Source organism: Podarcis tiliguerta (assembly GCF_965153285.1).
Source record: "Podarcis tiliguerta genome assembly, chromosome: 5".
Lineage (NCBI taxonomy): Eukaryota > Metazoa > Chordata > Lepidosauria > Squamata > Lacertidae > Podarcis > Podarcis tiliguerta.
The window spans coordinates 3295888-3436576 of NC_139538.1; the positions used below are offsets into that span (position 1 = coordinate 3295888).

At 47.8% G+C, this 140689-nt stretch overlaps 6 protein-coding genes across 9 annotated transcripts; 2 read left to right on the plus strand and 4 right to left on the minus strand.

Moving 5' to 3' along the window:
• Positions 1 to 676: 676 nt before the first annotated feature.
• LOC310677826 (receptor-transporting protein 2-like) lies at positions 677 to 5490 on the minus strand. Its single transcript, XM_083441019.1, has 2 exons — positions 5085 to 5490; positions 677 to 2033 (listed from the first exon to the last, which is right to left on the minus strand). The coding sequence occupies exons 1-2, from the start codon at positions 5234 to 5236 to the stop codon at positions 1322 to 1324; spliced, it is 864 nt and encodes a 287-aa protein (XP_083297145.1). The 5' UTR covers positions 5237 to 5490; the 3' UTR covers positions 677 to 1321.
• Positions 5491 to 9185: 3695 nt separating this feature from the next.
• LOC310678437 (receptor-transporting protein 2-like) lies at positions 9186 to 12413 on the minus strand. Its single transcript, XM_083442405.1, has 2 exons — positions 11587 to 12413; positions 9186 to 11338 (listed from the first exon to the last, which is right to left on the minus strand). Exons 1-2 carry the CDS (start codon positions 11745 to 11747, stop codon positions 10594 to 10596), a joined length of 906 nt encoding a protein of 301 aa, XP_083298531.1. The 5' UTR covers positions 11748 to 12413; the 3' UTR covers positions 9186 to 10593.
• A 5714-nt stretch (positions 12414 to 18127) lies between these two features.
• On the minus strand, positions 18128 to 38398 carry PDCD1 (programmed cell death 1). 2 transcript variants are annotated; one of them, XR_014511762.1, is made up of 7 exons: positions 31431 to 32034; positions 29480 to 29776; positions 27349 to 27516; positions 26189 to 26223; positions 20362 to 21569; positions 19449 to 19789; positions 18128 to 18790 (listed from the first exon to the last, which is right to left on the minus strand). XR_014511762.1 is itself a non-coding variant. In XM_083442431.1 (5 exons), the coding sequence occupies exons 1-5, from the start codon at positions 38333 to 38335 to the stop codon at positions 21351 to 21353; spliced, it is 726 nt and encodes a 241-aa protein (XP_083298557.1). In that variant the 5' UTR covers positions 38336 to 38398; the 3' UTR covers positions 21197 to 21350. The 2 variants fall into 2 exon arrangements, 1 of the variants encoding a protein (XP_083298557.1); XM_083442431.1 differs by lacking the exons at positions 18128 to 18790; positions 19449 to 19789; positions 31431 to 32034 and adding an exon at positions 38329 to 38398 and having other exon boundaries at positions 21197 to 21569.
• Positions 38399 to 45851: 7453 nt separating this feature from the next.
• Positions 45852 to 89607, plus strand: PCYT1A (phosphate cytidylyltransferase 1A, choline). Of its 3 annotated transcripts, XM_083442310.1 has the most exons (12): positions 45852 to 46036; positions 47436 to 47569; positions 48077 to 48146; positions 48919 to 48982; positions 67640 to 67792; positions 72838 to 72937; positions 77268 to 77384; positions 79943 to 80094; positions 80657 to 80735; positions 82070 to 82212; positions 83011 to 83199; positions 85027 to 89607. In XM_083442310.1, exons 1-12 carry the CDS (start codon positions 45912 to 45914, stop codon positions 85231 to 85233), a joined length of 1533 nt encoding a protein of 510 aa, XP_083298436.1. In that variant the 5' UTR covers positions 45852 to 45911; the 3' UTR covers positions 85234 to 89607. The 3 variants fall into 3 exon arrangements, with proteins under 3 accessions (XP_083298436.1, XP_083298434.1, XP_083298435.1); XM_083442308.1 differs by lacking the exons at positions 45852 to 46036; positions 47436 to 47569; positions 48077 to 48146; positions 48919 to 48982 and adding an exon at positions 52937 to 53309; XM_083442309.1 differs by lacking the exons at positions 45852 to 46036; positions 47436 to 47569; positions 48077 to 48146; positions 48919 to 48982 and adding an exon at positions 57004 to 57122.
• A 1610-nt stretch (positions 89608 to 91217) lies between these two features.
• On the minus strand, positions 91218 to 105404 carry SLC51A (solute carrier family 51 member A). Its single transcript, XM_083442339.1, is given in 10 exon segments — positions 91218 to 91605; positions 93388 to 93493; positions 94727 to 94873; positions 96401 to 96512; positions 96885 to 97043; positions 99008 to 99081; positions 99982 to 100136; positions 102847 to 102941; positions 105112 to 105172; positions 105175 to 105404. Coding segments are annotated over 10 exon segments (1272 nt in total). The 5' UTR covers positions 105389 to 105404; the 3' UTR covers positions 91218 to 91456.
• Positions 105405 to 109462: 4058 nt separating this feature from the next.
• On the plus strand, positions 109463 to 121249 carry ZDHHC19 (zDHHC palmitoyltransferase 19). The gene is made up of 9 exons (XM_083442373.1): positions 109463 to 109649; positions 111253 to 111374; positions 112772 to 112899; positions 115091 to 115263; positions 116398 to 116503; positions 116771 to 116841; positions 117689 to 117938; positions 120306 to 120366; positions 121032 to 121249. Exons 1-9 carry the CDS (start codon positions 109546 to 109548, stop codon positions 121160 to 121162), a joined length of 1146 nt encoding a protein of 381 aa, XP_083298499.1. The 5' UTR covers positions 109463 to 109545; the 3' UTR covers positions 121163 to 121249.
• The last annotated feature ends 19440 nt before the right edge of the window (positions 121250 to 140689 follow it).

Below are 140689 nucleotides of genomic sequence, written 5' to 3' on the forward strand. Positions count from 1 at the left end.
ACCAAGCTAGACTCCATGCCATCATCATGTTCTGGAACTTTTCTGCGCTACTGCTGAACCAGCACATATCCAGCCAGGTTTGAAATGCAAAATGATCCTCGGAGTCCCTTGCAGCTCTACAATACTTGGATTAGATTATATATATATTTTCCCAAAAAAATTACTGATTTCCCCCCCAAAAAAATTGAGCAAACAAACAAACATACATCTTAACCGTACTTAATCCAATCTTAGTAACCTTGTTGAGCGACTTTCTAGAATCCCCCTGGCTGAGTTCCAGAGTATATCATTGTAACAGTTTTCCAAAACCAATTTTCTCATAAAATTAACTTAATCACTTAACATCTTTCTTTCTTTTCATTTTAACTTTAAACATGTTATTCTCTAACGTTACATATTTAAATCCTAAGCCTATCAGGTATTTGCAAGTTTTTCCAATTAAGTTATCTTAGCATATTTAACTAAATAGTCTTTGAATGTCATCCCTTCCTTCTGGTACTCCTCCTCCTTCTGGTCGCGGACTCTTCCAGTCACATCGGCTAGCTCCGAAAAGTCCATCATCTTCATCTGCCATTCCTCCACTGTTGGAACTTCTTGTGTTTTCCAATGCTTAGCTAACAAAATTCTAGCTGTAGTTGTGGCATACAAAAACTGTCTAACATCTTTCTTGGGCAACTCCAAACCTGTTATTCCAAGAAGAAAGGCCTCTGGTTTCTTAATAAATATATATTTCAACATTTTTTTCAATTCATTATAAATCTTCTCCCAAAAGTCTTTCACACTGGGGAAGGTCCACCACATATGATAAAAGGTACCTTCTTTTTCTTTACATTTCCAGCATAAATTATCACTATTTTTATATATCTTTGCCAATTTTACAGGGGTTAAGTACCATCTATACATCATTTTCATAATATTTTCCTTTAACACCGTACAAGCAGTGAACTTGACCCCTTTCCTCCATAACCTCTCCCAATCTTCAAACATTATGTTATGTCCCACACCTCTTGCCCAATCTATCATCACAGATTTAACTTGCTCATCCTTTGTATGCCATTCCAACAACAGATTAGATTATCATTTGGCCCAGGTACACCCAGACCCATTTAAGGAAGGGAGACCAGACCAAACAGAGCATTTGCCCTCCCCTTCCTGTGATCTTCCCACTGCCACCAGGTGGAAGTCTTTGTTTTCCCTGGCAAAGGTCTCCTGAGTCCTCTTGAGAACACCTTCTGGTAATGTGCCGTTGGGTTTTTCATAGAATTGTAGAGTTGGAAGGAATTCCTAAAGTCATCTAGTCCAACCCCCTGCGGTGCAGAAATCACAGGTATTTATTCTTATTCCAGTAGACAAGGAATACAACAATCACAATCACAAAAGCAATGAAACAAGAGCAACATTCCCGGCAAAAACTGGGGTCAGCGTGGTTTGGAAATGCTTCATATTTTAGTGTTGCCAAGGAGCTGTAAGTGGTTGAGCTTGCCTTACTCTCCTGCAGACTGGCCGGGAGATTTGCTGGTCTTTGGGGCTCCCTATGATGACCAGCACCTCTAGGCCCCCTATAATGTGCATTGTGTATTCCCAGGTGACAAGCTTCACAATGCTCATGCTTATGAGGGCCCCTGTTCTCATGTACCACCTCAAAGAGTCTGCTGTCATCTAAGCGTTCCCCGTAGCAATTCTTCCTGATGCTGAAGATCAAGCACTCAACGCTATGGGCAACATCCTCTTCGCTGAACTGTGGTTCTTCGTACTTGTCTGCAGAGCACTGGTAGCATCGCTGCCTGAAGGTCTTCATCCTGACCGACCCTTGATTCCTGTATCGCTCCAGGTGCATATGGAACAAGATGACAACTTGATGTGAGGACCAGCTGTGGTAGCATCGTGAACATGTAAAGCTAAAAGAGACAAAGGTGGGAGGAATGGAGAAGAACGGCAACAGGTTTAGGGACTTCTCTTTGGGATTATCCTGGAGAAAGTGCCTCCTTTTGATACTTTGAACCTGCAGTTGATTTCCCCAGATGGACGATCCCAGTTAGCAGAAGTGAAATATACTCGGAGTCGAGTGTGAATTTCATGCTCCTTATTCAGCTCATAGTAGCAATGAATGAAACTTCCCCAAAACATCTAACTATATATACATTATTTACACAATGGGCCCTGCGTGATTGGCTAATTCCGGGCTGCTCCTGTAGGCCAATCAGATTGCAGATTCATGTCATCCAGGAGCCTGATTGGCTGCTACTGCAGGCCAATCAGGTCACTGATTCACTTCTGTTATGTACTGAGTTGAATAGGATCCAAAATGCAGCTGTCTGATTGGTTCTAGAACAATAGGATTCAGAATGCAGCAGTCTGATTGGTCCTAGAACAATAGGATCCAGAATGCAGTAGTCTGATTGGTCCTAAAACAATAGGATCCAGAATGCAGTAGTCTGATTGGTCCTAGAACAATAGGATCCAGAATGAAGCAGTCTGATTGGTCCACAGGAGCCACCCAATCCAGCTCCAGGTGGAAGTAAATACGCAACCTGATTGGCCTACAGGAGAATCCCAGAATTAGCCAATCACATGGGGCCCATTGGGTAATAATGTATATAAAGCATACATTCTGGGGGAACTTCCATTCCTCCTCACCACTATGAGCTGAAGAAAGAGCATGAAATCCACTCTCGACTCCGAGTATATTTCAACCCCCACCTGGAGCTGGCTTGGGTGGCTCCTGCGGACCAATCAGACTGCTGCATTCTGGACCCTATTGTTCTAGGATTCAGCTCAGTACATAACAAAGGGCTCATCCACACTTGGGCCAGAGAGCTTTCCTTGCTGTTCTGCAGCTGTGCCTTGCAAAAATCCAATCTTACCACTGAATCAGATCTTAGAAGACAGGTGGAAAACCCAAAGAGGTTTTGTTTAACTGAGCTGCAGTTCAGTGGGTAGGATTGTGTTTTCGCAAGGTACCGCTGTGGAACCATAAGAAATTGTCTCGGATTTGGGGAGACTAATCAGTACACAATATGCCCAGAAACTGGGATGCGGGTGGCACTGTGGGTTAAACCACAGAGCCTAGGACTTGCTGATCAGAAGGTCGGCAGTTCGAATCACCGCGATGGGGTGAGCTCCCATTGTTCGGTCCCTGCTCCTGCCAACCTAGCAGTTCGAAAGCACCTCAAAGTGCAAGTAGATAAATAGGTACCGCTCCGGTGGGAAGGTAAACGGCATTTCTGTGCGCTGCTCTGGTTTGCCAGAAGTGGCTTAGTCATCCTGGCCATATGACCCGGAAGCTGTACACCGGCTCCTCGGCCAATAAAGTGAGATGAGCGCCGCAAGCCCAGAGTCGGGCACGACTGGACCTAATGGTCAGGGGCCCCTTTACCTTTGCCTTTATGCTCAGAAAACGAGTCAAAAGAAACTGTATGAGCCTGGAGTCACATGAAATCCCAGAGCTTCCTTCTGCCCTGCTTTCAAGAGAAGGAGCTGGTTCTCGAAGGTGTTTTTCCCCCGGGCCACACTTTCAGAATACAGATTTGCTTGTGCCGCACTGAATTTTTCATTGATAAAAAAACACAAAGAAACAACTTCTAGAAGTGCTTGATTTATAGAACAAAATACAACTACTTGACTATGGGACACCCAGAAAGTTTAAAACAATGTGGCTACAGAAGAACATGAATCATTTCGCAGATAGAATTATAAATAAACAAGCCTCTTATACGTGTACCTTAAATATGTATACAAACTCAATTAGAGGTGTGAGCTTGCCAGGTAATCTCAGGTCTCATTTGAGACAAATAAACACCCATCTCTTCATCAACACAAAGAAACCTTTCTCTTTTCTGATGTTTCATATTTGTCAGAGTTGAAAATCCCTGCGCAACACAATATGTCATGGAGAACTGTAGAAGAATAGCCAATGCTCTTGAAGAGAGGCATAGATACTGTTTCTGGATGTATAAACCCCCAAAAATTATTTTGGTACTATACTATACTATACTATACTATACTATACTATACTATACTATACTATACTATACTATACCGGAAACTGCAAATAATCCAGAATGCGGCAGCTAGACTGGTGACTGGGAGTGGCCGCCGGGACCACATAACACCGGTTCTGAGAGATTTGCATTGGCTCCCCGTACGTTTCCGAGCACAATTCAAAGTGCTGGTGCTGATCTTTAAAGCCCTAACTGGCCTCAGTCCTGTATACCTGAAGGAGCATCTCCACCCCCATCATCCAGCCCGGACACTGAGATCCAGCACCGAGGGCCTTCTGGCAGTTCCCTCATTGCAAGAAGTGAGGTTACAGGGAACCAGGCAGAGGGCCTTCTTGGTAGTGGCGCCCGCCCTGTGGAACACCCTCCCTTCAGATGTGAAGGAAATAAGCAGCTATCTTATTTTTAAAAGACATCTGAAGGCAGCCCTGTTCAGGGAAGTTTTTAATATTTAACACTGTACTGTTTTTAACACTTGATTGGGAGCCGCCCAGAGTGGCTGGAGAAACTCAGCCAGATGGGCGGGGTATAAATAAACTATTATTATTATTATTATTATTATTATTATTATTATTATTATTATACTACTGAAAACAAACTGGCAAGGTTTGGCTCAGGTGCAGTAAAGGTGTAGCGGCAAAAAGTTTTGTGTGCACAGCTGCTATCGATCTCACAATAACCCCCTGTCTGAGGGGACCTCGACAGATCTTTGAAGCCACTGGTGTGCCGGAGCACATTATGGGAAGAGCTGTAGCTCAGGATTAGAGATCAGGATCAATTCCCAATGACAACTCTGGGTAGGGCTAGGAGAGGGCCCTGAGTGAAACCCTGGACGCAGGCATGGCCAAACTTGGCCCTCCAGCTGTTTTGGGACTACAACTCCCATCATCCCTAACTAACCAATGGTCAGGGATGATGGGAACTGTAGTCCCCAAACAGCTGAAGGGCCACATTTGGCCCTGCCTGCTGGAGAATCGCTGTCAGTCAGGGTAGGCAGTACTGAGCATCTGACACAGCAAAAGGCAGCTTTTTATGGCTCTGTGCATTGCAAAATTATTGGGTATGCAGCAGCAGCTGATGTTTTACCTTCCGTGAGCGTGTTCCTGCAGCGATTTCCTCCATGGAGATGCCACATTATGGACGTCAAGGTTCCGATCCATTGTTAGTCTCCAGAAATCTCTCGGTTTCACTGCTTCAATTTGCTCCTTGAAAACCGCTCTCCAAAAGTCCATGTTCATCTTCTTCGTGTATATTTTGGGATCGGTCCTGCTTAATATAAAGCCTATTTTGTTTTTTCAGAGGCCCGTATCGGAGTCCAGTGAAACAGTGGGTGGTTCACCTTCTTGCCAGCTTTCTAGTTCCTCTCTCACACAAGCTGCCCAGCCCAAACCTTTGAGAAACGAAACTGAAGTGAGACTTACCAGGAAGAGTTTCTTAACAAACAACATCAGAAGTTGAAAGCCTACTCTGATGGCTTTGGGGCAACACCTTTTGTAGCAATACTTCAGGCTACCCTGCTAGGGTAGTGCTGAACATGTTGTTTCTACTGATTTCCTACCCCTTTGGCTCCTGAGTTATACAGTGGTACCTCGCAAGACGAAAAACTCGCAAGACGAAAAACTCGCAAGACAAAAGAGTTTTTTGTTCTTTGAGTTGCTTCGCAAGACGAATTTCCCTATGGGCTTGCTTCGCAAGACGAAAATGTCTTGCGCCTTTTTCTTAAAACCGTCAATGCATTCCTATGGGAAACCGTCAATGCATTTCCTATGGGAAACCGTGCTTCGCAAGACGAAAAATTCACAAGACAAAAAAACTCGCGGAACGAATTAATTTCGTCTTGCGAGGCACCACTGTAAGAACTTTCAGGATTCAGCTCCTAGCACACAATGACCTCACTGTGCCCTTTTTCGTCTGTTTTAATGAAATAATCAAATAACTACCGTATGTTTCGCTCTATAGGACGCACCCAACCAGAGGAGGCACCTTGTTTTAGAGGGGGAGAACAAGAAAAAAAAAATCTCCCCCTCTCTGCTCAGCGCCCCTTCAGAGAAGCGGCAGGAGAAACGGAGCCCCTTCCATTTCTCCTCCCGCTTGGCTGAAGGGGCGCTGCGCAGCTCTCCCTCTCTGCTGAAGCCAGGAGAGTCTTGCTCTCCCGGCTTCAGCAAAAGGAACCCGAAGCCTGCGGAGCGCAGTGTGAGTTCCCGCTGCGCTCCAAAGGCTTCAGGCGGCTATCCCTGAAGCCTGGGGAGCAAGAGGGGTCGGTGCGCACCGAGGCCTCTCGCTCTCCAGGCTTCAGCGAAAGCAACGCGTAGCCTCTGGAGCGCGGAGGGAGCTTTCCCTCTGCGCTTCAGAGGCTTTATGTTGCTATCGCTGAAGCCAAGGAGCCTGCATTCACTGCAGGCACACACATTTCCCCTTAATTTTTGAAGGGGGGAAAGTGCGTCCTATAGAGCGAAAAATATGGTAAGTGTTTTCCACGCAGTTTGCTCTCCTTACCTTGATGCTTCCATCAGCTGGGGCTTCCTGTAACTTGTGGAGCAGAGATATTGCAAGCAAACATTGGTTCCTGAGATCGAGGAGCAGGCTTTGTCTATGGTCGGTTACAACTGGACTCCATTTTTAATCAAGATGGCGGTTGGAGCCTTTCAAAATGGTGCTGAATTTAACCACTGATTTCAAAACTGCACTGATTTCTCAGAATTCCTGAGCAATGCCAGGATACGAGGCTGAAAGTCCACTATATATTGTTATGGGAGTGGGGGTTGGTCTGGATTATATTGGTGGGACCCTTCCAGGGCTGTGAGTCTATATTGTGAGAAATGTAAATGTTGTCTTTTCAGTTTGCTCCTGCAGAAGAGAAAAATGCTTTTATCAATCAGAAAATTGCAGCTGAGGTGTGTAAGGCTATAGGAATGTTGCAGCCAGGGTGTGGGTGGCTGTTGCTAGCATATTTCAAACTAGCTGTGGTCATGTTTCTTTAGAAATCATGAGGCTTTTTGAGAGAACCAAGCTGTTGCAAAATTCTGAAGAATTAGAGTATCTTTAGATTTGAAAATAAGGGATCAGCAGCCTCACCTGTCTCAGGGACAGTCTACGGGATATCTAACAATCCGGGATAGCAGCGGGAAGCAGCGGGAAACGGCGCTGGAATAAGGGAATTTCCCGCAAAAAAAGGGAAAGTTGACAGCTATGAACCTGAAGCGTCTGTAACCTGAAGCGTCTGTAACCTGAGGTACCACTGTAGTTGAAACCAGTGTTACACACTTTGGTGAAATAAAGGAACATACCGGTAGCTTTATTGCTAAAAACAGTATGTAAGGGGGGAAAGGCTTGGCCAAATAAGGGGCTTTGGGGAACAGGAAAAACTAACCAAATAAGGGGTTTTGGGGATGAAAGAGGGAGTAGGGGGTTGGACTTTACATTGCAATAGACAGATGCGATAGGTGTGAACTTCAAACGCCCCTTCCTTGTGGGCAACGAAGGAGGGAATTGCGCTTGGGGAAAGGGTTTATATATTCATGTTTTTGATAAGGGGTGGCCTGCCTGCCTTTTCAGGACACCCACTTGCAAGTGTTTATTTTCGATAAAATATTGCTGCTTCATCAACTTTGCCCAGGCTTTATTATTTCAAAGGGCTCCAGGACCCCAGTCCTGGGCACCAGCATTTATATCTCACAATATCATTAACCTTCCAGAGTCCCTTACTCTTCCTTTGATATATCCTAGAGCAGGGGTCTGCAACCCGCGGCTCCGGAGCCGCATGTGGCTCTTTTACACCTTTGTCGCGGCTCCGGGGCGGATACTAGCGAGGGGAGGAGGCACATTGTGCGCCCCGACACTCCCCACTGTGGCGGGCGCTGTGCTGGCTGTGACGTCGCATGGGGGCGGTGCGTGCGTTAGTCACGCACGGTCCCGACGTCACCTTCCCGCCCGCCCACCCGCCTGATACATTGTAAGGGGCATGTACGCTGGTCACTGCATTGAAAGGGGGCATGTATGCTGGTCACTGTTTTGAAGGGGAGTGAAGAACACAAACACACACACAAAGGTAACTTGTTAATTTAACGTTTATTTCTATGAGGAGGAGTAATTCTGAGGGGTCAAACAAAGAAATAATTTAAAAAAAGTGACAAAAGGTTATTTTTATAATGACGAGTTTTGCGGCTCCCAGTTTTTTTTCTCTTTGGAAACGGGTCCAAGTGGCTCTTTTTGTCTTAAAGGTTGCAGACCCCTGCCCTAGAGACCTAATGTTGAAGCTTTGAATTGCCAGAGAGAGCAAGTCAGGCCTCTGTGTGTTTGCGAATGCCAATGATGGCTCTGGGTTGCCCCTTCACAAAGGCAGCAGCTGAGTTCAAAACCATCGGCTAACACAAGACATGCTTGGGCAAGTTCTTACTAAACCAGTTTCCATGCTTTCGCTAATCCTCCCTCTGTATAGCACGTGGAAACTTAAGAAGGGCAGCCAAAATGTGCTGTTGTCCCTGCCCCCTGATGCTTTCTTCCCATTCACAAAGTTGGCAGCTGAGTTCATGGCCATCGGCTAACACAGGGCACGCCTGGGCTAGAAAAGAGTATGCAAGCTTTTGAGTTCTTCACAACTCTTCATCAGGCTAGATGGAGAATTCTGAAGAACTCTAAAGCTTGCACATTTTTTAAAAAACAGCAACAACAACTTTGGGGTGGGGCATTAGCCTGATAAAGGTATTGCCCTAATATGGACTTTGGAATTTTTCTTACGTGCTAACATGCCTTCCTTTATTTTCTCCTCTCTTTTCTTCCCAGTCACAGTTATGGGGTTCGAGGGACCCCAACAACCAATTTAATTCAATCGCAATCTCATTATGCTGTTATTATTATTCCTCGGGTCAACTCTATTTCTGGCCAGCTAAGAATTTCTATATATATTGATTATTTCCATAAGTAGTTAAATGCCCTGTGTTCCAAATCTGCATATAAGCAGCTAATTTTGTTTAGGTGAGCCTAGCCAGATGTTTAGAACGTTTATGCAAGTTTTAATCTGTTTTTAGTCTATTGCTATTTTAATTTTTCAAAAGTCTTAAATTATTGTTGTTAATTTCTCTTATTGATAATTTCATTGCTTTTTGTAAACCCCTATGAAGCTTTTTTTTCCAATCAAGCATATTATAAATTTTATGAAATAAATAAATCCTGTTGCACAAACCCTTTTTGCTGGGGAGAGAATGGAGTTACCGATTTGATTTCCATTGCTAGCACTACTATCATCATCATTAGGTATTTTGGAAATATCCAGAACAAATACACAGGATCCGAGAGGGTTTTTTCTTTTGCAATTTATTTTATTCATTTGAAACAGTTTTCTCTTACCCAATCCTTCAATGTCTTAAAATTTCCAGGAACAAGTAATACCTCAGAAATAAACAACAACAGACCTCTCTTTTTAAGATCAAACAGAACAGGTAATGTATAATAAAACCAGATGGCAGCAGAAATATGCAGCTGCATTAAAACAAAATATGTTCTTATTTTAAAATCTTAAAACAAAAACAAGTTTGCCATTGCCGCCCCCCAACCCAATGGCAAATGCAACATGGGAAAACTTTGCAAAGAGGCTTAGAAGGTAGAAACCAGGGACTCCTTAATAATTCACTGTATAGTTAACTTGCAGTACAATGGTATACAGTTTTGGGGCACCCATAGTTAGAGTTAGTAAATGTTAGGAATTACTAAATGCTTAAAGTCTTCACCTGGGGGAGAGAGAGTGTTGCAGTGTAAAATAGAAAAATGCAGTTTAAGCTTGTCTGCCAGACCAGGGCATCGTCGGACGGGCGGGCGGGATGGGCAGAGAGCTGTTAAGACGTAGAAAGATGTTGTGGTCAACACATGAAGGAAGACCTTTGAATTTGCTGAAAGGTTAAGCTTTTTCTACTATGGAAATGCAATTCTGGGGAAAGTTCACCTGTTCACATTCTATCTGTCGGACACTGTATTACGTGGGTGGCCACTAAAAAAAAATATTGGGGGGCGGCCATCCACACCACCTGCAAAAGAATCCACTTCTATATCAATTTGTTCATTCCCCAGGTGAGAGACCACCTGCTAAATAAACCAATGGAAGCGAATTCAAGTCCCGTATCCAAGAGCGACCCAGCATTTATTAAACTCATTGCACTAGCACAGCCTTGCCAACCAGCCGCTCAGTTACTTCTCATGACCTGTAACCTTTCCTGATCTATGTAGAAGGGTGTTTATGTCTGAAGAACGTTCAGATGTTTTATGACTCATTGTTTGAACTACTATAAAAGCTGTGTTCGGATTTGCTGATCACACAACTAGCAGCTGATCACACAACGGTATACTTGATTGATTGATTGAACGATATTCTATTCAAGTAGCAAAGAAATAAAAGGGAAGAAAAGGCAAATCTTACACCATCACAATTTGCCACTGGCGTAATAGTTTCAGAAAACAGAAAGGCATATTCAGACATTCGACAGCTTTTGTACCGGAGGCAGCCGGGCTTCTAAAGTCACGGCAGGCCAAGCCAGCAGGGGAGGGTGCCTGAATTTGCATTGCAGTTTAAATTCCCTGCCTGCTCTGCTATCACCGGAACCAGTTAGGTAATGAAAGAAAGCATATAGGCCATGAAAATTATAATTGAAATTATAAACACTGCTATAATTAGAATTACAGACCAAAGACAGTAATTGCAACCCTGTGTTGGGGCTGAGGACCCTGTGGAGGATGGGGCCAAGGACCCTGTGGATGATGGGGGTAAAGACCCTGTGATTGATGGGGCTGAGGGCCTTGGGAAAGATGGGGCTGAGGACCAGGGGAATGATGGGGCAGAAGACCCTGTGAATGATGGGGCTGAGGGCCTTGGGAATGATGGGGCTGAACGCCAGGGGAATGATGGAGCTGAGGACCCTGGGAATGATGGACTTGGTGTTTCTATCTGTATAATGGTCGCTGGATACCCTGTGCTTTGGGGTTTTCCACAGTGCTCTGCTTGCTTCGACCGCCCTTGTTGCCCTTTGTGGATTCCCAGCTGGCACCCTTCACAAAACTCGCGCTTATGCGGACCACCCTCGTGACAGACCACCTTAGAGAGCTGACTGCGGTCAACCTGCTCCCCATAGCAATTCTCCCTGATGTCGAGGATCAAGTCTTTCAAGATGTCGGCAACGTCGTCCTCGGAGAACCGTGGCTCTTCGTACGTGTCCAGAGAGCATTCGTGGCACCGTTGACCCAAGGGCTTCATCTTGACGTGTCCTCGCCTCTCAGAACTGTCCCATTGCATGTGGAACAGGATAAGAACTTGGTATGAGGACCAGCTGTGCCAGCATCCGGAACAGGTAAATCTAGCAGGGAGAGAGGGGGAGATGATGGGAGGAGAAGCAAGCAGAATTAGGTACTTCTGTTGAGGCTCTCCTGAAGAGTGGACCTCAGGAGAACCCTACATGGAACCCTGGAGAACCACAGCCAGTCAGGGGAGACAGCCCAGGGCTAGATGGACCAATGCTTTGATTCAGGAAAAGGCAGCTCTCTATGTTCCTGCGCATTACAAAAATATTAGCTATCTGGCAGAAGCTTTGTTCTTTTGTTTTACCTTCCATGAGCATGCTCCTGAAGTGTTTCTGTCCATCCGGGTTCCACGCTGTGGAATTCAATCCTGCGATCCTTTGTCAACTTCCAGAGATCATTTGGCTTCACCTCATTCATCTGCTTCTTAAAAACCCGTCTCCAAAAATCCATCGTGAGCCTATTCATGTTTCTTTTCCGATCGGTGTTGCTTAATGACAAAGGTGATTGTGGTCTTTTTTGCAGATGCCAGAATGGGATGCAGTGGGAAGGTGGGTGCCGTTTGTGATTTCCTCCTTTCCTTTCCTCACTCTCACAAGCTGACCGTTTGCAAAACGAAACTCAGCCAAGAATTAACAACACCAGAGGTTCAAAGTCAACTGTGAGGACTTTGGGACAACTCTTTCTGTAGTTTCCAGGTGGCATGGATAGCCAACAATAGCTTTTATTACCTGTTTAGTTTACTTGCAATACAATAGTATATAGCGTACCTCTGTAGTGGGCAAGGTAACATTTCTAAGCTTCTTTGTATACTATTTTGTGTTTTAGCTAATAGCTCCAATGAACTTTACACTTACTGTTTGTTAACTGTCTTGATCCTTCCTCCAAAATTATCAAGCAGTATGTCACTGGTGGTTTCAATTCTTCCTTGTTATTGTGTTTTAAAAGCTGTGATGGTTGAAGAAAGTAATGCTTTCAGATACCAGTACAGTGGTATCTTGGGTTACAGAGGCTTCAGGTTACATACGCTTCAGGTTACAGACTCTGCTAACCCAGAAATAGTACCTCAGGTTAAGAACTTTGCTTCAGGATGAGAACAGAAATTGTGCTCCAGCGGCGCGTCAGCAGCAGGAGGCCCCATTAGCTAAAGTGGTGCTTCAGGTTAAGAACAGCTTCAGGTTAAGAACGGACCTCCAGAACGAATTAAGTTCTTAACCCGAAGTACCACTGTATACCTTTGTATACTATTTTGTGTTTTAGCTAATAGCTCCAATGAACATTACACTTATTGTTTGTTAACTGTCTTGATCCTTCCTCCAAAAATTATCAAGCAGTATGTCACTGGTGGTTTCAATTCTTCCTTGTTATTGTGTTTTAAAAGCTGTGACGGCTGAAGAAAGTAACGCTTTCAGATACCAGTACCTGGAAACTGCAGGAGAGGAGAGTTCCCTGGTTTCCCACTGGGGCACCTGGAGGACCACTGTGAGAACAGGATCCTGGACTAGACGGTCACCCATTTCCCCAATCCAGCAGACTCTTTTTTATGTTTTTATACTCCTTTCTTTTAAAAAGTGCTTTTGCCAGGGCCTTCTCAGTGGTGGCTCCGACCTGGTGGAATGCTCTGTCCCATGAGACCAGGGCCCTGCAGGATTTAACTTCCTTCCACAGGGCCTGTAAGACAGAGCTATTCCACTTGGCTTTCAGTTTGATCTTTTATTCCCCTTCCTTCCCTCCCACTCCCATTTTTATGAAGATTACTAGCTCTGGGATCCCACAGCTAATCCTCCCCTGGTCTCCTCGCTGGCCCAAATAGGACTAATTTAGCCACCTAGCCCTGGTGATCATCTAATGTTTATTGGATGGATTTTCCCCTAAATTGATTTTTTGAATTCTGAATTTATTGTTATTCACGTTTTATACTGTATTCTATGCTGTTTTTCATTGCATCAATTAAGTGTTTTAAATTTGTTGTTAGCTGCCCTGAGCCCGGCTATCTGAACTGGGAAGGGCAGGGTATTAATTTAAAATTATTTATTTATTTGTTGTTGCACTAGGGAGACAGAGAACTTTACTCCACTTTAATTGTGCAAACCCAAATGTCCTGGTTATGCGCTTGAATCCCTGCTCCCCAAGCCCTTACAAGTCCGGAAAATGTGTCCAGAGAATTATATTCAGGTGGTGCACTCTCCTTCCTTGAAGCTTTTTAAGCAGCGGTTAGATGGCCACCTGTCAATTTTTTGCAATCAATAGCCTTGCAGCTACTGTTGCGTATAAATATAATTTAAAATTGGAAAAGTGGTATTAAACCGACAAAAATAGAGTGGCTTGCCAAATTATTGGAGTACTACAATATATCCAAAACAATGGGAGAAATTGGAAGGATCTCAAAAGAGAAGGCAGACAGGGACTGGAAGGTGTTTAAAGGATACTTGCAAAACCATATTTAAAAATCAGAACTCCTATTAGAATAAACAAGTTCCGTTTTAAATACTGGAATACTAAATAAGATGGATAACAATGTATAATAGAAAAAGAAGCATGAAATTAGGTAAAAGGTGTGTGAAAGAACGTAATAGAAGTGGAAAGAAATTGCAATTGAGTAGATTGGAAGTCTAACCCAAAGGTGGGGTGAAGGGTGGTGGATGGTGATGGGAAAAGGAATTACCGTATTTTTCGCTCTATAAGACGCACCAGACCACAAGACGCACCTAGTTTTTGGAGGAGGAAAACAAGAAAAAAAATATTCTGAATCTCAGAAGCCAGAACAGCAAGAGGGATCGCTGCGCAGTGAAAGCAGCAATCCCTCTTGCTGTTCTGGCTTCTGGGATAGCTGCGCAGCCTGCATTCACTCCATAAGACGCACACACATTTCCCCTTACTTTTTAGGAGGGGAAAAGTGAGTCTTATAGAGCAAAAAATACGGTATCTGTGGGATTGAGTCTAGGTATGTTTGAACATTTTTAAGGATTGTATGAAATGTATGTTTGTATTAAAAAAATAATAGATGGCCACCTGTCCTGGTTGCTTTAATTGAGATTTCTGCATTGCAGCGGGCTGGACTAGATGACACTCAAGGCCCCTTCCGAGTCTACAATTCTATGATTCACCTTGAATTGGAGCCAGAAATGAAGTACAATTCACCTTCCCATGCCTTCTTGCTTTCTAAAAGCAAAGCACGCCGTCTGACCCACAGGGAGTCTCATTTCCACACCCACTCAAAACGCACCCACACACGGCCACATTTGCATGCTCAGACTCTCCTTGCTCAACGATACACCAGCAGCCACACTTCACCCCTTTGCAGGAAATGCACGCAATTTCCTGCGGTGTAACAGAACAACCCCACTTCCGACCACCAATACCTCGGATGCTGATTGGGCGTCACAGCAACACCTAGTCATGCCCATGCCAGGAGAGCCAGGTGGTTTGTCTGCTCTCGGCGATTGAGGTTTGCGCACATGGGGTGCTTCACAGTTCTGAGAAGCAGACAGAGGCCTTTTTTCAAGTCAGCATTTTTCTGCTACCACAGTTGCGCCTGCCTCTAGAATTGTTCGGTTGCACAGACTCAGGAGGCTGCGAAAGGACACCTTTCAGGGGGGTGGGAAAGACTGAAAGGCTGCAGGACAGATGCCAAATTTTCAACCTGTTTGTGAAAATCATCAGAGATCGCAAAGAAAGGAATATATGATAACAACAAGAAGAGAAAGAAAGTAATAAAGGACTATCCGAATCGAACTGGATGGGACTGTCTAATTAAAGCAGCAAAATAAGTGATGCCTGGAGTTATCCGGAATTTTGGACTCAAGCGGAGCTTGATGTATGGGTACCCTCAAAAAAAAATTGAAATTTGGCTGTATAATTTGGAACTAATGTGATTTGAATAATGTGATGTGATTGGCCTGTTAATAAAAATTATTAAAATAATAATAATGAAAGGCTGCAGGACAGGTGGGCAGCTAAGTAAGCAAGTATAGGACCTGAATCTGGCGACATGTAAAGGCAGGGTGTTATGTACTGAGTTGAATAGGATCCAAAATGCAGCAGTCTGATTGGTCCTAGAACAATAGGATTCAGAATGCAGCAGTATGATTGGTCCTAGAACAATAGGATCCAAAATGCAGCAGTCTGATTGGTCCTAGAACAATAGGATTCAGAATGCAGCAGTATGATTGGTCTGCAGGAGCCACCCAATCCAGCTCCAGATGGAAGTGAATCCACAACCTGATTGGCCTACAGGAGAATCCCGGAATTAGCCAATCACGTGAGGCCCATTGTGTCAATAATGTATATAAAGCAGATACTTTGGGGAAACTTCAATTCCTCCTCACCACTATGAGCTGAATAAAGAGCATGAAATCCACTCTCGACTCCGAGTATATTTCACAGGGGCTTTTTGCTTCTTCTTTTTTTACATTAGTACTGATTGGGTAAAAGGGGTAATTCATATTGCAGCGCCCTGTCCAAACAATAGTACAGTTTTTAGAAGTTATCTAAAAGCAGGCCTGGGTGGTTACTGCTGAAGGATCGATAGCTCAGACTATCAATCTCAGGGTACTGGGTTCAAGCCCCATGCTGGTCAAAAAGATCCCTACATTGTAGGTGTTGGACCAACTCTACAATTCTACAGTTCTATGATTCTGCTGGTAGCAAATCCTATAGGGCAGGGCCTCAGCCCCAGTGAAGTTCAGCTGAACCTCATGGGTGCAGAAGTTCTTGGAGATCGAGGTAGAGCATAAGGAGTCAGGTCCTTAAACTACTTTGTCCCCAATTATTATGTTCACAATGAAGGATTTGTTTTTATCTACCTACCTATCTTTCTCCTTTGTATTGTTTCAATGGATTCTGAGGTATGGGCTGGAGATTCTAGTCAGTGATAGACTATGGGGGGTACCGTATTTTTCGCTCTATAAGACGCACCCGACCATAAGACGCACCTAGTTTTAGAGGAGGAAAACAAGAAAAAATATTCTCACCCTCTCTGCGCAGCGCCCCTTCAGCGAAGTGGCAGGAGAAATGGAGTCCCTTCCAGGTTGTTGGGAAGCAGCTGTCATACATAGAATTGTAGAGTTGGAAGGGACAGCTCTTAAACCTCATAAAGTTCTTCTTGATGCTAGTCAAATTATCCTTTCTTGTCATTTAAATCCACCAGATTGGGGTCTGCCATCTGGAGCATTGGAAAACAAGTTTGCTCCATCTGGAAACCCAGCCAGAAGGGCAGAGTAATAATAAATAATAATATATTACTTATACCCTGCCCATCTGGCTGGGTTTCCCCAGCCACTCTGGGCAGCTCCCAACAGAATATTAAGAACACGATAAAACATCAAACATTAAGAACTACCCTAAACAGGGCTGCCTTCAGATGTCTTCTAAAAGTCAAAGTTCTAAAAGTCTTCTAAAAGTCAGTTTATTTCCTTGACATCTGATGGCAGAGCATTCCACAGGGCGGGTGCCACCACCAAGAAGGCCCTCTGCCTGATTCCCTGTAACCGCCAGAAGGTCCTCAGAGCTGGACCTCAGTGTCCGGGCTGAGCGATGGGGGTGGAGACGCTCCTTCAGGTAGACAGGGCCAAGGCCATTTAGGGCTTTAAAGGTCAGCACCAACCCTTTGAATTGTGCTCGGAAACGTACTGGGAGCCAGTGTAGGTCTTTCAGGACTGGTGTTATATGGTCTCGGCCATTATTATTATTATTATTCCAATATATTTCACAGAATCATAGAATGTAGAGATGGGAGGGACCATGATAATCATCTAGTCCAGGAGTCAACAAACTTTTTCAGCAGGGGGCCAGTCCACTGTCCCTCAGACCTTGTGGGGGGCCGGACTATATTTTCAAGGGGGGAAATGAACGCATTCCTATGTCCCACAAATAGCCCAGAGATGCATTTTAAATAAAAAGGACACATGCTACTCATGCAAAAACAAGCTGATTCCCAGACCGTCTGTGGGCCGGATTGAGACGGCGATTGGGCCGGATCCAGCCCACGGGCCTTAGGTTGCCTACCCCTTATCTAGACCAGCCCCCTGCAACGTATTAGGAATCTCAGCTAAAGCATCCATGACAGATGGCCATTCAACCTCTACTTTAAAAACCCCAGGGATTCTACCACCTTCCTGCTCTTAATACATTTATGAGAACAGCTGTCCCACAGCATAGTTTCCTAGCCCGGAAACTTTTCATGCTCTTCCCCACTTGCTGCTGGCCTGACATTTGTATGCACATGATGTAACAGGTCGGCATTGCCACGTGCAGAGTTCGCCTTGCGCTTGGTGGTGCAGCGTGGACCGCAGACCGCACAAGCAGCAGCTCTTTGGTTCCCAGAGCTTGCAATGGCAGCAGAGTGGGAAATCTGAACAACACAAGTCACATTTTCTGCGTAAGTGTGAATAACATCACAACAGCCTGCCGGGCACAGTGTGATACAACCTCGCCCTGAGCTGTTGCAAGAGCAATCTCACAGACACCTCCCGCTCAACGAACCCAGCGAGAAATTACCCAAAATAAATATAAATTTCCCACATGCAAAACATGGAACACTTCTAAAGGACGGAAAATGCAAGGTGGGAAAAACTTTGGCAAGTTATCAGGTGCTGACACAGCTATAGGGATCTGACCGATTGATAGAAATTTACATCCTGCCGCCAAGGCAGCTGATAAAATATATACATATCTTTTATACATGTGCAGATAGATTCCTATAACAATTCCATTTAAAAGGCCTATAGATGATGATGTTGATTTAAGTATCTGAAGAAGTGTGCATGCACACAAAAGTTCATACCAATAACGAACTTAGTTGGTCTCTAAGGTGCTACTGGAAGGAATTTTTTTATTAAGAATCGCCGTTTGCATGCGAATCAAGGGGATTTACAAGCATAGAATTAAAAACAGCTGAAAATAGCATTAAAACAGGAGGAGGAGGTTTGAAAACAGTACAAAATGATCACCTAAGACCATGAAAACATCCCATGATGCAGTATTCAGCAGCAATCAGGATACCCCACCACCACACACAAAAAACCCAACCCTTGTATTCTACACTTGTTTTCTACACTTTTAGAAAGAATGGTCCGGCTCTTTCAGGAGTGAGAGAGGTTCCCAGTCTCAAACCAAGTGTCACAGCCAGAGAATGATTGATTGATTGATTGACTGCTTGCATTTATAACCTTTTCTTTTTCCCCTCCAAGGAGCTCAAAGCGGCATACATGGTTCCCCCGCTCCTAATTTAATCGCCACAAAAACCCTGTGAGGTAGGTTAAGGCCAAGAGGCGGTGACTGTCCCAAGATCACCCAGTGAGCTTCATGGCCCAGGGGAGGATTCGAACCCTGGCCTGTCCCAGGTCCTAGTCTAGTGGCTCCCTCTCTCTACGCTCCAGCCTCTCCCCCCATCCCCTTACCTCTTTCCTTTAACCTCCTCCCCCCCCCCCCGCTCCAGGCAGTGCGTTGGGCAGAGGGACGGGGGTCTTCCCAGGACCCCCAGGTAAATGAAAGCACCAGGAATTGTGCGCCTGTGATAGGAATTTTATGCTCTTAAATACATGGTAATGTTCATAAGTGTACCAACCAAGCACATACATAGATCAGCACAGGAAGGCCAACCTGGAACCATTTTGATTCCTAAACTGAGCAAATGTTTTCTCTGCAAGGTCAAAGTGGGAAACCTCCCCATTGTCTCTTTCCTCACAAATCCTGTCTTAAGGGCACATTTAAGATATGAATAGGGTGTGAGCCTGTGACCTGGCCCAGGAACGAAGTATTTATCATCACAAAAGACTGGCCAGGCTACCCAGGCAATCCAATCAAGTAAACTGCCAGACAGGAGATAAACGACGACAGGAGAAAAACAACACTCAAATTTCTGTTGTAGACCGCCTTTTCTGTGATGTAGGTGTGATGTATCTGAGGGGTGGTCTTAGGTTACACCCCTTCTGTGATGTATGCATGATGTTTCTGGGGGTGGTCTTGATCAACAGGGTGGCAATTTCAAAAGTCTTTATAAGGCCTTGCACGCCATTGTTCTGGGTCCCTCCTCTCCTGCGGGTGAGGGAAGCACCCTGTTGCAACAGATCAATAAAGGCCAAGCCTACAAGCTGTTTTGCTCCAAGTTATCCTGGTTGGTGTCTTTGTTTTTGTCCAAGGGAGCCCTCGGATTTTCCATTAACACGCCCAAAGGCCATGCTTAGCACCAGATTTAACGGCAATTCCTGCATTGCAGGGGGTTGGACTAGATGACCCAAGGGTCCCTTCCAGCTCTGCAGTTATCGTGTTCTATGCACACAAGTCCCAGCTCTGTCGGAAAGTTGCCAGTCGCTTTTTCCACCTGGGCAGGCTGAGGGCAGACTTCCGAAACGAATCAGCGAAAGACCAGAAATGGGTTTGCTGCAGTCTTTGGAAATCTCCGTGTCATCAAAAGAGACGCACATTTCCCCAGGAAGTGGATGACTTAGTAAGATCGAGTCAGCAGAGCACCCACTCTGGCGAGTCACTACGAGTCAAGAGTCTAGCATCTAGATCAAGGGAAGTAATAGTGCCACTGTATTCTGCTGTGGTCAGACCTCACCTGGAGTACTGTGTCCAGTTCTGGGCACCACAGTTCAAGAAGGACACTGACAAACTGGAATGTGTCCAGAGGAGGGCAACCAAAATGGTCAAAGGCCTGGAAACGATGCCTTATGAGGAACGGCTAAGGGAGCTGGGCATGTTTAGCCTGGAGAAGAGGAGGTTAAGGGGTGATATGATAGCCATGTTCAAACATATAAAAGGATGTCACATAGCGGAGGGAGAAAGGTTGTTTTCTGCTGTTCCAGAGAAGCGGACACGGAGCAATGGATCCAAACTACAAGAAAGAAGATTCCACCTAAACATTAGGAAGAACTTCCTGACAGTAAGAGCTGTTTGACAGTGGAATTTGCTGCCAAGGAGTGTGGTGGAGTCTCCTTCTTTGGAGGTCTTTAAGCAGAGGCTTGACAACCATATGTCAGGAGTACTCTGATGGTGTTTCCTGCTTGGCAGGGGGTTGGACTCGATGGCCCTTGTGGTCTCTTCCAACTCTATGATTCTATGATTCTAAGACTGGTACCTGAGGATATAGGCCAGCTTCCCCCAGGAGCCTGGGTTTAGTCTGTTGCAGGAATTTATGTATAGGTTGGGGGGTTGCCCCTCCAGCAAATATCATGCACATGCAGCCCACTACCAAAATCAGCACAATCACTTTTGGGACTTTTGTAATTTGTCCCCACAAAACACTTCATCACAGTTTCTTCCTGTCTATTCAAAGGGGCTTTGCTGCATAATACCAAATGTAAGAATTCACTGATCAATGTATCTATGTACTGGCTCACTGGGAAAACTTCAGAAATTCATATAGACATGTGAGCTCAGCTACTCAGCAGCCCCTCTGCCTGAGTGATAATCCCCGGCATCCTGATACCTGAGGGCCAGACAGGTAGCCATTCCAGAAATAATAAACCCAGATGAAGGCAAAAGGGTGTGATTAACTTGGCTGGGAAACAGGGAAATGTAAATATCTTTTTTGTTACACTTGATGGGTGTTTGGTGGAGGGCAAGGAGAACCATGGGGCAGGGTCCAGGATGCTCAGATTACTGCCACCAGACCTCCCCTTTCATGATGTAACCATGATGTATTAGTGATGTAGTTTGGGGGGGGGGCGTAACATGGGGATTAGCAGCTAATAGAAATTTGGCTTCTCTTTTGTTTGGGGCTTCCATGTTGTTCCACATGGTGGCAGGTGGGAGCCGTGTCGCGACAGTCTTCAATAAAGACCAAGCCTACTGGCTGCTGTTTTGCTCTGGTATTCCTGGCTGCTGTCCTTGTTTTTTGCCCAAGGGAGCCCTCAGATTTCTCCGTTAACAGGTCCTATGACAACAGTGCCTCTGAGCATGTGCAGAAGGGTTGTCATGCAGAAGATGCGGCTTCCAGGTGGCTTTCAGCCCCAGCATGTTCTGACTTTGCAAATGAATCCCCAGTGCTTGCAATGTGGTCCCGGGACCTTTGAGGAATCGGGGAGAATGCAAAGTTCAAAAGGGGGAGGTTTCGCTTCCACCCCTTCAGTGCGGCTCCGCTCTGCTGGGGCAGCTCTTCGGTTTCTTAGTCTTTTTGCCTCCTTTGGCAGCAACCGGCTTTTCCGGGGGGAAGATGATGGTGGCATATTCAGTCTGGTCGGAAGCAAAGCGCTCTTGGGGGGCTCTCTGAGCGTTGTCCGCTGCCCGGAATTCCAGCACCCCATAATCCACGGTGAAAACGCTCACGGCGGGAGGGCCTTCTTCCTTCAGGTACAGCAAGAGAGGGAGGGTTAAAAAACAGGACAGTTTGGAGACGGAAAGAAGATTAAAGTCCCGACCAGAGGAAAATGGCGGATGAAGATGATGGACTTTGCCAGAATGGCGAAATGGACCGGGAAAATCAGAAACCAGGAAGAGAAGAACTTGAAGAAGCAATGGAGGAAATTTTACAACGCATCTTAGAGAACACTGTAAACAACTAAAAACGTTGGCAGGGTTTGAATAACGCTTGTAGTATACAGTGGACGCGTGGGTTGGGAACATGATCCGTGAGGGATGCACATTTGCAACCCGCAGCGTTCACAACCTGCAGCGGCGTGTCTGCGCACATGTGGGTTGCGATTTAGCGCTTCTGCGCATGTGCAAAGCGTGATTTAATGCTTCTGCGCATGCGCAACTGCCGAAACCCGGAAGTAATCCGGAAGTAATCCGTTCCAGTACTTCCAGGTTTCGGCGGGTGTGTAACTCGGAAAAACGCAACCTGAAGCAGCTGTAACCCGAGGTATGACTGTACTAGAAATTAGGGTAAAATGGACTATTTAAGCAGGTAACAGAGGAAGATGGAAAGGAATTGCTGAAACATTTGATAGAAGTGGAATACAAAAAGGGAGGTGTGAGGAGGTCGGTGAAACAAGTGAATGGAAGATATGATACTGAAATTGTTTGAGTGTTTTAAATTGTTTTGTTTGGTTTTGTTTAGTTTAATGTGTTTAGTGTTATGTAGTGTCTTTTTATGGTATTGTATTGGTTTTTATTTTTCTGTTTTTGTTTGGTTTTGTAATGTCTAAATTGTTCAAAAAGCAATAAATATTATATTTTAAAAAATGGACTATTTAAGAAAAATAGAGAAAATAAGCGAAGCAGTTGAAAAAAAATGGAAAATGGTAACCATGGAAGGGCAGAGAGGAGTCAAAACATTCAGGGAATCCTGAAAGATGAGGCTTAATGTTTGAATTTAAATTTGTAAAGTAAAACTTAATAAAAAAAAGATTTTACCCCAAAAAATGCCAGTTTTTTGTTGTTGTTTTTTAAGAAGCTACTCAGTACTAGGAACATAGTGAAACTATGGAACTCACTTCTGCAGTGACAGACACCAACTAGGGTGGCCTCAAAGAACTAACCATGTCCATTTATATACACCTAAGGAGGCCTGAGGGACACGGGTGGCGCTGTGGGTTAAACCACAGAGCCTAGGACCTGCCAATCAGAAGGTCGGTGGTTCGAATCCCCGTGATGGGGTGAGCTCCTGTTGCTTGGTCCCTGCTCCTGCCAACCTAGCAGTTCAAAAGCACGAAGTTCAAGTAGATAAATAGGTACACCAAACTTAAGAGAATTTGTCTTTTTTACTTTGACCCCTAGCTTTAAGATGGCCTGATCCAGCAGCCTCTTCCTGTGATCTTAATATGACAAATGCATGGATCATTAAATGCAATGTATTTCTGAATAACAGTCCTTCCATGCACTGCTTGTCAGCTCTCGGGGGCCTCTGGCCGTGTGCTGCCAGAAAGAGGGTGCTAGGCAGATGGGCAACTTGCATTTAAAAAGCTCCCCGCATGTAGAAAACCAGTACCGCAAGAAGCATGCTGGAATGTTTCTCCCTGATGCACTAGTTGTCTACTTGCGTGGAGTTTTAAAATGCCGGCTGGTGAGTAGACGAAAGAACACATTCCACTCCTGCGGTTTGAAGTGGGGCTGCCCATTTGGCCACCTCAGGATTCTTGCCACCTGGTTCTGCAGCATGTGGAAGAGAGTGATAGGCACAGTTCACAAATTGCCCCAGCTGCAAGTAAAGGTAAAGGGATCCCTGACCATTAGGTCCAGTCATGACCGACTCTGGGGTTGCAGCGCTCATCTCACTTTATTGGCTGAGGAAGCTGGCGTACAGCTTCCGGGTCATGTGGCCAGCATGACTAAGCCACTTCTGGCGAAACTAGACCAGCGCACGGAAACGCCGTTTACCTTCCTGCTGGAGTGGTACCTATTTATCTACTTGCACTTCGACATGCTTTCAAACTGCTAGGTTGGCAGGAGCAGGGACTGAGCAACGGGAGCTCACCCCGTCATGGGGATTCGAACCGCCAGCCTTCTGATCGGCAAGTCCTAGGCTCTGTGGTGTAACCCACAGCGCCACCCTCATCCCTGCGTCTGCAGGTACTTCCCCTTATAAACAGGAAAAACCCCGCAGGCAGAAAATTAACATATCGGGGAGGAAAAATTCTCGTTCTCCCAATGTGAAAGTTTACTAAACCTGCAAGGAGCTTTTTATGTGCGGAAGCATTCAGACAGATAAACCCTCTCCTGTGCAGAGTCTGAAGTGGAACAGTACAGAGACATTGGTACAATAAGGAGGGTCATACCATTCTCGCCTGCAGCTGGTTCTGGGGTCTTCTATCACCCTCGGCGGACCTCAGTGTTAGAAATGAGTTGGACTTGGGTGATCAGGGACGGAGGGAGCCTGATGAACTGCTTGGTTGAAATTCCTACCCACCCTCTGCACTAGTTCCCCAAAAATATTGTTATAGGATTCGAGGGTTAGTCTGGATGGCATCTAGGTGTCCCCTTAGGCAGCTGCCCTTCCTATACTGCTTCAAATGTCTGCTGAAAACATTTTTATTTCGGCAGGCCAACCCAGGCACACAACTTAATTGCTTATATTAGTTTGAAAAGCTTTTTTGTTTTGTTTTATCTGTGTTTCAACGACGATAATTCTACGTGGATCTGTTTGCCAGTTTTAGCTGCATTTTATATTTCAAGCTGCCGGTGGAAAGTTGTGTGGCTAAAAGCACAGAAAAACGAGCATCTCAGGAAGATACAGTCATACCTTGGAAGTTTAACAGAATCTGTTCCGGAAGTCCGTTCGACTTCCAAAACATTCGGAAACCAAAGCGCGGCTTCCGATTGGCTGCAGGCTGAAGCTCCTGCAGCCAATCGGAAGCCGCGGAAGCCCTGTCGGACGTTTGGCTTCCAAAAATCATTCATAAACCAGAACAGTCACTTCCGGGAGCCAAAACGTTTGAGAACTAAGCTGTTTGAAAACCAAGGTACGACTGTAAAGGGCTATTTTTCCAGACAAGCTTGTTTTCTATGTGTAGGTAAATGTAAGGTCCCTCTAGACATCCTTTTTATTGCACAGTCATGATGATTTGTGCTCAGGAGGCTATGGGGGCCACAGACAATCCCACTTTCAATACTTGTTTCCACCAGCAAACATTTCAGGGTTTCATTTCCAATCCGTGCATATCCTGAAACTTCCTGCTTTTTAAACAATAAATGTTTTGGTTTATTTCTTGCTCCTCTTCTGCTAGCTACAGCGCTTCTGCAAAGCAACAACAGGTCCATATATTTGAGATGTGGCACAATGTAAAATCCACTTCTATAATTTTTGTACTCATTCCTGTACAAACAGATTTATTTCTGGAAGCAGGTAACAGGGGAAATTGCGCTATATTCTGCTGTTTCCAAAACTGGCTTCTGTGTCATGTGAAAGCTCAAAAAAAAAAAATGATGTGGAAATTACCAGGGAGGGAAGCATCAGGAAAATGGAATAAACTTAGGGCTGTCATACGTACGGGGGGGTGGGGGGATTGGACTTGAAAATGGTGCCAAGGCAGATTTACACTGAATCGGCAAAATGTCCAGGAAAACCCCAGGCGTATGGCAAGTAGGTTGATTAAAACAAAAATAAAAACACTTTGAAAAGCCCCCCCAAAAAATTGGGGGGGGGGAAGAGATGTTCCCCAAAAATGCAAAACAACTTTGATCCCTCCCCCAAAAAAACCCGCTTTGTGAAGCAGTCACGAAATTAAAAGACGCCTGCTTCTCGGGAGAAAAGCAATGACAAATCTAGACAGCATCCTAAAAAGCAGAGACAACACCTTGCCAGCAAAGGTCCATATAGTTAAAGCTATGGTTTTCCCAGTAGTGATGTATGGAAGTGAGAGCTGGACCATAAAGAAGGCTGATTGCCAAAGAATTGATGCTTTTGAATTATGGTGCTGGAGGAGACTCTTGAGAGTCCCATGGACTGCAAGAAGATCAAACCTCTCCATTCTGAAGAAAATCAGCCCTGAGTGCTCACTGGAAGGACAGATCCTGAAGCTGAGGCTCCAATACTTTGGCCACCTCATGAGAAGAGAAGACTCCCTGGAAAAGACCCTGATGTTGGGAAAGATGGAGGGCACAAGGAGAAGGGGACGACAGAGGACGAGATGGTGGGACAGTGTTCTCGAAGCTACCAGCATGAGTTTGACCAAACTGCGGGAGGCAGTGGAAGACAGGAGTGCCCAGCGTGCTCTGGTCCAGGGGGTCACAACTAAACAACAACAACAAGCAGCTCTCAGCACCCTTAACAAAGTGCATTTCCCAGAATCCTTTTGGTGCGCAGCCAGGACTATGTAAAGTGGTATCATAGTGCTTTAATGTCTGTGTCGTAATAAAACATGTTGCAGAATACCCGTGCAACAGAACAGCTGCCTGGTTGGGCCCGTATCTGTACGAAAGAGCATTGGGGGCCAAACAGGATGTGGTGTGAATTGCATCAGCCAAGTGCCAGCGTCAGAAGGGGCAAACAGCAAGCGAAGCTCTCTGGGCAAAAGGAAACTTACCAAGGGAGCATTTTCATCCTGCAGTTTTTCTTCCTCTGCAAAAGGATACAAGCAGTTAGAATTCATGCGTTGAGCATGGGGCTACCTTTGAAGGTGACTCAGAAACTACAACTCATCCAGAATACGGTTGACTGGGAACAGCTGCCAGGACCATATAACACCAGTCCTAAAAGAACTACACTGGCTCCCAGTACATTTCCGAGCACAATTCAAAGTGTTGCTGCTGACCTTGAAAGCCTGAAACGGCCTTGGCCCAGTAGACCTGAAGGAGCATCTCCACCCCCATTGTTCAGCCCAGACACTGAGGTCCAGCTCCGAGGGACTTCTGGCGGTTCCCTCACTACAAGAAGTGAGGTTACAGGGAACCAGGCAGAGGGCCTTCTCAGTAGTGGCCCCCGCCCTGGGGAATGTCCTCCCATCAGATGTCAAGGAAATAAGCAACTATCTGACTTTTAGAAGACATCTGAATGTTTGATGTTTTATCGTGTTTTAATACAGTGGTAGCTCTAGTTACGGACTTAATTCATTCCAGAGTTCCGTTCTTAACCTGAAACTGTTCTTAACTAGAGGCATGCTTTTGCTAATGGGGCCTCTTGCTGCCGCTACGCCGCCGGCACACGATTTCCATTCTCATCCTGGAGCAAAGTTCTCAACTCGAGGTAACTCTTCCAGGTTAGCGGAGTTTTTAACCTGAAGCGTTTGTAACCTGAGGTGTTTGTTAACTCGAGGTACCGCTGTATTCTGTTGGGAGCTGGCCAGAGTGGCTGGGGAAACCCAGCCAGATGGGTGAGGTATAATTTATTATTATTATTATTATTATTATTATTATTATTATTATTAAACAGGCACGTCCAACGATCTACCGGTAGATCACAGGACGTCTGTGGTAGATCACCTTAGATCATTGGCTCTCCCCAAAGAAGCTCAATAAATTCGGCTCCCCTAAAAAAAGCTCAACATTCTTGTCCTGCGCCCCGCAAAAACCGGGGCTTTACTACCTAAAAAGAAGTTCAGCAACTTTGACCTGAACCCCCCAAAAGGGGGTAGATCACTGCCAGCCTTTAACTGCGAGTAGATCGCAGTCTCTTGGGAGTTGGCCACCCCTATTATATAAGATGCCCGGGAGAGAGGAAATTGAGCCAACCAGCTGAGACGCCCACCTTGCCTTCTCTGGATGAGGTTAAAGAGGTAGTAACACAAAACTGGGAGCAGCAGAAACAGCGCAACTCCGACGACAGCAAGCAGGATCTCTCCGTGATCCTCCCTCTCCTCTGACGGCAGTCCAGGCTTCGTCTCCTCCGACGGGAGTCCAGGCTCAAGTTGTTTCTCTGAGGTTTTGAAGCAGAAAAGCAAAGTCACTGACTGGCTCCAAAATTTTGGGTCCATCCCAAGGCCAACCCAGCATAAGAGGATCATGCTTAGCACTTTTCCAAGAGTCATTGCAGAGAGTGTGGGGCTGACTCTCACCCACATAACAGTCTGGGAGCAGCCTTGGTTCCAATAATGGTAATATGATTTACTTCTGAGTCTACGTGACTGCGATCAGGCATGAGGTCAAGGCCACTAAAATAATTGCTCCCGTTTGCCATCAACCTGTCTGTGCTTTAAAATGACCAAGGTTGACGCATTGATGATCCATCTTTTCATGTCCTATATTTGTATTACCGTATTCTTTGCTCTATAAGATGCACTTTTCCCCCTCCAAAAATGAAGGGGAAATGTGTGTGCATCTTATGGAGCGAATGCAGGCTCCTTGGCTTCAGCGATAGCAACGCGAAGCCTCCAAAGCGCAAAGGGAGAGCTCCCCCCGTGCTCCGGAGGCTTCGCGTTGCTTTTGCTGAAGCCGACTGAAGCCCCCGGAGTGCAGCGGGAACTCCCCCTGTGCTCCAGGGGCTTCAGGTGGCTATCCACAAGCCTTCTGAGCACAGCAGGAGTTCCCACTGCGCTCCAAAGGCTTGCGGATAGCCGCCTGAAGCCTGGCGAGTGAGAGGGGTCAGTGCACACCGATCCCTCTTGCTCTCCAGGCTTCGCTTTGCTGGAGAGGCGCTGCACAGTTTTCCCTCTCTGCGCAGCGCCCCTTCAGTGAAGCGGGAGGAGAAATGGAAGGGGCTCCGTTTCTCCTGCCGCTTTGCTGAAGGGGCGCTGAGCAGAGAGGGGGAGAATTTTTTTTTTTCCTTTTCTGCCCCTCCTATGGTCCGGTGGGTCCTATAGAGCGAAAAATATAAGTTTAAAGATTATTTACAGAAATACTGCAAAATTAATGAATGTTAAAAGATTGTTGGAATGAAGTTATATGGCTTTAGTAGAAATGTTATAAGGATTTAAGTATAAATAGATTAATAGAATATTAAAGGTAAAATAAGGTTAGAATGTGTTAAGATAATTATAGGACAGAAAACAGAGGAAGATGGAAAGGAATTGCTGAAACAATTGACAGAAGTGGAATACAAAAAGGGAGGTGCGAGGAGGTCGGTGAAATAAGTGAATGAAAGATAAGATATTGAAATTGTTTGAGTGTTTTAAATTGTTTTTGATTTTTTTTTTAGTTTAATGTGTTAGTGTTATATAGTGTCTTTGTATTGTATTGTATTGTATTGTATTGTTCTTTTTTTGTTTTTGTTTTGTAGTGTTTAAATTGTTCAAAAAGTAATAAATATTATTATAAAAATAGAGAGAGAGAGAGAGAGAGAGAGAGAGAGAGCGAAAAATACGGCATATAGGATGAGCCCATAAACTGAGCCAGTTAATCAATCTACTTGGAAGCTAGCAAGAATCTGCAGGTACATCTTCACTGAGTTATCCACGATGACCCCAAGGTCTCATTCCTGATCAGACACTGTCAGTTCAGATCCCCATGGGAAAGTAGGATGACTCAATCTTTTAGTGTGGCATTACCTACCCTTTTGGAAATCCCTGACTATTGATTTCCATGGTACAATTTTCGGTAAAAACATTTTTGTTTAGGTAAGCCAGTCGGACACGACTAAACAACAACAACAACCAAGCAGTTTAAAAAGTTGCTTTGAGGTTTAATCTGTGGTTCTTTCAACTCTCAGATTATTGTTGCAAATTTTTCTTACCGGTGATTTTATTGTTTCATCGTTTTTTCCGTAAACCGCTTTGAGGTTTTTGCGCCTTACAATGAAGCGGGGCACAAGTTTTGTTTGAAAAATAAATAAATGTTGTGCATTCCCCAACATACATCAGTTCTGCTCCTGCTGACAATGAATCGCATTTGCCACTCTCTCATCCATTCGCACCCATAAAGCACCAGAACGACTTGTCTCAAACCTGTTACTGTGAGGTTCGCCCTGTTGCTTTCTGTCAGCTTCAGCGAGGGACAGATGAGGCCACAGAAGTAGGTTCCGCTATCGTTCATCTCTAAATCCGAGATTTTAATTTCAAAGGTCGTCGCGTTCAGCATGGTACGGCTATACTTCCTTTTTCCAAGGTCCAGTAATTTCGGCTGCTTGTCGTCACCCAGTTTGTACCAGTTAAGGGAATAATTTTGAACGGTCTCCGACAAGCGACAGGTGAACCTGGCCGTCGCTCCCATCGGTTTATCTAACTGCGATGGACGAAAGGTTGCTGGCGAAAAGAGACCAAAAGCAAAGCGTATAATCAGCACAGCAAGCTGGGCTTGGTTTAACTGGTAAAGGTAAAGGGACCCCTGACCATTAGGTCCAGTCGTCGCCGACTCTGGGGTTGCGGCGCTCATCTCGCTTTATTGGCCGAGGGAGCCGGCATACAGCTTGCGGGTCGTGTGGCCAGCATGACTAAGCCGCTTCTGGCGAAACCAGAGCAGCCGTCCCGGTTGCTGATTTTGTCCCAGAATGTCCCTTTTTTTCTTGGGACGTCCCTATTTTCATTAGAGAAATGTTGGAGGGCATGGAGTTATGCGACACCCCCCCCCCCCCAAGTCAAGGAAATAAGGAACTATACAATCTTCAGAAGACATCTGAAGGCAGCCCTCTATAGGGAAGTTTTTTTAAAAATGTTTAATGTTTTATTAAGTTTTTATATGTCAGAAGCCGCCCAAAGCGGCTGGGGCAATCCAGTCAGATGGGTGGGGTATAAATAATAAAGTTATCAGATGATTAGATGATTGGAAAATGTTTATTGTATGTATGGAAAATAATTGTGTACAGCTGAAAATGCTGGCGGCATTAAGATAAACTCAATGGATGTAATAATGGAAAATTGATTGGTATAGTTTGGGTAAAATATGCAAGGATATAAGGTATGTATGATGAACCATGGAAAAGGAAGATGGGAAATCATTGATATCTTAAGTATGTAAAATGTTTATCTGAAATTGTAAAACAGAAAATTTAAGAAAAATCATATTAAAATATTATTATTATTATTATTATTATGCAATAGGATGTCCCTATTTTCATCAGAGGGTACCGTATTTTTCGCTCTATAGGACGCACTTTTCCCCCTCCAAAAATGAAGGGGAAATGTGTGTGCGTCCTATGGAGCCAATGGAGAGCGAGAGGTGTCGGTGAGCACCGACCCCTCTCGCTCTCCACGCTTCAGGGATAGCCGCCTGAAGCCTTTGGAGCGCAGTTACCCCATTCAGGACCAGGGAGTCCTCCACATCTGCCCCCTCCTGTCCCCCCAAAACAGTACTTCTGTCTTGTCAGGATTCAACCTCAATCTGTTAGCCACCATCCATCCTCCAACCGCCTCCAGACACTCACACAGGACCTTCACCGCCTTCATTGGTTCTGATTTAAAAGAAAGGTAGAGCTTGGTATCATCCACATACTGATGAACACCCAGCCCAAACCCCCTGATGATCTCTCCCAGCGGCTGCATGTAGATATTAAAAAGGATGGGGGAAAGGACAGAACCCTGAGGCACCCCACAAGTGAGAGCCCAGGGGTCTGAACACTCATCCCCCAACACCACTTTCTGGACACGGCCCAGGAGGAAGGAGCGGAACCACTGTACAGTTCTCGGGTTAAGAACTTAATTCGTTCCAGAGGTCCGTTCTTAACCTGAGGTACCACTTTAGCTAATGGGGCCTCCTGCTGCCACCACGCTGCTGCTGCGCGTCTGTAACCTGAAGCGTATGTAACCCGAGGTACCACTGTATAACCGTGCCCCCAGCTCCCAGCCCCTCGAGACGGTCCATAGACCTGCCTCAGTCTCCCCTGAGAATTGACTTCCTGCCCATTCCTTGGGAGTTAAAGCAACAAGAAGCCTCATTCGGATGAGCACACCGGTTACATACCAGACTGCTTGGCGAGGAGAGCGGGCCGGCAGAAAAGTAGCAATAAGAGCCATCCAGCCAACTCCACCTGATTCATTGTCCCCTCGGGAAGGCTGGTCGGAGCTGCTCAGAAATCAGACCCCGGTCCCAGGATTCAAGCCGCTCTGATGCAAGAGCATCAGCGGGCCGTTTTCCAGCCCGCCATCCCTGCAGAGCTGGCTCTCGTGGTGCCACCGTTGCTCTGGTAGCCACCTGACGGCACCAGGAGCAGAACTGAACTGTCCCCATCGCCGCCGCCTGCCGCAGAACCCCAAAGCTCCCCCTCCCACCCTTTTTCCCCTCTCTGCCTCCTACCACGGCGGGTTTCACATGCTGGGTAAGCTTTAAAGGAAACGTCAGAGCACCCGGCACAAAAGGATTTGATGCACGAGACCACAACAAAAAGGCGGCACAGCGGGCTAAGAGAACAGACATCCTCCCGCACATTTCGAACCCCACGCAATTTTTTGTTTGTTTGCAAACTGCTGCGTTGCCAGAAAGTGACGCCACGAGGGAGGAAGCCGCCTCACATAGGAAAGCAGTAGCAAGAAGAAGAGACACATTTTCCCTCTTGCCGTTCCGTCTTGACAAAAAGCTACCAAGACAGCAGGCCAAACTTCTCCAGGGTCTCTCTTCTGGAGTGAACTAATTCAGATTAACAAATTCACTGAGGTACAGTGGTGCCTCACAAGACGAAAAGAATCCGTTCCGCGAGTCTCTTCGTCTAGCGGTTTTTTCGTCTTGCGAAGCAACCCTATTAGCGGATTAACGGATTAGCGCTATTAGCGGTTTAGCGGCTATTAGCGGCTATTAAAGGCTTAAGGGATTAGTGGATTAGCTGCTAAAAGGCTATTAGCAGCTTAGTGCCTTAGAAAAAGGGGGTGGGGAGCGGGGAAAAATCGCAAGAATCGCAAGACATTTTTGTCTTGCGAAGCAAGCCCATAGAGAAATTCGTCCTGCGAAGCGCATTGAAAAACGGAAAACCCTTTCGTCTAGCGGGTTTTCCGTCTTGCGAGGCATTCGTCTTGCGGGGCACCACAGTAGTTCGCAAATCTCTGAATTACACCTAGAAGGGTTTGGATTTGTTATCCTGCTTTATCACTACCCTAAGGAGTCTCAAAGCGGCTAACATTCTCCTTTCCCTTCCTCCCCCACAACAAACACTCTGTGAGGTGAGTGGGGCTGAGAGACTTCAGAGAAGTGTGACTGGCCCAAGGTCACCCAGCAGCTGCATGTGGAGGAGCAGGGAAGCGAACCCCGTTCACCAGATTACAAGTCCACCACTCTTAACCACTACTCTGCCCCAGCTGCAACAAAACATGTCCCTCCCATTTCAGCCTCCACAGCCACATCAGAAGCTACAACCTTCCAAGAGTTTGACTTCAGCCCCAAAGGCAACCTCTTCCACTGTCTCCAACAAACCATGCCAAACATTTCCGGGAGATCTGAACATGCATTGAGCTCCTTCTGCGGTGAAAGTTTGGGTGATTTTTAAAATTCAATTCCCTTTCAATTTCAATCCAATGATTTTTCTATATAGGGCTTTCGTTGCACCTAACTTATGCAATTGATTGTGGCCATTGTGCAATTGTTTCTCTTGCGGGAAGGGGTGCTAATGTTCTGCTGTTATGTTTTACTTATTTTCATGTTTTTATCCTGTATTCTACTCTGTGAACCGCCTGACATCTCATGATGGAGGAGAGTACATAAATCTAAGAAATAAAATAAATAAAAGTACCTTTCGGGGAAGTGAATAGCTGTTTTTATAGGGCAGGGGCAGGGGCACTGTGGATAAGTTAATGCACCAAGAGATAGGTGGGCCAGAAAGGTTTGGGAACTGATCAACAGCTATGATCCATGATGACAGCTGAATGGAACCCCCCTAATACAGTTTATAATAATTATAATAATTTATTATGTATACCCCGCCCATCCGGCTGGGTTTCCCCAGCCACTCTGGGCGGCTTCCAACCGAATATTAATAACAACACAGCATCAAACATTAAAAATTTAAGTTTACCACATAACACACGCACACACCCCAAACATTCTGCTGATAAAAATCAGGGCACAGGTCTCACACCTCCTTCCCAAAGTCCGGGAAGCTGTGCCAGCCTTTGGGAAGGAGGCGCGATGCCCTGGCAGGGTGCAAGAGCCCTCCGTCCTCTACCCCAAAGCCCCGTAAGTGCTTGCCAGGTTTGGGAATGTTACAGGATTTTTTTATAATGATTGGGGGGGTTGCCCTTCCAGCATGCAGTGTGCAACCCCCCCCCTCCGCTTTTGTTCACACACACAGTGTCTCCTCAAAGCACCGCATAACACGCAACACCACACCATTTCCAACGTTGTTCTGTTCGGGGGGGGGGAGCTTGGGACATGGGTGAGGGCAGCCATAACCCCAAAAGCGTGAGCTCAGGTACTCAGCAGCCCCTCTGCCTGGCTGATAATCTACCTGAGTGCCAGACAGGTAGCCATTCCAGAAACAGGAGCAAACCCAGATCAAGATGAAAGGGTGTGATGAACTTGGCTGGGAAACAGGGACATGTAAATATCTCTTTTGCATCACTTGATGGGTGTGTGGTGGAGGTCGAGGGAAGGATTGGGGGAAAGCCCTGATGCTCAAGGTTTCTTCCAATTTGTGATGTATTTGTGATGTATGCATGATGTAATTTTAGGGGTGTTGCGGGTATCTTTGTAAAACTGATAAAGGAGGGAGCCATCTTTTCTTCTGGGCTCCTTCCTGCTTATCCCATGTGGTGGGTGGAACTTCTGTTGCAACAGTCTCTGGAATAAAGACCAGGCCTGCAGGCTGCTGTTTTGCTCCTAATTTATTGGCTGGTGTCTTTGTTTGGTAGTCCAAGGGAGCCCGGGAATTTTCCTACAACATTAAGAAGGCAGGAGGACTCCAGCTCTTGTGCCCAGAGCCAGATTGAGGTTTGATGAGGCCCTAAACTACTGAAGTTAATGGGGCCCTTTATATGTCCAGCTGTCCTTTGTCAACAACAAACTGTCACCGTTTTTTTGTGTTGAATATATGCTATATGGTAATTGATGGACCTCAAAGTTATCTCAAGCCATTTGCACATGTTGCCATGCGACCAGTCCATGCAGAATGTAGGTACCATATATATAGAAAGGAGCAAGCCAGGGATATTTGAGGGAGCAGGCGAGCAGGCGGGGCCCATTGCTTACACCATGGGAGCTAATAATAATAATAATAATAATAATAATTTATTTATATCCCACCCTCCCCAACCAAAGCCGGGCTCAGAGTGGCTAACAACAATAAAAGTAACACAATGCTCTAAAATCAATTCATTTAAAAAGCAATTCAGAATCAAATTAATGGCAACCATTGGGCTAGAGTTCTGTGACGATTGCCAAAGGAGGGGGTCAGACTGTGCCTTGGCCAAAGGCCTGGTGGAACAGCTCCATCTTGCAGACCCTATGGAAAGATGTCAAGTCCCGCAGGGCCCTAGTCTCTTGGGACAGAGCATTCCACCAGATCGGGGCCACGGCCGAAAAGGCCCTGGCTCTGGTTGAGGCCTGCCTAACCTCCCTGTGGCCCGGGATCTTCAAGATGTTTTTGTTTGAATACCGTAAGGTCCTCCGTGGGACATACCAGGAGAGGCAGTCTGCTGCAGTTTGTAGGTTTTATTTTATTTGTTTTTTATCTTATATTGTGGAAATGTACCTCCGATGCTTTATTTCCTTTAATTTTTTTATTGTTTAGCTTATATGTAAATCTGGCACTTCACATGCCGCCTTCTACTGCAGGACCTGTTTCTGCAGCCCCTGTCCACAGGCTGCACAAAATTGGGGCGCCCCGGGACAGAGGCAGAGAAAGCGTGGCTGTCCCTCTTAAAAGGGGGCGTCTGGGAGGAGGTATGTGACCGGATGCTCTGGCTTTCACAGTAAAAGGCCCCCGCTCCGGCACCCTGTCTCCCTTTCCCTTTTCAAAACGAAATCTGTTCGCTCAGCAAGAAAAAGCTAATGGTGCGTTTGACAGGAAATGATTCACAGCCTTCGCCCTGTGCATTTAATGATTTCCCAGAAATTAGGAGAATTTGCATAATGCTCCGGTACTAATGGCATCAAGAGGTGTTTACACTCTCGCATCAGAACGGTTTGACACTTTTGTTTGGCTTAAAACCACCCCGCCAAAATAAAAAAGAATGAAAAGGAAAAAACGGTGAGGTGGGGAGAACATTTTCAGAAACCATCTGCAAATTCATCCACATCTTCAAAATAAATAAAAAACTGCATGCACATGAAAGGTTATACCCAGAACAAACTTGGTTAGGGTGCTACTGGACTATTTTTGTTATTTTTTTATTTATTTTGAAGGAGTCAGACCTACCTGAATCCACATCTTCAGTTATCCCTGCAGCAATTAAGAACAGCAAGCACACTGTTTATTAAAGGTGTATAATGATAGGCTTGCCTGGTGCCATCAATATATATCTTTAGGCGCCAGGCGGAAAACCTTCCTCTATAATCATGTCTTTGGCCTTTAGCCTTTTAGAAGTGGGTGAGATGTTTTTTGGAGTATTTCTCGTTTCTCTTGGTTTTAACAGGAAGACTGGGAGATGTCTGTCTGTTTGGCTGTGAGGTCCTTTGGGTTGCCCTGGGCTAGATGAAGCGACGATCAAATTTAATAAATAAAAAAATAAGAAGAACCTGCTGGTTCAGTCCAGAGGCCCATTGAGTCCAGATGCCCTAGTATTCAGAAACATTGCTCCACAGTGGGAGGCAGAGCAGACATCATATCCATCGATAGCCCTATCCGAAGACATCTGAATGAGGGGTGCCAACTTGAATAAATTATTATTATTATTATTATTATTATTATTATTATTATTATTATTATACCGCCCTATACCTGAAGGTCTCAGGGCGGTTCACAGAATAAAATCAAAATATAAAACCACAAAATACATAATCAAAATAACAACAATAGCCGCCCCCCCCCCAAGAAAACCCACTACATTTTAAAAGGGCATAGGGTGTCCATCAGGCCATCCAATGGCCTGGTTAAAAAGGAACATTTTGCCTGGTGCCTCAAGGTGTATAATGAAGGCGCCAGGCGAACTTCCCTGGGGAGAGCATTCCACAGACGGGGAGCCACTGCAAAGAAGGCCCTGTTCTCGTGTTGCCATCCTCTGGACCTTTTAAGGAGGCAGCATACAAAGAAAGGCATCAGATGATGATCTCAGGGTCCGGGTAGGTTCATGTGGAAAGAGGTGGCCCTTGAGGTGTTGCCATCCTGAGCCGCTTAAGTCTTTATAGGTCAAATGGGGTAACTGTGCCCCTGAAGGACCAGGTGCACAGCCTGGGAGTCATTCTGGACTCACAGCTGTCCATGGAGGCGCAGGTCAATTCTGTGTCCAGGGCAGCCGTCTACCAGCTCCATCTGGTACACAGGCTGAGACCCTACCTGCCCGCAGACTGTCTTGCTAGAGTGGTGCATCTCTGGTTATCTCCCGCTTGGACTACTGCCATGCGCTCTACGTGGGGCTACCTTTGAAAGTGATCCGGAAACTACAACTAATCCAGAATGCGGCAGCTAGACTGGTGACTGGGAGCGGCTGCTGAGACCACATAACACTGGTCTTGAAAGACCTACATTGGCTCCCAGTATGTTTCCGAGTACAGTTCAAAGTGTTGGTGCTGACCTTTAAGCCCGAAATGGCCTCAGTCCAGTATACCCGAAGGAGCGTCACCACCCCCATCATTCAGCCCGGACACTGAGGTCCAGCACAGAGAGTTTTCTCGTGGTTCCCTCACTGCGAGAAGTGAAGTTACAGGGAACCAGGCAGAGGGCCTTCTCGGTAGTGGCACCCGCCCTGTGGAACGCCCTCCCACCAGATGTCAAAGAGAAAAACAACTACCAGACTTTTAGAAGACATCTGAAGGCAGCCCTGTTTAGGGAAGCTTTTAATGTTTAATAGATCATTGTATTTTAATATTCTGTTGGAAGCAGCCAGGAGTGGCTGGGGAAGCCCATCCAGATGGGCGGGGTATAAAGAATAAATTATTATATATTATTATTATAAAAACTGCACTTTGAATTGGGCCCGGAAATTAATTGGAAGACAGTGCATCCGGACCAGCATCAGTATGAGATGCTCAAACCATCTTTCTCCAGTGAGCAACCTGGCCACTGAATTCTGCACCAGCTGAAGTTTCCGAACCATCTTCAGAGGCAGCCCTACGTATAACGCATTGCAGTAATCTAACCGTGAGGTTACCAGAGCATAGACAACAGGAGTTAAACTATCCCTGTCCAGATGCAAAGCAAGGGGGGTGCAGTGGGGGCGGTCCGCCCCAGGTGTCATCCCAGGGGGGTGACAAAACCCCAGCCAGTCCCAAACACGCCCCCCCCCCGGCTGGGCCACAGCACCGGATTGCGTCCCCCAGCTGGGCGCGATCGCCCCACTCCATGGAGTTGTAGGCGGGTGGCGTGTCTGTGCTCCCAGCTGGAGAAGGCAGGCAGGGGAGAGGACGGGAAGGAGGCAGGTGAACAAACAATGGAGGGGGGAGAGAATGGGTGCCGCGCGTCTTGCCCCTCCCTATGGACCCCAGGTACCCAAGAGGGTTCCTTCACCACTGTCTCTGTCCAGATAGGGGCATAGCTGGGTGTGGGAATGCTCAGGGATGCAGGAGAGGATATATTGTTTGATTATATCCTTTTCCAACTTGTGTTAACAAGTTCACAATTTCAGCAGAGTAACATTCCCCTTTTTAAACTCGCAGCGGATGCGTTTGCTCAGGCTCGCTAAAGCCTCTATAATAACTGTTCTGGTATTTCCCCCTTATTCCCTCATAAAAGATAGGACACGACACAGTCTTCTATAAAAGTATAAAAAGGTTTACTCACACGTCATTCTGTTCACAATAGGATCCCAGAAGACAGACTCAGCTTAGAAAAGTAGCATACACCTGGAAACTATCTCATAAGGAGACAGTCCCTTTCTCCTCTCTTGGCTGCAGCCAAGAGAGCGTCTTTGGCTAAGCAGATGTTGCTTCTTCGATGCATGTAGTCAAAGAGAGAGAGAGAGATGGCTGCCCTGCCCTGTGCTTTTGTCGTTACCTGCACAGGTGAGGCCACACCCACCTCTAGTCACCTGCAGAGGAAGTCTGGCCCAGCCCAGAAGGAACAGGAAGTTTTCCTGCAGGCTGGACAAACATTCCTCCCCATGTGTAAACATGTTCACTCTAGGAATGTTGTACTTGACTGCTCTTGTGTTTCACATCCCACACTGGGCCACCAGCAGAAGCTGATGGAAGGTACTCTGGGCTCGGCCTCCTCAAATATTTTATGGTGGGGGGAAGCAAAGGAATATGGCCCCTAGTATTTGGTTCCTGTGTCTGAAGGCAGCCCTGTATCAGGAAGTTTTTGCTGTGTGGTGTTCTGCTGTGTTTTTGTATATTCTGTTGGGGCACAAAAATAAATCATCATTATCATCTCCATGAATTTGTGCAATCCTCTTTTAAAAACATCCAAGTTGGTAGCCATCACTGGCTCCTGCGGGAAGGAGTTCCACAGTTTATCTATGTGCTGCATGTAGAAGGACTTTAGCTCTCCTGAATCTTCCAGCATTCAGCTTCATTGGCCACACGCTTTAAATAATCTTAATCTTCTACAATATTGGTGGCATACAGTCCTCAAAAAGCCATTTGGTTCTTGCGTATTACTGAGTTTGGAGATATTCTCTATTTCCAGATTCTCAAGTAGATGAAGAAGTCGCTGTCTTGGATGCATTATTTATTATTGTTAGTTAATTAGTTTGTTGTTTATTAAATGAGGATAAAATCGAACCCCACACTGAAGGCTCTGTGGTGCTGAAGAACACTCCCCTGGAAACATCCATCCAAGTAGGACCAGAAGCCAACAAATCTGTAGTGCCCATCTTCTGTTACTTCAAAATTGCTCGTTTGCTTTGTTTATATATCAGCGAGACATTGATCTAACTTGCCCAGGCAAAAATGCAAGGAGCTGTTTCCATCTGAGGCTTTGTGAGAACTCAAAAAGATCATGAAAGGTCTTCTTACTTAGATGACAGCTGATAGCATCTATCTAGTCAGCATGGTCAAAGCTCATCTTCCCTCCTCCTGACATTTAAAGTAAAAGGAAAGTGATGGGCTGAGTGTCTACAGAACATCTGCAAACTCAGTTGAGATTTCTGCCCCTGATAAAGGATACTGTCTACCTGACTCTTTCCACAGAGCATTTCAGAGTGGGTGTCATCGCAAGAAGTCGTTTGCCACGCTGCCAGATCACTTATCTTCCTCGAATATTTTCCGCTAAGGGCACACATTAGCTCACTAAAGACTCAGCGGCCCAAATTCAGGCCACAGTCATTTCAGGACCATTTCAGGACTGAACTACAAGATCTCGCACGGTCAATGTTTCTTAGCTAAGCAAATCAGTCTCTTAAGCTTAAGCCAAGAAAGAGTATTCTCTGTAAGATTGAATATCAATACTGTATATGGGCAAGCCATGATGGGATAATTTTTCTAGACATTTGGTTCTTCTAGGGGTAAGCAGACTTTGGACTTATGGGATCTACTTGCAGGTAGGTAGCCGTGTTGGTCTGACACAGTCGAAATTAAAAAACTGTCCAGTAGCACCTTTTTTGTTGCTGTTGTTGTTTAGTCGTTTAGTCGTGTCCGACTTTTCGTGCCCCCATGGACCAGAGCACGCCAGGCACTCCTGTCTTCCACTTGTTTATACAGCCGGGTTTTTGTTTATACATTGACTCAGAGCTCAAGTTAATGGATTTTAGCTAAGGAAAAATGGGGATTTTGGTGCCCGTTTCAAACTGCCTGCACAGTCAGTTTTGGGTTTGGGAAACCTATTCCTTCATCATCAGAGGCATGAAATGGAATTTTAGACAGCAGGTGCGCAGAGAAGAATTTTACAAGATGAGAGATGAAGTGCCGAGAGATGGAAAACTTAAAGCATTGATAAGCAAAGCTTAAAATGCAGCAGATTGGAATTTACCCAGCATTGGTCAGATGACTGCTGAGATAGCAAAGATAGCATTGGTAAGCTAATGAACATGTGCCATGCGATAAACATCATTTATATCTGTTTAACTGATGGCACTGAAATTCTAGTTCCAAGTACATCAACAGCAGCTGCTCTCAGGAGACATCCAGCAGCTAAATTGCATACACACCATAAATTTAAAACTCACGTTCACCGCCCCGCCCCAAGTAAAGAATCCTGGGAACTTTAGTTTGTCCCCTCGTGGTGCTACCATTCCCAGCATGCTGAACAAGCTACAGTTCCCCAGAGGCCTTTCTCCTGGGCATGGTCGGCCAATTGATGCCAAAGAAGGATAGAACTTTTTTTATGTATGCAACAACAGCGGCAAGAATACTCATCGCAAAGTATTGGAAGACACAAGATTTACCCACCCGGGAAGAATGGCAGATGAAGTTGATGGACTACATGGAACTGGCGGAAATGACTGGCAGAATCCGAGACCAGGGAAAAGAGTCGGTGGAAGAAGACTGGAAAAAGTTTAAAGATTATTTACAGAAATACTGCAAAATTAATGAATGTTAAAAGAATGGTGGAATGAAGTTATATGGCTTTAGCAGAAATGTTATAAGGATTTAAGTATAAATAGATTAATAGAATATTATAGGTAAAATAAGGTTAGAATGTGTTAAGATAATTATAGGACAGAAAACAGAGAAAGATGGAAAGGAATTGCTGAAATAATTGAAAGAAGTGGAATACAAAAAGGGAGGTGCGAGGAGGTCGGTGAAATAAGTGAATGAAAGACAAGATATTGAAACTGTTTGAGTGTTTTAAACTGTTTTTGTTTGGTTTTGTTAGTTTAATGTGTTAGTGTTATGTAGTGTCTTTGTATTGTATTGTATTGTATTGTTCCTTTATTGTTGTTAGCCGCCCTGAGCCCGGCTTCGGCTGGGGAGGGCGGGATATAAATAAATTTATTATTATTATTATTATTATTATTATTATTATTATTATTATTATTATTATTATCTTTTTCTTTTTGTTTTGAGTGTTTAAATTGTTCAAAAAGTAATAAATATTATTTTTTAAAAAAAACAAGCTACAGTTCCCAGGATTCTTTGCAGAAAGCCAAGCGCTTTCGATGTATGCTGCAGATGTGTTGCAGAGTGATCCAGGAGATAAAATTCCTACATGTTTAAGTTTTTTCCTCCGGCGCTGGAGCAACAAGCTATGGGCGCAGACTGTTTTTTGCTGTGCCGATGGGTTCCAGAGGCTGAGCAGAGTGCTGGAGATCAGCTGTTTGCTATGAATGAGCGGAGGAGTAGCTGTGCCGAAATGCCGGAGGAGGACCTGGAGAGTCTCTGTGCCAGTGCAGCGGTATTGCAACAGCCAGCCATGGTGATTTATGAGCCGGGTGTCTGTGATGGAGCAGCCTTGCAGCGGCAAGAGAAGCTGGAAGAGAGTTTTAGGGATTCTGCTACATGTTTAAGCTTTTTCCTCCTGTAGCGCTGGCGTGACAAAAATATGCTTTTATCCAAGGAAAGGGTGACAGAGCATTTGATACAGTGTTATGTACTGAGTTGAATAGGATCCAAAAGGCAGCAGTCTGACTGGTCCTAGAACAATAGGATCCATAATGCAGCAGTCTGATTGGTCCTAGAACAATAGGATCCAAAATGCAGCAGTCTGATTGGTCCTAGAACAATAGGATTCAGAATGCAGCAGTCTGATTGGTTCACAGGAGTCACCCAATCCAGCTCCAGGTGGAAGTGAATCCGCAACCTGATTGGCCTACAGGAGAATCCCAGAATTAGCCAATCATGTGTGGGGCCAATTGTATAAATAATGTATACAAAGCAGACATTCTGGGGGAACTTCCATTCCTCCTCACCACTATGAGCTGAATAAAGAGCATGAAATCCACCCTCGACTCCGAGTATATTTCATACAGGTTTACAAATCAACCTTACCAGATGGTTGAAATGGGAATCAAAGACCATCGCAAGGGAGAAAAGTGTCCACTCTGAATCACACATGGGAGACGCCAGAGGGCCGCCCCTGCCATTTCCTCCCTAGGGGAGAGAAGAGGCCAGGAGCCCCTCCTATTCACCAAAGAGGTAGCAGATCCAGCTTCCAGATAGCAACAGGCGATATATTCATTGGAAGCCGGATTAAATGCCCCTGTGGATCTTGCTGCCTGAGGCAGTCGCCTCACCTTGCCTCATGGGTGGGCCAGTCCCAGCTGTATCCAACACAGGGCTGAACAGATTGATCCATCAATATTTCTCCTTGCACAACGGACAGATCGCCGCCACCCCACTTCCCCCACGCACCTCCTAAATCTGTTGTGGGGGGAAATTTTCCAAACCCTCCAGAGCAGATTTGGGGGTGGTGGGGGAAGCGTAGAGGGGTCAGAGGAGAGGGGGACATCCCCTTGTGCTAGTGCTAATCCTTCTGTGAGCTAGCACAAAACTGCAGCTGAATACTAAGTTTTTGTGACTGGCTGGGATGTGTCCTTGCGCTCTGATCATGCCTAACTGAAAGGAAGCAGGTTGGGCATCCCAAAACTTTCGCAGGTGCAAAATATAGTGAAAGCGAGACCACGTTACTGTGAGCCTAAATCATCAAGAAGGCAATATAAAAAGGGTGTCTGGAGGAGCCCCAAGTTTATATGTAAAAAATACAGTGATCATTTGTCAGGGCTGGCTCCTGGTCTCAGCTCACAGAAGACCGACGCTGGGTGGTATTTACGTATAAAAGTCTTTATTGAAGTACAGATTCCATTTCCACACCGCAGCGCTCCAGCTCTACGTCTAAGCTTTAGACCGGCGAAGCTCCATCTGAGTCTCCGCCCCCTGTGCACCAGTTTAAGACTCTAGCTTTACTCCACTTCTTCCTTCTCCTCTGGTTCCTGCTGCCCTCCGGGACCCCTGTCTCCCTGGATTCTTCTGAGGCTGATGATGACCCCCCTGACTCCTCCCGCTCTCTCCGGCGGGCTTTAGGACCTGGCTCCCTTCCCGGGCTGCCAACAGTGCCTCCCTCCTGTACATTTGAACTTGGCGCGCGCGCGAGCTTAACTTTCCTGACGACCGTTTCCTCACTTCCCGACGGAGGTGTGGTCAATCCTGCCTCATGTTTTCCCGCTGGCAGCGCACCACCTGATCCCGATGCCTGGGACTCCTCCCCCCTACTGCACTCTGGGGGGGACGTGGGCCCGGATTTCCAACTGCTACTCTCTGAGTCCCCTCTCCCTCCTTCTTCCCGAGGTGTCCCCCTGGGCACTCCCCTTGCCCTGACCATGGGGGCTCCTTTCTGTGAATCGTCCGATTCACTGGAAAGACTCAGAGACCTCGGATCGCTGTCATCGCTGACATTCCCTTCGGACTCCTCCCCTTCGCTCTCCATCTCCTCCTTATCCTGTGCCTCTGCTCCTGAACCCCTGACATCATTCTTTACAGAGGATTGCACAAGCTTTCAAGCTTTTAATATTTTGAGTAACACCTATTGTGGGAAGATGAGTCCATTGTCTCGATTCAGCTCGAAACAGTATAAGAGACGTCCTGAGAAGTTCCCATTCAGAAGCTTCACACATTTCCTTTGCTGAATGGCAGCTTTCAGATCAGCAACAGAATTTCCCAGGAGACGGAAACAGTTGAATGTTGCACTTTCGAATGTCAGATTTATGACATTGCACGTGTCCTCTCGAGGCAGCTGGCCATCTTCGTGGCTTGGACTTCGTTTTGCGCGAAAAGTGGTTGCTGCTTGTAGTTATTTAATTGCAGTGTTACGTCAGCTGGTGTCTTGAGCAGCAACCTCTGGAAACAAAGTGCTAAAAACCAGTGTTGCTCTCCAAAATTATTTGGTCCCTTTTAACTCCGTATTTCAGCTGGTGCACTAAAATCCCTTATTTTGGCTGCTGATCCCTTATTTTCAAGGCTGCTGGTCCCTTATTTTCAAATCTGTAACAAGCAGCAACCACTTTTCGGGCAAAACGAAGTCCAAGCTACGAAGATGCTGATGCAGTTCTGTATCTTTTCTCTCGTGCTCCATCTGCAGCTCTCAGTTCCATCAGGCGGGGCGGGAGGAAGGGGGGGGAAATAGCGCCCAAAGTAAACCCGCAGATCAGACCATCTATGCTAGTCTACCACTACAAATCTATGGGAGAAGCGCTTGCGGTCCTTCCTCCACTTTCCCCCTCTATGGTTAGCCCTTGGAACACCTGCCTGCGCCTCCGCCTCCTCCTCCTCTGTCTGGACTGCTTTCTCTATGGTTGCCCTCGCTCTCCTCTCAAGGCTCCTCAGTCCCGGTGGGGAGGGGCTCCCGGGGCCAAGGCTGGTGAGAGGAGGCCGGAGGGGGGCGGGCCGGGCAGCCAAGCAACACAGTTGGAGCCTCCCTCCTCCCTGGCCGGCAGGGAGGGAGGGAGAGGAGCTGCTTCCTTTGAAACCCGGGAAATTTAAGGGACATCATCAATAAGGGACAGCAGTGGGACACGGCGCTGGGATAAGGGACTGTCCCTCCAAATAAGGGACGCTTGACAGCTATGGGGGTGACCGGGGCCGAGACGCACGGCTTTGAGGTTTTTTATTTCTATGACGCAAAGGTCAGAGGAGTCTTCTCTCAGAGACATGCCGAAGTGTCTTGGCGCGGCACTTCTCTCTCTTTTTTAAAAAAAATGATATTTATTAAAAGTTTTATAATTACAGAAGAGAAAGAAAAAAAAGAAAAAACACAGTATATATGTAAAAAAGAGAAATAAAAAATAAAAAAATTAAGAAGTACATCAAAAAAGCAAAAAAGAAGACAATACCTCCACCCAACTAGAGAAAAAACAAAAACATCTTCTCTGCTCCCATATAAAACCAGAGCCCTGGTTTCTGCATAGAGGCGGCTAAAAGTCCTTCGCCCACACTTGCTCCATGGCTTTTTAAAGATGTTCCACTCCAGGGGCTGCTCTATACCTGTCTAGCTCTGTGGTGCCGGAAGCGGAAGTGGCGTGGCGTCAAGGTTTACCGTAGAGCTGACCTTATCTCTGCGGCGCCAGGAGCGGATATGGGTCGTCGTCGAGGCCCCTCTAGGAATTTCTTTGGATCTCTGCTGCTCAGGAAACGGAAATCCGCCAAGATCCCTCTAGGAATTTCTTTGGAGTTCTGCGGCTCCAGAAGCGGATATGGATCGTCGTCGAGACCCTTCTAGGAATTTATTTGGCTTTCTGCTGCTCCGAAAACGGAAATGCGCCAAGACCCCTCTAGGAATTTCTTTGCATCTCTGCGGCGCCAGAACTGGAAATAGGCCGTCGTTGATACCTCTCTAGCCGTTTATTTGGATCTCTGCTGCTCCGAAAACGGATATGGGCCGCCGCCGAGACCCCTCTAGAAATTTCCTTGGCTCTCTGCGGCGCCGGAAGCGGAAATGGGCCGTCGCCAAGGCGACGCGCGCCGGCTTCTCCCCAGCGGGCGGCGGGAGTTGCCATGGAGGAGTCTCCGGCGCGGACCCCGTCGTCTGTGCGAGAGGCGTCTCCGCGGCGCAGTCCCAGGCCCCACAGCGGCTCGATTCCGGCCCGCACCTACAGCCTGCGGCCCGCCTTCCAGCACAAGTCAGTGGCCGGGAGGGGGAGGGGCCGGCAACAACGAAGCACACAAGCCCCTCCCCCCCATAGAGAGAAATGGGCCCCTTCGCTCCCCCCCCCCGCCCTGCAGGGGGTCCAACATCTGGATCCCACCAGGTTCCCCATTCCCCTTTGGAGGCCGACACGCAGCACTCTTCCAGGGGCTGCAAATCCACCTCGATCCCTTTACAGTGGTACCTCAGGTTACAGACGCTTCAGGTTACAGACTCCGCCAACCCAGAAAGAGTACCTCAGATTAAGAACTTTGCTTCAGGATGAGAACAGAAATCGGGCTCCAGCGGCAGCATGAGGCCCCATTAGCTAAAGTGGTGCTTCAGGTTAAGAACAGTTTCAGCTTAAGAACAGACCTTCGAAACGAATTAAGTACTTAACCCGAGGTACAGTGGTCCCTTGTTTCTCAAACACCTTGGTACTCAAACACTGCAAACACGGAAGGAGGTGTTCCGGTCTGCAAACTTTTTTCGGAAGCCAGATGTGCTCCGATTTGAGTGTTAAGCTGAAGTCTTTCTGTTTTTGCTATGTATTTTGCATTTTTGTTTTTGTGACTTTGTGGAACCCAGTTCAGCTACTGATTGCTTGATTGTGTGACTGCAGTACAGTGGTACCTCAGGCTAAGAACTTCATTCTGGAGGTCCGTTCTTAACCTGAAGCACCACTTTAGCTAATGGGGTCTCCCGCTGCCGCCACGCCACCAGAGCACGATTTCTATTCTCATCCTGAAGCAAAGTTCTTAACCCGAGGTACTATTTCTGGGTTAGCGGAGTCTGTAACCTGAAGCATCTGTACCACTGTACATTGTTTATTGCTTTCATTTTATGGATCATTGGTCTCACTCATGTTAAATGGCTGTTTTAGGGGTTGTTTTTAAAGGTCTGGAACGGATTAATCCATTTTGCATTACTTTCTATGGGAAAGCGCACCTTGCTTTTGGAATGGACTTCCGGAACAGATTAAGTTTGAGAACCAAACTGTATTTTCAAGAACTTTCAGATCCTTTCTTATGTTGACTTGAAGCTGGCATACATTTAGTTCCCAGTCACTGGACTACTGAGCATCAGCACATATCCTGCATCCTAAGCCTTCCAGCCATGACCTGATACTTAATTGTTTTCCCATGTGCTGGGTTCATTTTTTGTATAGGAATGCCATCAGTCAAGGCCCTTCTTCACACCTGTATTCTCAAGTGGTACAGCCCCTGAAGTCTTAAACCATATGAAGATGTAAACTGAGTGTGAATCCTCTCAAAGATGTATGCCTGAAGTTTGGGAGTTGTCACGAATCAGACATCCCAGACTCCAGTTACTCATTATACTGGTGGAGAGGAGATATAACTGTAAGCACTTGTTACGCCATTCTTTCCTATTAGATTCCGCCCTTCTACGGTGAAAGATTGTATCCATGAGGTGTTAAAAGAGGAGCTGGCCAGTGTACAGTACAACCCTGAAGATATCCCACAGCTCACCAAATCCTTATCAGAGACAATCCTGGAAAAGCTAAAAGGTAAGAGCATATAAAAGGATGTCACATAGAGGAGGGAGAAAGGTTGTTTTCTGCTGCTCCAGAGAAGCGGACACGGAGCAATGGATCCAAACTCCAAGAAAGAAGATTCCACCTAAACCTTAGGAAGAACTTCCTGACAGTAAGAGCTGTTTGACAGTGGAATTTGCTGCCAAGGAGTGTGGTGGAGTCTCCTTCTTTGGAGGTCTTTAAGCAGAGGCTTGACAACCATATGTCAGGAGTGCTCTGATGGTGTTTCCTGCTTGGCAGGGGGTTGGACTCGATGGCCCTTGTGGTCTCTTCCAACTCTATGATTCTATGTGCCAAGAGTAATTGCCTTTTTCTTCCTATATCTTCCTGCCCAACTCACCCACCCTTTCTCTCTCTTGGGCACACACACACCCCCTTGCTGATGTTCTTCCATCTGGCCAAACATATGATGTGACAATATACAGGTGTGAAATCTTTCAATTTTCCCCAATCCTTTTTCTTCCCCATCTTTCTTTCTAGAGAAAGGTTTTCACCGGTATAAAATGGTGGTGCAAGTGGTGATCGGAGAACAGAGAGGCGAAGGAGTTAAGTAAGTGAGGCTTCCCTCCCTTCCCACCAAAGCATTCACATTTCTTAATATTTTTGCACTGTGGGTCGTTGTTGTTGTTTGTGTGTGTGTGTGTGTGTGTGTGTGTGCGCGCGTTTGTAAATTGTGATATCTGAGGGTTGAGCGCTGCTTCATATTTTATCCCAAGCATTCTACAATTGACAAATTTACACAATTCCTCTGGGGACTTAATGCCATGATGTATTCTGACTTGCACAGCACACCCCCAACACTCAGCAAATTAGACACCTTTGCAGTGATAGCATGTTTGGTGTGGGTAAATCTCCCTCCCTTCACTTCACCTGAAGGATTTCCATGCCTGTTCTCACTTTTTTTGTCTCCAGGTGGTTCTTCTGGGTTTCACCACCACAGAGCTGGAGGCATTGGGTTGCCTGCAGAACAGCTTCCACCCACACAACTGAACTTTCCCTCTCCTCCCCCTGCATGCCCCCCAAATCTATTCTGAGGGATCCCCACAGCCCTCCAGAATTTTGTAGGCATGCAAGGGGGAGGAAGAGGGAAGAGAAGTTCCATTGCAGAAGCAAATTTGTTCTGCAAGCCCAATTACTTCATTGCATTCAACCAAATTGTGCTCTTCTTGTTTGGGATCAACCTTTCTATCCCTGTTGGGGGGGGGGGATTTTGGGGAAGGATTTTCAACATACCAAGGGAATGAACAGTCTCGAAATGCGGCTGATTGTCACCAACCGATGTTTTTCCTTGTCAATGGACGGTTCCTCATTTGTTTCTTCAGCATGGCTGCACGCTGCTTCTGGGATTCAGACACAGACAACTACGCTCAGGATATTTTCATGAATGTAAGTGATTTGCTGCTTTTGCCATGCGTCGCCCATTGAAGGCTGCTTAAAAACCATGTGTCCTGATGTTCTCATGTGCAAAACCTACAAAAATTGCAGAAGAAAATTTCCATCATGCTTGTTACTGCACCAGATTCCCAAAGCAATGAATTTGTTTGCCTCTGAGGTCGTTTTCGCTCACGGAGGTGTTCTCCTTGTCATTTCTGCAGGACACCCTTTTCTGTGTGGTGGTTGCCTTTGGCTGTTTCTTCTACTGACGCTTGTGAAAAGTTCAAAGAAGATCACTGTTTCAAATATATTTTTGAGGATGGACACTCCCGTTTACAAAATACATTTTCTACTTGATGCTTTTATGATGGATTTCTGCTGCTGCTTTGTATATAGCTAGAGTTTTCTGCACAAGCCCCACTGAAAAAAATGAGATACTTCTCTTACACAGCTTCTGTTCCTTTCAATAAGATTTGTACTGGAGAATTTCCTGCCAACTTCGACCCTATATTTACTTTCAACATTTTTTCTGCGATTGCTGCCTAATGAGACCCATCTGGTTACAACCATTACAAAAAATTGAAATTTCTGGTTGCAGATCCGTTGAATCTGCTGCGGATGCTAAACTTGTGCTGCATCCCAGTCTATTTGAATGAATATGTTAAAATCTCACTGAGAATTGTATAAATGCACTCTATAATTTTACTGTAGATTTCTGCTCCTAAATTTGTCCTGAAAAGCCTTCTCTTTTTACAACTTCTGTTTACATTCTCATTCCACACCTTCGCTTCTTCCACAAGGAACAAATTTTAAGAAACACCACGTTCCCTAGGTCAGGCTTCCACAGATTTTGTTGGTAGTTTTCCTAACTGTTTGGCTCAGCACACTTGTAGGCTACGGCAGACCAACCCTCTACCTACCCGTAAGGAGAAGGCTATTTATGACATTTGTCATGCTATCTCTCTGCAAAGCACACGTAAATAATATTTAGAATTGGGGCTGTCACTTGAATTATGAAATCTTAATCTATTAATTTATTGAATCTGCAGATAGGTGTAATATGTATTAGTACATACACACACAGTTGTGAAGCAAGCTTGTGCTGCAGACACCATTTCTGGTGAGAGAAAAGGAAGGCGCCTCATTAGCTTTGGTTTTAGATTGAAAACAATGCTACTTCTCCTTAATCTGCTGCCTGGTTGAGGCCCGTTTTGTCGTTAAATCAGAAGGTTATATAATTAAGACTGAAATCCTATGAGAACCACAGAGGTTTCCTTGGAGTAAGCCATGTTGAACTCTGTGAGATTTGCATCTGAGTAGACTCTCATAGGAGTGCACTGTAAATTATGCAGCCCAACTTAGAAACTAAAGGGACCCCCAACCATTAGGTCCAGTCATGGACGACTCTGGGGTTGCGGTGCTCATCTTGCTTTATTGGGCGAGGTAGCCGGTGTACAGCTTCCGGGTCATGTGGCCAGCATGACTAAGCTGCTTCTGGCACACCAGAGCAGCGCACGGAAACGCTGTTTACCTTCCCATTGGAGCGGTACCTATTTATCTACTAGCACTTTGACGTGCTTTCGAACTGCTAGGTTGGCAGGAGCAGGGACTGAGTAACGGGAGCTCACCCCGTCACAGGGATTCGAACCGCCAACCTTCTGATCGGCAAGCCCTAGGCTCTGTGGTTTAACCCACAGCACCACCCGCGTCCCTTAGAAACTACATGATACTTTTTACGCACCCAAAGAGCTTTGTATGCATGCTTAGCAGCCCTTACAACACCACTGTAAGGTAGGCTTGTCTACTTTATTGTCACCTTTCTAACAGAAGCACAGTCTCCAGGCATCTGTTTGTAAGTGCTGATCTCTATGCAGGACAAAAAAGGCATAGCAGCAGGGCAGACCACTTAGCCCTGGTCAGGTGGCAACTCTTCTGTAACATAGTCCAGGATCCAGGGGACTGAGAGGCAACGCAGGTGATCTAGCATGCCTGGGTGTGTGTTAATGTCAGCTTTGAACCAGGGAACGCCCAGCGTCCATGCTTAGCCGTCGTACCACACCAGCTTCTGTACCGGCCAAATACGGCAGCCTTCCCCAGTCAGGCTTCCTCCAGGAGTTTTGGACTACAATTCCCAGCATGCAGAGCCATGTTGACTGAGGCTGATGGGAGTTGTAGTAGGAAACCACCTGCGGGGCACCAGGTTGGGGAAGGATGCCAGAGAGCCTGCTGCTGTATCATTCACACATAGAATCATAGAGTTGGAAGAGACCACAAGGGCCATCGAGTCCAACCCCCTGCCAAGCAGGAAACACCATCAGAGCACTCCTGACATATGGTTGTCAAGCCTCTGCTTAAAGACCTCCAAAGAAGGAGACTCCACCACACTCCTTGGCAGCAAATTCCACTGCCGAACAGCTCTTACTGTCAGGAAGTTCTTCCTAATGTTTAGGTGGAATCTTCTTTCTTGTAGTTTGGATCCATTGCTCCGTGTCCGCTTCTCTGGAGCAGCAGAAAACAACCTTTCTCCCTCCTCTATGTGACATCCTTTTCTATATTTGAACATGGCTATCATATCACCCCTTAACCTCCTCTTCTCCAGGCTAAACATGCCCAGAGGAGGGCAACCAAAATGGTCAAAGGCCTGGAAACGATGCCTTATGAGGAACGGCTAAGGGAGCTGGGCATGTTTAGCCTGGAGAAGAGGAGGTTAAGGGGTGATATGATAGTCATGTTCAAATATAGAAAAGGATGTCACATAGAGGAGGGAGAAAGGTTGTTTTCTGCTGCTCCAGAGAAGCGGACACGGAGCAATGGATCCAAACTACAAGAAAGAAGATTCCACCTAAACATTAGGAAGAACTTCCTGACAGTAAGAGCTGTTCGACAGTGGGATTTGCTGCCAAGGAGTGTGGTGGAGTCTCCTTCTTTGGAGGTCTTTAAGCAGAGGCTTGACAACCATATGTCAGGAGTGCTCTGATGGTGTTTCCTGCTTGGCAGGGGGTTGGACTCGATGGCCCTTGTGGTCTCTTCCAACTCTATGATTCTATGATTCTATAAGAGGCCATCCATTTGAGCTCCCTGAAGCATGATACATAGCACAAATGGAAGTGAGACGCACTTAAGAATCCCTAATATATCAAAAGATCTGCCCAGGGCGGTGCTGAAATTACTGGATTTGCAGGGTTCATTTGGTCCTCGGTAACTGACAAGGCAAGAGGTGTGTTAAGTCATCTTTGGATAAAGGCATTCTAGAGATACAACGATCTCACAGTATCAACAGTTCAGAATTTATCTTGGCTGCTGCTGTGTATGAAGTGGCGGTTCATGCACGTGCATTTAATACACACGAGATCACAAGATCTAGCTGCCCCTTCTGAGATTTAACTCCTAGAGACCGTGAAGAGGGAGATGCAGCCTGAAGAACGACCATTTTCTGCCAAAAGAATTTGCCTTTCGAAACCACAAAAAAAAAACCTTTTAAAAATCCCATGTTCAAACAGAAAGAACAATTTAACAGGCCAGGTATTAAACACGGGGCAATCCCCGTTAAATAGGAGCAGTTGGCGTGTATTCCAGGGCCATACGTTCGAGTTGAGCTTCCACCTGGTTCTTTAATGCCCGGATTGTACTTGAGAACATTAAAAGAGGTGCTTATTCGGTGTCAGACCTCCGGACCAAGGCTACAAGTCTGCAGAATCGTTCGCAGCCTTGCAAGCTTCCATTATTTTAATCGAAAGACGCCAAGGACCGAGCCTAAAAAAACAAAGAAAAGGCTATTTCTCAGGGTTCTTCATATAAGCAGAGCTGCTCCCTAGGACGTGTGCAATGGGCCTCCAAACCAGTAGGGGGAAGGTAGACAAGGGCCCTGAAGCAGCTACTTCTGCAGCTCACTTCAATGTAGCAGGAAATGTCTTGGTGAGCAATGTCACCCCCTTGTGGTCTGCAAAGGGAGTGCAGCGCCAGGAAGTGGGAGGCCGCAGCATGCTTGGCCCCTCCTCCCGCTTCCTCTGCCCTCTTCCCCTCCGCTTGCTCTTCCGCAGCGTGGCCCCCCCTCCACCCTCCGGCCATGGCAGACAAGCCCCTCAAGCACAGCAAGAAGTCCAAGCGCTGCCTGCTCTGCGAGGCGCCCTTCTCTGGGGCGGCAGAGGGGGACCTGTGCCCCAGGTGCTCCCTGACCCCCCTGGCCCCCGTGCACACGGCAGAGTCCGGCATGGACAGCCGGTGGCGAGAAACCCGGGCCCCTTCCCCTGCGGGGAGCTGTGGCTCCGGGGACGACACGCAAGGCCAGGAGCCAGAGGAGGACAAGGAGGAGTCAGGACAGCCGCTCCTGGCCGAGTGGGTAAGTCCCAAATCTCTCTTGTTTTACTTTGCTTCTGTTTTAATTTAATTTCTACTTTTGTTTTTTGAGACCTCCAATCTCAGCCGCGTTGGAGCGGCTTATTAATAAGGGGGTTGCCTCTGAACACGTACAGAGTGCCGTTACCTCTGCCCAGAAATATGGCGAGAAGTTGGGAGAGTCGTGGATTTCATTAAGAGCCCACCCCAATTGAATCAGACCCTCCAAGTGCCCCCATTTCCCAGGGACAGTTCCGGATTTACAGCAGCCATGCCGGTTTCTGACCTGATCCCGGAATGTCCCGCTTTTCCTTAGGACTGCCCTATTTTCTTCTGAGAAATGTTGAAGGGTATGGAGTTATGCAACCCCCCAAGCCAAGGAGATAAGTAATTACAGTGGTACCTCGGGTTACATACGCTTCAGGATACATACACTTCAGGTTACACACTCCGCTAACCCAGAAATAGTGCTTCACGTTAAGAACTTTGCTTCAGGATAAGAACAGAAATCGTGCTCTGGCGGCACGGCAGCAGCAGGAGGCCCCATTAGCTAAAGTAGAAGAAGAAGAAGAAGAAGAAGAGTTTGGATTTGATATCCCGCCTTTCACTCCCCTTCAGGAGTCTCAAAGCGGCTAACAATCTCCTTTCCCTTCCTCCCCCACAACAAACACTCTGTGAGGTGAGTGGGGCTGAGAGACTTCAGAGAAGTGTGACTGGCCCAAGGTCACCCAGCAGCTGCATGTGGAGGAGCGGAGACGCGAACCCGGTTCCCCAGATTAGGAGTCTACCGCTCTTAACCACTACACCACACTGGCTCTTCAGGTTAAGAACAGTTTCAGGCTAAGATCGGACCTCCGGAACGAATTAAGTACTTAACCCGAGGTACCACTGTACAGCTTTAGAAGGCACCAGAAGGCAGCGGGAATTTTTAAATGTTTTATTTTGTTTTTATGTATGTTGGAAGATGCCCAGAGTGACTGGGGCTAGATGGGCAGGCGAATAATGATGATGATGATGGAATTGGACGCCCCTATTTTCATCAGAGAAACGTTGTCGGGTATGATAAATCATTGGCGCTCCACCCATTGCAAGCATGTGCTAAGTGTTAGGCCTGGATTCTATTGAAAAAGCATTCAGGCTCTGCAGGATCCAAATCTCCCTTTTTCCAGGACGGTTGTGAACTGCCTGAGATCTATAAATAAAGGGCAGAATGCAGTAATAATTTTCATACATTAGCTGGAGCTGTTTGGTGGAGCTGTTTTGCTGAATCAATTTAGTCCCGTTTGCCAAAGGGCCACGGCTCTCCGGTGGAGCCCATGGTGCATGTGAAAGGTCCCCCACCGATTAAAAATGATCCCTGTAAGCAGGTAGTGGAGGACCTCTCTCTCTACCTGAAGCCCTGAAGATCAGCTAGCAGTCAGAGCAGACACCAGCAGAGGGCAAGATGTACAAAACAGACTGACCTGCTATGAAGCATAGCCATTTAAGTAGATCTGTATCTCTTTCACGCATTAACCAAGGGTATGCGATAGAGCTATTTAGCCAGATTTTTATTATTACCTTAACTTGGGTAGTATGTTCTGTTCCTCTGGGGTGCAGCTGTCGATCCACTTTAAGGCTAACTCTTTTTTATATTAATAAGTGTGTAAGAATTGCCTTAGGGACACGGGTGGCGCTGTGGGTTAAACCACAGAACCTAGGACTTGCCGATTGGAAGGTCGGCAGTTCGAATCCCCGCAGCGGGGTGAGCTCCCGTTGCTCGGTCCCTGCTGCTGCCAACCTAGCAGTTCGAAAGCACACCAGTGCAAGTAGATAAATAGGTACTGCTCCGGCTGGAAGGTAAACGGTGTTTCCGTGTGCTGGTTCGCCAGAAGCGGCTTAATCACGCTGGGCACATGGCCGGGAAGCTGTACGCCGGCTCCCTCAGCCAATAAAGCGAGATGAGCGCCGCAACCCCAGAGTCGGCCACGACTGGACCTAATGGTCAGGGGTGCCTTTACCTTTACCGTCTCCCAAAGTGACTCACATCAGGGGGACATAGGCTGCATATACACGATACCTTGAAAACACATTTTGCCCCTCAAAGAATTCTGGGCACTGTAGCTTCTGGAAGGCTACTGGGCATGGTAACTTTGGAAGGGGTAAACTACAGAGCCCAGATTTCTTTGAAGGGGAATGTGTGCTTCGAATGTGCTTTAAGCGTAGAGTGTGTACACAGCCAAAGAGACCTTGCCTTCAGGCTTGAAAACTTAAACAACAAGAGTGATATAAGGGAAGCAGAGGACAGGGAAAAGGCAGAGAAGGGAAATCAAGGCTAAAACCCATTCTGAGACCATGTGTATAGCATTGCACTGTACTGTAAGTTACATATTAAGAAGACACTTCCTCAATTTTTCCTTCTGTCAGAAATTAACCAGATGTCCCTAGGCAAATTTACTTAAAATGTATAGCCCATCACGCCTCTGATATTCAGAGGAGGTAGCATTAGATTTAAAAACTACGTCCACATGACTGCAAAGTGGAAACTGAACAATGCTATGCATTGTTAGCATTACACAATGAAAGATCACTACAGTACTGTATTGTAACAACAATGCACTGATATCTTAATATTATGCAGTTAGTCTCAAGCGCACGGCTTTTAACCACAGTGGCACAATGCAATATTTGTTTTAGGAGAATGTTTAATTATGCACTGCTGTGCTGCTACGGTTTTGAAAAGCTAGGCAAACAGCAGCATATTACTGTAGGACTCCGTAATGCAAAGTATGGCCAACAGCTCCGAGATCCTCCGATGAAGGGCGGTATAGAAATTTAATAAATAAATATGAGAGAATGGGATGGGGGCTGAATGCTAAGAGTAGGCTTTGGGCCTGGTGGCAAGGTTTGTTTGTGGCACCTACAACATCCCTTTATTATTAATAATATCATTACTATTTATTGACTTTGTTATTCACCTTTTATATTGCCTAAGGCAGCCCAAAGTGGCTTACAAGCACATGTGTATGCCTACAGATCATAGAGTCGGAAGGAACCCTGAGGGTCATCCAGCCCAACCCGCTAGGGGCACGGGAGGAATCTTTTTGCCCAATGCTGGGCTCGAACCCACGACCCTCGAATTAAGAGTCTTGTGCTCTGACGACTGGGCTATCAAGGCAAAACACGGCGGGGAGGGAGGGAGAACAGGCCGAAGCCCCCGCCAAGCACAAGGCTGCGAAAGGTCTGTCTCTTTCCTAGTGGGACTGGGCGTGGATTGCCGTCCGTAGGGCGTAGAAGACTCTTCATCTCAAGAGTCGTGGGTTCGAGACCCGCATTGGGCAAAAAATGGCAGGGTTGGGGTTGGACTAGATCGGGCACCCCCAAACATAGCTGTCAACTTTTCCCTTTTCTTGCGAGGAATCCTATTCGGAATAAGGGACTCTCCTTTTTAAAAGGGAAACGTTGACAGCTATGCCCCCAAACTCGGCCCTCCAGATGTTTCGGGACTCCCATCATCCCTAGCTAACAGGACCAGTGGTCAGGGATGTTGGAAATTCTAGTCCCAAAACATCTGGAGGGCCGAGTTTGGGGATGCCTGGACTAGATGACCCCCTGTGCCCCCCCCCCTCGACTCTATCATGCTACGTTATGGTTCTATTTCTCCCATCCCCGGAACCTTCCGCGTCTGGGTGGCGGTTTCCGGGGGGAGCAGAAGAGAGAGGCGGACCGTTTCGGCCGGTCCGTCGCCGGGAGGGTCCGGCCGGAAACACTTCCGGCTCGGCCCCGTTGGCGCTGCGCGAAGGGGAGCCGGAGAGCGGAGACCGAGGGAGGCAGGCGGGTAGGTCGGGGCCGCGCCGGTCGGGGCCGGGGGTCATGGTATTGAGGAGGGGGCTTGTGTGAGTGCTTGGCCCGGGCGAGGCCCCTCTGACTCCCTCCTGGAGGGGAAAAGGGGGGTCCTAAATCCCTTCTCCCCGCCCCCAATAGAGAGGGTGGTCTCCCCAGCCTGGTGATGCCTCTCGCCTGAAAGGGAAGGCGGTGGGGCTGGTTGTGGGCGGGGGAAATACAGGAGGGGAGGGCGGCATTGCTGGGTTTTCTTGGGGGGTGCGATCCCACCCCCCCCCCCAAAAAAAAATCTGGTGCTGGAGTGACTTCAGAGCAACCCATCGCAATCTCTCGCAGCCCTAAATAGGGTTGCCAAATTTAGGAGAGAGAGGACGCTATGACGGCCCTTCAAAGGAAATAAAGGCAGTTTATTTCACCCCTGAAGAAGAGGACGTGTCTTGGATAAAGAGGACACACGGCAGCCCCCAGCAGGAGGGTCCCTCTGGGGCTTGTGGCACATGCATGTGCGCACGTGCGGATTTATAAATCTGTCTGCGCTTAGCTGCCCAGAGCTTCAGTGCATGGTATTTTGCCATGTATTGTGTTTTTGATTGTATTGTGTTTTTAATATTCGGTTGGAAGCCATCCAGAGTGGCTGGGGAAACCCAGCCAGATGGGTGGGGTATAAATAATAAATTATTATTATTATTATTACTATTATTATTACTATTATTATTATTATTATTATTTGACACACCCTTTTAAGCACAAGCGTTTGGAGAGGACCTGAGAGACAGGTCAAAGCTGTATCGACGTGGCATTTTGCATTGAAACACGGGGCAGTCCTGTATGTACAGGATAGGCGGATGCAAGCGTCTGGTTGTAAGCATTGGCGTGGACAGGGCTTGGGACAGGGTTGCGATACACCTTGGGGGGGGGGATTGAGGAGGTGCTGCTCTGCACCTTGATGGGGACCACGACCATTATGGGAAAGTGACCCCAGGGGTCTGTGTGAGAAGGGGAGGAGGGCTAGGCAATTAGCCCTGCTTTAAGAGAATCTTGTACAAATATTGGGGGGGGGGTGTAGGCAGGAGTGTGTTTTTTAAAAAAAGAAATACAGACGGAATGGGAATTTTGTATGTATTTCTTTATTAAACCTGTTAGGCTTTTGTCACTAGGCCTCCCAGCGACTTACATTAAATAAAAATATATGCACATAGATAATACTATAGAAAAAGGTGGGGTGTTATATAATATTTCCGGATTCCCTCAGAAGGTGATGGACTCTCCTTCATTGGAGGTTTTTAAATTGGATGGACATCAAGTGAGGATTCTTCAGCTGTGATTCCTGCATTTCAGGGGGTTGGACTAGATGACCCTCAGAGTCCCTTCCAGCTCTACAATTCTATGATTCTGTGGTAACATGCAACATATGTAAAAACAAAAGCCCAATGAACAGTAATAAGCAATACTAGCCATTAGAAATGGGTATTTCTAGTTTGAAGCAATGCCTTGGGGTGTGGGGGAGAGACTTATTGGAAATGCAAAAAGCTGATGGTGTTGTTTGGTGGTTAGGGGGATTCCCCCTCTCCCCAAGGAACAGCGTATTCAGCTCTGCCATGTAAATACTTACAGGTTTGGTATGTATCAGTGTCACGGTATGACATTGAAGGTTTGACAGACATTTAGGATGAGCTGTGTGAAGTGCTTTTTGAAGGAAGGTAGTCACTGTTCAACAGGGACGCAGGTGGCGCTGTGGGTAAAACCTCAGCGCCTAGGACTTGCCGATCGTATGGTCGGCGGTTCGAATCCCCGCGGCGGGGTGAGCTCCCGTCGTTCAGTCCCAGCGCCTGCCAACCTAGCAGTTCGAAAGCATCCTTAAGTGCAAGTAGATAAATAGGGACCGCTTACTGGTGGGAAGGTAAACGGCGTTTCCGTGCGCTGCGCTGGTGCCGGCTCACCAGAGCAGCTTCGTCACGCTGGCCACGTGACCCGGAAGTGTCTTCGGACAGCGCTGGCTCCCGGCCTCTCAAGCAAGATGAGCACGCAACCCCAGAGTCGGACACGACTGGCCCGTACGGGCAGGGGTACCTTTACCTTTACCTTTAGCCACTGTTCAGACTGTGAACTGCATGAGATGTTTCTTAGGTGCAGTGACTGTAGGGAGGAGGCAGCAGGATTGCAGCAGTCCCAAATAAGTTCATATCTACATCTCTATCGTGCTGCCACAATAGTAGCCCTTGTCCAAGATCTATTTTGCTGTTCTAAGTGTGGGGTTTTTTCTGCCTTGGGCTTTCTTTGCAATGGTCTCAAATTAGTTTTGTGGGGAGACCGCGGTGTAATTTAGATCTTGCAGCACTTATATCGACATCTTTGTGCTTCTATATCCATTGCCTTTATGAGAGCCGAACCTCTGAGGTAGCAAGAAATGATGTCAAAAGGTTCTGTGGCAATAAATTTTAATGATATATTATGGCATTAGCTTTTGGGGATCAGAGTCGCCTTTATCAGATGTGTGAAGTGATAACTTCAATGGGCAGGTGAATATACTCTTGGGTTGAGAGGGAATGCATTACACGCCAAGGCCAGAAGGCAAAGAAAATGCAAGATGGAATGGTCTGTGTGTCACATGGATCGCAATCTGCTGGTCGATCACGTGGTGTTCCTGGTCCACCCTCTTCCTACTGCCCACACTGTCTCCTTCCAGTTTTTATTTCTTGCAACAGCTGCAGAATAGTTCAGTGAGTGCTCACCTGCTAAGTTGCTTTGCACGTTTTCCTTTCCTCACCACCTCCCACTATAATGCATAAAACATTAGCCTACACTTTTCCATTTCACCACCGCACAATCATAGAGGTAAATGTCTATGGGCACAATTTTCTCTTTAGTCCCTTGAACTGTTTCTGAAACAGCTTGTGGGAGGAAGGCACGCAGAGACGGAAGCAGTTCAGCAAGTGAAGGACAAAGGCTGCTGCTGTCTCTCTACTCCCCACCCATCTGAGTTGTTCTGGAAACTACAGAGAGAAGTGTCACCAGAGAAGCAGTGGCTCGATGACAACCACTTTGTGACTAAGAGGCTTGAACCCTTCTATCCTTAGTTGCAGAATCCATTCCTGAGCCCAGGCTCTCAGAAGTAAAGTGTCTCTCCCTCATGACTCACTGTGCTGGGTCAAAGCAGAGACCTTGCAAGGCAAAGCCAGTCAGAGCCTCAGAAAAAGAAAGCAACACATTCCTGTAAAGGAGTGAGTATTCACATTGGTCTGCAACAGCAAAAAGTAGACATCTTGAGAAGAGAGAGTAACCCAGATCCAAGTCTCCTTTGTTTTTATTTTTCTTTGTTGGACTATGCTGGCCATTGGACTGCCATTGGACTGCCATTCCAGCCCTATAATTATATTACCCTTGCAAATAATTTTATAGGGGGTGATGACACACACACACATCCCTGCTTCCACCCCAACAGTTATGTAGTTCACCTTTCTGATTTTCTTCCATCTTTAAAGGGCTGCACCATATGTGGTGCTGCTGAAATTTGCAGCTTGGGCAATTGCATCCTGGCAGTTGCAACCTGTTCCAGATGAGTAGCGCATTTAGTATCTTAAGTCGCATCAGCTTCTCCTCTGGATGAAAAAAACAACCCAGAAAGGCGGTGACATGAGTTTCAAATGCAAATATATCCCCAAACTTCAAAAGATGTGATCACAGCATAAGGTTTACATTATCAAGCACAAATCACAGCTGCAAGGAGATTATTTTTGGAGACGAGTGACCAGTGTGGTGTAGTGGTTAAGAGTGGTAGTCTCATAATCTGGGGAACCGGGTTCGCATCTCCGCTCCTCCACATGCAGCTGCTGGGTGACCTTGGGCCAGTCACGCTTCTTTGAAGTCTCTCAGCCCCACTCACCTCACAGGGTGTTTGTTGTGGGGGAGGAAGGGAAAGGAGAATGTTAGCCGCTTTGAGACTCCTTAAAGGGAGTGAAAGGCGGGATATCAAATCCAAACTCTTCTCTTCTTCTTCTTCTTCTTCTTCTTCTTCTTCTTCTTCTAAATGAATGAGCACCTTTAGACCTCAAAACCTGATTGTCCTATAATTGCATGCCTGCAGTTGCTGAACGCTCCAATTGTTTTAATTGTGACGTGGATATTGTGCTGCTTGCCACAGAATATAGCCACGCTTGGACAACTGCCAAGGAAGTATAAGGGCGTGGAGCTCATGGTGGTCAGAACGACCTGAATTAAAAGCCTGGTTGCTTCTTTGTGTTGACTGTCCTGAAATACTTCCTGGTGTTGCAGAGGGAAGGTTTAGTTTGCTTTTGCTGTGGTTTTTGTGTTAAGTAGAACACAAAGGATGGCAAAGACCTGCAGGATGGCAGAGACATGCAGAAACCAGTTTGGAGAATCTTGCCCATTAACCAGAAGATGAACATAAATGAATAGGTTCTTCGCCTACATCAGCAAACCTGTAGCCCTGCAGATGCTGTTGAACTCTTGTTATCACCCATCCCAGCCAGCATGACTACCAGTCAGGGAAAATGATCATAGCCATTGATAGCCTTATTCCCCATGAATTTGTCTAATCCTCTTTTAAAGCCAAGGCGGAGGTCATCGCTGCATCTTCATATCCATATCTATAAGACCGTTCTAGATGGGAGTCTCGTGTTTATTTATTTCAGTTTTTAATCGTTCCACATAAAATATCCCAGAGGGATTTGACAATAAAAACAAGTTCAAGTCCATCATAGATAGGCTGGGATGAAAATCTCCACTTAAAAGACTTAATGGAAAAGGAAGGTCTTCAGTATGTGCCCAAAATATAATAGAGACAGGGCTTCTCTGATATGTGAGACATGGAAAGGGCTGGAGACTTTAAGGGATTCTAAGCATTTGTTTATTGGGAGAGGTGCTAACATTGAGTAAGGACTTTCTTCGGTGTGATGATGTATAAAAATGTTGCTATATTATTTGTCTTTACTTGCCTTAACTATATCCAGTTCTAGGCATTTATTGGAAAAAGAAATAATCTTTCTTGCCTTGGGAATTCGTCCAGCGAACAGCTGGCGGAATGCAAGATTTGGGTGTGGATTTGCTCAGCAGGCGTGTGAGTCAGCGAAAGAGGCATTACAGTATTGGCAGCAAATCTTAGTGCCTGGCACTGCTCGGGTTGAGCTGATAACTTAGAAATGCAGAACTATCCTGTCTCAGTCTCAGCACTGGAACTGGAAGCTCTGCAGGGTATGCAGATTTTGGGGTTTGATTCTCCTACCTCTGCAATTAGGTCTTTGGCTAAAGCTCACTTCTGCCCCCATGAAACCTCCCTCCAGGCAGCTGTCTGTAGGCATTTTCCAGAGGGTCTACTTCATCTTTCACCTCCTAATGATAAGTAGCAAGATTTTTCCACCAGGCTCCCTCTGCTTCCCTTATCTGAACCAGATCCTTTCCAACCTACTTTGCGTGGAAAGGTGAGCCATTTCCTCATTCCATTGCTTTGTTGATACTTTGCCCAGAATGCTGGATTATCAGGCATTGTTAACAGCGTGCAATTTTTTTCTGGGTGTCAAAAGCCACTCTCAGTGCAAAGAAGAGCAAACTTTCACTCACTTTGAAAGTTTTGAAACCCGTGGCAAGCATTCTTTAGCAATACAATAAAACATGCCTTTGATTCAAGACCTGTGAAAGGTCTGCATGGGTTCTGCTTTTCAGCCTGGAACCAGTTTATTTATTTATTTTTTAAAATAATATTTATTAAAGGTTTCATAGTTACAAAGAAAAAGACAGTATATAATACATCAAAAATAAAAGAAAAAAACCAATACATCTACACAACAAGAAAAAACAAAAACATTTAAAAACACATCCATTTTTCATATCTTTATCTTTCAATGACTTATTTCCTCGACCTCCTCCCACCTCCCATTTTTGTATTCCAGTTAATAATTAAATCAGCAAATCCTTTCCACCTTTCACTGCTTTCTATCGTTTAATTATCTTAATTTATTTTAACCTTATCTTACCATCAAAATCTTAAAATTTATCTATACTTAAATCCTTATCATATTTCTACTAAAGTCATATAATTTCATTCCACCATTTCCCAACATTCCTTAATTATGCTATATTACTCTAAATAAAATTTTAAAAATTTCCAGTCTTCTTCCACCGTCTCTTCTCCCTGGTCTCGGATTTTGTCAGTCTTTTCTATCAGTTCCATATAGTCCATCACCCTGATGTTCTTCTATCCGAGGCTCTGACTCTTCTCCCTGTCCTGTCTCAGCCTGGAACCAGTTTCTGCCTCTGTCTTTCAAACCTTCCGTTTCCCTCTGTTCCAAGGTGTGCAAAGCTCTGCTCTTTTCCAGATATGTTGGGCTTCACTCCAGAAGCATGGACAAGGCCCATGGGTTCCATCTTGTCTATGTACTCTTGCATCCCACTTGGTATGAAATGTTGGGGCTCTGTGGTGTACATTGGCTGCCAGCAGCTCTCCAGGGTTTCAGGTAGGAGTCTCTCCCCCCAGGCAGTGTTAGAAACACATATACTGTATATAAGCTATGTAGGTGCCAAATGGCTCCTCAGACCAAGGTTACAGTCACCAAAATGGAATTTCTAGTTGGCATTTTTGGGCAAGACGTCTCTAAAGTTTTATTTTTCAAATGATGAACCTACTGTGAATCATTCTCAGTTAAACATCTGGCTAGCTCAGATGATAACCTTGAGGTAAGTTCAGAGCTCTGAGAACTTAAAGAAGAAAAGTCACTTTATCTCGGGACAGTCCATATCATGGGTAGGCAAACTAAGGCCTGGGGCCAGATCCGGCCCAATTGCCTTCTCAATCCAGCCCGCGGATGGTCCGGGAATCAGCATGTTTTAACCTGAGTAGAATGTGTCCTTTTATTTAAAATGCATCTCTGGGTTATTTGTGGGGCCTGCCTGGTGTTTTTACATGAATAGAATGTGTGCTTTTATTTAAAATGCATCTCTGGGTTATTTGTGGGGCATAGAAATTTGTTCATTTCTCCCCCAAAAATGTAGTCCGGCCCCCCACAAGGTCTGAGGGACAGTGGACTGGCCCCCTGCTGAAAAAGTTTGCTCACCCCTGGTCCATATATATATTGACCTATTCCGACCTCTTTTACTTAATGGCTCCTGCTCCTGCTCAGGCTGCACAGAAAAAGCATTTTGGTTCCAGAAATCCATTCTGATTGTGCAGATAAAATACAACTGATAGAATTCTACAGGGTGGGGCATTAGTGTGTGAAAACAGTCAAGATCCAATGATCCCCAGGCAAACACCTCCAAAACGTGGAGATGCTGGGCGCTATCCTGGTGTCCAGGCATCATCACTTGGTTGCAAGTAGCCAAGTAGCAGATGCTCTCCCACCGAGCTATGGTCCAGTGAGGAGTGTGGCCAGTTCTGGTGACCAGGCAGAGAGAGCCTGAGGTTCCCTGATCCCTGTCTCATAAAGTGAGGAATGCAGGGGGTGGTTGTGTCACAGTCCCATACACAGCACCGTAAACATGAGATCCAGCAAAAAGAAGTTGGCGTGGGTGTGAACCGGTTCCCAAGTGGTTAATGTACTGGCAAAACAAGTTAAGTGGTATACATTAAACACCTTAAGGAGAGCTGGGGTGGGCCAAGGCAGAGCGAGATGAGCCAGGCTTGTCGTTCCTGTGTTCCTGTATTTAGCCTCACAAAAAGCCCCGTGTGCTGGTTTTACGAGAGACCCAATTTGGGAATATTCTAAAGACGTTTCCTCTGTAAGTTAAAGAGAAAGCGGTCAAAATTTAGCAGTGCCTCAAAGGTCAGGGCGAAACCTTCTATACAAATATTCTGCTGTTGAATTGGTGTGGCTTAGTATTCAGATTTGCACCACTGTTTAGGAAATAAATATTTGAAGACATATAATTTGAATAATTTGAAGACATATTATTGCTTGTTAGCTGCCCTGAGCCCAGCCTTGGCTGGGGAGGACAGGGTATAAATAAAAATTGTTGTTGTTGTTGTTGTTGTTATTATTATTATTATGGAAAACTGGATTTAAATCAGTTAATTGGTCTTTTTTCCACTGCTGACTTAAATAGTCAGCATGACTGTTGATATTATATTGCTTGGAGTTAAATCAATATTGAGCTACTGTTGAAAACAGGATGCTGGACTTAGAGGGGCGATCTGGTTCTGCGTAAGATTCTTGGGCCCATTCTCCTTATGACTGAGGTTGGGAGGGTGGCACTGCCAACTTCTGCAGTCGGGGGGTTAACACCTCTTCTGGGTTTTTAACTGAAGCTGAACTCTGATTATCAGGATGCAGCGTGTCTTGACTGATACTGGTCTGGTTCAGACGTAACACTAAGCCACTGTTTTTTTAAGTTATGGTTTATTAAATCATGACATAGCATTACGTGTGAACTCTGCCCAGCAGCTCAACTATGGTTTGTTTATTGCCAACATACCATGTTCTGAAGCGATGATGTATTGTTGGCTTGTTTTGTTTTAACCTGCAGGTCCTTGACCTTGGTTTGTTCATCCACCCCACGCAAGCCATTGTTTGATCCTGCCGTAACCCATTGTTAATTCATGGTTTGTTGCATTATTTGATGTTAACCAGGCTATTGTAAGTTATGCATAGTAATGAATGCAGGATTCAAATGCCCTTAGGCAATAGGGTCACAGGGCTATTAGTCTTTCCTATCTAAAACAATGGTGTGCCTCCAGTTGTTTCTGGTTTTGCCTCTTCCCAACAGCTCACTGCAGAACTTTTGCACAAAACGAGACATTTAATGAGCTGCTCATGGTTATACAGGGCAGGGAAATTTCTGCCGACAGAATCCAGAAGGAGGAAATGGTTGCATCTCCTCATTTTGGAAGTACTGTTGGGAAACTGAACTAATAGCTTCCAATAGCCCTCTCCTCTGTGTGTTTGTCTAAGCCATCCAAGTTGGTGGCCGTCACAGCCCCCTCTGGAAGCGAGTTCCCTAGTCTGACTATGTGCTGCATAATGAAGTACAGTGGTACCTTGGTTCTCGAACTTAATCCGTTCCAAGAGTCGTTTCGACTCCTGAAACCTTTCAAAAACCAAGGCGCGGCTTCTGATTGGCTGCAGGATCTTCCTGCACTCAAACAGAAGCCATGGAAGCTGCGGTGGACATTTGGTTTCTGAAAAAGGTTCGCAAACTGGAACACTTATTTCCAAGTTTGCGGAGTTCGGGAGCCAATTTGTTCGGCAACTAAGCCATTCGGGAACTAAGGTATCACTGTACTTTCTTTTACCTCTCCTAAATCTTTCAACAACTAATCTTCCAACTACTATTCTTTATTTATTTAAAAAATAATTTTCATTGGTTTTTAAACAAATAAAATAACCATTAAACACTTATCCAGCAGTATAGCTAACGGTGTTTGTTTGATCCATTGTCTCTGGGCATACAGTCAACATTAAAGCAGGTTACTTAGCATAACCTCTCCACTGAGACTATTGAGCGGTTGGTGTAAGAAGGTCTTGATTTTAGCCACTCACACAGTTCAGGAAAGGGGTCCACGTTTCTTGGAAGCTGCCTCTATCTGTTATGCCTTTAATTGCCCTCTTGTGTCTGGTGAGACGCTCAGACATTGCTGCGTCCCAGATACTATTTCCCCATAACTTGAGGGGCATTTTAGCCTGGTTCTTCCATTGCTGGTAAAGGTAAAGGTACCCCTGCTCATACGGGCCAGTCGTGTCCGACTCTGGGGTCGCATGCTCATCTCGCTCTAGAGGCCGGGAGCCGGCGCCGTCCGAAGACACTTCCGGGTCACGTGGCCAGCGTGATGAAGCTGCTCTGGTGAGCCAGCACCAGCGCCGCACACGGAAACACCATTACCTTCCTGTTATAAAGCGGTACCTATTTATCTACTTGCACTTAAGAGTGCTTTCGAACTGCTAGGTGGGCAGGAGCTGGGACCGCTGAGCTACCGCTAATCGTGCTGCGGTCAGTGAGAAGCCTGCTAATTCACTGTGGTCCCAATGTTCCTATGTAGAATAGAGTCTGTGGATGCCCCCAGGGAATCCTGCAACTGCAGAGGAAGCTGAAAAGGTTGTGCCATGTCGCTGGGACCTTTGGAAGAGACAGGTCCTTGGCTCATTTTGGTTAAGGTCTCTGCTTTGTGTTCTCCCCCCCCCCCCCAACAGCTCAATCTTTTGCCCACTGCTTTTAACCGAGTGCTAAAATAAGCCCTGCCACTGAGTTCTCTCTCTCCACACCCCCTTCTCTCTCTGTTCTTGCATTCCTGCCGGGTCATGGGAGACAGACCTTCCTGGCTGCCAGCTGGTTTTTACTGCCCTCTTGTCACTATGGCAGATAAGAGGCGGCTCAGAGGAGGACTCAAAACATTCCCACCTTGAGCCTCTTCCGCTGAAAGCCCGCTGGCTGTTGGCAGCTCAGAGGATCTGTTCCTCTGATCAACCCACTACACACAGAGTCCTTTTCTGACTGCTGGTTCCCCCCACCCTTCTTCTTTTTATTATTTCATTTTTAAAAACAACCACGCCTCGTTCGCTCCCGCAGGTCTTTCCAGCGGAGCTGCCAGACGCAATTCGAGGGATGGAACCCCAGGGCTCTGCCAGGCTGAACTCCAGGAAAAGGAGAAAAGAAGGGGTGGGTCCCAACGGGGCGGCCGAAGCGGATGGCATCCCCTCCAAAATGCCACGGAACTGCTTGGTAAGTCAAAGAGAAATGGGAAATTCTGGCAGGACGTTTCTGCTTAATGTTTAACTTGATGACGCATGCTGAGCTCCGGCCCGTTCGGAGTCAAAAGCAACTCTCCTCAGCTAACTTAACACTTACCAAGGATAGAGTTTAAAGAAAGGTTTTTGAAAAATAATAATAATAAAGCAATATCAGAGTTGTGGGCATTGCTGTTTTGCTTCCTGCTTCTTTGAATAGCCAGAGCTCTGGATTGCACATTGTGCCAAAGTGATTCTAGGTAAAGGTAAAGCGACCAGTCGTGGCCGACTCTGGGGTTGCGGCGCTCGTCTCGCTTTATTGGCCGAGGGAGCCGGCGTACAGCTTCCGGGTCATGTGGCCAGCATGACTAAGCCGCTTCTGGCGAACCAGAGCAGCGCACAGAAATGCCGTTTACCTTCCCGCCGGAGCGGTACCTATTTATCTACTTGCACTTTGACGTGCTTTTGAACTGCTAGGTTGGCAGGAGGTGGGACTGAGCAACAGGAGCTCACCCCGTCGCGGGGATTCGAACCGCCGACCTTCTGATTGGGAAGCCCTAGGCTCTGTGGTTTAGACCACAGCGCCACCCGCATCCACTAGCAAGGTCTAGTGATTCTAGGCCTTGCTTAATGTTCATGATGTCGCCTTTGCCAATCCATTGCCCTCCAGATGCTTTGAACCGCAACTCCCGGCAGACCCAGTTTTCACGGCCACACTCATGCCAGCCTAGGCATGATATGTCCCTGCCGGCAAGGGCTGATGGGAGTTGTAGTCCAAAACATCAGGATAGCACCAGGTTGGCAAAGGCTGCTGTAACGTGATGGCTCCCTACTGTCCCTTCTCAAGAGAAGAATCCCTTATTCTAGCAATCGTTCTCTCTAGCTGTCATCTCAGATTAGGGCTTCTCAGCTGATGCACCCGGTCACCTTCCTTCCTCATATCGGATTGCAGTGCTCTGCCCTTTTCGGCTGTCTCTCCCCTGATCACTGGCTGTGCCTCTGACCCAAACTGGAAAGCAGGGCTGCGAAGCGGTTGTGGAGCTGGAATCTCAGAGGCAGCATCGTTTCCCCCCCCCCCCCAAAAAAAAAAAAATTGTTAATTGGTTTTCACAACATTATAAACAAACCAACACATAAGACAAACAAATATAAATCATAGCCTTATTGAAAATTACACTTATTAACATTGTTAAGTGACTTCCTCACTTGGTTGAATTTCATTGCATATCCTTTTAACGGTTTTCCAAATCACAGTTCTTATAAAATTTAACTTAAACATTAACATCCTTAAATCTTCACATTATGAAATTAAACATATTAATTCATCACTTAACATAAATAAAATCCTAGGCCAGTTAAGTATCTGCAAGCTGTTTTCAGTTAATTTAACTTAAATATTTAACTAATCCACTCTTCCTGATACTCCTCCTCCTTCTGGTCGCGGACTCTTCCGGTCAGGTCGGCTAGCTCCGAAAAATCCATCATCTTCATCTGCCATTCTTCTATCGTTGGTAATTCTTGGGTTTTCCACTTTTTAGCTAACAAAATACGAGCAGCAGTTGTGGCATACAAAAATCATTTAACATCTTTCTTGGGCAATTCCAAACCTGTTATTCCAAGAAGAAAGGCCTCTGGTTTCTTTATAAATGTATATTTCAGCATTTTTTTCAATTCATTATAAATCTTTCCCCAGAAGTCTTTCACCTTGGGGAAGGTCCACCACATACGATAAAAGGTTCCTTCCTTTTTTTACATTTCCAACATCAATTGTCACAGTTATGATATATCTTTGCTAATTTTACAGGAGTCAAAAAGCATCTGTACATCATTTTCCTTATATTTTCCTTTAACACAGTACATGCGGGGAACTTGACCCCTTTCTTCCACAATCTTTCCCAGGCAGCATCGTTCTTAACAACTAAGTACTGCAACAAAAGGTTGCAGTGCATCCCCGGCCCCCAACAGGATGTTTTGCTGTTCCTGAATGCCCGCCTGCTAGCCGTGGCTTTAGAGAAGGGGTGGAGGTAACCAAAATAAGGCTGCAGCAGTGGCAGCAACTGCCAGAGATCGAAACCCAACTGCAGGGCTGTTGTGTTGCAATTGGGCAAGGAAAGGGTTGTGAGAGGCTCTCTTGAGCATCTTCCCTGCATGCTTTCTCCACAAACATCTCCTCCCTTGGGATGCAATAAGCTGTGAGGGGTTTGTTTGAGTGAGTCACTTCACTCTCGGCCTCTCAGATTCCCTGTTTTCTTTTCCAGCTTAACAATCAAGATTCCATGGCTCCTGGGACCAGTGAGCCTGCTCAGCCCCATTTTAGAGATCTTATAATAATAATAATTTTTATTTATACCCCGCCCTCCCCAGCCAAGGCCGGGCTCAGGGCGGCTAACGCAATAATAAAAACAAGTTGAATGAATACAACTTAAAAACAAGATTAAAATACAACAATTAAAATATTGAAATATTAAAATACAGCCTCATCGCAGGAGGAGAAAGGAAAAAGAAAGGGGGAGGGAATCAAATTGGCTTCAAGCCAAAGGCCAGGCGGAACAACTCTGACCTACAAGCCCTGCGGAAAGAAATCAGATCCTGCAGGGCCCTGGTCTCATGAGACAGACCGTTCCACCAGGCCGGGGCCAGTGTTGAAAAGGCCCTGGCTCTGGTTGACGCCAATCTAACTTCCTTAGGGCCCGGGACCACTAGGGTGTTGCTATTTATGGACCTTGAGGCTCTCCGTGGGACATACCAGGAGAGGCGGTCCCATAGGTACGAGGGTCCTAGGCCGTGACTTCTGTACACTTGGAGGTCTCCACCCCCAACACACACACACAGAAAAATACGTGATTCCTCCCATCTTCTCCCTCATTGGCTCCATTTTTTTACAGCCTGGGGACACTGAAGGTGGATAAACACAGCGCCAGAGAGAGGCCTTTGTGGTGGGTTTTGAGGAGGAATTTGTAGAGAAAATGCATATTAAGCTTCTATGCCTACAGCTCCTTAGTTTTTTATCATGATTCCAACTCTGAATGCCGGGACAAGAAAGGGGTGGCAGCGGAGAATGGAGAGAGAGAGAGAAAAAAAGAGACTAAAGAGGTTCCTTTGTTCGTTCCAGAAAAAGGAGTAATAAGACAACAGTGGTATATGAAACTTTCGGAATCTCTGGATTTTATGTGGCATTAGTTCCCACGTTCCACAGCAAGAGAAGCTGAATTGCAAATACAGTGGTGCCTCTGTTTTCGAGTGTCTCGGAAGCCGAACGTTTTGGTTTTCGAATGCCGAAAACCCGGAAGTACAGTGGTACCTCGGGTTCCATACGCTTCAGGTTACAGACTCCACTAACCCAGAAATAGTACCTCTGGTTAAGAACTTTGCTTCAGGATGAGAACAGAAATCGTGCTCTAGCAGTGCAGCAGCAGCAGGAGGCCCCATTAGCTAAAGTGGTGCTTCAGGTTAAGAACAGTTTCAGGTTCAGAACGGACCTCCGGAACGAATTAAGTACTTAACCCGAGGTACCACTGTAATTGCTTCCATTTTCGATCGTGCCTCGGAAATCAAAAAGCTTCCATTGCGTGTTTTTCAGTTTTTCCAATTGAACTTGCAGCCAGCCCTTTGCGCCTCAGTTTTCGAACGTTTCGGAAGTCTAACGGTCTTCTGGAATGGATTACGTTGAAGAGCCGAGGTACCACTGTATATATATAACCCTGCACTTCAGCAAGTTGGGTCACTGGGCCATCTCATCCTGTGCTCAGACTGGCAGTGGCTCTTCAAAACATCAGTCAAATGACTTTCCTGCTACCCAGGAACGGAAGAGCCCTGTAGCTGAATCAGGCCCCTCTAGTCCAGCGTCCTGTTCTCGCAGGGGCCAGCGATGAGCTTCTGGAAACCCCCCAAGCAGGGCCTGAGTGCAGCAGCTCCTCCACTCTTGTGACTTCCAGCAACTGGCGTTCAGCAACGCTGCCTCCTGACGGTGGAGAGAGAAGGCGTCCGTCTTTGACAGCCATATCTTCCACCAATTTGTCTCATCTTTTAAAGCCACCCAGGTTGGTGGCCATCGACACATCCTGGTGGGAGTGAGTTCCGTAGGTTAACTACGTGCTGCGTGAAGAAGGGCTTTCTCTTGTCTGTCCTGAATCTCCCAACAGTCACCTTCATCGGATGACGTGGACGTGGCGTTCTCTGAAAGCGGGAGCTCTGTGACCCCTTCAGACACTCACTTGCTGCAATCCTTCCATAGCCTTGGGCCTGGTGCCCGTTTGGTCTGTTTTCAGGTCGGATTCGGTGCTGAATCAAGATGCCCTTTTGCCCCTCTGTGTTTTATATATATATATATACACACACACACACACACACATATATATATATATATATATATAAATTTTTAGTAAAGATGTTCTTGTTTTACAGAAGTAAGTGTAATGTCTCTCGTATTTTTTCCATGTAACATTTTTACAAATCCGTTTCATTTGTTGAGACATTAGGGGGAGAGAGAAAAAAGGGGTGGAGGGAGGGAAGCTGGGTGGGGTCGGGTGGCGATGTTTCTGTTATGCTTAATGTATGTAGGGTTTGGTGTCAGCGTTGCTTGTGCTGTTCACTTGTGTTTCTTTGTTGGTGGGAGAGGTTGGGGTTTGCCCAGGGTGTGGTTGTTCATTTGTGGTTGGCTGTGGTGGCCTTTGTTTTCGTGTGTGAGTGAGGTGGGTGGGTGTTTTGGATCAGGTTAGCCATATTGATTTGTATGCCGGTGGATTTTTGTCATTGTCTTCTCGGGCTGTGTATGTGATAAAGGGGAGCCATACCGGGGTGAAGGTGTCTTCTTCTGTTTGTCCCCGTATCAGTTTCAATTTATTGGTTAATTTTTCTAGTAGGGCTGTTTTCCATACTATTTGGTACCATTGGTCCATGCTTACTCCTGACAGGTCTCTCCAGTGTCTGGTTATGGTGTTTCTGGCTGCTGAAAGTAGGTGGGTTATGAGTTCTTTGTGGTGTAAATTGCCCCTCTATGTTAAAGCTCACCTACTTTCTTGATATCCTTTCATAATTTAGGGTCTCCGGGAGCCAGCCCCATTTTCCGATGAGCTTGAAGTGGACTACAGCAAGCCATACATCCGAGTAACGTTTGATGAAGCGTTAAGGGGGACGCCATGTAAGTAATTCTCAAAGCGCCCAGTTTTGAGTAAGTGGGGAGAGGGATTTATTTCGGTCCAGCCCCTCTCAGCAGTGACTTGAAGGGATCTGTGGTTTATGGAAATGATGATGATGATTTACTGGTTTTGTGCCCCACCTTCTCCAAGGAGCTCAAGGGGGGGGTTACATAGTTCTCCCCCTCAATTAATCCTCACAACAACCCTGTGAGGTAGTTTAGCCTGAGAGGCAGTGACTGGCACCCAGGGTCACCCAGCGAGCTTGATGGCTGAGTGGGGTTTTGAACCCTAGTCTCCCAGGTCCTACTCCAGGGGTCAGCAACCTTTTTCAGCCATGGGCCGGTCCACTGTCCCTCAGACCTTGTGGGGGGCCGGACTATATTTTGAAGGGAAAAAATGAATGATATACAATATCTTTATTGTCATTGTCCCATAAAGAACAATGAAATTGAAAAACTACATAAAACATTCAAAAAAACCTAAAAACTCTGAAACCCCATTTTAAAATACACTATACTATACTATAAAATACACTATACTAAAAAATACACTATATTATAGAGACCCCTTATGCTGCATTTAGAACCAGAATTGCAAGTTCCTATGCCCCACAAATAACCCAGAGATGCATTTTAAATAAAAGCACACATTCTACTTATGTTAAAAACACCTGGCAGGCTCCACAAATAACCCAGAGATGCATTTTAAATAAAAGGACACATTCTGCTCATGTAAAACCACGCTGATTCCCGGACCGTCCACTGGCTGGATTGAGAAGGCAATTGGGCCGCATCCAGCCCCCGGGCCTTAGGTTGCCTACCCCTGTCCTACTCCAACCCAAACCACTACATTTATTATAATCCCCTCATCTTTCTCCCCTATCCCCTTCTCTACCCCTGGGTAGTGGGTGGGTGCCAGTTGAGAGGTCCATATATATAGCAAAACACAATAGCTGCTCCCACACTCGCTCATTGTCCCTATCAAGGATGCTGTGATCTCAAAGGGCTATATTTAATTCTTATCGAAACGCCCTTCTGGATCTATCAAAACTGAAGCAGCCTTTAGCAAGATGGGGTTTTTTTCCCCTTTTCTCTGCCCTCCCAGCTTCCTTCTCAGCAGAGATTTGCCCTCCTAATCCCCAGTCAAGAGTTCAGGAGGGCAAAGGGAGGGTTTGCCTCTGGGCTTCCTTCTGCTGACGTGAGTGCAAAGTGCAGAGCCCCACCTCACAATGCAGCTGCGAAATCCCCTTAATCTCTCTGCTAATACCTGCGAAGTCATGGGAGGTGAGGCTGAGCTTGCCCTTTCGGTCTATCAGATCAGAGAGCGGCTTTGTGGCCTCAGCAGGTGGGCGGTGCCCGGCTCCTGTGTATCCGAGAGCAAGGAAAAGGCCAAGGATAGGGGAGAGGAGGCATAAAGGCAGAAGAGGATCCCCAGTCGCTCAGAGAAGCAGCAAGCAAACCTTCCAAAAGGTCATGGCTTGACCTGGCCTAGCCTGTTGGTGAAAGGAATTCTAGTTGGATGGGTCCCCCAAGGGTCATCTAGTCCAACCCCCTGCAATGCAGGAGGCTTCCTTGGCCAGTTTCCCTCCTGCTCCTTTCTTTGGCTGGTTATCTCCCGCTTGGACTACTGCAATGTGCTCTACGTGGGGCTACCTTTTAAGGTGACCCAGAAACTACAATTAATCCAGAATGCAGCAGATAGACTGGCGACTGGGAGTGGCCACTGAGACCATATAACACCAGTCCTGAAAGACCTCCGTAGGCTCCCAGTACATTTCTGAGCACAATTCAAAGTGTTGGTGCTGACCTTGAAAGCCCTAAACGGCCTCAAAGGCCCAGTAGACCTGAAGAAGCGTCTCCACCCCCATTGTTCAGCCCGAACACTGAGGTCCAGCTCCGAGGGCCTTCTGGTGGTTCCCTCCCTGCGAGAAGTGAGGTTACAGGGAACCAGGCAGAGGGCCTTCTCGGTAGTGGCACCTGTCCTGTGGAACGCCCTCCCACCAAATGTCAAGGAAATAAAAGACATCTGAAGGCAGCCCTGTTTAGGGAAGTTTTTAATATTTAATGCAGTATTGTTTTTAACACTCGATTGGGAGCTGCCCAGAGTGGCTGGGAAAACTCAGCCAGATGGGCAGGGTATAAATAATAAATTTATTATTTATTATTATTATTATTATTATTATTATTATTATTATGCCACAGCTGGGCAGTGGCGCACAGGGTGAATCCCTGCCCGTCACCCCCAAGGTCCCCCGTTCAAGGCCATTTGCAGAGCACAGAGTTCATCTTTGGAACTCACTCCCCCAGGATGGCCTCGGGTGGCTTTAAAAGGGGACTCAGCCAATTCCTAGAGGAGGGTCAGGCTCTCGATGGCTGCTAGTCACAATGGCTCCAGTCCGCCTGCACTGTTGGAGGTGTCATGGCTCAAAATGACAGTTGCCCCTGCTCTCGGATCCTGCTTGTGGGCGTCACACAGGAACCTGACCGGCCACTGCCAGAACAAGCTGCTGGACGAGAGGGGCCACTGGCCTGATACAGCAGACCTCCCGTACATCCTTATCTGCAGGCTCCAGGCTTGATAAACGGCCCTGATTTAGCCTTGAACTGGGGGTCACGGGCAGTTTGCTGCTTTGGGCGATGTTCCTTTGTACAAACATACGGAGAGCCCGTCAGGTCAGCCAAGGGCTCACCTAGTCCAGCACTCTTCGGACAGTGCCCAGTCTGGCACCCAACCAATGGCCGAGGAAGAACATAGGCATTGTGGCTACTAGCTCTTGGTAGACTTAACTTGCATGCATTTATTTAAAGTAATTTTCGCTCTAGAAGACGCACTAGACCATGAGATGCACCTAGTTTTTGGAAGAGGAAAACAAGAAAAAAAAAAATCTGAATCCCAGAAGCCAGGACAGCAAGCAGGATCACTGTGCTGCAACCCAGCTGGCTGGCCTGGTTTATGGGATAGCCGCGCACAGCCTCTCCCGGCAAGGCAAGCCTTCATCCCCCTGCCCGGGAGAGGCTGCATGCGGCTAAGGCTCCCCCAAGAGCTGTGCTCTCTTTAAAGAGCGCATGGATTGGGGGGGGCAGCCCTTCTCCCTCGGGGAAAAGCCCCGAAGAGCCGCACACACGCTCCACGTGGCTCTTTAAAGGGAGCTTTTACTTTTTAGGTGGGGGGAAGTGCATCTTATAGAGCAAAAATACGGTAATCCTCATTTATAGCCGGGTGGCCATCACTGGGTGGCTGTCACTGACTCTATAGGAATTTGGTCGGTCTCCCCAATTTCCTCAAGGCCTGGATCCCTCTTCCACATGCATATCCTTCCTGCGCATGTTGGAGCCGTGAGACACAACCGCATGTGGAAGCGGGTGGGGGGTTGAGTTTACAGCAGGGCGGAGTTGCTCGCAATTATGCTGGTTCCAAAAATCCCTGCGCCACATTGAACCTGTTTTTCCAGGTGTTATTTCATATGCTGAGATTTCCCTGGAAAATGCCTATTTGAGCAGATTTCTCATGACCAGTGAAAATCTAATCGGTGCCAGAAAGTCATTACAGCCAAGGGGGTCCTTATTGCTGAGCACCAAGGAGCAGCACCTTGCAGCACCAAGGAGCTGAAGCTGGAGGAGGAGGAGTTTGGATTTGATATCCCTCTTTATCACTACCCTAAGTAGTCTCAAAGCAGCTCACAATCTCCTTTCCCTTCCTCCCCCATATCAAACACTCTGTGAGGTGAGTGAGGCTGAGAGACTTCAAAGAAGTGTGACTAGCCCAAGGTCACCCAGCATCTGCAGGTGGAGGAGCAGGGAAGCGAACCCGGTTCCCCAGGTTACGAGTCTACCGCTCTTAACCACTACACCACACTGGCTCTCCAGTGATTAGAGATTACGGAAGTCTCCTTGCTCCCCTGCCCAGATTGATTGCTGCTACTTTTGCAAATGCTCTGGGTCTGATCGTGTCATTGAGTTGGAAGGGACCCCCGAGGGTCATCTAGTCCAACCCCCTGCAATGCAGGAATCTCAGCTAAAGCATCCATGGCAGGTGGCCATCCAACCTCTGCTTAAAAACCTCCAAGGAAGGAGAGACCCAAGGGAGACAATTCCACTGTCAAACAGCTCTTTCTCTCCTTGGGAATCTCCTTTCTTGTAACTTGAAGCCATTGTCTTTGTGGATTTGCCTGCAACCAGGAACTCTGAGGACTTGAACAAAGGAAGCTGTGCTTCAAGTCACTGCAAAGAGAACCACTCTAGTAGACAGAATCTTTTATTTGGGGTTGGAACAGGCTCTTGTGGAAGCCTTAAAGCACCTCACTAACAAGCTTTTCCTTTCTCCTCTTCTTAGTGGACAGACCAGTCAGGGTTTACGCCGACGGAATATTTGACCTTTTCCACTCTGGGCACGCACGGGCCTTGATGCAGGCGAAAAACCTCTTCCCAAACACGTACCTGATTGTAGGGGGTAAGGCAGAGCTCCTTTGACTCCATAAATATTTTGGAGGAAAGCTACCTGGCTGGGGGAACCACGCATGATATGTAACAAGCAGGTAGAGAGAATTTTTTTCCTTCCTCTCTCATAATGCTAGGACTTGGTTAGATTCACCCAGGGATCTTGATTCGGCAGAAGATTCAGAGCAGACAAGAGAAAGTACTTTTTCCCCTGGAGGAAATACATGGCCCAGAAGACAGCCAAGGAGGCTTGTCTAAAACGTAGGACCCCAGAGAGTGTTAAGTTGAAACTGATCGAACCCACAGCTGATCTGTATCACCTGTGCAGAAAAAATGAACAAGTCAGTACAGTGGTGCCTCGCAAGACGAAATTAATTCGTTCCGCGAGTTTTTTCGTCTTGTGAATTTTTCGTCTTGCGAAGCACGGTTTCCCATAGGAAATGCATTGACGGTTTCCCATAGGAATGCATTGACGGAAGGCGCAAGACGTTTTCGTCTTGCGAAGCAAGCCCATAGGGAAATTCGTCTTGCGAAGCAACTCAAAAAACAAAAAACTCTTTCGTCTTGCGAGTTTTTCGTCTTGCGAGGCATTCGTCTTGCGAGGTACCACTGTATGTGTTCCATTGCCATTTCAGAGCAATTTAGGTTTCATTCCATTAAAGTATGTCCAATGCGAAAGTGGACCCCTCTCTAAGTTGCCATCATGGCAGTCGTGTGTTGGCTATATTGGCCTGTCTTTATGCCCTACTACCTTTTATCTGTTCCATTTGACCAGCTGTCACAAGGGAGGCTGTTCCTTCCCTGGGGTCCAGATGCCAAGCAAAGCTTCCTTCTTCCTTTTCCTGGGATACTGTCTTGACTTTGTAGCGTTTTAGCAAAGGTTTATTGTGCAGTTAGCTCTCTGTACAGTTTATTTCTGAGTATTTCTTAAAGTAATGCATACTGCTATTCCAAAAAGTGCCATTCCTTGTGTACAGGCTTGCGGAGATTTCTGAAAAAGCAAAACTCAGCCCTTTGTCCCAAGAAGTGTTGCAGGAGGGAAGGTGCTGATGTGAGCAGGTGCACTTTGTTTCAGCCGGAGATGTAGTTTAAGGGGTTAAGCCAAAACGGTAGAATCGTGGAGTTGGAAGGGACCCTGAGGGTCATCTAGTCTAGTTAAGGGGTGATATGATAGCCATGTTCAAATATAGAAAAGGATGTCACCTAGAGGAGGGAGAAAGGTTGTTTTCTGCTGCTCCAGAGAAGCGGACACGGAGCAATGGATCCAAACTGCAAGAAAGAAGATTCCACCTAAACATTAGGAAGAACTTCCTGACAGTAAGAGCTGTTCGACAGTGGAATTTGCTGCCAAGGAGTGTGGTGGAGTCTCCTTCTTTGGAGGTCTTTAAGCAGAGGCTTGACAACCATATGTCAGGAGTGCTCTGATGGTGTTTCCTGCTTGGCAGGGGGTTGGACTCAATGGCCCTTGTGGTCTCTTCCAACTCTAGGATTCTATGATTCTATTCTATTCTATTCTTAGTCCAACCCCCTGCAATGAAGGAATCTCAGCTGAAGCATCCAAGACAGATGGCCATCCAAACTGTGCTGGAAAACCTCCAAGGAAGGAGAGTCCACAACCTCCAGATTAAATCCATTCCACTGACAAATAGCCCTGACTGTCAGAATGTTCTTCTTCTTACAAGAATCTACTTTTTTGTAACTTGAATCCATTGGGTCCTATCCTCCAGAGGAGAGAACAAGCTTGCTCCATCTTCCGTGTGGCAGCCCTTTAGATATTTGAAGACAGCTATCATATCTCCTCTCCCTGGGAAGGTGCCATACCCTGAATCAGACCTAGTTTTGGCAGAATTTGTATCTTCCCTATTCTCCCAAGTAACTCTTTAGATATCCAAATGGCATCAATTTTACTGGCGGATTTATTTGGTTCCGAAAAATAAGTATAGTCCCTTTCTGTTAAATGTTTAAATCTCCATGCATCTTTTATATCCCTATTTTCTACCAGTTCGAAAAAAACCAAGTGGCATCTTTCCTTCTTTTTCCCCTCTCTGTCCTATTGTTCTGTCCATCTCAGGGTTTGTTACCCCATTTAAATCTCCCATGAATATCATTTTTCTTCTTCTGTGTATTCCAGCAACCTTTTCCCTAGTTCTTTGAAGAATTCTACTTTTTTTTCATTGGGTGCATATATTCCAACTGGGATAATTACTTCTCCTTGGTTTTTAATTCTAATTATTATTATTCTCCCACTGAAGTCTTTACATACATATCCTGAATCAGACCTGTGGCCCATCTAAATCAGTACAGCCTACACTGACCAGCAGCAGCTCTGTGGGGTTTTCAGGCAGGGGGTCTCTCCCAGCCCCCTGATGTCAGGGCTTGAGCCCGGAACCTTCTGCATGCAGCACAGATGCTCTGCCCCTGAGCTGCAGCCCTTTCCTAGATGGCGCCGTGACGCCACGGGGTGTTCTCGGCAGGAGCTCCGGGGAAGAGGCGCCCCAGCGAGGACGGGCAGGGTTGCTTAAGAGGCTCAGAGCTCACGTTCTCACTCCGTTGCCCTTTCCACCATTGCAGTCTGCAGCGACGAGTTGACGCACAACTTCAAGGGCTTCACGGTGATGAACGAGGCCGAGCGCTACGACGCCGTGCAGCACTGCCGCTATGTGGACGAGGTGGTGAGGAACGCCCCCTGGACCCTGACGCCCGAGTTCTTGGCTGAGCACAGGGTAAAAGAGCCTCTCTGAAAGGTGGTTTGGAGGGAACGGGGCTGGGGTCCTTGTAGCTCTTCCAGTTCTTAGCCTTACGGCCAAGTGGGATTCTCCGAGCCGTGGCAAAAGGAAGAAGAGTTTGGATTTGATATCCCGCTTTATCACTACCATAAGTAGTCTCAAAGCGGCTAACAATCTCCTTTCCCTTCCTCGCCCCTAACAAACTGTGAGGTGAGTGAGGCTGAGAGACTTCAGAGAAGTGTGACTCGCCCAAGGTCACCCAGCAGCTGCATGTGGAGGAGCGGGGAAGCGAACCCGGTTCACCAGATTACGAGTCCACCGCTCTTAACCACTACACCACACTGGAGCCAGACTCCATTCTTCCTGCCCTCTGATGGGGGGCACCCTAGAGACCTGGCCAGTGGCAGCACAATGAGCTGAAATGCCTTCGCTGCTCCGTGTCTTTGTGCCTGTCCCTGCTTGGTGCTTCATCCACCAGGTCATGGGTTGTGCTGCAACCTCTTCTCTGCTACCCAGACTCCGCTGTTTTGCTAATGGCTATTGCTGTCCGATCCCACAGATCGACTTTGTTGCCCACGATGACATCCCCTATTCCTCTGCCGGCAGCGACGATGTCTATAAGCACATAAAAGAAGCAGGTGAGCTTGTGTCTCTGCAGTGGAACCACCCAGCCCTCCCGCCATCCCCTCTGGGCAGGCTTGGGGCTGGCTCCCCTCCAGGCCAGTGCTGTGCAGAGCCTCTTCATTTCCCTACATGCTTCTAGAGCAGGCTTTCCCAATCGTGAGTCTCCAGCTGTTGCTGGACTACAACTCCCATCAGCCCTAGCAAGCAGGGATGATGGGAACTGTAGTCCAAAAACAGCTGGAGACCCAAGTTTTGGAAACCACTCTAGAGGATAGGACTGTCAGGGACTGCTAGCCATGAGGTCAGAGGCAGCGATGCTTCTGAATACCAGTTTCTGGAAACTACAGGAGGGGAGAGTTGCTCTTGTGCTGGAATCCTGCTCACAGGTTTCCATGGAGGCACAGGTTGCAGCCACGTGGGGCTGCCCTTGAAGCTGCCCCAGAAACTCCAGCGGGTGCAGAATGCTGCAGTGAGGCTCCTCATGGGGTCTCTGCCATGGGAGCATATTCATCCAGTGCTTTTCCAGCCGCACTGGCTCCCAGTAGAGTACAGGGTCAGGTTTAAGGTGCTGGTTTTGACCTTTAAAGCCTTATGTGGCCTAGGACCCACATACCTATAGGACCGCCTCTCCTGGTATGCCCCGCAGAGGACCTTAAGGTCCACAAATGACAACACTTTGGAGGTCCCAAGTCTCAAGGTGGTTAGATTGGTCTCAACTAGGGCCAGGACCTTTTCAGCACTGGACCCGACTTGATGGAACACTCTGTCACAAGAGACTAGGGCCCTGAGGGACTTGATATCTTTCCGCAGGGCCTGCAAGACAGAGCTGTTCCGTCCGGCCTTCGGCTTGGACTCAGTCTGTCCCTTATGTTTCCCTCCCCTTATGGTTTTGATTTATGGGCTACTTGGAAAATGAGGCTGCATTTTAAATTGCATTTTAACCTGTATTTTAAATTGGGTTTTTTTTCCTTTTATGTTTTTATTGTAATTTTATTGTTGTTAGCCGCCCTGAGCCCGGCTCTGGCCAGGGAGGGCGGGGTATAAATAAATAAAATTATTATTATTGGCATCTGTTTGGCCAGTGCTGGACTAGATGGGCCATTGGAGAGCAGCGAATTCAGGTGGGAGGGGCATGCAGGGGCTGGAAAGCCCAAACCTGCTTCCTCCTCCTTTGTCCCCCCCCCTTTCCCTTCCTCCCCACCTCACACCCCCAGTCTTTCTCATCATGCTAATTGCAAGCCTCCAAGAAGGGCACAGGGCCTTTCCAGATTGCATCATGGCACCATGTTTATGGAGCCTTCTTGGGCCGACTGACTGCCTGCCCAACCCTCTCTCCATCTGCTTTCAGGAATGTTCGCACCGACTCAGAGAACCGAAGGGATTTCCACGTCGGACATCATCACTCGCATCGTCCGCGACTACGACGTCTACGCCCGGCGGAACCTGCAGAGAGGCTACACAGCTAAGGAGCTCAACGTCAGCTTCATCAACGTGAGTCCGGGGACCTTCTTTTCTGTGCACAGACTCCTTCGGGTCGCCTGGCTGCAAACGAAGGGGGGGGGGTCCCATTTTCATGCAGGAGGCCCCAGGTTCAATGCCCCACCCCCATCTCATTGAACAGATCAGGTGGGAAGAGGATGAACATGGCCTTTCCGGAAGACCCCAAATCCCACGAAATCCAGATCTTGCCCCCCAGAGAAACACATTTCTGCATCTGCTTTGAGTCTGTGACAGAGCGAGGTGTTTTCTATATACAGAATTTGGCCCTTCTGCCTGGCGCTGTCCCCAAGGCTGCCGTTTTTCAGCGGATGCCACCAACGTAGCCCTAACCCGTGATGCCTGTGGATATTTCCATCCCCTCCCATTGCGAGAATCTCCTGATATGATGTTTTCAGAAAGGAGGGGTCGGAAACTGCTCTTTGCGTCTTCCGCTCCTGCCTGACTCTGTGGGAGTCTGTGTGTTATCCATGTAGAGATGAGATGGCTGAGTGAGAGCTGAAACACTCATGCAAGCCAGTAGCTTTTTCAGTTTTAGTTTGCAGTAGCTGTTAGAAATAAAAGAAGTTATGCTTCACAGCTTTCTTCCGTGTTGTTCATACTCTGCTGAGGTTGGTGCTCACAGTGGACAGTTGTGGGTCCAGGGCACTTAGACCTGCTTTGCAGGAGTGGAAGGTCTCTGGAAGTGCTCTAGTCGCCTAGCCCAGTCGGGGCAGAACCAGTTGTTGAGCCCAGTCGCTGGCACCGGCTCAAAGGCGTACTGACAATGACGGCCTCTCTCTTTGATTGCAGGAGAAGAAGTACCACTTGCAGGAGCGTGTGGACAAAGTGAAGAAGAGGGTGAAGGACGTCGAGGAGAAGTCCAAGGAGTTTGTGCAGAAAGTGGAGGAGAAAAGCATCGACCTCATCCAAAAATGGGAAGAGAAGTCCCGCGAGTTCATTGGCAACTTCCTGGAGATGTTTGGCCCCGAAGGAGCTCTGGTAAGGAGGCAGCAGGGACAGACGCCTTCCGCTCCTCTGCCTAGTCTCAGGGCTTGCATTGCCTCTGGCTATGAGCCCAGCTGCACTCTGCGCGTGTGCCTGCACCCTCTGGGCCAAACGCAATCGCACTGGACTGCACATCCTACATAGAAGTTTAGAGCCCAAGGCCGCAGGTGGAGCCCCTCCTCTGCATCCGCAGCAGCCCAGGTTTGGTCTTTGGCATCTGAGGATTGAGCAGCATGGAGGAGCTGTGAGCAGCCCCTGGTGGGCGGGGCCAGGGGCAAAAGTGGGCAGGGCAACAGGTGTCACTCAAAGCCAGGACGCGTTCCACCCAGGCACAAAGGAGAACCATTAAGGGGGTGTGGTCTGAGGACCGGGGGTGTGCTGGTCCTGTGGGTTACCCGAGAGGCGAGGTCCAAGTCCGGTGGTCCATGGTCAAAGGTGCAACGTGGAGGCAGTCCGTAGTAGCTGAAGCTGGGTGCAGGGCAGGGAGTTGGGTGAAGTCAGGAACAGGCTTGCAAGCAGGGAGCCAGGGCAGATCAGGAGCTCAGGCAGGTAAGCAGCAGGACAGGGTTCAGGCAGGAACTAGCAACCAACAATGTTGCTCCCGCAACTTGGGACTGGGGCTGGCTGGCTTTTATCTGCCCCGAGGCATAGGGTGGCCCCGATCCTCTGGTGACTCGCCTCTCCTGGCCCGGAGGCGAGCCCTCCTCCTGCAGGAACTTAGTTCCCTCTGCCTCTCTGCCCTGAGCCTCTGCAGCTCAGGAGAGGCTGGAGGGTCACCGGACCCAGAGGCAACCTCAGCTTCCTCTGACGGGGCTGAGGGTGGAGCACTTGCAGGCAATGGGTCCTCCATCGCCTCAGGAGCCAGAGCAGACTCAGCTGGTGCCTGCACCTGAGGACCCAGCACAGGTGAGGACCCTTCAGGCTCAGGCCCCAGCTCAGCTGGTTCTGGAGGCGGGGAATCCTGTGCAGGCTGGGATCCCTCAGCTTCAGCATCCGAGTCCGAATCCCAGGCCATCACAGGGGGTGTGGCTTGGCTGTCTTCAGCCTCTGGGACTGAGGCTCCCCATCTGCCTGAGTTAGAAGGATCTCAGAGGGGAGGGTGGAAGAGGCCCTGGTCAGCAGCTGCTAAGTCAGAGCAGACAATACTGAACTGGGTGGGCCCCAGGTGATCCAGCTCGATAAAGGGAGCCTTGTTGCACATGCTAACAGCAAACCCAGCTGGTGAGTTCCTGCGTTTCGGGGGGTTGGGCTAGATGACCCTTGGGGTCCCTGCCTCGCACACTGAAAGTCCCAGGTTCAGTCCCCAACATCACCTCCAGCCAAAGGACTCCTGCCTGAACCTCTGGAGAGCTGCAGCCAATAAAGAGCCAGGTGAACTAATGGTTTGATGCCTGGATAAGTGGCAGGCCTGAAACTTGGAGCCGGTGCGAGTCCTCTGCATGGGAAGGACTCAGACCCAGCAGCAGAACACCTGCCTTGCATGCAGAAGGCCCCAGGTGCAGCCCCTGCTAGCATCACCAGGTAGACTTGGCAGAGACCCCTTCTCTGAAACCCTGGAGAGCCACCGCGGCTGGTCAGTGTGCCAGCGTTTCTCAGACCAGGTCCTCAGCTCTTGTTGGACTGCAACTCCCATCATCCCTGACCGCTGTTCCTGCTAGCTAGGGATGCTGGGAGTTGTAGTCCAACAGCAGCAGGACCCACTGCTGAGCTAGGCAGACCACTGGGTCTGAATCATAAGGCAGCTTCCTCTTCTTAATTCAAGTATTCTGAATGCGAGTTTTGCGGCAGCTTTCTGACCAGCGCTCTGCCTTTCCTCCCCAGAAGCACATGCTGAAGGAGGGCAAGGGGCGGATGCTGCAGGCCATCAGCCCCAAGCAGAGCCCCAGCAGCAGCCCCACCCACGACCGCTCCCCCTCCCCTTCCTTCCGCTGGCCCTTCACTGCCCGGACGCCCCCCTCGTCTCCAGCCAACGTCCCCAGGAACAAGTCGGCGGTGGCCTATGACATCAGCGAGGACGAGGAGGACTAGAGAGACCCTGGACCCCGCGGGGATTTCTGCAAATGCTGCTTCCTTGATGAGTCCCGCCTCCAGGCATGAAGAGAACCGCTGACGACGAGCTCCAGAGAGCGAGCGCCTCTCCCCAACCCGCCGCCCGAGGGCTGGCTCTGCCGTGGCAGCCCACCCGGGCAGCGCCCTCCTCCTCCTCTCTCGCTGAGGACTAGTGCCTTGGGGAGTGGGGCGCATTGTTGCGTTTGAACGCCTTCCCCACTTCCCCTTTCATTGGTTATTTGCTGTCTTGTTTCTTGGGGGAAACGGGGGGAAGGTGGCTTATTTTAAAGCAGGTGTATTCCTTTTAAACTTTTAACCGGCCCGAGCCACTCGTGGAAATGAGCGCTCTGGTTGGCGGGGGAGTTATGGGGCTGGCAGAGCCGGGAGGCTGCCCTGCAGGCGAGCATCGTTGCCTGCCTGCCCCCAAGTCCCAGGGTGCCCCCTGCCTCCTCACAGGCTGTCTCCAGCTCAAGGCCCTTGAGCCGGTGTGAAGTCACGGCAGTGCAGGAAGCGGTTGCAGTAGAAAATCTGTAAAGAGAGAGAGAGAGGTGGCAGCTGGCTGTGGAGTCACAAGATGCTTTTGGGGATGCCGGAGCGGCAGTTGGTCACCTTGCAAGCCCTTCTGTTGCCCCAGTTTGCTGGTCCTCAAGAAGATAAGTGGGAGGGGAGGCTGTGCAAAAAAAAGGAGGGGGGGGCATGTCTGCAGATTCCCACTGTAACCGCAGTGAGGTTGTTGGTTCGTCTGCTCAGCTGCCTTTTCCTGCTTCTGGCGCACACAATAATAAAAGAAAAAATTCTGTTCGCTTCCCAAATCGGCAAAGTTGGCTTAAAGTTCCTGTGGATGTGCAGCAGGAGTAGCAACCCCCCCCCCCCCAGGCTTCAAAGGCAAGTTGGTTGCTGCCGAATTGGAGGAGAACATCAGGTTAGCATTCAGGTGGAATGTACATTGCGTTGCAAAGCCAGAGCAGGGCTGAATGGGTGGCACTCGTTCCGTAGCATCCGGAAAAGCGACCCCGGTTCTCCCCATTCTGAGACTTCTTCTTGGGCAGCGAAAACAAGGAAACTTGGGAACCTGTTAAAAGCTTAAATTTTATCCCTTTTGCGTGTTGTGCTTTAAGCAAAGGTTTGTGACCCCTTTCCTGGCGCCGGGTGTTTGGTCTTTGTTGACATACCCATCTCGCCTTTGTTGACTTGCCCATCTCTTCTCCAAACGTCCCTACCTGACCCTAAGCCCCTCCTGCCTCCCAGCTTCCAAAGTGCACCATGCAGCTCTGTCTGATCCTGCAACTCTGCTCTCCTGCCTGCCTGTGTCTGTCATAAATGCCCAGTGGTCAGGGCTTTGCTGCCCACCCCACACCCCTTCATGGGGAAGAGGGGAACTGTAACTATGTGCAACTATGGCTGAGTGTGTGTTCTGTGCTCCCAGGAAAGGCCAGCAGCAGCACAGATCCAGCTCAGAGGGTGCGGCACACTCGATGCGTCACCTCCAAACCTCCTGGGTGTTCGAGTGCAAACCCTGCCAACTCTCAGCTCTGCCTTGAGTAAGGTGCAAATGAATATCACGCAAAACAGCTGCTCTTTCAGTAACTGCCCGGTGTCTGGGGGTGGTCCTCCTGTTGGCTTTTGTTGTTAACTGTGTAATAAATGTTCAGAGTTAACTGTCAGCTCCGCATGGATTTTCCCTGGATTCAGTCCCTGATGTTTCCCTGTCAAGAACGATGCCAGCTGTCCCTTGACCATGGACGACTGCCCATCTGGATTATTTCATGAGTTAATGTTTTTCTTAAGCGATTGTCTCTTTGTAGGAAAATCAGCTTGTGAAATGTCTCTGGGGGGAGGAATTATTCGTGCTTTAAGAATACAGAGCAGGCAGACAGCCTCGGCCCACACTCTGTGAGCCCAGCGAGACAGCTTCAAGGCATCCTGGCGCCCACACATTTTCTGACATGAAGATTATCCCTGGACAGGAACAGAGGTGTTGGCCAGATTGCCACTGTGGTGGTCAGTCTGGGCCGTACACCGTCTGGATTTTTGGTGGGAGCTCACAAAGCAGACAGCGCCGTGCTCTCTCTTCCCTGTGAGTTTCCCCTGGTGTCTTAAAAATCCAAAGGAGAATGCATTTCTGTTCCTCAGCCTGCCTTCCCGTTCCACAGGGAGAGGGGAGAGTCCTGGAAATGCTGGATTGCCCCGTTTTAACTCTTCAAAAGTGTGTTCAGTTGGATTGTTTTGAGACGCACTTCTGAACATTTGCACACTGTATAAAGTTGATGAAATGAGTTTCCGCAAGGCAGATTTCCCTTCCATGTTATTCATGCGGTAAAATGTGCTTCTGAAAGTTTCCCCCAGTGCCGTGAAATTGCCGTGGTACGCATGGCCTCAGGATAATTTGTGTCTTTTCCTTTGAGGGAACTCTTCCAAAAGATCAATTTGCCATGAAAACAGCGAGTTGGAGGGGAACGGCACCTCAGGGTGGTTCTTCTGCCCCAGAAATTGTCTCCCAAACCGGCTCATCTGGAGACTGCTTTGGGAACAGGAGTGTCAGCGGCCTTTAAGGAATGACACTTAATGGAGCCAGCCATTCCGAAATGATACTTGCAAAGGTCACTACAGAAGCAGATTTAAAAAAAAAAAACGGGATTTGGGGTGCTGAAATAGTGACTGCTACATATTGCATTATACCAGTGGTCCCTCTCTCCAAGATGTAGATTTGTAGAGCAACGGTAGCATTGAAAGATCACCGCCTGTGTGCTTGACTCTGTTTTGTGCCCTTTTCAAAAGAAGCCCAAAGGCCAGTACTCTCAACAGTACTTCGGCCCTGCGAAATTACTGTACAAAAATGGGTTTCGGTTAGGGACGTGCACAAATCTTGCACAATTGTGGTTCTAAGTGATGGGCCCCTACACGGGTGTTGCTACACAACGTAGGCTCTTCATAGAACAACCTGCTTGCAGCATTTGTGCAGATTTATTTAGTCCTGCGTGAAGCGCGGCCCTGTTGCCTCTGAATGAACTCACCTGGGCACTGTGTGATGCACCCCTTTTAGCAATATTTGGAGATTTCCATACTTCCCAGAGTCAGAGGGAGAAAATAGGCAAGGGTTATTAACTTCTTTGCATCCAGAAGCAAATAGTTTTCCACCACGTGCATTTAGCCAGAAATTGCATTTTCTTCCTTTGCAGCTGAACAGGTGGTGGGAATGTCAATGAATTCTTCCACCCATACAGCTACACGCATTATTCATATAACTATTTAGTCCTCAACACAGGGGTTTTTTTTTTATAAAAAAAAATGGGTCGTAATTGGGGAGGAATCGCTACACAGGGCAACCTCTGACTGTCCCAAGTTTCCACCCAGATGAGAGTCCTTGTGCTCTGGCCAATAACAGTATTGTTATGAGTCCTATAATGGATTTGAAAAGCCACATGGTGGTACTTCACATGTGCTAGCAGAGCATCGTGGGACCCAAGCCATATTTGGGCAGCTTTCGTGCCACTCCAGTAACATCCAAACTAACCTTTCGTTGGCCATGCGAGGGTTGCAGAATTGAGGCACCTTCTGACAGCCGTCCATCCTGAAAACACCAGCATTGAAGCATCTTGTACATTTGACCACTTGAAAAATGGGCCTTTGTGAAACTTCCCTTCTTGCATTGTGGGGCCTCAGTGGCACATAATTTCCGTTCCATACTCCAGCTGCTGCATTTTCCTAAAAGCCATATGAGATCTGGTCCTATCACTGCATGGTCGCAGGGCTTCTAGCCAAGTCTTCAGGCTGCCCAAGGCTGCCCAGTTCAGGCCTTTGAGACCAGCTCAATTCCTCAGTGACCGCCCTGCATCGTTTCATCCAGGCTAGCTCTCCTGCTTCAGAGAGGAGCAAACATGTCTGTAGTAGAAACAGTTACCAGTTTTTTAGCACTAACAAACAGGAAGAATTAAGGGTTTTTTAGTTCCCCCAACCTTCCTTGCTCGTTGGCTTAGCGAAGACCTGGAAGATCTTTCTTTAAGGAGGCAGGTTTTGGCACCAGATGGTTTGAGCTGCATGACGTCAAGATTTCCTACGCTGGGCAAAGGCCGTTCATGGTGTCCTTTGCAGGGAAGCCAACGTAAAAACGCCCAAACAGAAATCTTTAACTGGTTGCCTCAACAGAGGTCTCTGTAGCCGCAGAGACTGGTGGTGATGGACTTTTCTCTCCTAGCTATGCCTCTTTCAATCAGTGTTAAGTGTCCCAGTTTCTTGTCTTTGTGACTTGCAAGCTCCCGGTTCTGCTGCAAGCTGGATGGGGGCTGTTTTGTGCGTTCTTCCTTTTTTCTTCCACTTACGCGTTTAGCCAAATAAATGTCATTTTACCCAAAATACTTTCGGGTTGTCCTTAATGTTTCAAAAATCAGCTTTAACCTCCTTGCTTCCTTGTTGACTGTGGTGCCAAGCTTTCATCTCACAAGCCATGCCAGATTTGCACAGCTCCCGCCACAGGTCCCCATAGCGTTGGGTCACGAGGGCTGGGAGGACCACAAAGCTCTCAAATGAGAGATTCCTGCATTGCAGGGGGTTGGACTAGATGACCCCAGGGTCCCATCCAACTCTATGATTCTGTGACTCCAAAAGATCTCCTGTCCCAAAAAACAGCAGTGCAGAGAATCCAAAAAGGGGTTGTAATCACACAGGTGTCTCCGAAAATTTTTACACATTACTCAGGAAGACAAGTGAACTAATGCCAGTGTACCGGAAGAAGCAAAGATTGCCAGTGTCGAAGCGATGATTCTTCAACATCAACTTCGTTGGACTGGTCATGTTGTGTGGATGTCTTCCAAAGCAACTACTCTCTTTCCAACACAAGAATGGAAAGCGAAATACCAGAGGACAACAGAAGAGGTTTCATAGAATCATAGAGTTGGAAGAGACCACAAGGGCCATCGAGTCCAACCCCCTGCCAAGCAGGAAACACCATCAGAGCACTCCTGACATATGGTTGTCAAGCCTCTGCTTAAAGACCTCCAAAGAAGGAGACTCCACCACACTCCTTGGCAGCAAATTCCACTGTCAAACAGCTCTTACTGTCAGGAAGTTCTTCCTAATGTTGAGGTGGAATCTTCTTTCTTGTAGTTTGGATCCATTGCTCCGTGTCCGCTTCTCTGGAGCAGCAGAAAACAACCTTTCTCCCTCCTCTATGTGACATCCTTTTATATATTTGAGCATGGCTATCATATCACCCCTTAACCTCCTCTTCTCCAGGCTAAACATGCCCAGCTCCCTTAGCTGTTCCTCATAAGGCATCATTTCCAGGCCTTTGACCATTTTGGTTGCCTCCCTCTGGGCCCGTTCCAGTTTGTCAGTGTCCTTCTTGAACTGTGGTGCCCAGAACTGGACACAGTACTCCAGGTGAGGTCTGACCAGAGCAGAATACAGTGGCACTATATTACTTCCCTTGAGCTAGATGCTATACTCCTATTGATGCAGCCCAGAATTGCATTGGCTTTTTTAGCTGCTGCGTCACACTGTTGGCTCATGTCAAGTTTGTGGTCAACCAAGACTCCTAGATCCTTTTCACATGTACTGCTCTCAAGCCAGGTGTCACCCATCTTGTATTTGTGCCTCTCATTTTTTTTAAAGATGCTCTCAAGGCAAATCTTTAAAAATGTAACATAAGCACTGATAAGTGGAAAACACTGGCCTGTGAGCGCTCCAACTAGACTTCAAAGGTGCCATAGACTTTGAAGAGACTCGAACTCAGGACAAAAGGGAGAAATGTGCTAAGAGGAAGGCATGCTTTGCAAACCCTCGCTGTGATCAACTCCCACCCAGAAACCCACCTGTGGATTGGCCTCCACAGTCACTTAGGGACTCACTTTTAAAGCCGTGTTCATGAAAAACAATCTTACTCGGCTACGAGGGATCGCCAAAAAAGAAGAAGACACTCTGGGATTCCTTTTCATAGTAGGAGCGGGCTAGGGATTAATAACCAATACAGCATAAAATAGATTTATTCCATGGGCCCCGGGCATTTTTGACTATAGCTGCACAAATTACAGTTGTCCTGAAGGCATTCTTGTACAAAGGGTCATATGTCCATGTGCCTGTCCCAAGGCAGAATCAGTCCCTTGTCCCTTCCCCCTGCAAGGAAGGCCACATGTTCTTGAGATCCCAGAGCAAATGTTGGCAAGAGGGTTGGGGCCTCCGATAGCCCTGCTGGGCACTCCTGTTCCTAGGCAGCCGAGAGACCGATTTCTGCTTTGCTCTCTGGCAAACCTCCGGCCGGGCAACAGCCTGGCTTGTCGTCCGCCTTCCTGTAGTACATCCTGGTCAGCACAGCCATGACGAAGGTTTCCAGGACCAGGAGCTGCGCATGCATCACTGCAAGCAAAGAGGGAGGAGAATGAGTCCGGCCCTTTTCCCGGGGGAAGGTCACTGGCTTCTCCGCAACCTTTGCCCACCTGGCACCATCCAGATGTTTTCGACTACATCCCCAGTCATCCCAGCTGCAGGATGCCCGGGAAGATGTCTGGCATTAAAAGAGAAGGCAACTGCTGACTCTCTAGTGGCAGAGAGTTCCACAGGACCGTGCTGCTAATGCTAAAGGCTCGGTTTCTTTGTCCAGCAGCAGCAAGGCCCTAATAATAATAATAATAATAATAATAATAATAATAATATTTTATTTATACCCCGCCCATCTGCCTGGGTCCCCCCAGCCACTCAGGGCAGCTTCCAACAAAACACTAAAATACAATAACCTAGTAAACATTAAAAGCTTCCCTGAACAGGGCTGCCTTTAGATGTCTTCTAAAAGTTATTTTTCTCTTTGACATCTGGTGGGAGGGCGTTCCACAGGGCGGGCGCCACTACCGAGAAGGCCCTCTGCCTGGTTCCCTGTAACTTGGCTTCTCGCAGCGAGGGAACCGCCAGAAGGCTCTCGGCGCTGGACCTCAGTGTCCGGGCAGAACAATGGAGGTGGAGACGCTCCTTCAGATATACTGGACCGAGGCCGTTTAGGGCTTTAAAGGTCAGCACCAACGCTTTGAATTGTGCTTTTAAACGTACTGGGAGCCAGTGTAGGTCTTTCAGCACCGGTGTTACATGGTCTCGGCGGCTGCTCCCAGTCACCAGTCTAGCTGCCGCATTCTGGATTAGTTGTAGTTTCCGGGTCACCTTCAAAGGTAGCCCCACGTAGAGCACATTGCAGTAGTCCAAGCTAGAGATAACCAGAGCATGCACCACTAGAATTGTAGAGTTGGAAGGGACTCCATGGGTCATCCAGTCCAACCCCCTGCAATCCAGGAATCACAAATGACCTCTTGCCGTCTGACCTCTGCTTAAAAAAGAATCCTTCAATGAAAGAGAGTTCATTGCCTTCCGAGGGAGTCCTTTCCGCTGCGGAATGGCTCTAAGCATAATGCTTAGTTGGAATCTCCTTTCTCGTGACCTGAGGCCATGGGTTCAAGTCCTACCCTCCGGAGCAGGTGAAAGCAAGCTCGCTCCCTCTTCCATGGGGCAGCCCTTGAGATACTTGTAGACAGCTATCCTTAACTTGCCAACATCACCTTGCCAACAAAGGTCCGTATAGTTAAAGCCATGGTTTTCCCAGTAGTGATGTATGGAAGTGAGAGCTGGACCACAAAGAAGGCTGATTGCCAAAGAATGGATGCTTTTGAATTCTGGTGCTGGAGGAGACTCTTGAGAGTCCCATGGACTGCAAGAAGATCAAACCTCTCCATTCTGAAGGAAATCAGCCCTGAGGGCTCATTGGAAGGACAGATACTGAAGATGAGGCTCCAAGACTTTGGCCACCTCATGAGAAGAAAAGACTCCCTGGAAAAGACCCTGATGTTGGGAAAGATGGAGGGCACAAGGAGAAGGGGACGACAGAGGACGAGATGGTGGGACAGTGTTCTTGAAGCTACCAGCATGAGTTTGACCAAACTGCGGGATGCAGTGGAAGACAGGAGTGCCTGGCGTGCTCTGGTCCAGGGGGTCACGAAGAATCGGACACAACTAAACAAACAAAACATCCTTAGCTGCTTCCCAATTTTATTCCTCAAGGGCCACTGCTACCACTGCACAACACACCCTCAGGATGCTTCCTTTCTTTTTGACACCCCCCCCCCCCCCCCGCAAGAAAACCATCGGGTTTCCACTCACTCTGGGACCGCACTCTGGAGGAGAACGGTGGAGAGCAGGCAATCTGGCCGCCATTGCCCAGGGTGCTGAAGATGGAGGGCTGCAGCGCCGTCAGGATGAGGAGGACCTGAAAGCACAAGCACAGAATAATAAGCCACTCTGGGCGGCTCCCAATCAAGTGTTAAAAACAGTAGAGCATTAAATATTAAAAACTTCCCTGAACAGGGCTGCCTTCAGATGTCTTCTGAATGTCAGGTAGTTGTTTATTTCCTTGACATCTGGTGGGAGGGCATTCCACAGGGCGGGTGCCTCTACCAAGAAGGCCCTCTGTCTGGTTCCCTGTAACCTCACTTCTCACAGGGAGGGAACCGCCAGAAGGCCCTTGGAGCTGGACCTCAGTGTCCGAGCAGAATGATGGGGGTGGAGACGTTCCTTCAGGTCTACTGGACCGAGGCCGTTTAGGGCTTTAAAGGTCAGCACCAACACTTTGAATTGTGCTCGGAAATGTACTGGGAGCCAATGTAGATCTCTCAGGACCAGTGTTATGTGGTCCCGGCGGCCGCTCCCAGTCACCAGTCTAGCTGCCGCATTCTGGATTAATTACAGAAGGAAGTGTTCTGAAGCAGCGCTGACAATGAGGACCGGAAGCATGAAGGGGCTGGAGAAGCCTCTGGGGCTGAGTTGGGCATCTCATTTGGAAAGTCGGCTTGTTTACTTATAATGTATTTTTAAATAAATAAATATATATCACTATTCATATTTTTTTTAAAAATAAAATAAATCAGAGTGGTTTCATTCTGTGAACCGCACTGAGATCTTCAGACAAAGAGCGATATACAAATTTCAATAACAACAACAATCGATATTGGTGTTATATTTATTAATACTCTGTGTTTTTTTTAACTCAAGGTGGCTTACACAAATTAAAACGACGCAGACACAATGCAGAATGCTAAAAGCACATTAAAAATAATGGTTAATTGCACTATCATAGAACTTAAAAGTATTTTAAAAGTATAAACGGTACACAAAGCCAGACAACAAAAGTTAAAAACAGAAATCGGGTAACTATTGTGGAGATATGTCTTCTTAATTGCCTACATAAGCCTGGCGAAATAAAAAAAGTTTGCAGCAGGCATTTAAAAGGTGAAACTGGAGGTGTCCGGCTGAATTTCTAGTAGCAGTGAGTTCCACAGGACTGGCCTGGTGACACTAAAGGCTGGGTTTCTCCTTGTCATCAAAGGATACTGCAGATTATCTGAGTGACTGAGCTGGGATAAAAGAGTTCATATATACTGACATATATACTTTGTAAATTAATGCAAGGACCGTGAACCTGAGAGGAGAGAGACGAGGTTACCTGGAAGCAGGCGAACTTGCAGCCCATGTTCTGCTCCGACAAGTGGGCTCTGGCTTGCCGAAAGAGGACCGCGTTTGCCCACAGAGCAAATAAGGTCGACACTCCCAGGGAGGTGTTGATCCACAGAGCCACGCTTGTGGCTGATATCTAGAAGGCAAGAAGGCGAGAACGTAAGAGGAGCCAGCTGCCTCAGGCCAGGGGCCCATCTGCTCCAGCACCTGGTTTTCAAAGTGGCCAACCAGGTGGTTGTTGGAAATCCTCAAGCAGAATTCGCACCCAGGGGCAACACTCTCCCCTCCTGTGGCTTCCAGGAAGTGGCATTCAGAAGAATCACTGCCTCTAGCTGTGGAGACAGGGCAGAGCTGTCCTGGTCGGTAGCCACTGATCGCTTTATCCTCCATGAATTGATCTTTTCCTCTTCTGAAGCCATCCAAGTTGTTGGATATCACTGCCTCATGTGGCAGGGAGTTCCATAGTTTAACTACATGCTGCCTGAAGAAGTCCTTCATTTAATCTGTCCTTGTAGCGTTCCCAAAGAAAGGAAGGATTGGACTCTGATTAATAAAAGACACACGAGGCTTGACCAGGAAGACTCAGGGAGGAGTGCCAATAATAATTTCCTCTCCACCCCTATAAGCAGGTTAAAACATGATCGGGATATTAACCACACTTGTAAATTAATGGAAAGTATGGATAATTCGGAAGGATAAAATCTGGATAGTGTTGATATGCAGTTGTAAATATTATCACTAGGACCCATGGAAGGGATTGGAGGGGGGGGGGAGTCAGGAGATTCAGAGTAATCTCAAAATTTGGATCTTGAATTGTTTTGTTGTTGCTGTTGCTGCATGTTTATATATATTTTTAATCAAATGAAAAAATGATGTAAAATAAATAAATAAAAGGAGGATAATAGATCCAAAGAATTGGCTGTAGAATCATAAAGGTGGAAGGGACCCGAGGATCATAGAATCATAGAATCATAGAGTTGGAAGAGACCACAAGGGCCATCGAGTCCAACCCCCTGCCAAGCAGGAAACACCATCAGAGCACTCCTGACATATGGTTGTCAAGCCTCTGCTTAAAGACCTCCAAAGAAGGAGACTCCACCACACTCCTTGGCAGCAAATTCCACTGTCAAACAGCTCTTACTGTCAGGAAGTTCTTCCTAATGTTTAGGATCATCGATAGTCTACCCTCCCTGCAATGCAGGAATCTTGCGCATCCACGAAAGATGGTCATTTAACTGTCACGGCTGAGTGGAGCCTCCACGTGCAGGGAGAGTAATTATTATTATTATTATTATTATTAGTTATACCCCGCTGGGCTTCCCCATGTGACATCTGCTGAGGAGCAACAGCGTGAGGGGCTGTTTTGCCTTCATGCCTTCCTCTTCGGCTCCCCAGAGTCATCTAGCCAGCCAGCTGGGAATCAGGATGGCGCAGTCAGCGGAAATTTGTGGCCTGATCCGGGCGGGACAGCAGCTGGGTGAACAGGGGGAGACCCGCTGCTGGGTGTGAGCATGTGCCTGGCTGTGTCTTAGAAGTTTCATAGGCGCACGAAGGAGAAGGGGCGGGTGTATCAACCCGGGTTGGGCTGGAGGACCTCCCGAGGTCCCTTTCCGACTCCAGCTAAATTTTGGAGGGCAAGGCGGCTGCAGGTGGTGGGACTTACGTCAGAGGTGTCGTACAGGCCCTCCGTGGTCAGAACGAGCCCCAGGAAGATGCAGGCTCCCTTGAGGAAGGCGTACTGGAAACTCCCCAACATAATCAGCTTCAGTTTTCGCCTGCGGTTAAGAGAGAGGAGGAAGGAGGAGGAGACGGGTGTTTGTGCCCAGGAAAGGCCCACGTCCCGGTCAAAGCTCAAGCAACCTTTCACTGTGTTGGAAGAAGAGGCAAGGGAGATTCCTCCCTCTCCCAAAACCACCCACCCCAAAACGAACACTGGGGAGAGGGCTGTGTAGCTCAGTGGGTAGAGCATATTTTGTGCTCTTTATATTGTAATTGCATGTTGCGGCGGGAGGACCAACAGCAGGTGGCGCCAGAGCCCAAGGGCATCCAGACTGGTTGCAAAGAAGGAGGCAGGCAGGTGTGGGGATTGTGGCTGCTGGATCAAGCCAAAAAAACCCATAAGTGGGATCTGGGAGCCTTCCACTCACTTGGTCATAGTGATGCGAGGGCAGCAGGGGCAGCAGCAGCAGCAGGGCCCTGTGCTGATCACCATCGGGGTGTCCTTCAAGGCCTTGAGCACAGCCTCCGTGCCCCCAAAACCTTCCACCATGATCAGCATCAGCAGGTAGAAGCAGACAGCAAAGTACCTGGAAGAGGAACAGCGAAAGCCATGTTAATAATTGCATCTATTGCTCTGTTTATATTATTAGCTGCTTAAGAACAGAAAACAATTTTTTTTAAAGGCAAAAGGTAAAGTAAAGGTAAAGGGACCCCTGACCATTAGGTCCAGTCGTGGCCGACTCTGAGGTTGCAGCGCTCATCTCACTTTATTGGCTGAGGGAGTCGGCGTACAATTTCCGGGTCATGTGGCCAGAATGACTAAGCCGCTTCTGGCGAACCAGAGCAGGAAACGCCGTTTACTGTCCCGCTGGAGTGGTACCTATTTATCTACTTGCACTTTGAAGTGCTTTCGAACTGCTAGGTTGGCAGGAGCAGGGACCGAGCACCTTGAGCTCGCCCCGTCATGGGGATTCAAACCGCCGATCTTCTGAGCAGCAAGTCCTAGGCTCTGTGGTTTAACCCACAGGGCCACCCATGTCCCTAAAGAAAAAAAGGTGGGGAACGGGAAAAGTTTGCGGGGTCAGTCTGGATGATACCCAGGGGTCCCCTTCCAAACCTAGGAACCTGTATTGTTGAGGTTAGAATGTACAAGGGGAAGCTTGCCAAACTAGTTCCTTTGTCAATATAACGGTTTTGGCAGCTAGTTAAATGCCACAAGATGGCATAGACAAAGAAGATGCCCTGTGCCATAGAAGCGAATGGGTGGACCTTGAAGGACACCTGCCTCACTTAGCTGCTAGGTAGGAAGGAAAATAATAGCCAGTGACTGAGATGGAGGCCGGCTGGAAGCAGGAGACACAGAGACCTGCATGCTGTGTGCTGGACTTTGGGGCGTCTCTGGAAACCAAACAGAAGCAAGATCGGTTGGGGTGTTGATGCTGTGAGCCCCTGCATCGCATATATGTTGTTGTTGTTCTTTAGTCGTTTAGTCGTGTCCGACTCTTCGTGACCCCCTGGACCAGAGCCCGCCAGGCACTCCTGTCTCCCACTGCCTCCCGCAGTTTGGTCAAACCCATGCTGGTAGCTTCGAGAACACTGTCCCACCATCTCGTCCTCTGTCGTCCCCTTCTCCTTGTGCCCTCCATCTTTCCCACCATCAGGGTCTTTTCCAGGGAGTCTTCTCTTCTCATGAGGTGGCCAAAGTATTGGAGCCTCAGCTTCAGGATCTGTCCTTCCAGTGAGCACTCAGGGCTGATTTCCTTAAGAATGGATAGGTTTGATCTTCTTGCAGTCCACGGGACTCTCAAGAGTCTCCTCCAGCACCGTAATTCAAAAGCATCCATTCTTCAGCGATCAGCCTTCTTGATGGTCCAGCTCTCACTTCCATACATCACTACTGGGAAAACCATAGCTTTAACTATATGGACCTTTGTCGGCAAGGTGATGTCTCTGCTTTTTTTAGATGCTGTCTAGGTTTGTCATTGCTTTTCTCCCAAGAAGCAGGCGTCCTTTAATTTTGTGGCTGCTGTCACCATCTGCAGTGATCATGGACAAGGGGAAGCTAGCCAAACTAGTTCCTTTGTCAAGGTAACGGTTTTGGCAGCTAGTTAAATGCCACAAGCTGGCATAGCCAAAGAAGATGCCCTGTGCCACAGAAGCGAATGGAGGTACACGTGCCAATAAAGCCATATATCCTTAAGGCAGCACAGTCTTCCTTCATTGCAAGGAAACGGAAACCAGGTAAGTGCTAGGAACCCCTAGAGTCTCTCTCCGCTTGGAGATTGGGGCTTTACCAAAACATTGCAATAAAATTCATTCCAAAAACCCATAGAACAGGCACAGTAAAACAGCAAAAAAACACTTTCGGTGCAAACCGTGTCATCCAGCCAGTCATCGTGATCTGTCCAATGCCTGGGAGAAGATGTAAAGTTTCAGCAAAGGCTGTTAAGGACAGGGCTATGGTTCTGGCCTGTCACTATCCAGTGGAATTAAAATTTTGTCAAATTAAAATTTGGGTGGACTGGGAGGGTCTCGCCGGGGAGGTACTCACGCGCCAATGGCCATCTCCACCACATTCAGGGAGCGGGGAACCCAAAGCCCAAAGCAGCAGAACACCGAGATCACCTGGCAGAGAAAGGGAGGCAAGGCTGAGAATGCAAAAAGAGCAGCAGCCATTGGATCCAGACCCAAGGCGTCCAGTGGGGGCAGAATCCTGCTCTCACTGCCACCAAAAGGAAGCCTGGAAGCAGGACCTGAGCGCAGCAGCAGCTGCTCCCCACTCATCGAATCATAAAAGTTGGCAGGGATCCCAGGGGTCATCTAGTCTAACCCCCCACAATGCAGGAATCATAGCTGAAGAACCCCCCCACCAGTGGTCACCCAACACCTGCTTAAAAAAAACCCCACCCAGGAGAGTCTGCCATCTTCCTTTTTTAAAAAAAATAATCTTTATTAATTTAAATTACACACCTATACAAAGAATTTACAATCTCATACTATAAAAAGAAAATTAAATAAAAAAGAATTAAGAAAAATGAAAAGAAGAAAATACAGAAAAAAGGGAGAAAAAGCAGATTTACGTGCATAAATCTTCCTAATTAATACTTAAATAAACACTTAAAAAAGACTTCTGACAAAACGAGTCTTCCTATCATTCTCATTGTACTGTTTATACTGCCGTGTTTTTCACATAGTTTTATATTCTTTAATATTGTCCCTGTCTACTCCACAAACGGTATTTGCTGTGTTTACAAGTACCACTCAAGTTCTGCTAATATGGTGTGGTTGGTACAATACAATCTTATATAATCCTATATAAGATATAAGAGTCTGCCATCTTCCAAGGCGCCACTAATTTTGGTCCAGGATCTCTCCAGCCCAGGATCATCCTGACCGCAGTTACTGCTCTACGTACTGAATGCATTTCCCTGGGTGCCACCAAGGGAAGCCCCATGGATTGTCATTGCAGTAGTCTAGAAGGGGGGGGGGTTCCCAGAGACAGGTAACCGAGGGACGGGCACTTACGGTGGGTGCAGAGCTGCTCCAGATGAGGGTTTTCATCTTGACGAAGCAGCGGACCTTCTTAGAAAGATACAGGGCGTCTTCCACGAAGATGATGACTGACAGCAGCGTGAGGAAGGTTGCCATGCCAGTGATGGCAAGGTCCACGAGGTTCAGCTCTGCAAGAAACAGTGAGCCAATCTTTGTGGGAGCTCTTCAGAAACATCTCTAGGTAGAGCATGAGACTCACGAGTCACGGGTTCGAGCATCATGTTGAGCAAGAGTCCTGCATTGCAGGGGGTTGGACTAGATCAGCCTTTCTCAACCTGTGGGTCCCCAGATGTTGTTGAACTACAACTCCCATCACCCCTAGCTAGCAAGGCCAGTGATGTATGGAAGTGAGAGCTGGACCATCCAGAAGGCTGATCGCTGAAGAATTGATGCTTTTGAGTTATGGTGCTGGAGGAGACTCTTGAGAGTCCCATGGACTGCAAGAAGATCCAACCTCTCCATTCTGAAGGAAATCAGCCCTGAGTGCTCACTGGAAGGACAGATCCTCAAGCTGAGGCTCCAAGACTTTGGCCACCTCATGAGAAGAGAAGACTCCCTGGAAAAGACCCTGATGGTGGGAAAGATGGAGGGCACAAGGAGAAGGGGACAACAGAGGATGAGATGGTGGGACAGTGTTCTCGAAGCTACCAGCATGAGTTTGACCAAACTGTGGGAGGCAGTGGAAGACAGGAGGGCCTGGCATGCTCTGGTCCAGGGGGTCACGAAGAGTCAGACACGACTAAATGACTAAACAACAACAGCAAGGCCAGAGCTCAGGGATGATGGGAGTTGTAGTCCAACAACATCTGGGGACCCATAGGTTGAGAATCGCTGGACTAGATGACACCTGTGGTCCCTTCCAGTTCTATAGTTTTAACTGGGGGCTGCTGCTCAAACGCATTCCGCTCGCCAACCCCTCCTCCCACTTTGACTTTCCCCTGCACCGGACCACCCCCTTTCCATTCTGCCCACCCTGATCTCCACAAGCCTCTCTCTTCTGACCCCCAACCCCCACCCATCAGCTCCACACATCAGCTTGTTAAACCAGCTCTGTGAAGGCCCTCTCTGCTCCGTTAAAATTCTGGGTGTGGGGAGGCACCATGCAAAGGGCCCCCCTCCTTCAGATGGAGACGTGTTTTACAGAGGGAAGGGCTTGCTAAAACTCCCCCAAACTCTGTGCCACAAACCATCTGGGCCAGCTGCAAGTTCTTCACATTGCACAAACTGCACAGTGTGACGACATCGTATATTTTTATGTATATAGGAGGAAATCAGCCCCCAGATGCACTGGTCCTTGTGGATAGGCAGACACCTGCAATGCACTCCTTCTAGGATATTTAGCTGAGATTCCTGCCTTGCAGGGGGTTGGACTAGATGACCCCTGGGGTCCCTTCCATCTCTACAATTCTATGGTTGTTACCTCCACCGTAGTAAAATCCCCCCCCCCCCGAATTGCTGTCATTTGCCATTTACAGGTTTCTTTCTGCAAATATCCCCCGCCCCTGGTCCATTAGGTAGTAGACCATGGGTAGGCAAACTAAGGACTGGGGGCCGGATCCGGCCCAATTGCCTTCTCAATCCAGCCTGCGGACGGTCCAGGAATCAGCATGTTTTTACATGAGAAGAATGTGTCCTTTTATTTAAAATGCATCTCTGGGTTATTTGTGGGGCCTGCCTGGTGTTTTTACAAGAGTAGAACGTGTGCTTTTATTTAAAATGCATCTCTGGGTTATTTGTGGGGCATAGGAATTTGTTCATTTCCCCCCCCCCCAAAAAAAAAATATATAGTCTGGTCCCGCACAAGGTCTGAGAGACAGTGGACCGGCCCCCTGCTGAAAAAGTTTGCTGACCCCTGTAGTAGACCTTTCCTGACACCATAATTCTTTCCAGAGTTGGGTCCTGAGAGGATCAGGACCCAACCATGGAGCGGTCTGGGGAGCCCACCTCGCCCTGGCCCTGTGGCCTCATCCTCTGACGGGAAAGGGGGGCATTGATGGGGCAACTGGGGGTGGCCTGGGGGTGGCACAGACCTCGGGTTAAGTTCCAATCATGTCCAGTTAAGACAGAGGTCAGTGACCTCAGGCCGTGGGCCAAATGCAACCCTGCAAGCTTGTCTGTCTGTCTGTCAACATGCTTCCCAGTCTCCACCCCCTCCCAGGCCAGATCAAAGAGGTGCGAGCATCTCTAGGAGCCTCTGACCTTAGGGAAGTGTGAGTGACACCTGTCGCTCTTGTTTGTCTCTGGCTCCACCCACTTCTATCATGCGGTCCCCAGAAAATCGCCCAAGGGTCCAAGTGGCAAAAGGGCCCCCTCTGACCATCTGAGCTTCTAGGGATGCTCTCTGCCGTTGCGGGTAAAGAAGTTGACTCTTTGACAGACCTGAACCACACCATTGCTCCATCTACCTCAATATTGTCTGCACTGGCTGGCAGTGTCTTTCCCGGGTGTCAGCCAAGGGAGTCTTTCCCAGCCTATCTGGAGATGACAAAAATTGAACCTGGGAGATGCTTCTCCACTAAGCTACAATCTTACCCTTAAAAACAGAACAAGATTCCAGTCTTCATTGTTCTGAGCTCCCTAATACCAAGTCAGACCATTGGGTCCAACTAGCCCAGTACTGTCTACACTGACTGCCAGCAGCTCTCCAATATTTCAGCCCTGGGACCTTCTGCCACTCCCCTCCTCTGCAACCCTGCAATTTCAGGTCCTCTGGCGCCACAAGGAGGCGGGTGACTCTCCTCCGCAGGATTCTGCAAGACACTTTGCCGCAAAGCAAAGGGAGCCAATATTTCCTTCTCTCCTTTGTAGGTTCAAAACCCTCCAGCTTTGCCAACTTACGCTGCAGCAGCTGCAGGGCGGTGGGTGGGTGGGAGAAGCAGGCGACCGGGATGCTGAAATTGTGGATCAGCAGGTGGATCAGTTCAGGGGCAAACCTGTGATGGAGATGAAAGAACCCCCCTCTTGCCGTGAGATAATAATAATAATAATTTATTATTTATACCCCGCCCATCTGGCTGAGTTTCCCCAGCCACTCTGGGCAGCTCCCAATCAAGTATTAAAAACAATACAGCGTTAAATATTAAAAACTTCCCTGAACAGGGCTGCCTTCAGATGTCTTTTAAAGATAGGATAGCTCCTTATTTCCTTCACATGTGAAGGGAGGGCGTTCCACAGGGCGGGTGCCACTACCGAGAAGGCCCTCTGCCTGGTTCCCTGTAACCTCACTTCTCGCAATGAGGGAACCGCATTAAGGGACTTTGAAAACTCTGCTCCTCTCCAAGAAGCCCCAGAGCAGCACTGAGATGCTTTCGCCAAGTAACGTTCAGAGGCTGGTTCATTAACAATAATAATTTATTATTTATACCCCGCCCATCTGGCTGGGCTTCCCCAGTCACACTGGGCGGCTTCCAACAAAATATTAAAATACAATAATCCATCAAACATTAAAAGCTTCCCACCCACTAGATTGTGTCCAAAAAGCAAAAACGAAAAAGTGATATTACCATTTTATGCACTCTGTGCATGCACACCATTGCTCTTGCTTTATTATTCAAGTAGCGTGGATGAGTGGAGAAGGAAAATTGCATGCTGGGTGTCATTGGGAAAGCAAATGAAAGCAAAACTGCCAATAACATAACAATGTTCTACAAATCTATGGTGGAATACTGTGTACAGTTCTGGTTGCCTCCCCCCAAAAAGGATATTATAGGGTTGGAAAAGGTTCAGAAAAGGGCCACCAAAATCATCAGGGGAATGGAGGGACTGGACTCCCCAAGCAGCATTTGGGACTTTGCAGTTTTGAGAAATGTCAGGAACAGGTGACATGATAGAAGTTTATGAAATGATGCCTGGCATACAGAAAGTGGGCAGAGAATCCCCCCCCCCTCCATCTCTCATAGTACTAGTTCTTGTGGACATCCAAGGACGCTGAATGTTGGAAGATTCAGGACAGATAAAATGAAGTCCTTCAGTCACACCTCTCTGAAGTCTCTCAGCCCCACTCACCTCACAGAGTGTTTGTTGTGGGGGAGGAAGGGAAAGGAGAATGTTAGCCGCTTTGAGACTCCTTAAAGGGAGTGAAAGGCGGGATATCAAATCCAAACTCTTCTTCTTCTTCTTCTTCTTCTTCTTCTTCTTCTTCTTCTTCTTCTTCTTCTTCATGCAGCACAGAGTTAAACTATGGAACTCACTGCCACAGGAGGCAGGGAGGGCCACCAACCTAGATGGCTTTAAGGGAGGATTAGATGAATTTATGGAGGGGAGGGTTATTGGGGGCTACTAGCCAGGACAACCCTGCTCTGCCTCTGCAGTTGGGACCGCTTTAAACAGAGGGACAAAAATTATGGGCACACTGGTTTGCTTTTCATTCTGAGAGCACTAACCTTCCCTGATTCAATTTGTCATGATTTATCTCGTGCTTCTTTCAGCATCTCGGAGAGATCACAAGGTTTTAGACACAGAGGAAACTATCCTTGAAAATATTTAACTGATGAGCTGACCAACATTTTGTCAGAGACTGATGATTCATGGGCTACAAATTAGGTTGCTGGTTGACAGACCTAGCAGATACTGTCTGCGTCCAAGGAGCAGGTTCTGGGGCCAAGCCTGTGTAGAGCCCCCTCTCAAATGAGACCTTCCTTGCCCCCATTCTTGACCAATGCACCTCAAAACTCCAGGCATCATCATGGATGGAATAGCCATACCCTCCAATATTTTTCTGATAAAATAGGGACGTCCTGTGCAATAATAATAATAATACTCCACTCATCTGACTGGATTACCCTAGCTTTTCTGGACAGCTTCCAGCAAATATAAAAACATAATAAAACATTGAACATTAAAAAAAATCTTCCCTATACAGGGCTGCCTGCAAGTGTCTTTTAAAGGTTGTATAGTTCCTTATCTCCTTAGCTTGGGGGTCGCATAACTCCATACTCTCCCAACATTTCTCTGATGAAAACAGAGATGTCCTAAGGAAAAGCGGGACTTTCCTGGATCAAATCAGCTTCTGTAAATGCAGGGCTGGCGCTGGAAAAAAGGGACCCATGGAGGGTCTGGAACCCAAAAGCGGCTCCACCTAGAACAAGGTCCCTGGCTGCTTACCGTGGGTCTTCCACGAGGTCTAAAGACTCCATGTTTCCTTCCATATGGGGAGCTTCCTCCAGGGTCCTGTCAATCGTGGATCAGGCAAGCAGCCGACTCCTTCTGATCCCAAGCCCCAGCATAGCCTCTCCTGCGGCTGTGTTTGCAAAGCGAGGTCAGAGTCCCGCAGCTCAAGGCTGCTTTTGGACTGACTCACATCCCTCTCTTCTCCGGTTCTTCCCTGGCATTTGTACGCCAGCAAGTTCATTGACAGAGAGGCCGCGGCACCAGCAAACATGCCGCTCCGGGGTTAATGACCCAGGAAGGGGCAGCGGCAAGCGAAAGGCATCTCCAACGTCACACAGGCAATGTGCCAAGGAAACCACATTTCCATAGGACCTCTCTCTCTCTTTCTCTGCCAGCCTTTGATTCCCAGTCTCGTGTCCTTATTAAAAACCAGGTGCTGAGTCAAACCTTGGACAGGAGAAGGAATAAAGGGCTTCTTCATGCAGCGAATAGTTAGACTACAATAGTAATAATAATGTTGTTGTTGTGGTTTAGTCATTTAGTCGTGTTCGACTCTTCGTGACCCCCTGGACCAGAGGACGCCAGGCACTCCAGCTTCCTGCTGGTAGCTTCGAGAACACTGTCCAACCATCTCGTCCTCTGTCGTCCCCTTCTTCTTGTGCCCTCCATCTTTCCCAACATCAGGGTCTTTTCCAGGGAGTCTTCTCTTCTCATGAGGTGGCCAAAGTATTGGAGCCTCAGCTTCAGGATCTGTCCTTCCAGTGAGCACTCAGGGCTGATTTCCTTCAGAATGGAGAGGTTTGATCTTCTTGCAGTCCATGGGACTCTCAAGAGTCTCCTCCAGCACCAGAATTCAAAAACATCAATTCTTCGGCGATCAGCCTTCTTTATGGTCCAGCTCTCACTTCCATACATCACCACTGGGAAAACCAGAGCTTTTACTATACGGACCTTTGTTGGCAAGGTGATGTCTCTGCTTTTTAAGATGCTGTAATAATAAATTTTATTTATACCCCGCCATCCCCAGCTGAGCAGGCTAACAACAGTAAAAATTACAGTAAAAACATAAGGGGGGGCAATTTAAAATACAGGTTTAAGATGCAATTTAAAATGCAACCTCATTTTAAAAGTAGCCCATAAATCAAGGCCATAAGGAGAGGGAAAACATAAGGGTCAGACTGCGTCCAAGCCGAAGGCCAGACGGAACAGCTCCGTCTTGCAGGCCCTGCGGAAAGATGTCAAGTCCCAAGATGACAAGGCCCTAGTCTCTTGGGACAGAGCGTTCCACCAAGTCGGGGCCAGTACTGAAAAGGCCCTGGCCCTAGTTGAGACCAATCTAACCACCTTGTGACTTGAGACCTCCAAAATGTTGTCATTTGTGGACCTTAAGGTCCTCTGCGGGGCATACCAGGAGAGGCGGTCCCATAGGTATGTGGGTCCTAGGCCGCACAGGGCTTTAAAGGTCAAAACCAGCACCTTAAACCTGATCCTGTACTCCACCGGGAGCCAGTGCAGCTGGTATAGCACTGGATGAATGTGATCCCGAGGCAAGTTTACTTGGGTGGCTTTAAAAGAAGATTAGCCAAATTCATGGAGGGGAGGGCTATCAATGGCGACTAGCCAGGACGGCTGCGCTCTGCCTACACTGTCAGAGGCAGCGATGCTTCTGAATGCCAGTTGCTGGAAACCACAGGAGCTGAGATTGCTCAGATCCTCTTCCCACTGTTCAGCCCCTGCGAGAACAGGATGCTAGACTGCATGGGCCATTGGCCTGATCCAGCAGGCTCTTTGTACGTTCTTATTTCCATCTTGCCAAAATATTCTGTTCCGTTCTCCTTGCCATATCTCAGCTAGCCAATAACGTCTACCTCTCTTTAAAATCGGAACCAGTGAAGGAGGTGAAGGTCCTGTGTGAGTATCTGAAGGCGGTTGGAGGATGGATGGCGGCTAACAGATTGAGGCTGAATTCTGACAAGACAGAAGTACTGTTTTGGGGGGACAGGAAGCGGGCGGGTGTGGAGGACTCCCTGATCCTGAATTGGGTAGCTGTGCCCCTGAAGGACCAGGTGCGCAGCCTGGGAGTCATTTTGGACTCACAGCTGTCCATAGAGGCACAGGTCAATTCTGTGTCCAGGGCAGCTGTTTACCAGCTCCATCTGGTACGCAGGATGAGACCCTCCCTGCCCTCTGTCTGTCTTGCAAGAGTGGTGCATGCTCTGGTTATCTCCTGCTTGGACTACTGCAATGCGCTCTATGTGGGGCTACCTTTGAAGGTGACCTGGAAACTACAACTAATCCAGAATGCGGCAGCTAGACTGGTGACTGGGAGCGGCCGCCAAGACCACATAACACCGATCTTGAAAGACCTACATTGGCTCCCAGTACGTTTCCGAGCACAATTCAAAGTGCTGGTGCTGACCTTTAAAGCCCTAAACGGCCTCGGTCCAGTATACCTGAAAGAGCGTCTCCACCCCCATCGTTCAGCCCGGACACTAAGGTCCAGTGCCGAGGGCCTTCTGGTGGTTCCCTCACTGCGAGAAGCCAAGTTACAGGGAACCAGGCAGAGGGCCTTCTCGGTGGTGGCACCCGCCCTGTTGAACGCCCTCCCACCAGATTTCAAAGAGAACAACAACTACCAGACTTTTCGACAACATCTGAAGGCAGCCCTGTTTAGGGAAGCTTTTAATGTTTGAGGCATTACTGTATTTTAATATTGTGTTGGAAGCCACCCAGAGGGGCTGGGGAAACCCAGCCAGATGGGCGAGGTATAAATAATAAATTATTATTATTGCCAAGGTGCTGAATTTGAGGGCTTCCTATTGCACTCTGCCACTGAGCTATGGAAGCTCCTTGGTCAATTGTCAGAACTCATCCTGGCTTCGAAGGCCTGATCCTCCTCTACTGCCTTCCTTTCCCTTCTCCTCCCCTTCTCCTTTTGTGTCTTAGTAATTTGTAAGCTCCGTGGCAGAACCGCCCCCCGTCCCACTCACCCACCCGGTTTTTATTGATGTGTGCTGCTTCGAGAGCCAATAATTGTATTTTATGGTTTGCATCGAAATTGTTTGATTGCTATAAGGAAACGACTCCAAGGTCACTTGTAGCAGAAAGCTATTTGGGAATCCGGGACTCTGCAAGACAAAGCGAGAAGCAGGGATGCCTTTCGGCATTTTGGTGGCAATTGGATCCGGGCTCAAGAGCAAGTGAGTCCCACAATTGATGAGCTAGCCATTGGGCGGACCTGGCAGGTTCAATAGCAAACTGGCAAACTGCACCCCCCCCCCCAAGTCAACCCCAAATGGAAATGCTTTTGGAGAAGAAACAACTGGTATATGTCAGGCTTCCAGTCCCCCCCACGGTGGCCGGCCAAGAAATAGATAAACAAAGAGAGTTCTTACCAAGTCTTTTATTCAATATTCACAGAGAGAGGCTTTGAAAAGTGCCTCTCTTGCAATGATGGCATTGCTCCAAGTAACCCCCCCCCCTTCCGCCTCTCCTATTACACGTCTTCCTTACATTGGCTGATCTGTGCCTCCTGCCTCCGAGCTTTCTGTTCTCCTCCTTTCCATGCCCGCTGGGTTCTGGGAGAAGAGGGGTCTGGGATGCTTTCTAAAGACACAGAGTCTGTCAGCTGTCTGTCCCCTGGCGCTTCTTCCTCCTGCTCCTCTCCCAGTATTTCCCAGCCTCTGATCTATGACCTTCTGCAAACCACTGTTGTAAATCTATACTGTCTCCCTCTTCTCTAGACAAAGGGACCCCTGACCATTAGGTCCAGTCGTGGCCAACTCTGAGGTTGCGGTGCTCATCTCGCTTTATTGGCCGAGGGAGCCGGCGTACAGCTTCCGGGTCATGTGGTCAACATGACTAAGCCGCTTCTGGCGAACCAGAGCAGCGCACAGAAACGCCGTTTACCTTCCTGCCGGAGCAGTACCTATTAATCTACTTGCACTTTGAGGTGCTTTCGAACTGCTGGGTGAACAGGAGCAGGGACCGAGCAATGGGAGCTCACCCCATCGCAGGGATTCGAACTGCCGACCATCTGATTGGCAAGTCCTAGGCTCTGTGGTTTAACCCACAGCACCACCTGCATCCCTTTCCCCCTCTTCTCTAGGAACTGCTTTATTTGTGATGAATAAATGTAACCCCACCCCCCAGTGGTGGTCTTAGGGTGAGTCTTGTACGGAGCGCTCCCAAATGAGGGCCACCTGAGAGGCAGGTGTCAGCTCCCAGCATGCTTTGCACCGTGGGCCCATTAATGGACTTCTTCCGCCACCATGGTGACGTTCCACAACAGGGGAGACCCCCCGCTTCTGTACTCGATCTCCTTTGCCGCATCACAACATCGCCCTGGCAACAGACCAAGGGGGGGTTCCATCCAGCTTGGGCCCAGCGACTGCTCCAACAGCTTTGCCTGGCTCTTCTCCTCGAGACATGGGGTTTGCCCAAGATGGGTGCCAATCTCTCACTTCCAGCCTCTTTGCTTCTTTCCACTTCAGCACCCTGATGGGTCTCAGCTGCCTCTTCTTTACTTTCCCGTAAGTATGGAGGCGGATCCGGGATGCCCGAGTCAAGGAGCAGCCGTTGGCAATGCCGCTCGGCTGGCCATTTTGAATTGAACGATCCCGTCTTAGGGTAGGGCAGCAGAGGTAAGAGGCTTGCTGGATCAGACCCAAAGGGTCAGCCGGTCTCACTAGACCCCAACAAATGGTCTACCTAGAGGTGCTACGTAATACCTGTTCTGCACTTGTAATATCTTAGTCCCTACAATCTGGAGCAGCAGAATACAAGCTTCCTCCATCTTCCATGGGGCAGCCCTTTAGATCAGGGGTCGGCAAATTTCTTTAGCCACGGGCTGGTCCACTGTCCCTCAGACCTTGTGGCGGGCCAGAGAAACAGCAGGGGGGGCTGGAAGAAGAGGCGAGGGGGGCAAGTAGTCCTCCCCCTGCCGCCGCTGTGCTTAACTTCCATGGGGCTGCCACCGCCGCTGCTTCTCGTGGGTAGGCAGAGCGAGCTTGTCCGCTCCACTCTCTGGCCCACAGGAGCACCAATGCGGCAGCGGCAGAGGGAAGATGAGCAGCGCAAAATGGCTGACTCCGGAGGAGAGGGGCTGCGTAAAATGGCGCTCAGCCAGCTGAGCCCAGCCCCCTTCCTCCTCTAGGCAGGGCGGGAGAAGCCAGGAGGGAGGGAGGGAGGAGGCACCGCCTCAGTGGGGGGTGATGGGGGGGGGATGGCACAGCCCAAACAAACAGAATCCCCATGCCGATCCACGGACAGTCCGCGGGCCAGATCCTGAAGGCAACTGGGCCTGATCTGGCCCTTATTTTGCTGACCCCTGCTTTAGATATTTGAAGATGGCTATCCTATCATCTCTCAGTCTCCTCCAGGCTAAACTCCCTCAACCATACTCCTTCAACCATTCTTCATAAGGCTTGGCTTCCAAACCTTTGGTCATCTTGGTTGTCCTCCCCTGCACGCATTCCAGCTTGTCAATACAGTGGTACCTCGGGTTAAGAACTTAATTCGTTCCGGAGGTCCATTCTTAACCTGATACTGTTCTTAGCCTGAGGTACCACTTTAGCTAATGGGGCCTCCCGCTGCCGCCGTGCCGCTGCCATGCAATTTCTGTTCTCCTCCTGAAGCAAAGTTCTTAACCCGAGGTACTATTTCTGGGTTAGCGGAGTCTGTAACCTGAAGTGTCTGTAACCTGAAGCGTATGTAACCCGATTGTACCACTGTAACTAAAAAGCTGTCACATGGAAGATGGAACGAGTTTCCTTTCTCCTGGAGGGTAGGACCCGAACCAATGGTTTCGAGTTACGAGAGAGGAGATTCTGACTTAACATCAGGAGGAACGTTCGGACAGTGAGAGCTGTTTGACAGTGGAACGGTCTCCCTCGGACGGTGGTGGACTCTCCTTCCTTGGAGGTTTCTAAGCAGAGGTTGGATGGCCGTCTGTCATGGATGCTTGAGCTGAGATTCTTGCATTCCAGGAGGTTGGGCGAGATGATCCGCAGGGTCCCTTCCCATTCTATGATTCTTAAACTGTGGTGGGCGCAGGACCTTTTTCTTCCAAGGTTAGCTTCTTCTGTGGACCAAAGCCAAGGTCTCGCCCCAACCACCACCTGCTTCCTCCCACAGGTGCAGCTGGCTGGCCCTCCATGTGTCCTGGGCCTTCCCCGCCATCTGCGGCCTCCTCTTCATCCCAACCATTATCTACTTCCTCCTCACCAGTTTCACAGACACTGGAATCCTCCACAAAGGTAAGTGTGAAGGGGCTGCTCCCACCCTGCCACCGTACGACCAAGCTGCAAGATCTCCATGCAGACTGAAGGTGTAAATAGGTGAATAAACCATATTTCTTAAGGCTACGACAGTCTCCGCTGTGCCTCAACCCTCCAAAGGAACACAGACCCAGCATGAGTGCCCTAGAACCCCCTGGAATCTTGCAGAGTGAGGGTGGCACCCAACCTTTGTAACACTATTTCAAAAAATGGAGGACTTTGGATCAAAGATTGTCAGGTAAATCGGAGAATTATACATCGGTACCTTGGTTCTCAAACTTAATCTGTTCCGGGGGTCTGTTCCGAAACCAAAGCGTTCCAAAACCAAGGCATGCTTTCCCATAGAAAGTAATGGAAAACGGATTAATCCGTTCCAGGCTTTTAAAAACAACCTCTAAAACAGCAATTTAACATGAATTTTGCTATCTAACGAGACCATTGATCCATAAAACGAAAGCAACAAACAATGTACTGCAGTCACACAATCAATCAATCAGTAACTGAACTGGGCTCCATACAGTCACAAAAACGAAACAAAAAGAGCCCAGAAAACAAAAACGCAAAATAAATAGCAGAAACAGACGGACCTCAGCATAACACTCAAAACAGAAGTGTAACACTCAAATCGGCGCACGTTCAACTTCTGAAAAAAGTTTGCAAACTGGAACACTTACTTCTGGGTTTGCAGTGTTTGGGTTCCAATTTGTTTGAGTACCAAGGTGTTTGAGAACCAAGGTACCACTGTAGCTCCATTAGGAAAATGGGGGAGTCTCCTAACAGCTCCCAGAATACTCTGGGGGAAGCCATGACTGTTTAAAGTGGCATCACAGCGCTTTAAATGTGTCTTCTTCTTCTTCTTCTTCTTCTTCTTCTTCTTCTTCTTCTTCTTCTTCTTCTTCTTCTTCTTCTTCTTCTTCTGCGATCCCTTGTAGCCAAGTAAGATTGTCTTCCATAAACACAGTTTTAACAATGAGTCCATAAGTGACTGTGGAGGCCAATTCTAGATCCCCACGTCCTTCCACAGTGGGAACATAGGTTTCCGGATGGGAGTTGATCACGGTGTGGATTTGCCACGTGTGCCTTCCTCTTAGCACGTTTCTCCCTTGCGTCCTGAGTTTGAGAGTCTTCAAAGCCCATGACACCTTTGGTAAAGGCTGCTCTCCAACTGGAGTGCTCACAGGCCAGTGTTTCCCAGTTGTTGGTGTTTATACTACTTTTTTTAGCTTTCCCTTGAGATCTTTCAACCTCTTTTGTTGACCACCAGCATTACGCTTTCCATTTAAAAGTTCGGAATAGAGTAGCCTTTAAATGTGTGGTGTGCACATGGCCTGACTCTGAAGCTGCTTTCTCACTGCCCTGCTTCCTTCCACGGCCAGGCATTGAAGAAGAGCTGGTCAACCAGGCCTTCACCATGAAAGACCTCAACCAGCACTGGTGCAACAAATGCCAGCTCTACTGCCTGCAGCACACCTTCCACTGCTCCTGGTGCAACACCTGTGTGGAGGTAAAGAACGACAGCGGCCCCTAGGGGTACAGGAGGAGGAGTTTGACTTGGTTCGCATTTAAAGTAAAACAAGTTACCTAGTTTGCACTTTCTGGAGCACGGTGCAAACTGAAATGCAGCCTCGCTTCAAAATTTGGCACGTCTCAGAATTTTGCAGCGCAGTTCTCCGGTCAAGCTCTGTGTGCAACGATGCGTATACTGCTGCAAGGTATATGCAAAAAGGCAATACAGCGGTGCCCCGCAAGACGAATGCCTCGCAAGACGGAAAACCCGCTAGACGAAAGGGTTTTCCGTTTTTCGATGCGCTTCGCAGGACGAATTTCCCTATGGGCTTGCTTCGCAAGACGAAAATGTCTTGCAAGTCTTGAGATTTTTTTTTGCTCCCCACCCCCTTTTTCTAAGCCGCTAAACCACTAATAGCCTTTTAGCAGCTAATCCGCTAATCCCTTAAGCCTTTAATAGCCGCTAAACCGCTAATAGCGCTAATCCGCTAATCCTCTAATAGGGTTGCTTTGCAAGACGAAAAAACCGCTAGACCAGGGGTCTGCAACCTTTAAGACAAAAAGAGCCACTTGGACCCGTTTCTGAAGGGGAAAAAAACTGGGAGCCGCAAAACTCGTCATTATAAAAATAACTTTTTTGTCACTTTTTATTATTATTTCTTTGTTTGACCCCTCAGAATTACTCCTCCTCATAGAAATAAATGTTAAATTAACAAGTTACCTTTGTGTGTGTGTGTGTGTTCTTCACTCCCCTTCAAGACAGTGACCAGCGTACATGCCCCCTTTCAATGCAGTGACCAGCGTACATGCCCCTTACAATGTAGCGGGTGGGCAGGCGGGAAGGTGACGTCGGGACGGTGCATGACTAACGCACGCACCCCCCCATGCCACGTCACAGCCAGTAGAGCGCCCGCCACAGTGGGGAGTGTCGGGGCGCACAATGCGCCTCCTCCCCTTGCTAGTATCCGCCCTGGAGCTGCGGCAAAGGTTTAAAAGAGCCACATGCGGCTCCAGAGCCGCAGGTTGCAGACCCCTGCGCTAGACGAAGAGACTCGCGGAACGAATTAATTTCGTCTTGCGAGGCACCACTGTATATTGGAGGATATTACTTGCGAAAATATGTATGTTAGTGAAAAATGCATACAGGAAAAGTGTTTTGCACCTGGGGTGCAAAATGCAGCTGAGCTGGACAGAGGTTCCTTGGAAGTTCAAAGGTCAGGGCCCTGGGGTGTCCCCCGAAGCGCCGTGTCCTAACTCTTCGGCCTCACCTGCAAGAATTCTTTCCTTTCCTTTCCTTTTATTCATTTTTCTTTTTCATTCATTACACACATCTCATATTCATAACATTTGCTATATATTCCTCCCTCCCTCCCCTCCTAGGCTCCCCCCAACTTCCGCTTCCGGTTTGTTTCTCCTTTCACCCACTTTGCTGCCTCCTGAAAGAAAAAAAATACAAATAACGTATTTATACAATAACATCAAACCGAAAAACATAAAAATAACAGTGAATACACCATATTATTTCTCTATCTACACATTTTCTAATACTAATAATGTGGATGTTCATTTAAATCCTACCATCAAGTCTATAGACTTTCTTTGTTTCTGCAAGTTTAATATAAATGGTTCCCATTCTTTTTCAAAGTCACTGTTGTCCTTTTCTCTTAATCTGTCTGTCATTTTTGCCAGTTCTGCATAGTTCATCAACTTCTCTTGCCGTTGTTCTTTAGTTGGTATTTCTCCAGTCTTCCAATTTTGTGCAATCAACATTCTCGCTGCTGTAGTGGCATACACGAATAAAGTCCTTGTTATGTACTGAAGTTCTCACCCTGGGCCAACAGGGGGATACTGTAGATAGTTTTCACTCAGGTCCACATATGCAAATAAGGGATTGAAAGTGACATTCAGTGATTGGATAGTTACAGAAAGTAGTTACAGTTGCATTGTAGTGGAGCTCTATATAAGCAGGCTGGCTGAACCCTTCAGTTCAGTTCTGTTCTGGCCTGTGAATAAACAAGAGCTGTTTGAAGACTCGCTGTGTCGTCTGATATGTTCACCCACAACTCAACAGTCCTCTTTTCTTTCAGTATATCTTGGCTTAAAACATCTAATAAAAAGGCTTCTGGTTTTTTTTACAAAAGTTATTTTCAATATTTTCTTCAATTCATTATACTGTATATCACCTGCAGGAATTCGACCACCACTGCATGTGGGTCAACAACTGCATTGGCTACCACAACCTCCGCTTCTTCATCTTCTTTGTGGCCTTCCTGAGTGGCTACGACCTGGCGGTGCTGGCTTCCTGCCTGGTCTACCTGGCATTCAACTCTCAGCAGGCTTTCAGCGTGGAGAAGATCTGCACGTATCCTTCAGAGAGAAGTTCCTCTCCCTCTCCTGTAACGCTGGGATTCAAAGAATCCTGGGAGCTGTAGTTTGCTAAGGGTGCTGAGAGCTGTTAGGAGACCCAGATTCCTCTCCCAGAACTACAGTTCTCTGCTTCTTCTTTCTTTTTTCTTTGGTGATCCCTCGTAGCCAAGTAAGATTGTCTTCCATAAACACGGTTTTAACAATGAGTCCGTAAGTGACTGTGGAGGCCAATTCTGGATCCCCACGTCCTTCCACAGTGGGAACATTGGTTTCCGGGCAGGAGTTGATCACAGTGTGGATTTGCCAAGCGTGCCTTCCGCTTAGCACATTTCACCCTTGCGTCCTTGAAAGCCCTAAACGGCCTCAGTCCAGTAGACCTGAAGGAGTTTCTCCACCCCCATCGTTCGGCCTGGACGCTGAGATCCAGCTCTGAGGGCCTTCTGGCGGTTCCCTCCCTGCGACAAGTGAGGTTACAGGGAACCAGGCAGAGGGCCTTCTTGGTAGTGGCACCCGCCCTGTGGAACGCCCTCCCACCAGATTTCAAAGAGATAAACAACTACTTGACATTTAGAAGACATCTGAAGGCAGCCCTGCTCAGGTAAGTTTTTAATGTGTGATACAGTGGTGCCCCGCAAGACGAATGCCTCGCAAGACAGAAAACCCGCTAGACGAAAGGGTTTTCCGTTTTGGAGGTGCTTCGCAGGACAAATTTCTCTATGGGCTTGCTTCGCAAGACGAAAAGGTCTTGCGATTCCTGGGGGGGTTTTTTCACTCCCCACCCCCTTTTTCTAAGGCACTAAGCTGCTAATAGCCTTTTAGCAGCTAATCCGCTAATCCCTTAAGCCGCTAATAGCCGCTAAACCGCTAATAGCACTAATCCGCTAATCCGCTAATAGGCTTGCTTTGCAAGACGAAAAAACCGCTAGACGAAGAGACTCACGGAACGGATTCTTTCCGTCTTGCGAGGCACCACTGTATTTTAATGTATTTTTAATCTTTGTTGGAAGCTGCCCAGAGTGGCTGGGGAAACCCAGCCAGATGGGTGGGTACAAATAATAAATTATTATTATTATTATTATTATTATTATTATTATTATTAGTCCGTCTTCCTTGACTCCGGTGCTCCCAGAGTGCTGGTGACCATCCCCACGGCGTTCTACTTGGTGCCTCTGCTCCTCCTGGTTTGCACCCAGATCAGATACATCTTAACTGCTCATCACAGCTGCAAATTCCAGGTACCACGTGCAGATGCAGGGGCAAACATGGCTGAGGAGAGAAACTGCTCCTTGTGAGTGGAGCCGCCTGATCTGAGTTCCTAGGGATGCAGAGCACCAAAGGATGGCGGCCAGAGCTGTGTGTGCCGCTGTGCACCATCGCATGCGGCCAAGACAGGGTCTCCAAACTTGGAGAGCTCCCCGAGCCCTTGACCCCGAGCCCAGCAGAGGCTGCCTGTTGCTGCTGCTTCCCTTTCCATCTCTGACCTCCCTCATCTCTCTCCACAGGCTCTGTCCTTCAAGAAACCTTTGGCCTTGAACTGGCAGGACTCGGGGTGGTGCAAGAGGCACAGAACCAAGTGCGTGACTCGGGGCACAGGGCTTAGCCATCCTTCTTCGGGGGTGACCTCTGGGTGTGGAGGGTTAGGGGCTGCCATCCAGATAGGGGAACTCTTTAGCTGGCAGGTGACGGAATCACATTCCTTGCTTGCTTTTATTACAGTGGTACCCAGGGCCGTCTCAAGCATACCCAGTGCTGTGGTGCAAAGCTCCCTCCTGCACCCCCCCCCCCCAATTCCCATAGTTTTTTAGGGAGGGAGGAATTCCAACACCATCTCCTTTGCCTTGCTGATATTAAGATGCAAGTCGTTGCCTAGGCACCATGTAGATATTTTTGGACCTCCCCTCTATACGCTCACGAGGAGTGGGCAGCGTTAAGTTGTGGGTGAACATATCAGACGACACAGCGATTCTGCAACAGCTCTTGTTTATTCACAGGCCAGGACAGAACTGAACTGAAGGGTTCAGCCAGCCAGCTTATATAGAGCTCCACTACAACGCAACAGTAACCACTTTCTGTAACTATCCAATCACTGAACGTGACTTTCGATCCCTTATTTGCATAACTATCTACAGTATCCCCCTGCTGGCCCAGGGTGAGAACTTCAGTACATAACAGGCAGGCATGGAGGAGGAGGCGCCCGTGTGGCGCACTCTGCAGAGGCTGAATTTCAGAAGAAGCGCTCAGTAAATACCGGGTGCCATCTAACTGCCTTCACACAAGCTTTGCGCAAGCAAGTAGGGAGGAGGCTCAATGAGCAGGTTGCCTGGAGGAGCTCTTAAGTCAGAAAATAGTCCCTCCCACCCCAATGACACAGCCACCCCTGTTTCACCTGCACCTCCCTCCTTTCCATGCTCTTCTTGCAGGTACAGAGTGAGGTCCTCTGGAGTGATGGCCCTGGGGGCTGCCGAGGCCGCTGAGCTCTGCCACGTCCCCTGGGTCTCCAGCATGGGTTCGGCCATCCCCGGCTCCTGCCCTCACAGCTGCTCCCAAGACCTGTCCCGCCAGCAGAAGGTGCTCAAGGCTTGGCGCCACTTCCTGTCCGCCATGGGGAGCTTTCTGCACCGAGAGGGTCCCAGGCTGGGAGGAGCGTGCGCGGAAAAGGCAGAGAAGCAGGTGAGCTGGGGGTGGAAAGAGGTGCCTGTGGGATTGCCTTTTGCCTGACGCATGGGCCTGTCCACACCTCAGTTTGATGTGGAATAGCTACCCATTGCGTGCCCTTTAATTCCCAGGTTCAAGGTGCCCTTAACAACTTGGGACCAGTTCGCCGAAGATATTGCCTTGCCCCATATATTTCAGTGGAACTTTCAGGTGTCACCCAGCACCTGTTTCACATTCATAAGAACTCAAACTTGTAGTGTGGCAGCGCCTAGCCTTTAGAACTCCCTGCCTATTGATATCAGGCAGGCGTCTTCGCTGGGCTCTTTTCGGTGCCTGCTAAAAACATTCTTGTTTAGACAAGCCTACCCAAATGTTTAGAAACGCAGGTGGCGCTGTGGTCTAAACGACAAGAGCCTAGGGCTTGCCGATCAGAAGGTCGGCAGTTCAAATCCCCACGACAGGGTGAGCTCCCGTTGCTCGGTCCCTGCGCCTGCCAACCTAGCAGTTCAAAAGTACGTCAAAGTGCAAGTAGATAAATAGGTATCACTCCGGCGGGAAGGTAAACGGCGTTTCCATGCGCTGCTCTGGTTCGCCAGAAGCGGCTTAGTCATGCTGGCCACATGGCCCAGAAACTGTAAAGCTGTAAAGCCTCGGCCAGTAAAGAGAGATTAGCGCCGCAACCCCAGAGTCGGTCACGACTGGACCTAATGGTCAGGGGTCCCTTTGTTGTTGTAGTTGAGTCGTTTAGTCATGTCCGCCTCTTCGTGACCCCCTGGACCAGAGCCCACCAGGCACTCCTGTCTTCCACTGCCTCCCGCAGTTTGGTCAAACTCATGCTGGTAGCTTCGAGAACACTGTCCCACCATCTTGTCCTCTGTCGTCCCCTTCTCCTTGTGCCCTCCATCTTTCCCAACATCTGGGTCTTTTCCAGGGAGTCTTCTCTTCTCATGAGGTGGCCAAAGTTTTGGAGCCTCAGCTTCAGGATCTGTCCTTCCAGGGAGCACTCAGGGCTGATTTCCTTCAGAATGGAGAGGTTTGATCTTCTTGCAGTCCATGGGACTCTCAAGAGCCTCCTCCAGCACCAGAATTCAAAAGCATCCATTCTTTGGCGATCAGCCTTCTTTGTGGTCCAGCTCTCACTTCCATACATCACTACTTGGAAAACCATAGCTTTAACTATACGGACCTTTGTTGGCAAGGTGATGTCTCTGCATTTTAAGATGCTGTCTAGGTTTGTTATTGCTTTTCTCCAAGAAATTTTGTGGCTGCTGTCACTGTCTGCAGTGATCATGGAGCCCAAGAAAGTAAAATCTCTCACTGCCTCCATTTCTTCCCCTTCTATTTGCCAGGAGGTGATGGGCCCAGTGGCCATGATCTTCGTCTTTTTGACGTTGAGCTTCAAACCATATTTTGCACTCGCCCCTTTCACCCTCATTAAAAGGTTCTTTAATTCCTCCTCACTTTCTGCCATCAATGTTGTGTCATCTGAATATCTGACGTTGTTCAGGAGCGCTTCAGCCCTGTTTTTGAGTTTGTTTAAAATCTAAAACGGCTTATCTCGAATTCCTTTGTAAGTTTATTGTTAAACCTTTTTGTAAAGGCAATACTAGAGTTTTTACAGCCGAGTCCTCAATTTCTTATTACTACTGCTTGGCTCTCTTAAACAGGGCTATGTCTAAAACTTGTCATTGAGGTTTTCATACCTTTTTTGTAAACTCAGGGAAGCGTTTCAGCCCTGCTCTTGAGTTTGTTTAAAATCATTGAAGGTTTAAAATTTCTTTATTTCCTTCTGAGGAAACTGATGAGTTCAGTGAAACGAGTTTTGTAGCCGGCATCTCGTTAAGTCTTTGTTTAATTCTAGGTTACTTTTTCCCCTTAAACTTCTTGATTTTTGTTATTTACGGTAGTTTAACTCTATATCGATTACTTCTCGTTTCTGGGATTTTCACGGCATTTCATTTGTTTTTGTGTAATTTCTTGGTAAGGGACGTGGGTGGCGCTGTGGGTTTAACCACAGAGCCTAGGACTTGCCAATCAGAAGGTCAGCGGTTCGCCCTGCGACAGAGTGAGCTCCCGTTGTTCGGTCCCTGCTCCTGCCAACCTAGCAGTTTGAAAACACGTCAGTGCAAGTAGATAAATAGGTACCGCTCCGGCGGGAAGGTAAACGGTGTTTCCGTGCGCTGCTCTGGTTCACCAGAAGCGGCTTAGTCATGCTGGCCACATGACCCGGAACCTGTACGCTGGCTCCCTCGGCCAATAAAGCGAGATGAGCGCCGCAACCCCAGAGTTGGTCACAGCTCGACCTTAAGGTCAGGGGTCCCTTTACCTTTACCTTTAATTTCTTGGTTCCGTGACTGTCTTTTTCCCACTGCCTCCTTCCAGGTTGGCAAGAAGAAATCTAGCTGGCAGATGAACAGCCAAGAAAGGATGGTGGAGATCCCTAGTGAGTAGATCTCCTCCTGCCAGCCTCTGCAGTGGTCCACTGAGGGGCAGAGAAGGCTGCTGGGGTGGGTGGGTGGGTGGATGCTGAACAGGTAAGGCGTCAACGTGTGCTTACCTGAGACGGGCGCTGCGTCATGTGACCACTTTTATAGGTGAGTCTTAGATCACTCTCTCCCTGTATTCCCTCAGCAGATGTCTGGAACAGCTGTTTCTGGCAGCATTTATGTTCCAACAGCAGCCAGGTATTCACAAATGCATGAAGGGAAACCTGGGACCGCTTCATCCTCACCCAGAAAAAAAAGGACAAATAACTATTCCAAAATCATATATGTACCAACACTTTGGACTTCCTGTCTATCCCGTTGTATATTCCTTTTTTACAAATGAATGTACTCTTATAAATAACCTTTTTTGACACCTGGGAATTTCAGTCTGAATTATCCCCAACAGAAAGGACTCTGGTTTTTTGTGGAAAGTACTTTTAAACATTTTTTTTCAATTCATTGTGGATCATTTCCCAGTACTCTTTTTACCCTTTTTTTTACCGCATATGAAAGAACGTTCCTCCACCTCTTTGCACCTCCAAAACTTATCCGATTGGGACTTAAACATCTTAGCAAGTCTACTCAGAGTTAAATAGCATCTGTTATTTTCTTTCGCTGCCAGTTCCCGACATGCTGGATTCTGTGGAGCTTCTGGATCCGGATCAGGACCTGCACTGGAAATGCCAGATCCACGGGAGCCGGCGACCTGCTTCCTCTCCCACGGCCACCCTCCTCTCCGTGTCCGATATCTGAAGGGGGGGGGTCTCACAGGCTTCTCCTTTTCTTTCCAGTGAACCTAGTTTTGTGAAGCGAAAACTGGATAAAAGTGTTTGTAAAGTCGCCATTCTGCATGCGAGTTCATTTCTTGTTTGTTCAGGTTGGGGTTGCGGGGGGAGCTAAGATGACCCCTTGCAGGAGGGTGTTATGTACTGAAGTTCTCACCCTGGGGCCAGTGTGGTGTAGTGGTTAAGAACGGTAGTCTCGTAATCTGGGGAACCGGGTTCGCGTCTCCACTCCTCCACATGCAGCTGCTGGGTGACCTTAGGCCAGTCACACTTCTCTGAAGTCTCTCAGCCCCACTCACCTCACAGAGTGTTTGTTGTGGGGGAGGAAGGGAAGGGAGAATGTTAGCCGCTTTGAGACTCCTTAAAGGGAGTGAAAGGCGGGATATCAAATCCAAACTCTTTCTCTTTCAAGGAGATACTGTAGATAGTTTTCACTCAGGTCCACATACGCAAATAGGGGATTGAAAGTGACGTTCAGTGATTGGCTAGTTCCAGAAAGTGGTTACTGTTGCGTTCTAGTGGAGTTCTATATAAGCAGGCTGGCTGAACCCTTCAGTTCAGTTCTGTTCTGGCCTGGGAATAAACAAGAGCTGTTTGAAGAATCACTGTGTCGTCTGATATGTTCACCCACGACTTAACAGAGACCAGTAGAGAAAAGACAGTCATGGAACCGAGAAATTGCACAAAACAAATGAAATACTGTGAAAATCCCTGAAACGAGAAGTAATTGACTAGAAATATTATCTTATGGAAATAAATCAAAAAGTTTAAGGAAAAAATTAGAAAAACCTAAAATTGAATAAAGCCTTAACGGGATGCCGGCTGCAAACCTCGTTCAGAAGGAAATAGAAAAATCATGAACCTTAAATGACCAAAATTCAAAAAAAGGGGGTAGAACTCCCAAAAATTCTGAAGTATTATAATCCTGGCTTGACCGAGGTAAAGCAAAGCGCAGTAATAAAGGATTGAGGACTCAAAGGTACAGTTTCTAATACTGAATTTACAAAAAAGGGTTTGAAAACCTCAATGGCAAGTTTTAGACAAAGCCCGACTAAAAGAAAGCCAAGCACAGTAATAAAGAGTTGAGAACTCAGCTGTGAAAATTCTACTGTTGCCTTTACAAAAAGGTTTAAAACACCTAAATGGCACAAATTCAAAGAAAGGAGTACAAGATAAGCTGTTTTAGATTTTAAACAAACTCAAGAACAGGGCTGGAATGCTCCCATGGTCTAGATGTTACTGCTAATGTTAAAGACTGATCATCTCCTTTTCATTCCAGTGAACCTAGTTTTCTGAAGCGAAAACTGGATAAAAGCATTTGTAAAGTTGCCATGAATTCTCCCCCCCCCCCCCCGGGTGGCTCCCAACAAAATATATTAAAAACACAATAAAACATCAAGCATTAAAAACTTCCCTAAACAGGGCTGCCTTCAGATGTCTTCTAAATGTCATATACTTGTTTATTTCTTTGGCATCTGGTGGGAGGGCGTTCCACAGGGTGGGCGCCACCACCGAGAAGGCCCTCTGCCTGGTTCCCTGTAACTTCGCTTCTGGTCTGACTCTGTATGGCTTTCCCTGCACAACGAAAAACCTCATACTTGTTTGCAGCTCCAGGTAGATGAAACGGGGGCCGAGGGCACCATCAGGCCAGGGGAGCAAGTCATTTTCCCAGCCTTGTTCCCAGAGCACTTTTATTGTCATTTCTAGGTGTGCCTCTAGGTGGCAGCAATACTCCTCTGTTCTGTTCTGCTACCAGCTCCCTTTTCTGGGTCCACACTCTGCGTCTAACTAGGCACAGTTGCTAAATCATTGCTAAGAATCCCTTCACAGCCAGGTTTGTTTGTTTTTGTACATTCAGTGTTGTGGGCTCAACGCTATGTACCGTATTTTTCACTCTATAGGACGCACCCGACCATAGGACGCACCTTGTTTTAGAGGGGGAGAGCAAGAAAAAAAAATCTCCCCCTCTCTGCTCAGCGGCCCCTTCAGCGAAGCGGCAGGAGAAACGGAGCCCCTTCCATTTCTCCTCCTGCTTCGCAGAAGGGGCGCTGCGCAGCTCTCCCTCTCTGCTGAAGCCGGGGTGAGCTCCCGTTGCTTGGTCCCTGCTCCTGCCCACCTAGCAGTTCGAAAGCACGTCAAAGTGCAAGTAGATAAATAGGTAGCGCTCCAGCGGGAAGGTAAATGGCATTTCCGTGCGCTGCTCTGGTTCGCCAGAAGCGGCTTAGTCCTGCTGGCCACATGACCCGGAAGCTGTACGCCAGCTCCCTCGGCCAGTAAAGCGAGATGAGCACCGCAACCCCAGAGTCGGTCACGACTGGACCTAATGGTCAGGGGTCCCTTTACCTCCTTTACTTAACTGTCAATACCCAGAAAGTTTTGACGATTTGCTACAAGGTAGGCTAAAGCTGGTGCCAATTTGCCAAATGGGAAAATTCCAACCAGGCCCCTCAACGGCGACCAACCAAGGTCCATAGCAAGGTCAAGGAACGGAAACCTTATAGGGTGGGAGGGTGGGAAAAGCAGGAACAGCTGATGAGCGGCAAAGAGGGAGATTCCTGCCGCATACTGCCTTTATAGAGCAGGCCACGCCCCCTGAGCCAGCCGATTGGCCGGCCAGGGGATGACGCAGCCGGGATTCCCCCTAGTCGCATGGGGGCTGGCCTCCACCCACTGCGCGCAACCCCACTTCCTCGGAAGGGCGAAAGTGGCTGTGCTGGACTAGATGGGCCACTGACCTGAACCATCTGTCTCTTCTTACGTTCTTTTGCAAGCCTTGACATCAAAACCAAGCTGGGTCTGTGCCCTGGAGACGGATTCTGTTTGTTTCTAAGGCGCCAGGCTAGGATAGATCTGCGGGCAGGGAGCAACACACCCACAAAGTCCCAAACAAATCTGGTTATCTGTCCTGCGTCTGGCGCCATCCTCCAAAAGATATGAACGTAACCCTTGCCAGAGGCTAGTTCGTTAATGGAGCAGGGCCAGGTAGCACAACATGCAGCTCAGGGGTGCATCTGTGAAACTGCAACACCTACATGCACACTAGAATAATAATAGAATTGTAGAGTTGGAAGGGACCCCCAGGGGTCATCTAGTCCAACCCCCTGCAATGCAGGGCTCTCAGCTAAAACATCCATGACAGATGGCCACCCAACCTCTGCTTCAAAGGGTCCACCACCTCCCGAGAGAGTTTGTTAAACTGTCAAACAGCTTTTACTTCCTGGAAGTCCATCACTTGAATCCATTGGTTTGGGTCCTACCCTCTGGGAGGAGGAGAAAAGAAGCTTCCTCCCTCTTCCTGGGACAGCTGCTTAGATATTTGGAGGTGACTAGTTCAGCCTTTCTCAACATGTGAAAAAGGGATCGAGTTGCCTTAGTAGACCACAAGCATTAACAGGAGTCGACAGTGATGCATCAACAAAACTGTGTAGTGTCTCAGTCAAGGGAGGTAATACAGTCCCACTCTATTCTGCCTTGGTCAGACCACACCTGGAATACTGTGTCCAGTTCTTGGTGCCACCGTTTAAGAAGGATATTGACAAGGTGGAAGGTGAGAGATTTAGGTATGTTTCGCCTGGAAGAGTAAATAATAATAATAATAACAATAATAATAATAATAATAATTTTTATTTATACCCCGCCTTCCCCGGCCAGAGCCAGGCTCAGGGTGGCTAACACCAACAAAATCACAGTAAAAACATAATAGGAAGGGAAAAAACCAATTTAAAATACAGGTTAAAATGCAATTTATAATGCAGCCTCATTTTAAAAGTAGCCGATAGATCAAGACCATAATGGGAGGGAAACACAAGGGTCAGACTGAGTCCAAACCAAAGGCCAGGCGGAACAGTTCTGCCTTGCAGGCCCTGCGGAAAGATGTCAAGTCCCGCAGGGCCCTAGTCTCCTGTGACAGAGCATTCCACCAAGTTGGGGCCAGTACTGAAAAGGCCCCGGCCCTAGTTGAGACCAAGCTAACCACCTTGCAACCTGGGACCTCCAAAATGTTGTCATTTGTGGACCTTAAGGTCCTCTGCGGGGCATACCAGGAGAGGCAGTCCCGTAGGTACGTGGGTCCGTAGACTGAGAGGAGATATCAGAGCCATCTTAAAATATCCAAAGCGCTGTCACATGGAAGATGGAGCAAGCTTGTTTTCTCCTGCTCCAGCTGGTGGGACCTGAAGCAATGGATTCAATTGGCAGGAGAGGAGATTCAAACTAAACATCAGGAAGAACTTTCTGGCAGTAAGAGCTGTTTGACAATGGACTCTCTCAAAGGTGTTTTTTAAGCAGGTGTTGGGTGGTTACCCCTCACGTATGATCTAGTCGAGATTCCTGTATTGAAGGGAGATGTACTGATGACGCTCAGGGCCTTGTCCAACTCTATGATTCTATGACCATTTGGAGAGCACCACGTTGGCTACCTCTGCATCAAGCCATCATCTTGCTGAAAGACGCAGTCATAACAGGTAGGAAGAAGGAGGCTTCGCTGGCTCCGGCCTTCCACCTCCTGCTGCATCTTTCCCTTTGTTTCCTTGTGCTGAGCTCAGCACATGCTCAGAGAGCCAGTCTTCTCTGTGAGTCCAGCCAGTGCTGCTGCAGCAACAAGCCCTGGTACACTAAAACCAAGCTGGGCCTGTGAGCTGGAAAGTGATCTTGTTTGTTTCCAAGGCACCTGGCAGTGATAGCTCAGGGGGCAGCGAATGACCACTGGATCGCAGACAGATTTGCTAACCGTCCCGTGTCTGGTTCCATCCTTGAAAACTGTTTACTCCAGAAGATATGAGCTGAGCCCTTGCCAGAGTGGTTTTACAATCCCTCTTTATTCTCGCCAATATATACAAATTAATAACGAACCATCAGGTCCCTCACATGGCCCCTAAAAACATGCAGTCACTTGACCCTTCCATTGTAGGGAATATTCATTTGTTTATTTGCTGTTTCTTTTAGCTTACTCTTCAGCTGGAAAAAAATAAATGCTTCCTAAGCCTTGTGCTACAAAGGGTAGTAAGACGGTCCCAAGTGTCAGGCTTACAATGTAAAAGACATGACACAAAAGGAAAGGGGCTTGGGAGGGAGGAGGAAAAAAGCAAACTGGTTTTTCTTCGCAAAAAGGGTCCATCCTCTAATCATTCCGGTTGCCCTTTTCTGCACCATTGCAAGGCCTATAGTTTAGTGTCATGGACCGGCTGGAAGCAGAGGAGAGGTGGGAGCCAGCATTTGGGGAACCGCCAGGGGAAGATGGCTGGGGAAGAGAGCAGTCAAGAAGCAGAAGCAGAGGCTGGAGAGGAAGGGAGTCCAAAAGGCAGAGATGAGTCACGTTGGTGAAGAAGCCAGGGGGTCTCTCCCTCCTGCTGCAACCAGCTCTCCACCACCCACAGTCACACAGGACCAGGAGAGGTATGAAGAGGGCAGGGCAGAGATAGACAAGTCTACGGAGTCTCAGATTGCTTGGGAAGGACTCGGGGGAAGAGGAGACCTAGAGAACTCAGCTGCCTCATTGCGGCAAGATCTACTGGGAATAGTTCTTGTGCTCTCTAGGCATGGCCTCCTGAGCTGTCTTGCGTCTTTGGAGGAAGAGCTCACCGAAGCCGTTATTGCTGACCTGGTTCTGACACTTAGTAGTAGAACACATGCATTGCACCCAAAGGTCCCGGGTTCAAGCCTCAGCATCTTCAAAAGGGGCCTCAAAATACACCTGTAGCACCAACTGCCAATCACAATAGACAATGCTGGGGAGTACCAAAGGTCTAACTCTGCCAAAGGCAGCTCTACATTCCAAGGCACGATAAGGAATAATTAGAAATCTGTAAAAAAAAAGTTCAAAACAGTGTCTAGCACAGCGCAGTTACTACAGGAGGCAGAAAAAACATTAGGTGGTCTGCCAAGACCACAAGCTTAAGCCTGAGTCAACAGTGTGATGCAGCAGCAACAACAAAAAAGCTAATGCAATTCTAGGCTGCATCAGCAGAACTATAGTGTCTAGAGATCAAGGGAAGTAATTATCCCACTCTCTTCTGCCTTGGTCAGACCACACCTGGAGTCCTGTGTCCAGTTCTGGGCACCACAATTTAGGAAGGATGTTGACAAGCTGGAAGGTGTACAAAAGAGGGCAACCAAGATGATCAAGGGTCTGGAAACCAAGCCTGATGAGGAACAGTTGAGGGAATTGGGTATGTTTATTGATGCTTTTGAATTATGGTGCTGGAGGAGACTCTTGAGAATCCCATGGACTGCAAGAAGATCAAACCTCTTCATTCTGAAGGAAATCAGCCCTGAGTGCTCACTGGAAGGACAGATCCTGAAGCTGAGGCTCCAATACTTTGGCCACCTCATGAGAAGACTCCCTGGAAAAGACCCTGATGTTGGGAAAGATGGAGGGCCCAAGGAGAAGGGGACGACGGAGGACAAGATGGTGGGACCGTGTTATTGAAGATACAAACATGAGTTTGACCAAACTGCAGAAGGCAGCGGAAGACAGGAGTGCCTGGCGTGCTCTGGTCCAGGGGGGCACAAAGAGTCAGACACGACTAAATGACTAAACAACAACAAAGCGTAGAAGCCATCTTCAAACATCTGAAGGGCTGTCATATGAAAGAGGGAGCGAGCTTGTTTTCTGATTCTATGTCTGCCCGCAATTGTCAAGCTCTTACTCCTGACAGTAAGAGCTGTTTGACAGTGGAATTTGCTGCCAAGGAGTGTGGTGGAGTCTCCTTCTTTGGAGGTCTTTAAGCAGAGGCTTGACAACCATATGTCAGGAGTGCTCTGATGGTGTTTCCTGCTTGGCAGGGGGTTGGACTCGATGGCCCTTGTGGTCTCTTCCAACTCTATGATTCTATGGGGGAAATTGACTAGGAACTCCTGGACTTGGGCTTGCTAGGCCCTTTAAATATAAGGGAGGGAGCATAGCTCCATGAAAGAGCAGATGCACTGCATGCAGAAGGTCCCGGGTTCAACCCTTGGCCTCTACAGTTTAAAGGATCAAAGTAGCAGAGCCCAATCATTGACCGGGTGCTAGAGAACATGTCAGGGATATTACAAGCTGAGGCGTGACTACTGAATCAGGGAGAATCAGAGAGGAAATATCTGGCAGGTTCTAAACCGCTTCCTTTTTTCTTTTTCTGTTTGCATGAGGTGGCCGAGACTAAACCACTTCATGGAAACTTTTCAGACAGCTGTATTTTAGGAACACAGCAGGCTCATCTGGGTGGTTAGAGCGTTAGAGACAGAGACTGTGCTATTGAGCAGTGATGATCCCCCTCCCACCTACAGTCCAGATGTGCTGGATTCTTTCTTCAGCCTGCACCTGAACCTTAGTTATATAGAGAAACCAGACCTAGTCCAAGGTATTCTTGCCATCGCCCTTGGCTGCACCCCATTCACTTGCCAAGAAGACCCTGTTTCATAGAATCTTAGAACTGTAGATTTGGAAGGGCAATCTAGTCCAGCCCCCTGCAATGCAGGAATCTCAACTAGATCATACATGACAGGTGTCCATCCAACCTCTGCTCAAAAGTCTCCAATGAAGGAGAGTCCACCAACTTCCGAGAGAGTCCATTCCACAGTTGAATGGCTCTTGCTGTCAGAATGTTCTTCCTCCTGTTTAGTCGGAATCTCCTTTCTTCCCATTTGAACTCATTGGTTTGGGTCCTACCTTCTGGAGCATCAAAGAACATCTTCCATAAGACAGCCCTTCCGATATCCGAAGATGGTTCTCATCAGTGGGGTTTTTTTTTGAAAAAATTGAAATTTTAAAAACACAATGAAACATCAAGCATTAAAAACTTCCCTAAACAGGGCTGCCTTCAGATGTCTTCTAAAAGTCAGGTAGTTGTTTATTTTCTTGACATTTGATGGGAAGGCGTTCCACAGGGCGGGCGCCACTACCGAGAAGGCCCTCTGCCTGATTCCCTGTAACCTCGCTTCTCGCAGTGAGGGAACAGCCAGAAGACCCTCGGCGCTGGACCTCCATGTCCAGGCTGAACAATGGGGGTGGAGAATGCTCCTTCAGGTCTACTGGGCTGAGGCCGTTTGGGGATTTAAAGGTCAGCACCAACGCTTTGAATTGTTCTTGGAAACATACTAGGAGCCAATGTAGGTCTTTCAGGACCAGTGTTATGTGGTCTCGGCGGCCGCTCCCAGTCTCCAGTCTAGCTGCTGCATTCTGGATTAGTTGCAGTTTCTGGGTCACCTTCAAAGGTTGCCCCACATAGAGCGCATTGCAGTAGTCCAAGCGGGAGATAACCAGAGCATGCACCACTCTGGCGAGACAGACAGCGGGCAGGTAGGGTCTCATCCTGCGTACAAGATGGAGCTAGTAGACAGCTGCCCTGGACACAGAATTGACCTGCGCCTCCATGGACAGCTGTGAGTCCAAAATGACTCCCAGGCTGGATCTGGGAGATAGTTAGAGGAGAGGGGGTCATCCCTGGCCCTTCCCTTGCCTGCCCTGCCTCTCCTTCCTCTTCTTCCAAACCATCCTGTGCTCCACCCTTCAGCTCTGAAACTTCTCCTGCCTCCAACTCTCACCTCCAGTTCACTGACCCCCCTCTACCGAGTCAGGCCCCAGGCCCCCTTCCCCAGGGGCACACTCGACAGCGTCCCACCAATCCCTGACAACAATGGTTAATTGATGCCTGCTTTTAAATATAGCTTTTATGGTACAGTTTCATGTATAAACTGGTCACTATAAACCACTTTGATATATTAAATATTTTTATAAATAGATACCGTATTTTTCGTTCTCTAGGACACACTTTCCCCTCTCCAAAAATGAAGGGGAAATGTGTGTGCGTCCTATGGAGCGAATGCAGGCTCCTTGGCTTCAGCGATAGCAACGCAAAGCCTCCGAAGCGCAGAGGGAGTGCTCCCCCTGCTCTCCGGAGGCTTCGCGTTGCTTTTGCTGAAGCCACCTGAAGCCCCCGGAGCGCAGGGACCTCCTGCTGCGCTCCGGGGGCTTCAGGCAGCTATCTGCAAGCCTTCAGAGTGCAGCAGGAGTTCCCGCTGTGCTCCGAAGGCTTGCAGATAGCCGGCTGAAGCCTGGAGAGCGAGAGGGGTAGGTGCACACCGATCCCTCTTGCTCTCCAGGCTTTGCTTCGCTGGAGAGGTGCTGTACAGTTGTTATGTACTGAGTTGAATAGGATCCAAACTGCAGCAGTCAGATTGGTCCTAGAACAATAGGATCCAAATTGCAGCAGTCTGATTGGTCCTAGAACAATAGGATTCAGAATGCAGCAGTCTGATTGGTCCTAGAACAATGCAGCAGTATGATTGGTTGGCAGGAACCACCCAATCATGCTCCAGATATAAGTGAATCCACAACCTGATTGGCTTACAGTAGAATTCCAGAATTAGCCAATCATGTGCAGCCCATTGTGTAAATAATGTATATAAAGCAGATACTTTGAGGGGACATTCATTCATTCCTCCTCACCACTATGAGCTGAATAAAGAGCATGAAATCACTTTGCGACTCTGAGTATATTTCAACAGTTTTCGCTCTTTGGGCAGAGCCCCTTCAGTGAAGCGGGAGGAGAAATGGAAGGAGCTCCATTCCTCCTGCCGCTTCGCTGAAGGGGCACTGAGCAGAGAGGGGGAGAATTTTTTTCCCCCTGTTCTCCCCCTCCTATGGTCCGGTGCGTCCTATAGAGCGAAAAATACGGTAAATCAATGCAAAGCGGAGGCAGGAGGGGGTGAGGTTTGTGAAGAACCCCAAAGGTGTGTCAGAAGAGGCTCAGGGGCTGTATTTGGCAGCTCCACCCTGTGCTCTATGATAAGTCCAAGGCCCAGGGAAAGGGTCCGTCCGAAGGAGGAGGAATTAGGGGCACAGTCGGGTGTGCCCTCCTGCATCTGATGCCACCCAGCTGGCTAGGGCCAGGCATACCTTGAATGCTTTGGTCTCTAACTTGCAGGGACAAGAGGATCCACTAGCAAGCCGTAACCTGGTCTAAGGTGAGGAGCCGCAGCAGCACCTACCACCGTACAAATACGTGGTTTAAAAAAATAAAATTAAGAAACGGGTCCCCTTTAAATGCCTGCTTGCATTTAAAGGTGGGTTCCGGGTCCGGAAAAGGCTGAAGACTACTGCTTTAATGGAAATCTTTCACTAACGGGCGGTCTTTGTTTTCATAAACTTTAAACACCTGGGATTCTGCTGAGCGAATGCTGAGCCTCTAACCAAAGGGGCCTTATATTTTAAAACACAAGGGAGCCTTTCTCCTGCTGCCACTTCAAATATTATGTCCCGAGGAAGGCTGTTATTGCTGGCTTTTTGACTGGTGGAATTTAAAAAAAAAACCAAATGGTCTTCTGCTTTGGTTACCAAAAGAAATTGTGCATACGCTTTGCCACATTGGGAGACCAAATAGAAAAAATGTGGAGAGGCTACACTTTAGGCTCAAACGTGGGCGATGAAGTTCTAGGAGGTCTGTTTTAAAATGAAAGTCAGCATTTATGGGGCACTGGGATTTCGAATGGAGGAGCAGGCTGGGTGTTGAGAAAGAGGGTACTTAATTAAGAAGATATGAGGAGCCCCTGGATCAGGCCCATAGCCCGTCTGGTCCAGCATCCTGTTCTCACAGGGGCCAAGCAGATGCCTATTATGGGAAACCCACAAGCAGGATTCAAGCAGAACTCTCCCTTCCTGTGGTTTTAAACAGCTGGTCCTTGGAAGCGTTGTTGTTGTTGTTAATAATAATAATAATAATAATAATAATAATAATAATAATAATTTATTTATACCCCGCCCATCTGGCTGGGCTTCCCCAGCCACACTCTGGGCGGCTTCCCAAAAAATATTAAAATACTGTGATACATCAAACATTAAAAGCTTCCCTAAACAGGGCTGCCTTCAGATGTCTTCTGAATGTCAGGTAGTTGTTTTTCTCTTTGACATCTGGTGGGAATGCATTAAACAGGGCGGGTGCCACTACCGAGAAGGCCCTCTGCCTGGTTCCCTGTAACTTGGCTTCTCGCAGCAAGGGAATGGCCAAAAGGCCCTCGGTGCTGGACCTCAGAGTCCAGGTAGAACGATGGGGGTGGAGATGCTCCTTCAGGTCTACTGGGCCGAGGCTGTTTAGGGCTTTAAAGGTCAGCACCCAACACTTTGAATCATGCTCAGAAACGTACTGGGAGCCAATGTAGGTCTTTCAAGACCAGTGTTATATGGTCTCGGTAGCCGCTCCCAGTCACCAGTCTGGCTCCACAAGCTCTCTTCTCCATGAATTTGTCTAATTCTTCTTCCCCCATTGTCAGTTATTTCCAAGCATCATTCCCCACCGCGCGGTTCCGGAAGCGTAAATCCCCTTGCAAACAGGCACCTGGACTGCTGGGAAATTTTGACCATAATAAATGAAATCAGCATCACTTACCTCCCCTTCCTGTCTATTTCCCTCTTAGGCCCTCAATTGCCCATCCCATCAAATGATTTGGGGGAGGGAACAATAATTGCGGGCAAATGCTTAAAGTAGTCCCCCTCGGTTGAAAGTCAAGGCCACTTTGAGCAGTTCTCGCTGCCAGAGTGTGCGTCAGAACATAATTAATGGACATTCAGAACCTGTTGAAGGTATTCTGTCCATCTTTGCAGATCTAAGACCGCTTTCAACTAAACCGGGTCAATCATCCAGCAAGATTTTTGGAAAATTGGGCTGGTATGATAATGAGTGCAGGCGAGCGAAGAAGAATTTGGCTCAACTAACCAGGACGGGTAAGACAGACACAGACAACAGTTAACCTAAAAACATTGGCTTCTTATTGTTCAAATTATAAGGGACCACTTAAGGGGGGCCAGTAGTGATATATGGAAGTGAGAGCTGGACCATAAAGAAGGCTGATCGCCGAAGAATTGATGCTATTGAATTATGGTACTGGAGGAGACCCCTGGACTGCAAGAAGATCAAACGTATCCATTCTGAAGGAAATCAGCCCTGAGTGCTCACTGGAAGGACAGATCCTGAAGCTGAGGCTCCAAGACTTTAGCCACCTCATGAGAAGAGAAGACTCCCTGGAAAAGACCCTGATGTTGGGAAAGATGGAGGGCACAAGGAGAAGGGGACGACAGAGGACGAGATGGTGGGACAGTGTTCTTGAAGCTACCAGCATGAGTTTGACTAAACTGTGGGAGGCAGTGGAAGACAGGAGTGCCTGGCGTGCTCTGGTCCAGGGGGTCACGAAGAGTCGGACACGACTAAACGACTAAAGAACAACACTTACGGGGTGTGTGTGTGGCAGAGATCATTCATGATCACTCAGTGGAAAGAGTTGGGAATGGCAGCATCGTGGAGCAAGACTGGTATGTGAGAGTGCTCTCCTGGGTTGCCAGAGAAAGAGGTCAGGGCTGTGCAAGAGCCCAGCTATTCTTTGTTTGTTTGTTACATTTGTCTACCAATTCTTCCTCCAGTTTGCTTAGGGTGCTGCACATAGATTTCCTCTTCCCCATTTGACCCTCGCAACAATCCTGCAAAGTAGGTTAGGCTGTGTTACGGTAAAATCTGGGTGCGAGGCTGCTCTGCCACCCAGCTCGTCGGACTAAGTCCGCGGGTCCCTGCGGAGGAAAATGAGTTCAGCCGGAGACAGGAGCAAACTGCAGAAGATCCATGTTTATTGCGCAACAGGTTCAAGGAGAGATTGAACAGCGAGAAAGGGGTGACATGAACTTTTGAAACTTCCCTCCATGTCCCAGAATACAGTGCAAAATACATTCCAGTTACATCATGAATACATTAAGAAGAGGTTGGGTTACACGGATTACATCATGAATACATTAAGAAGAGGTTGGGTTACACAGGATTAACATATGGAGGAGGGAGGGGGGAATATGCAGAGCTGGAGATATGCGCAGATAAGCACATCCTGAGTACCGGTGATGAGAAGACAATGGTCCATGTATGCATAGTCTGCCACCTGGCATTGCCCAGAGGAAAGGCTTGGCAGAGTGATTTGACAGGATTAGGGTCTTGACACCTTGCTTGAGGGATTATGGAGGACAGGGAAGGTGTCATGGAGTCCTAGAGAAATTGAGCAAATTGGCACATTGATTTTCTATGAATTTTATAGATTTTAGTCCCTTTTGTCATTGACAATTGGAAATAAATGGATATATTGTAGCGAAGAAGGAGGTGAAGAAGACATGCCCCCCCCCCTTCCGTATCAGGCTGAAAGACAGTGGCTGGCCCTCGAGGTCACCCAGTGGACATCATCATCATCATCACCATCACCAAATGTGCATCCAGCCCCCTTCATCCAAGGAGCCTTTTAACAGCAGGCTCAAAGTTCTGCTCCTCTAACCACAGTCGTTGACTCCTGAGTCCATCTCACATTTTCTAAATTTCAGCCTGGAATCAGAAAAGAAGCCAAGCTGCACAGCTGAAGAAACTGCAGAGGTGCTGGTGGGGTTTGAGGGTGGTTTATCGTCTTCCCAGCTGCACACACACACACACCCCGCTTAATTTGGACTCACATATGGAAATACAGTGTGTGTGAGGGTTTGTTTCTGAGGCCTGAGTGGGCGTAATGCTTTCCATCACTCTTCACCACAGAAAAAGCTTTGCTTCAGCACTTGGGGAAACGGTGAACACCGGGCAGAAGGAAGAATCGGGTGGAGAGAACCCTAATAAGACATCTGATGACTTGGGAGATTTTTCGCTCTATAAGACGCACCAGACCACAAGACGCACCTAGTTTCTGGAGGAGGAAAACAAGAAAAAAAAATATTCTGAATCTCAGAAGCCAGAATGTAGGGAAATGGTCACCAGAACAGCAAGAGGGATTGCTGCGCAGCGAAAGCAGCGATCCCTCTTGCTGTTCGGGCTTCTGGGATAGCTGCGCAGCCTGCATTCGCTCCGTAAGACGCACACACATTTCCCCTTACTTTTTAGGAGGGAAAAAGTGAGTCTTATAGAGCAAAAAATACGGTATCTGTTTTTAATCTGGTCCTACGCTCTTTGTGATCCTCGCTCACAGCATCGTGCATAGGTTGCAAAAGCCACTTTTAGGCAATAATGGAGGCACTGTTAATCTACCACAGTCTCTGGCATTCATTAAACAGGGTAAACAGGGGAAGAGTAGCTCTTGAAGCGGACGGCAACCTTGGAGTCGTAGGAGATAGCTCCATAAAGATGTTGACTCAGTGTGCGCCTGCTGTAAAAAAAAAAGGCAGATTCCTTGCGGAATTGGCAATAAAGTCGCCGCTGCTGTAATGCCATTATTCAAGCCTATGCTGAGACCATGCTGCATACGTTCTGGTGGCCTCACTTCAGAAAGGATATTGTAGTCTTGGAAAAGGTTCAGAAATGGGCCACAAAAATGATCGAGGGGACGATAGAAGTTTGTAAAATTCTGCATAGCACAGAGAATGTGGATAGAGAAAAGGTTTTCTTCCTCTCTCCTCTCGTTTTTTGACAGAATTACAAGCCTGGTAGATGAAGGGAACGCAGTGGATGTAGCCTACCTTGATTTCAGCAAGGCATTTGACAAGGTGCCCCATGATATTCTTGTAAAGAAGCTGGTAAAATGCGGTCTTGACTATGCTACCACTCAGTGGATTTGTAACTGGCTGACTGACCGAACCCAAAGGGTGCTCATCAATGGTTCCTCTTCATCCTGGAGAAGAGTGACTAGTGGGGTGCCACAGGGTTCTGTCTTGGGCCCGGTCTTATTCAACATCTTTATCAACGACTTGGATGATGGACTCAAGGGCATCCTGATCAAATTTGCAGATGACACCAAACTGGGAGGGGTGGCTAACACCCCAGAGGACAGGATCACACTTCAAAACGACCTTGACAGATTAGAGAACTGGGCCAAAACAAACAAGATGAATTTTAACAGGGAGAAATGTAAAGTATTGCACTTGGGCAAAAAAAATGAGAGGCACAAATACAAGATGGGTGACACCTGGCTTGAGAGCAGTACATGTGAAAAGGATCTAGGAGTCTTGGTTGACAACAAACTTGACATGAGCCAACAGTGTGACGCGGCAGCTAAAAAAGCCAATGCAATTCTGGGCTGCATCAATAGGAGTATAGCATCTAGATCAAGGGAAGTAATAGTGCCACTGTATTCTGCTCTGGTCAGACCTCACCTGGAGTACTGTGTCCAGTTCTGGGCACCACAGTTCAAGAAGGACACTGACAAACTGGAACGGGTCCAGAGGAGGGCAACCAAAATGGTCAAAGGCCTGGAAACGATGCCTTATGAGGAACGGCTAAGGGAGCTGGGCATGTTTAGCCTGGAGAAGAGGAGGTTAAGGGGTGATATGATAGCCATGTTCACATATATAAAAGGATGTCACATAGAGGAGGGAGAAAGGTTGTTTTCTGCTGCTCCAGAGAAGCGGACACGGAGCAATGGATCCAAACTACAAGAAAGAAGATTCCACCTAAACATTAGGAAGAACTTCCTGACAGTAAGAGCTGTTCGACAGTGGAATTTGCTGCCAAGGAGTGTGGTGGAGTCTCCTTCTTTGGAGGTCTTTAAGCAGAGGCTTGACAACCATATGTCAGGAGTGCTCTGATGGTGTTTCCTGCTTGGCAGGGGGTTGGACTCAATGGCCCTTGTGGTCTCTTCCAACTCTATGATTCTATGATTCTATGATTCTAACACTCGTAACTTGTGGACATCCAGTGTGGCTGAACGTTGGAAGATTCAGGATGGATAAAAAGCCTTGTTCATGCAGCACATAGCATAGGGTGGATCTACACACAGGGGGGAAAACGCTATACATACATCAGAAACTAAATTGTTAAAACGAATGGGGGGGAAAGCCCTGTGTAAAAATCACAGAGAAATTTTGTTTGCTCTCTGGCACCCCCTGGTGTTGCATGCTTGTAACACATTCAAAGCGTTGTTTTTTGACTGCTGTAGCTGAGTCCATAGATAAGCTATGGAAATCTCTCCCATGAGAGGCTGTGATGGCCTTCAACCTAGATGGCTTTAAAAGAGGATGAGACAATTTCATGGAGAAGGAGAGTTGCTCTCGTCCTTGAATCCGGCTTGCAGGTTCCCCACAGGCATTGGGCTGGCCGTTGGACTAGATGGGACACTGGCCTGATCCAGCAGGCTCTTCTCATGTTCTTACATTAAGGTTACAAAGTTTAGGTTGCTGTTGTAAATGCAAAAGGTCTCGCCTGAAAGTTGTAGCTGACAGTGCAGATTAAAGCCACCGAACGTCTAGGCTGCGGAAGCCGGACTGCAAGGTTGTTGCCAGTCAAGAAAAGAGAAATAAAGTAAAAACTAGTTAGATTTCTTTTAGTAGCATTACTAAGAGTGTGCCTGGCGTGCTCCGGTCCATGGGGTCACGAAGAGTCAGACACAACTAAACAACAGCAACAAGAGTGTGCAAACAGGCCTTCCTCTAAGGCAGGCAAGCATCTTTCCCTTTCAAGTGCTTTTGAGTTCCCTGGCTGGCAGTTATGCTCTAAGGTGTCCTGCGAGTGGTCGTTTGGGGGGCCAGGGGTGTTATGTACTGAAGTTCTCACCCTGGGCGAGCAGGGGGATGCTGTAGATAGTTTTCACTCAGGTCCACATATGCAAATAAGGGATTGAAAGTGACGTTCAGTGAATGGATAGTTACAGAAAATGGTTACAGTTGTGTTGTAGTGGAACTCTATATAAGCAGGCTGGCTGAACCCTTCAGTTCAGTTCTGTTCTGGCCTGTGAATAAACAAGAACTGTTTTAAGAATCGCTGTGTCGTCTGATATGTTCACCCACAACTTAACAAGGTGCACCTATAGCCATCTATCTGGAGGGAGGGGTGTGTTGTTCGTCCCTCCCCTCAGCCACTCCTCCCCCCCCCACCAGTATTTTTCTTTTCTTGGCACGCATGCTATTGTTTCTACACCTGTGCACACCTTTTTCTAAGAGGAAACAAAATCCCAGGAATTATGCAAGAGCACAAGAGCAAAGGTTGCAGTCCTCATCTCACCTACCCGAGAGTAAGCCCCCAATGAAGTCAATAGATACACATGGTTAAAAAGGTAAAGGTACCCCTGCCCGTACGGGCCAGTCTTGACAGACTCTAGGGTTGTGTGCTCATCTCACTCTATAGGCCGGGAGCCAGTGCTGTCCGCAGACACTTCCGGGTCACGTGTCCAGCGTGACAAGCTGCATCTGGCGAGCCAGCGCAGCACACGGAAACACCGTTTACCTTCCCGCTGGTAAGCGGTCCCTATTTATCTACTTGCACCCGGGGGTGCTTTCGAACTGCTAGGTTGGCAGGCGCTTGGACCGAGCGATGGGAGCGCACCCCGCCGCGGGGATTCGAACCGCCGACCATGCGATCGGCAAGTCCTAGGCACTGAGGTTTTACCCACAGCGCCACATGGTTAGAAATGTGCTATTGGTGCTGAGCAAAATAGAGGCTTTTGCTTTTTTTGTTTTTTGAAGGTAGGAGAAATATCTGTTTTGTTTCCATTTGGGTTTTTGAATGCCGGGGTCTTGTGCAAACTGGATAAAGAGATCCTGCCCAAAGCCCCTGTGTATTAAACAACTTCTTCCTTTTTTTAAGCCCGATGTGCAGCGGAGGTTTGCCCAATTGAGCGCAGGGGAGAACTGCCCCACCGACCTCAGTCCGCCCCCACCTGGTTTATTTGGGCTCCATAGCAATTTGAAGATGACATTAGTCACAATCCATTATATAATATTGTGTAGTTTGAAGCTCAACATCAAAAAACCTAAGATCATGGCCACTGGTCCCATCACCTCCTGGCAAATAGAAGGGGAAGAAATGGAGGCAGTGAGAGATATCACTTTCTTGGGCTCCATGATCACTGCAGATGGTGACAGCAGTCACAAAATTAAAAGACACCTGCTTCTTGGGAGAAAAGCAATGACAAACCTGGACAGCTTCTTAAGAAGCAGAGATATCACCTTGCCAACAAAGGTCCATAGAGTTAAAGCTTTGGTTTTCCCAGTAGTGATGTATGGAAGTGAGAGCTGGACCATAAAGAAGGCTGATCGCCAAAGAATTGATGCTTTTGAATTCTGGTGCTGGAGGAGACTCTTGAGAGTCCCACGGACTGCAAGAAGATCAAACTTATCCATTCTGAAGGAAATCAGCCCTGAGTGCTCACTGGAAGGACAGATCCTGAAGCTGAGGCTCCAATACTTTGGCCACCTCATGAGAAGACTCCCTGGAAAAGACCCTGATGCTGGGAAAGATGGAGGGCACAAGGAGAAGGGGACGACAGAGGACGAGATGGTGGGACAGTGTTCTCGAAGCTTCCAGCATGAGTTTGACCAAACTGCGGGACGCAGTGGAAGACAGGAGTGCCTGGCGTGCTCTGGTCCAGGGGGTCACGAAGAGGCAGACACGGCTAAATGACTAAACAACAACAACAAAGTTTCTTCTGCTCAATGCACCTCCCTTCAAGCAAACTTCCATCCAATCTGAAAATGTAAGCCATGTTCACTTTGCAAAAAAGGTAGTAACACAATAGAATTCAAAAGAGTAACAATTGATTGCACATTTATTCAAAATCCATGATACCAACTTTTCAGAGACTCTGGCCAGCAGGGACCGAGCAACGGGAGCTCACGCCATTGCGGGGATTCGAACCGCCGACCTTCAGATTTGCAAGCCCTAGGCTCTGTGGTTTAACCCACAGCGCCACCCCGTCCCAGATAGCTGCATACTGGCCTGCATTTTCTAGACCAGCTCTTGGTAGAGGTGCAAATTTAGGTTAAACTAAAACTATTTAGGTTAAACTAGATCAACGAGCAAACTGGAGCATCTGGTAATCCCTGAGATCAGCTCTAAAATTCAGAGAGGATAGGACTGCTGTGTAGCAGGTGAAAAGCCCGGCTTCCCTGCTCCTCTTGGGTGTGTTTGCTTAGGTCCCATTTCTAACCGTGCTGCAGCAGCCTTTGCAAGCTTTGCTGCCTGCCGCCAGCTGGGAAATGAAGCAAGCTTCCTCTCTCCCACATGTAGACGTGCTGCGGGGAGCGTCAGAAATGGTGCCTGCATAACTACAGTACTTAGCTTCAAGGCAGGAGGAGGAGCTGTGTGACTTCTTAATTGCAAGCTGGTTTTTTTTGCAATCTGGGCTGGGGACCCACCTTCCTGTAAAAGGCAGGAAATCAGTGCATCTCTCACCACCCTGTGCAAATTTTACGAGGCTGCAAAACTGAACAGGTAGCAAGGCCTTCACGAGATGCAAAATTAACGCGGGGGATTTAGTGCCTCATGATGGCTGTTGGCAAGAGGTTTTCTTAAAAGGAAGCAGGAGGCAAACGAGAAAGGCATTTGCTGTTTCAGTGTGCTTTTAAATAGAGCTTACAGGCTTTTGCTGGATTTTTTGCTGGATTCAAGCTGAACTGCAAATTGCTTAACTTTCTCAGCTAGAAGGAAAGTTTGGAGTTGGAAAGCCTGGAGAGCAGCTGCCAGTCCGTGTAGACAGTATTGAGTTAAATAGACCAATGGTCTCAGTAAAAACTGTCTCAGGAAGGTCTAGCCACAGCACAGTGTAGAACATCTGCATTGCATGCAGAAGGCTCCAGGGTCAT

Bases quoted from the DNA above. Each gene is read 5' to 3' on its own strand.
- LOC310677826 (XM_083441019.1), bottom strand. From the start codon at position 5,236: ATGAACATGGACTTTTGGAGAGCGGTTTTCAAGGAGCAAATTGAAGCA. The intron at 2,034-5,084 runs GTAAAACATCAG...CTTCTGCTAACT, and splicing joins CAGGAACACGCTCACGGAAG to GGGATCGTCCATCTGGGGAA.
- LOC310678437 (XM_083442405.1), bottom strand. From the start codon at position 11,747: ATGAATAGGCTCACGATGGATTTTTGGAGACGGGTTTTTAAGAAGCAG. The intron at 11,339-11,586 runs GTAAAACAAAAG...TCTCCCTGCTAG, and splicing joins CAGGAGCATGCTCATGGAAG to ATTTACCTGTTCCGGATGCT.
- PDCD1 (XM_083442431.1), bottom strand. The intron at 27,517-29,479 runs GTTTGAGACAAG...TCAAAACCTCAG, and splicing joins GGCGAACCTCACAGTAACAG to AGAAACAACTTGAGCCTGGA. The intron at 21,570-26,188 runs GTAAGTTTCCTT...CTGTACCTGAAG, and splicing joins AGGATGAAAATGCTCCCTTG to GAAGAAGGCCCTCCCGCCGT.
- PCYT1A (XM_083442310.1), top strand. From the start codon at position 45,912: ATGGAGGAGTCTCCGGCGCGGACCCCGTCGTCTGTGCGAGAGGCGTCT. The intron at 48,147-48,918 runs GTAAGTGAGGCT...TTGTTTCTTCAG, and splicing joins CAGAGAGGCGAAGGAGTTAA to CATGGCTGCACGCTGCTTCT. The intron at 80,736-82,069 runs GTGAGCTTGTGT...ATCTGCTTTCAG, and splicing joins TAAGCACATAAAAGAAGCAG to GAATGTTCGCACCGACTCAG.
- ZDHHC19 (XM_083442373.1), top strand. From the start codon at position 109,546: ATGGGGTTTGCCCAAGATGGGTGCCAATCTCTCACTTCCAGCCTCTTT. The intron at 111,375-112,771 runs GTAAGTGTGAAG...TTCCACGGCCAG, and splicing joins CACTGGAATCCTCCACAAAG to GCATTGAAGAAGAGCTGGTC. The intron at 115,264-116,397 runs GTATCCTTCAGA...CGGTGCTCCCAG, and splicing joins AGCGTGGAGAAGATCTGCAC to AGTGCTGGTGACCATCCCCA.